Source organism: Micromys minutus, assembly GCF_963924665.1.
Source record: "Micromys minutus genome assembly, chromosome: 1".
Lineage (NCBI taxonomy): Eukaryota > Metazoa > Chordata > Mammalia > Rodentia > Muridae > Micromys > Micromys minutus.
In genome coordinates this window covers 36,930,641-37,074,819 of record NC_137969.1, presented here as the reverse complement: position 1 = coordinate 37,074,819, position 144,179 = coordinate 36,930,641, and positions in this window count along the sequence as shown.

Below are 144,179 nucleotides of genomic sequence, written 5' to 3'. Positions count from 1 at the left end.
AGATCAACATTAGATCAAGTATTGGAGGCTTCCTTCAGTGAGTATTTGCTCTTACATTGGCTCTGCAAAGTTCATGGTAGAGGAAGGCTCTTTGTCTCTGTGTCCTCAGTGGCAGAGAGCAAAGACAAACCTGGAACACCAATATCTTATTCAAAGAAGCACTCACAATGATGTAACTTACATGCCCTAGCTCTCATACTCGAAACGTTCCATTACCTCCAAATTGTACCAGAGGCCAGAGTCCAAGCCTTTTAGCATATGAGCCTGAAGTGAGCAATTGTCCAAAATATGTCAGTAATTAATACAGAAAATTTAGAAAGCATCATGAGAGAAACCAAAAACTGCTAGGAAATAAAAAAGAAGGAATTTAGGAAACACACACACACCTGCTATCGTAAAAGCTGAAGTTTCCATAAGACTTCATTATACCAAATATGTTTATGGTACAATTACATTTGATACCATGTCCATAGATGAAACAAAATTGGTACTTAGAAATTACTGTATGTTAACCAATTCCTTACTCTTTTAACTCTAATATCTTTTCCAATGCTTTTTAAATTTAATAGTATCATTGGAGATTTATTTGCCAATGACAAGAAATTGGAAGCTAGAAATAAACTTGATAATGATGTGCCAGCACTTATGATGTGGTTAAATCCCTACAAGCATATTGAAAGTCAGACCTATCAGAAACTCAACATGGAATAAGTATAACTAATCTATAGAACATCCAGGCTGAGTCAAACCAAAATTGGTTCCGTTTTCTATTTCCCTAGGGATTCTGTGGCTTACTGTGTGCTCAGCTATGGCCTAGCACTGCCCAGTATGTTAAGACAGGATGATAAATACACAGAGAAAGGGCCAAATTCAAGGTCTCACAACACTGTCCATGAAATGTCTGCAATACTTATATCATTATCATGTAAAAAGCACACCTATCTTATTAATAAATCATTTTTGTACATTAGCTCACATGACATTCACTAAATTTAAGAAAAATGTATTATATAAACTATATTTTTCTGAAATTTAAATCTGTGGAAAAGTCCACCTTATATGTAAATGTTTCTCAAATCTTATAATAAAGGGGATAAAGGCTCTTTGCACACGGTCTTTGCCATGTATCCAGAAGTGAGGAGAATAAGGCAGATTGAAGCGAATACAACAGTGTTCTCTTCTCCTCTATTGTTTTTCTTCTTTTGGAAGAAAGAAGAAATACCACAGTGTGGATATGTAAAATTAAGGTGCTTCTAGCTTTTGGTTATCTGTAGACTACTGAATGCCCTCATGCTGTTGGGAGAATTGGATCTGCTCAATGCAGTGATGGAGGCTCTCCATTGCCACTCCCATCCTTGTGTAAAAAAAGATGCTCTTGACTTCAGAGCTCCTCTATCTCCCAGTTCAAGGCTCATCCAATTCTAATGAGGTCCCTGTTGTCATTTTGGAAGAGTCTGAAACAGAAATGTTTTGGGAGAGAAAAGGTAATGGAGAAAGAGACATGCTGCAGGGATTGTCACAGAGACTAAGCAGTAGGTGTTATCCCATTCTGTGAGAGGCAGTGAAAAATTTAGCAAGGATCTGGGCAATATTTGATACTGAGACAAGTTTGGACTGGAAATAGGTTAGAGTTATTGTCCTGTTTTCTGCTAATGAAGTGCTTCCACAAACTTAGGAAATTTTATGACAATTTTTACTACTTTCCTTAGGCACAATCCTATGAACATTTCTCATAATATCTTTGCTAAGCAATTTTATTTTGCTAAAAGAATACAATGACCCCTTGACAAGTACACATTTTGGTGTCAAAGCAGACATTATAATGACATCCTAAATTACATTAGATTTAGACATTAAGTTGTTAATGTCTAGATATAAATACATGCATAATGGAATCAGCCTAAAATATACTAGAAACCAAAAAGGCTCAAAAAGATGCAATTTCACTTATGTTTTCTCATTGAACTTGGGTAATGATATACCATGGCAATAGTCTCAGCATCTGCCAAATGTGTTTAGAAATTGAGTTTCTGAACATCTCTTCATTATGCAGCAATTTGAAAATATTGAATTACAGATATGTTCTTGAGCTGTGACACAATCGTGGCATTGGCTATGACAAGCTTCGCAGTGGACTTAATCTGTGCTCAGTGAGGAAATGACCTATAGGTTTCTAAGATGGTGCTATTTAGTGTCACCAAAGCAAATGACCAAAATACCTGGAGAACTCATGGAAAGCCCATAACCATATCACAGACGTTTCTAAGCAAGGCCATTTATACAGACATTTGGGAACCACATCATTACTCATGGAGGAGTTGTGGGAAGGAAACATGCATCTGGCAGAGAAGAAAATGATTTAACACATGCGGCCTTCCATACTGAACAAGATTAGAATATATATCCCTCCTTGTCACTGTAGTTGTAAGTGGGAAAACACGGTCCCCACTATGGCCTTTTGCAATGGATGGAACACGTAGATATGTTTGCTGAGAAAATTTGATCCTGGGAGGGAAGGTTAGCTTCATTGAAAAGAAATTATTGACAACACACTGGGCAGGATCTACCAAAGACTAGTGAGAAAATAAAATAATAAGACCCTACTATGAATTGAATATGGTCTTTCTCCAGAAGGTCCATGTGCAGAAACAAAGTCCCTGAATATTATGAAGTAGAGCATCGTTAAGCATTGAGACCTAGGAAGAAGTGACTTGGTCAAAGGACCGACTAAGCAGTGATTAATTCTGGTATCTCAGAATTTGTTATGACTTACAGGAATACAATTATTATAAAGGAGTAATTCTGTCCCCACTTAGGTAACTTTTTTTGCAATTTTATACATTTCCTTCCTAGATGTCTTGATATAATTTAGTCAGTAGTTCCTCGCCAGAGACCATGAAGATGAGGCAGCCTAAACAATTTCCAAAATCCCAAACTGTGATTTAAGTAAAACTTTCAACTTATAAATGACCTGGCTTTGGGTATTTTATTACAGACACACAAAAAAAGTAATGCAGGTCCCCAAATTAAAATTTAAACTGAGATTTAAAGGTAGATGATAAGTGGATACATGATCAGAGCAAATGCCATAGTCAGCACCTTTTCATCCCACAGCCTAGCATTTTGCCAGGTGATCCACAGCAGACTAGACCACTAAGAACACAGCCTCTGTAGTTAGCCTGCTCACTAAACTTTGCACTATCTATCCTTCTCTCCTATCTTCTCTTCCAGTCCCCCTCCTACCACACACATAAAGCCACGTTAATTAAATTTCTTCTACTACTCAAAAAACTAGAAGTTTTTGCATAAAATGTGCATACTACATCCAATTTCATGTACTTACATCATATCATATCTGGATAAGGTAATTTCAGGTAGTTTCTCTGTGTCAGATGTTTAGTTCACAAAAGTGTTTAATGTCTAAATGTAAGATAGTTAATTCTGGAATTGATAAGTAATTTTGCTTGATTTTATCAATTACAAAAACAAAATGTTAACAAAGTGTATTAGTCTGGTTTGGCTACAAAAATAGAGCTGATATAATATATATGTATATAATATCTATATATATGCTATCAATATATTATATTTATTTTATATAATCAGATCACATTATGTCTATTGTGATATAACACACATATAATTGGAAATAAATTTAATAATTTAATAATTATACATAACATGATATATCTATGCCACATACAATAAAAATATATTAAATAATTTAAGCATGTCATAATTTGCGCATCTCTGACAGTTTATTTATACCTAAACAACTGAGGTTTCTCCTTTTGGCTAAATCCACAGTCATTTTAAGTGACCCAGATGATCAGTATTACTCCTGAATACTTGCTTAATTTTACCAAGTTTAAGAGTAAATTGGAATCCTTTTTAGAAATAAAAAATGTGTATTTATCATATGTTATTATGCAACAATTTTGTGAGCTATAATAATATTTTGTAAAATAAATCAATAATATGATTTTAAAGAGTAAATTGGAAAAACACAGAATATCAAAGAGCTAGACAGGAGAAGCTGCCTGTACTCTAAGCCAAGTATCAGAGTCTTGTGGGGAGAGTATCTTGAATGTCTACTTTCTCCCTTCGTTAATTAGAAAGGCTAATCATTAAGTGTCACAGTGTGTTTCAATTATGCTATATATTGTCACACTACCACTCATTTATGCCTTCACAGATAACTAAAAATCACCACTTTGGATAAGAATAAAAGAAATTTGTCTATGAATTGAATAATGAAAATTTGAAAAACAGTGGCTTGCACACTGGCAGCTGCACTCAGGAGAATTCTGTCTAGCATATGTGCAAGTTGAAAGGAAGAAGAGGAATCTTTTATATTCACTAATATAAAGACAAAAAAAGGAATTGCAACATGCACCTTGTAAATAACTCAGCTTGTATGCCTGTTAAAATCCCCAATCACAGTTGTCCCAGGAGAAATAGAAGTTTGATTCTAGTCAAAAACAACTAGATCTTCAGAGGGTCTGAGAACTGTATCTTGGGTATTCTGAGGTTTTGGGCTAATATCCACTTATTAGTGGGTGGATACCATGTGTGTTCTTTTACGAATAGGTTACCTCATAATAGGTAATACATCAAAAATAGGATGATATTTTTTAGTTCCAACCATTTGCCTAAGAATTTCATGAAGTCATTGTTTTCAATGGCTGAGTATTACTGATTGTGTAAATGTACCACATTTTCTGTATCCATTCTTCCATTAAGGGACATCTGTGTTTTTTCTAGCTTCTGACTATTATAAATAAGGCTGCTATAAACATAGTGAAGCATGTACCCTTGTTATATGATGGAGCATTTTTAAGGGATATGGCCATTAGTGATATAGCTAGATCTTCAGGAAGAAGTTCATCCCATTTTCTGAGGAATCACCAGATTGTTTTCAAAAGTGATTTTACCATCTTGGAATTCCACCACTAATGGTTAGCTCTGTCCCTATTTTTAATACGGTCCTTTGTGTTACTACTTCATGTAATTTAGGCTAGATGTTAAATATAAGATAGTCTTTTTAAAGACATTAATCTGCTGCTTCCTTTAAAAATGGTTTGTCTTTATAAATAAAGAACAATTCAAAAGTTTTAAATTCAAGTCTACTGAACGTCCTTCAAAGTAAAGCCTTGATATTTTAGGACAGTGTCTTTACAATTTCTTACAAGTCTATCAGAAGGACCACCACCCAGTTCCATTCAGTTCCACTGCACTGTGGAACACATCGATGTGCAGATTAATGGATACAGACGAGAAACTAATGTATGCACAGGTGGGGAGGGGATTTACCTAACAGATTCACCTAAAATCTCTGAAAATGAGAGCATATTCTAGGCATAATGACTGGACCTGAGAATGTGATCCTGAATGGCTCATGACAGTGGTTTTGTCTCCTAGGAAAACTCACTGTTTTCTGCAGAGCCAAAAAGAGGCAGAGACATAGCCAGGTATACGGTTCAGATGCTATATGGCAGCCACCATAGAAACATAGCTCTCATCTGCAACCTTGCACTGTGCAGCAACATCCCAATCCAATGTCCCAAAAATCCTATCAAGGACCTAGAATTTACATAGATTATTGGATTTTATTAAAATAAATAATTCTAGAGTTATCACCCCCTAACTCTTCATTCAGTAATGTTTATACTGGACATGGTTCATGCCAGAATCCTTGGAAGCGGGCAAGTGACATAGGACAACATTTCTTTATTGGAAAGCTGCTGCTTAAATATTGTTAAAGGCCAATGCAAGGATCCCTTTGTCTCACCTCTGTCTTTCTCTGTCTTTCTCTGTGTCTCTGTCCTTCTCACTGTCTCTCAATGTTTCTTTCTCTCTCACACACATAGACACAGACACACACACACACACACACACGCATACACATACCCCACCTTAATTTTACAGTTGTCTATTTCATGCTTTGATGTCCTCTATTGGACGGCTTAACTTATAAGGCTCCTGGATCATTAACAAGCACTTCAATATCCTTTATAAACACAACTTACCATCTGATTTCCCCCACATTTGCTTAATTCACCAAAACACTAAGATTAATTCTTACCATTTTTTGGTGCCCAGAACCTATTTCTAAAAATGCCTGGATTAGACCTGCAAAGTAACTTTCATTCCTTAGAACCTAATGAAACTTGCTCCCCATGAACTTAAAAGAGACCTTTTTGTTCACAAGCCCCTGCCAATATCTTGGCTTTTTCTTAGTCGGCTAGAGAAGGTTTCATCTCAGAGTTAATACACGTGGGAAGCATTACTTTCCCTACATTGACAGCACTCATGCAAAAGTGTTGCTACAAACCACAGGAGCGACCTCATAGGCATTGCTAGAGCCATTATTTGGAGACAGGCTCAACAAAGCAACAGTTCCCCACACTTGTCCTGTCCCCAGGCTGCTGCTTCTTCTAATTCTGCCAGCACCAAAAAGTTGAGGTAAAACTATCCAAGTTACAACACCAGCTCTCTGCTTCTCTTTCAATCAGGGATTAAATAGATACGTTTCTAGAATCCTTCCTAATCAACTGTCCTGAGCATAGCAGCATTCAAATGGAGACATAAGACTGATATCACATACCTCTTTTGAGGAGCCATTTCCCCGAGTTACCTGCCACATTCCTGGTAAGTAAACGTAGCTCATTCATACCATCCATTCCTTTGATCTCCTTATTTCTAGATTACAAGCTCACTTAAGGCAAATATAAATAGATCACCGTTTGGCTCTCAGGCTTGAACCTCTCTAGCACAGAGCACTTAAAATTATTAATTTGATTTTTAAAACGAGTACTCTGTCCCTTTTGTTTTACAGAACCCACCTTGGCATCCACTATCCAGGTACATAATAGGAACTAAAAGCTGTGGAATACTTTACTAGGAATCTGGAAGGATCCATGTGAATTTGAAGTCAAGAAACTGAAAACCAAGACTAAAAGATCACGAGAAACATTGTGCTTCTGGTCAATGCCCTGAGTACAACCTGGAGTTCCTCGATGTACCTCTGAGAGTTTGAGTCTATGAGATACCTCTGCTCCTGTCACTTCTCTGCAGAGGAGTTTCATGAGAAGATGGCAAACTTCAACTATGTCCTATTTCCGCTAGTGGCGTTGTTGTAGTTACTGCTTTTTGCTGTGAACACTATGAATATAAACAACTTGGGGAAGAAAAGAGTTTATTTGGTTTACATGTCCTGGTAACAGTCCATTAAAGGGATTATCGGCAAGGGCAGAAGAAAAGGCAAGCTCCTAGAGACAGGAACTGAAATAGAACACCAAGCCCACCGCGCGCGCGCGCGCACACACACACACACACACACACACACACACACACATACACAAGAAAAGCTGCTTCCTGTCTTGATTCCTCTCGTTAACTCAACTATTTTTCTTATACAGTCCAGGTCTATCTGCTTAGACATGGCATTGCCCACAGTGTGGCAGACCCTTCTACTCCAGTTAACGATTAAGGAAACGCCCTTGATCTAATACAGCCAATACCTCAATGAAGTGCCCTATTTCTAGGTGACTGTAGTTTATGTCAATTTGATAAAAACTAGCACAGGAATTGACCTCTGGGCCATGGTTATGTCTGTAAAGGAAGAGAAACTATCAAGAGGCTCAGACTGCCCCAGAAACAACTCAAGACTGTTTGAAGTTCAAGAAAAAAAGAAAACAAAACAAAAAACAAAAAAAAAAAAAAAAAGTCATGCTCAATCCTTACACACCAAGAAAACCTTGACTAATTCCAGGTTACACCCTGTTTTACATGTACTTTTTGCTCATTGTAACTAGTAAGACCTTAATGCAGAGTATCAAACCTTTAAAAAAAAAGAAAAAGAAAAAGAAAAAGCCAAGCACTGACACAATTGTATTTGTATACATTTATGCAAAAATGTTTAAATTTTTTTCTTTTATCTTTGTTTTTTAAAATAAAGCTTAAAGAAAAGGAAGAAACTGACACATATAGTTAAAGGCTATCAACAATAGCTGGGCTTCACAAACTTAAAACAATTAGAGTATTTTCTAAATCAAGTCTTGCCTTAAAAACCACAACCCTTCCTCTGTGAAATGTGTAAGTACTTCTCTAATACAAGTGCACAGAAAGTAAGTCTGTGCATCGGCGTGTGGGTAGGTGTATTTCTACAGAAATAAATGTGGCTTTGGTGAGAGAGATACATTTTAGAGGACAGTCCTAATCTAAGCCTTCAGCAAAACTTTGGATAAGTTTGATGTCACAGTAGGGCATAGGCTTCCTTGGACCTTGCTTTTGACGGTGTTGATGAGTGCACTCAGATATACACAAGAAACTTCTGAATAAACCGAGAAAGTTAATTAACTACATTGAAAATAGCAACCTCCCATGCCTTGGAAAGTGTTTCAGAGTTCTTTGAACTCAATAAGCTGTTGTTAAAAAAAAAAAAAAAAAAAAAAAAAAAAAAAAAAAAAAAAACCACTCAACAAAAAACTATTCCTAAGACATTTCTACTTCTAAGAAGAGGGCACTGGGGTTTGGTATAGAAGTTATACAGCATCACAATTGTTTTGAAGGAAAGTACAAATCCACTCTCAGATCATTTCTGCCAGAGCTAGGGTTGTTAGAGATTGGAACATGAGGTATTGAAGTATGTGCATGAACACAAATCACAGATTTCCCTAGATTAGACACTCTAGAATAGTTCACTGCCATCTGTCAAGTCAGCTGCATGTGAAAGAGTAAGGCACCCCTAAAGCTTTAGCACATATGCTTCCCTGGGTGGAAAGATCTGTTGGACAGAACAGAGTGGCTAAGACTTGGGTGTTGGAATCACCCTTTCCCAGTCACCATAAGAGAAATTTGCAAATGTAGGCACTTAAAATGAAATTAATAGGCATTTGTTTTTTTTTTTTCTTGTTTTGTTTGTTTGTTTATTGCAGAGCTCAATGTGGAAATCTAAGATTAGATGAACAGGTATTATGTCCTAGGCAGTATTCAAGCAAGGACCAAGTGCTCAAATGCATATGGCTGTGGGAGATATTTCTCATTCAAACCATGACATCTACTATCTACCCAAAGCATATGCAATACCTCAGAATCATTTTCTTCAAACTGTTTTTAATGAGTAAAGGAATATCATCTTTAGTCACTTCTCTTCCCTCCTTAGTATCAGCCACTTGTTCAGCACATATTTTAATAGAATTGCAGTCACTGTAAAGTATAGATACATATTCCTAAAGACAATGCCTGTCATAAAGCTCAGTTACATAAAATACATATGTTCATGAGAAATCAGGTAATCTTTATCATGTCATATAGTATGATTATTTTTTTAAAAACTTCATCAAAGATTGAATTAAGAATATAGATTTAATAAGTAGAAAGCAGGACATTTTTCATTCTGTATGTGTCTGTCTGTCTCCCTCCACCCTCCCCCCACCCGTGTGTGTGTGTGTGTGTGTGTGTGTGTGTGTGTGTGTGTGTGAGTGTGTACACATGCATGCATGTGTGATAGTAGATTTTGGTACATGGAAAGGTCTGGTATAGATCTTTAGTCATTCATTGCAAAAGATATATGTGGAATGTCCTTAACTAAATAAGTCAGTGAGGCTTAGCATGAGGAGTTATTTTAATCAGCCAGAAAAATAAGCAAACTTTCCTGTTTCAACTACCTACTGCTTACTTTTATTTTGAGGAATTCATCTAAGATCTTCTGCCATTAATAAATATATCTTTATTTTTGCACAATGTCTGCTGCTTGCCATTCTTCATGTCCTAGAAACTGGTTCCTAAAACCTACTACTCAACTACATTGTAGAAGAAAGCTACTGAAAATTAAGCAATGAGAAAAATGTTTGGGGATTGAATTTTTCAACAAATCAGAATACTGAGACATGAGAAGAATAAATCTTCCAGCCAACTGTGCCGGTGTTCATGATCAGAAATAAGGCAGAAAAGGGAAAGGGAGGCAGCTGGATGAGATAATGAATGGCTGGAGACATAGCATTGAGTTTGTTCAGAAAAGCAGCTGCTGGTATATTTGTGCATGAAATCCTTATACTGTAAAGACAAGGCAGGCTTTCTCAATTAATAATTTTTTAAATCTTTGAAACAATTTTATGGTCATATCTAAGACTTCCATTTTTTTTCCTTTTTGTTCTCTAAGACTTTATTTCTTTTTCTTCTTTTTCATATGAGTCTGATTGGATAAAGCATAGCCACCTTGTACTCTAAGTACACTGTTACAGACTTTTATTAAAGTGTGATAGCTATTCCTTTGTAGATACAAGAAAATTTATGCAAAATTTTGTTTATATTATTCTTATTTATTTTTAATTATGTGTGTATTTTTCTGTGTGTTGGGGGATAGAGGTGTGTGCACATAAGTGCACGCGCCATTAGATGCTAGGTAGGTCACCTGAAACTGGACTAACAGACAGTTGTGAGCTGCATGACATGGAAGCTAAGAACCGAAGTACAGCGAACACTTTCAATCACACATCTCCAGCCTTCATATTTATTAAAACTACATATAGTTATGATTCACATTTCTATAAAATATTTAATATTATTAAATGTAAATATTGAATATAAATCTAATTTAATTTTATGCATTTGCTAGTACTTTATAAAGTCAATCAGCTAATTTTATATCTATAATTCTGTAATTCTTGTGATTCTAAAACAATAACCCAACTTTTAGAAAAATTATTACCTACCAATATTACCTATCTTTGGTATCTATCCATCTGCTTATAAAAATTGTCTTACATTTGTTTTTAATAGTTTCTTTACATGCTATTGATTAACTACTTTTATTAATTAAGAGGAAAATATATATCTTACTATGTGGTTATACCAAATGTATTTCATAGATATCAAGAACTTTTTACTCAAAATCACACTTTGAAAGAACTCAGTATTTCTGATTAAATATACAATCCAGAATCAGTTAGCCTGAGGCCCAAATGGCTGAAGATATTTTGTCCAGCTCATAAATGCTGTAAACAAGTTAGTCAAGTTTGTTTCTCAGAAAGTTCTTTCTGGGCCTGTATCTAGACTCTAGATAATTACCTCCCTGAAGCACTCAGGTTTAAGGATGACTATTGCTTATCTTCTTTAAAATCTAGCCATTCTCTTTGGCTCTCAGTGGGCCAAAACTTTGTAATGCTGAAGTGTACAGTCCCTGACTCTGCCTATAACAAAGCACACATTTCTCCAGCTGCTAAGAGAATTCATAGCTGACAGCTCTCAGCTAAATTCTCATTAGCCACTGCCTTCAGCTAAAGAAATTACCCAAAGCCATGTCCGTAGGCAGTGATAGATCATATGATCACATTTGGAATGCTGAAGGACCATCTCAGCTCCAGAATGACATGTGTGATTTACTGGGGACATTGCTTAGGTTGCATTGCTATTTAGACCTTCATTTCCTTGGTGCTATATTACTGTTTCAGGGACAGAGACTCCAGCTTTCTCTCCATGTGACTGTCTGCATGGTTACTCAACAAGAGTTGCTATTTGTGAGTGAATTTTGTAGGTACAGTTTGTTCGATCAAGACGTGGTTAGACAGTGATACTGTAAGGGTGGGATTCAAGTGCGTTAAAGCAAGCTTTATATCTTACCATTATTAAAGATCCAAGTGGCCCAACTTTATCCATTATTAGTACCAACCACACTATACATTTTGGGCAGCAGTTTAGCTTGCTCATGTTCTTTCCAATATATCAAAGTTTTGTGTCCTTAATTTTATTTTCCCTTTATTATCTTTCCTTTTTATTATCTTTTATTGAATTTCCAGAAGAAGTTACTACAGTTTTCGATATACATTCTTAACAAGGCATGTACTCTATAAAGAACCTTTGCAATATTTTGTGAGTTTCACACATGAAGGTGGTATCTACATCACTGTTGTTCCCCCCATTCCATGTCCAGTTTGTTCTCCTGTCCCACCCCTCTCAAATTCACAATGTTTTTATTTAAGATTGTTGTACACATGCATAAACTATATGACCTACTGAATCCATTTATTAGTGCTCACCTGCCCATGTGTCAAGAGAACCACTTAGGATTGGATAACGTCTATGGGAGTTTGTCCCTGGGGAAACTGGTTCTCCCTCTCTCAGTTCCCACTGATTGTTTGTAGTTCTTCATCTAGGAACGGAACTCTGTGGAAGTTCCTTTGTTTAAATTGGCATTTCAACTGGTGCCATTATATTGTCTGTTCAAGGAACCATGTTGCTGAGGTTTGATGGGGATATCCTCATTTTCTTATCTGTGGGGGTCACTCTCAGAAATCAGGTATCCTTGACACCTGGCACTTATAACATTACCACAATTGTGTAATCATCCCCACCTCTAGTATAGGAGTTGCATTTCACATATATCAACATGAATAATCACCCCAGAGTCACTTCTTATCTTCATGTTGACAGTTGAGAACCTTTTAATAGTTTTCTTATGTTGCAAAAAAAAAAAAAAAAAAAAAAAAAAAAAGATGCTTCTTTGATAGGAGCTACAATTATCTGTGGATAACAGGGCAAGAATTTAGAACACAGTTTAGAAATTATATTTATGGGAATCTTGTGGAGGAAAATCAATACTGAATTTATGCCATGTTTTTAAACCTATGTTCCCTTGATTACATAATAACATCATGTGTTATTATGCCATTCAGACTCATCTTTTTTTTTTTTAATTGAACAACTTTATTTTAAAAAACAAAGAGCAGACTTATCTTTTTATAGTTAATTGTTTGATAGAAGTATCATGATTTGGAGAACAGTGTCCTTCTCAATTGATAAGTTAAAACTTTCACAGCAAATATATAATTTTCTTTGGCCTTTCACAAATGGAATATAATATGTAGATTCGATGGTTGTCTTTGTTCAGGTTTTATAGCTGTGAACAGACACCATGACCAAGGCAATTCTTATAAGGACAACATATTGGGGATGGCTTACAGGTTCAGAGGTTCAGTCCATTATCTTCAAGGTTAGTATCCAAGCAGGCATGGTGCAGGAATAACTGAGAGTTCTGCATCTTCATCTGAAGACTGCTAGAAGACTGTCTCCCATGCAGCTAAAACTGGGGTCTTAAAGCTCATGTACACAGTGGCACACTTCCTTAAAAAAGGCCATACCTTCTCCAATAAGCCATACATTATAATAGTCCCACTCCTTGAATAAAGTATATTCAAACCAGTACAGTGGTTAAATGTCCTTTAAATAGGCCTCATGTGCATGCTTGTCTCAACTTAACATTCTACCTGGAGTTTTAAGAAATTGCTACTCTCTGAACAAGGAAGATGTCATAGTTGGTTTCATCAGCTTGACAGAAAATAAAGTCACCAAAGAAGAGATTCTTAATGTAGGATTGTTTATGTCAGACTTGCCTGTGGGAATAGCTATGGGAAATGTTTGGATTATATTAACTGAAATGTGAAAACCTACACTTTTGGTGGCAATATTCCCTAAGAAGGGGGTAAGGTAATAATGACATATGCATATAAATATGTATCAACTAATATAATATGCATGTGTTAAACAATTAATATATGAAAATTAATGTATAGTATAATAATAAATATGCATGTATTAATTTATTCCTCTCTACTTCCAGACTGACTATACATGTGACAGTGTATCCTCATGTCCATTTTCTACTGGTATAGACTACATCCTCTCTGGAACTCTCAGCCCAAATATGCCCTTTCTCTTTTTTAGTTTCTTTTAGCAGAATATTGTATCACACACTTAAAACAAAACTAATATAGAATGAAAACTCATATCTATAGTAGATATCATAATGAGATGAAAGGAATGCCACCAGATTCTAAAGTGTGAGGAATTTGCAGAGCTACATTCTGGAGCTAGACTTCACAGAGAATCATGCCATGCCAAAAGTACAGTCATAGACCCATACAAGAGAATAATCCTGTTCAACTAAGGATTGGATGTCTCATCATGCTGAATGATCTAATATCTTCAATTTTGCACCAATTCTCAGCCAGAGTTGACTCCATAGAACCTCTGTGTATTTGGCTTCAGTCATTCATTCTAAAACCCCATAATAAAGCATTCTACAGCCAAGCTGTGCCTAAAGGAGACTGTAGCCTAAGGCCTGGTTGTCTACATAGATGCATGACTCTCAGAAAATCCAGCCCAGTGACACATCTGGTCTACAGACAATTCAAGCATTGTTTTAACTTTCCTACTCCTTTCTCAAAATTATGACAAAGCAGCTAAGGAAGACTACATTTCCTGTAGGTCTTTTGCATTCCATTTGCATTTCTGAACCAACTCCAGGAGACCTAGCCAAGACATTTGCCTCTAAATCATGGATGAGTGTTCCTCTATTCAGTCTTGATATCTGGTTGTCCTAGCTAATCTCTGTCCTACCAGTTCCTGATGATATGAGCCAGTTGGTAACAATAGCAGAATTCTGATACTAGCTTCTCCTCCCAATCCCAGAAGTGGATTTTTCCTCCAATACTTTGCCTTATTGTTAGGTCTGCAGGTAATTGAGTATCATAAGGTAAACCATCAAGGGGACAAATTCAGCTGTCAGGTCTTCATTGCTCTCTCTGCAGGATCTGCAAATAGGAAGAAGCATCCATGCCCATCACAGTGGCTGCTTCTCATTCATGCCTTCCCCCATGCATCTTTTTAGTGGTTCCTAGAGTACCATATAATATTTTATAACCAATTCTTTGCTTTTGTGCAAGAGTCATTCTGAATCTGAGAAGTCCTCCTTTGGAGCATCCCCATTCTTTCAGTTCAATCCTGGACCAGTAGTTTAGTTAGGGTTTTTCTAATTCTACTAAGGATAAGGGTCCCTTTCCAAATGAGTAAAGATGGCTGCTGACTTGCCAAGCACAGGTATTTTTTTTAGTTGACCTAAGGTGTATTTCCACACAAAATGGGTTGCAGAAAAATTGAAATAAATATTTGCCTCATTCACCACTGTCCATATGCTTCAGATTACTTATATTAAAACTCTTCACCTATTTGATTCTCTCCCTTCTCCCTCATTGAAAGGCTTGGGAGCCTGGAGACTGATCAAGGTTAGAGGTGATCACACGCTCCAGATGTCTTCAGTAGTAGGCTGCTTCTATCATGAGATTAAACTATGGCACAGCCATAAACTCCCACTTATTGAGACAGTGGATGCCTCTATCTGGGTTTTTGTCTTTCCAACTCCAAGAATGTAGTCAATTATAGAAAGGTGTTAAAAGAAAAACTAAAAAATGTTTTATCCCAATATCATCAACTCAACAGCCCACTATATATGAAAACTTGAATGAAACAGCAAGGAATCTGAACTTAAAGGAGCAACAGAAAGATAACCAAGAGTTCGATACTGTGGGATTTACGTGCACCACAAGACAGTTTGTAGCTCAGAGTTTCAAACAATGTCCTTTTGATGAGGGGACATGCTGATCACCTTAGGACTGGGGATGCTGTCCTCCTGCATCCTCCCCCTGATGGCAGAGTCAGGTTCAATTGAAAAGCAACTCTGGAACCAACCAGTCTTCCATTGTCATTGCATGCTGTCAAATACAGCCTGTTACAGGATCTTTTGTTTAGTGTGATCTATTCCTGGCTGACTCTTCCATGACATGGGCCCCTCCTGACTTTATAGTTATGATTTCTAAAAGTCTTGAAAGGCAAGTTTTGCTCTTGCCTCTTCTTATCACAGTTTTCCTAAAGAAGAGAATGTGAGGCCATTTCATTCCTGAAGATCATTCAGTTAGGAATATTTTAGAAGACAGAACATGGGAAAGAAGACAAGGCAGAAACATAGTACAAGCCATATCCAACTGTTTGGGACAAGTTATGTTTAGTCTTCCTGAGTTTTTGGAACAGCCTTTTGAATTGTACCTGATGGCATGAGTGGCAGTAGCTTTTGGCCTGGAATGTCCCTTTACTCAGAGGTAAAGGCATTCCTTGTCTGTGCTGAGCTTCTAGTCTTGTGAAGAACATATGTCTAGGCTTCATTTTTTTCCTAAGCAGTCTCTCCTCTTCCTGTTCCATGGAACTCTCTACTCTGTGTCTTTTCAGAGTCTTCCCTCATCTGCTGGCTTCCCTCATCTTCAGGTGACACTAATCTGCTTTCTATGTTTGGCATACCTCATGTTAAATGCTGTCCTACAACACAGGTAGGGTATCCAGTGAGTAGAAAAATAGTACTGAAGAATTCACCTTGGTCTAAGACTCCATCAATTATTATCCAGTGGCTTAAGCACTCTTAGCTTCCTGGAACTACTGATACAGTCAGAACATTTTCAGAGTATTTCAGGCTGGAACTCAGAGAGGTCTTGCAATATGAAACAAGTGGCTCGGGGCTAGGCTTAAGGGGATGGAGGGACAACAGTGCACTTTTGCAAAATTGATTGTGATATGAATGCACTTGGTCACATGAGCACTAGAAGATGCATGGGACACAAAACGGTGCATAGAACAAGGAATACCGTGTGGAAGGCAGGATGACTATGGCACTAGAAATTATATGTCATACTGATGTGTGGTTTACACTAAACACTCTTGTGGAACTAACATTGTACACAAGGTAGTGGGTCAGATCTCTAGCCCAGAAAGGCCATATCCGCACTGAACAAGAGATTTAAAAAAAAAAAAAAAAAAAAAAAAAAAGGACTTCAAATCAGTGACTTAATTTTCTTTTCTTTTAAAGTGACAGTACCTAATTTTCTCAAGATACAAGAGGCTAGTGTCCAAAGTGAAAGCAGCAGCAAATTTCTGTTCATTCTTAGCCGCTTTTAGCATCTTTTTCTTCTTATAAGACTATCTTTTCTTGGCCTGGAGTAGCAGCCTTTAGTCTCTACATCTATCTTCCTACAGGCATCTTTCCTCCATGTGGGCATCTCTTGGTCTTTACACAAGCTTATGACTAGAGCATTGACCTCAGCCTTACTTATGAACTTTGAAATCATACTATGTGTTCTGGCTGGTTTGAGGGGGGAGGGCCCAGCCCATTTGGGTGGTACCATCCCTGGGCTGGTAGACCTGGGTTCTATAAGAAAGCAAGCTGTGCTAGCCAGTAAAAGCAAGCTAGTAAATATCATCCCTCTATGGCCTCTGCATCTGCTCCTGCTTCCTGATCTGCTTGAGTTCTAGGCCTGACTTCCCTTGGTGATAAACAGCAATGTGGAAGTGTAAGCTGAATAAACCCTTTCCTCCCCAACCTGTTTCTTGGTCATGGTGTTTGTGCAGGAATAGAAACCCTGAATAAGACAAATTGGTACCAGCATAGTGGGGTATTCTTATGACAAACTGACCATGCTTTGGGGAGGAATGTGGAAGGACTTTGGAACTTTTAGCTAGAAGAGCCACTGAGAAATTAAGAGCTATGTGGGATGTTCTGTAGGAGTTTAAAAAATAATGTTGAGAACTGGGTAGAAGATGGAGGTCTGGTCTGTGAAATTTCAGAGGGAATATTTAAATATTCTTGTCAGAGCTGTTGCTGTTTTTATTGTGAAGATTCTGTGGTTTGGGTTAGATAGGGCTGATGAATCAGCTGTGATTAACAAGATACTAGAACTACTAAAGCGAAACCTTTGCATTACTAGGTCTATTGATGCTGGTCAGCTGGAGCTAAGAAATTAGTGGTGGTTAAGAGACCAGCATCATTGAGGTGAAATCATCTGGAAAGTGTTTTCTGAGAGCACCAAGAGGCTATGTTCCAGAAATAGCCAGTGTTGTACCTCATGCTACAGCTGGACTTGGTAATATGTCAGAGTCACCCAGGTGGTACTGATTTTGAAGTAATGAAGGGGTCATGAAGAGCAGCTGTGGCTCGGCACTGTGAGAAGCCATAGAAGGCCATTGGTGAAGGTGCAGCCTCAGTTGCAGTTAGTGCCCCAGGACTGACAGTCATGTTTTGGAGATGCCAGTGCCATGAGATGATCACCAAGCACAGCAGTGACACTGAAGAACCTGCAACTGGAGCCTAGAAGACAAGGTGTGTGCTACAAAGGGTAGAGATGGAGAAGAGACCTAAGATGTTAGAGCAGCCCAGAAGTTAGGAAGTGGATTTCCAGACATTGGATTGTTAGAGATTGATTTTGCTTTTGATTGTAACTGTATCCTGATATTCTTCCCCCTTGAAGGAAAAAGTGGAATCCACAGTTAAGAGAATTTGAATTGTAGAAAGACTGATTTTTAAAGTAGACTAGATGTTTTAAAGGGGTTGCAATTTTAATATGTAAGAATTTGTAAAGACTGTAGGACTCTTAAGGTTAGATCTTAGGTGTGAATAAGAAATTAAGGATTGAGGATTAATAGTGATATATTTGTGTGTCAAGCTGACAAGGAGTCAATTGTACTGGCTACTTTTAAGTCAACCTGACAGAAACTGGAGTTATCACAGAGAAAGGAGCATCAGTTGAGGAAATGCTTCCATAAGATTCAGCTGTGAGGCATTTTCTCAGCTAGTGAGTGAGGTGGGAAGGCCCAGCCCATTTGGGTGGTGCCATCCCCGGCCTAGTAGACATGGGTTCTATAAGAAAGCAGGCTGAGCAAGCCAGGGGAAGCAAGCCAATAAGTGACATCCCTCCATTCCCTCTGCATCAGCTCCTGTTTCCCGACCTCCTTGAGTTCCAGTTCTGACTTCTTTTGGTGATGAACAGCAATGTGGAAATGTAAGCTGAATAAATCCTTTCCTCCCTAACTCACTTCTTGGTCATGATGCTTGTGCAGGAATAGAAACCCTGACTAGGATACTATGTAACCAAGTGCATTCTTATATAAGTATAAGGTCACAAAGACTTGGAGAGCAATGCTCAAGATTATAGTCAACAAAATACTTATAAGACTCTTGCCATGGGCTACTCACACTGTAATGCTATGTAGTAAGCAATACCTTAATTAATCCTGGATTCTTAGAAAAGGGAAAATAATATCACTTTAGTGTAAGTTGGTATGACTAACTCCCTTCTTGTCTTTCTTCTACCCTAATTTCATGAGACCTTCCCCAGAAGTGTTCTCATTGAGTAAAAGGCACTGGCTATATAAGTTATTTACTTATCTAAATGTTTTTAAGAAAAGATCACAATCCACACATATTTTTTTGATGTCCTTTATTCACATCTAATACTGTTAGAAGTAGAACATCACATTTCCACTTCTAACCTCAGCCTGTATATCTAAATATCATTTTACTGAAAGAAACTTATAAGGCAGAGCTCTGCATTGGCTCTACCTAATCTACTTTGCTGAACTAAATTGCTAGAGATTTAGCATAGAGCTGGGCTGCAATATTCTAACAGTGAAAAATCAGGTGCAGAGCAAATGAGATTAATGTCTCAGCCAGCACCACATATTTCCTTTGCTTAATGTGGAACACAGTATTTCCTCTCCTGGTGAGGCTTCAAAGAATTATCATACTTTAGAGTGAAACTAATTGCCAGAGAGAATGAAAGTTCATTTCCACAGATGAGATGGCTCCTCGAGCCTGGAGAGGAAGGCTTCTTCTTCAGTCTTGATTTGCATTCCTAGGGGTGACTGGAGATACTTGAGGACGTCTGTACTTCCGGCTGCCCAGCTGCACAGCCAACCTTTGTCTTCTGTGGCTGATGTGCTTCGGATGTCTGTTCTGCCCAGCTGTCTTGCACCAGACAACAAAGAAATGTGATTTTTGCATTGATTTAGTGGTGATAATTTTGGTAATGATGATGATAGCTAATAATTACACAGTGATACAAGATGTTTTGCAATGCACAACATGCCAAGGCTTTGTTCAGCAAGCCCACACACATATAGATTATGTAGTATTAACAGCCTCCCTTAAAAGAGGAAACAATCTCAATGAAGCAATCACTCAGGACATGGAAAAACACTAAACAAAACATTATCCTCTTCCTTTTATTCTCTGCCTCTTGGTATAAGACAAGTATTTTACTTTCTGCTAGATAACATTATTCCATCATGAGAAAAGAGCCTAAGGCCAAAACTAGAACATCACAGCCAGACATGAATTCTTAAAACCATTTTCTCAATAGATTGTTGTACATTTTAATGTTCAAGATCCGAAGAGAAAAAAACAGGTAAAGTGAATCCCTGGGAGTCACACTGCCATGTAAAGGAAATATCCAAATTTTGATTACATCAACCTAGACCCCATCAATAGGATTGATCTACTTTTCAATGATGCTAAGTTCAAGAAATTTCTTAGTTATCATACTTGAAAACATTTACAAAATAAAACCACAATCAGGTAACAATACAAATAAACAACATCAGGAGGTAACAGCTGAATCCCCAGTCCAGAGCACATGCTAATTGAACATTTTTGGTGGCAGTTAATTTAGGTCTCTGCCAGCTCCAACTATAATTTTTAAAGAAACTCTGTAGCCATTTTTCACCACTGTGTGATGTTCATAAGGTATCTCTTCCCTTTCTTGCTGCATAGGTAAAAATTCACTATAGAAAAGATTTATGCAATCATGCCATCTGCTTTGCCAACATATCTGCACTTAAGCTAAAACACTGAGTGACAGTCTTAGAAAGTGAAAATAGGCCTATGCTTGGTGCATAAATGACTAAATTTAGATAATTTAATTCTTGTACCAGAGATATATTGCTATAATTTGAATGTTTTGTTCTTCAAAACTCCCACTTAAAATTTTGACTCTAGTGGTAGCATTAATAAAATAGCAGGACCTTTAAGTAACTCCAGAACATGCTAAGGCCATGAGATGTTCACTACTTCTTAAATTAGATTGCTTCTGTTATACAAAGATTGGTTCCCTTTTCATTTCTCTCTTCTTTTACTCTTCTGTCAGGAATAGCTTTCCTTCTTTCTGAAGAATGAAGTGAATGTTCTCTTGGAAAAAAGATTCAAATTTCACCAAACAACAGTTTTGTGGCAACTTGGTCCTTGTCTTAGTCAGGGTTTCTATTCCTGCACAAACATCATGACCAAAAAGCAAGTTTGGGAGGAAAGGGTTTATTCAGCTTGCACTGTCATATCACTGTTGACCACCAGAGGAAGTCAGGACTGGAACTCAAGCAGGTCAGGAAGCAGGAGCTGATGCAGAGGCCATGGAGGGATGTTGCTTACTGGCTTGCTTCCCCTGGCTTACTCAGCCTGTTTTCTTATAGAACCCAGGTACCAGCCCAGGGATGGCACCACCCACAATAGTCTGGCCCCTCCCCCCTTGATCACTAGTTGAGAAAATGCCTTACATCTGAATCTCATGGAGGCATTTCCTCAACTGATGCTCCTTTCTCTGTGATAATTCCAACTTGTGTCAAGTGGACACAAAAAACAGTCCTAAACTAGCTAGGCTCCAGAATTATTATCTAGAACATGTCTTTCTTTAGAAATTACCCAAGTTTAGGCATTGTTCTGCATGCTGAGTGCAAGTTGAGCCAACACCATTTGTTGAAGAGGCTGTCCTTTTTCCATTGAATGTTTTTAGCTCCTTTGTCAAAAATCAACTGACCATATGTGTGAGGGTTCATTTCTGGATCTTCTATTCTGTTCCATTGAACAACCGGCCTATCTCTGTAACAGTACCATGCGGTTTTTAACACAATTGCCTTGTAATATAGCTTGAGGTCAGGGATGGTGATTCATGCAGATGTTTTCTTGTTGTTGAGGATGGATTTCGATATTCTAGGTTTTTTTCTTTATTTATTCCAGATGAATCTGCAAATTGCTCTTTCCAACTGTGAAAAATTGGGTTGGAATTTTGATAGGGATTGCATTGAATCTGTAGATTGCTTTTGATAAGATGGCCATTTTTACAATGTTGATCCTTCCAATCCATGAGCATTTTCTGAGATCATCTTCAATTTCCTTCTTCAGAGATTTGAAGTTCTTGTCATACAGGTCCTTCACTTGCTTAGCTAGAGTCACACCAAGGTATTTCATATTGTTTGTGACTATTGTGAAGGGTATTTTTTCCCTTCTGTCTCAGCATGTTTGTTCTTTGAGTAGAGGAGGGCTACTCATTTGTTTGAGTTAATTTTATGTCCTTAAAAATTGGTACATGTATCTCTCTTTTTATAAAATAAAGTTGTAAAAGAAAAACACAGTTATTCATTAGAAAAAAACTTCAGACAATAGTGTTTGAAATAATTCTAATTTACAAAAGATGACTAGAAACCATAAAAAATGATACATGGATATTTCAGTGGGTTTGTAACCATAAATTGGAGGTACTTTGGTAACTGTTTGTTGGGAAAGACCAGACATAATCCTTAGAAAGTGAACTTTTCTTTCCTTAGCTGTAAAACATTTTCTAAATCTTGGCCTTTTCTGCTTGAAGTACAAGTTCTTGCCTGTGGTCTTCATAAACAAGTCACTCTGAAGCAGAGGAGCCTGACTTCAGGAGACCTCATCTCTGACTCCTTCTGAAGCACTATGAGCTGCACACCAGTGACTCATCCATGTGTCTGTTTCCATAGAATTTGTGCACAGTGTCCTATGGTGAAAATCTGCCTTCTTCTGGACAGCTGACAAGGACATAGCCATGTCTCAAACCCCAAGACCATAAACCCATGGGAATGGCCATGCCGTCCTACAGATGTTGACAGTGTATGGAAAAAAGTATCAACCACAGTTTCCACCGATGAAATAACTAAAGCCTGAGATGTTTCTCTAAATAAAATGTCTGCTGAGACAAATTAAACTGCCCCCTCTTCCAACTATATATAATAACCTACATCCACATTCAGCTTATACAATAAACCCATCTCCTCATTCAGCTATCAGTGATGAACATACTTTGGCATACAGGTATATGTAATAAGCCGAATTCCAGATATGGCTGTATATAATAAACCAACATTATTATTGAGTCATTTATAATAAAACTACTTCCTCATTCAGGTGTATTTAATAAATCCACCTCATGCAAATATTCAAATATATTTTAAACCCAATCCTCATTCAGCTGTATATAGCAAACCTTCCTCCTCCTTATTTGTGTGTATATAAGAACCTTCCCCTATTTATTCAGGTATAATATATATTATACCAACCCACTCACTTAGCTGCATGCAAGAAACCCATGTCCTAATTCACCTGTACAGAATAAAGCCCTCTTTGCATTCACCTATATATATAAAATAACTGTCCCCATCATTCGACAGTAATAAATATACTTAGTCTCCAGACTTCTCTATCAGAGCACATAGGCAACCCAATAACAGCTTTTCTGCACATAAGTTTGTTCTTTAATTCCCATTGCTCTCCCCAGGTCAGTCTCTGTGCTGTGAAGGTCATAACAGTCCGTGTCATAAAATATCTACTAGCTACATTATAAAATAGTAACACTTGGCTAACTTGGAAGACTGTGTTCTTCATTAACAATAGGCAGTGATCTCTATGAGGTTTTTCTAATTTAAACATTGAGTAGCATATTTTATAATCCATCACCCACAGAAACAATAAAAATAAACTGCAATTAGTCTATATATTGACAACCATAGGGAAAGTATAGAAGATAAAAATATCACTGTGTGGCAAAGGAAAAATGTACATACACTTGACAGAAGACAGACTGTGGAAAAGGAATAAAAAGAAAAAATGAGGTGTGTTCTTGGTCTGATAAGGTTAAGACAAGATATGTTTCAAAGCCAGCACAAGGTTAGAACATAGCGCATTCTATAGAAATATAGCTATATTTTTGGCTATAATACATATATTCCTATATGTTTATTTAATGAATCTGCTTGTGTTGCTGAAACAAAATTACTGAGGATGGGAATATATAAGTAAAAAGATCAGTTTGATTTATGAGTATGGTAGATGATAATTTTAAGCACCATGTAACCATTGTTAGAGCCAAATGTTTCCCCTAGAAACACCCATATGGAGGAGCTAAAAAGGGACTCAGGTGAACGCAGGAGATATCCAGCACATAAGCACATGAATGAGACTTGCTTTAAAGCAACGGTTCCTGTAAGGACTAATTTTTTCTCCAAGACTAACATTGATCCTCGCATGAGATTGGAAATGCATGACTGCAGAATATCTAACTCAGCCCTGTTGTTAAAGCTCCCCATGCCTAAGTATCGCCCAATGACATCTAACTGGCAGCAGAAAAAGTTTTGGGCACTCAGGCAAAACCAAGTATAGTAACATAAGTAGCTTTTATTCTTTATCAGAAATAGAAGCCTTACTCCATTTTGAGACAATTTGAGAAAATTTTTAGCATTTATTTAATTTAAAGTTATCTATTTGTGCTTTGAAGGAAGAGCTAAAAATCAAAGGCCATTTGGGGAAAAACTTCTATTTTGATAGAAGATGAAAGAAAATTTCAAAAGGTCAAAATCAATTTTAAAGAGAAATTGTGTGTGTGTGTGTGTGTGTGTGTGTGTGTGTGTGTGTGTGTGTGTGTTTGTGCACTTTGAGATATGGTGATCCCAGACACTCATAAAAATTACCTATTTATTGAATCTTAAAGTAGTATAAACATGAATCAGCTTAAATCTGTAATGATGTTAGCCTTACATAATGGACATATATTCTCTTCCAAGTCCTAGTAGAAAGCTTACCTACTAATAGTTATCTTGGATATATTCCCTTTCAAATCTCATTTTCTTCCAACTATTCTATTCTGAGTAAACCCTTACTACTTAATAACTATGTAGCATATTCTAAGATTTCATTCTCAGATAAGCTTGTGGCTTAAAAGAAAAGCCAAGTAAAATAAATTTACTCAAATTATATTTGTTCATTGTGACCAGGAGTCTGAACTGATATTTATGCATTGAAGGACACTCAGAGTATTCTCTAACCCCAATTATTCCAATTTTAACATTACAAGTTGAAAAGTATTTTAACTCATTAAACTAGAAGCATCCACATGGAGGAAGTGAGAGGGACTCACATAAACTCATCAAGCAAATTAAACACCCTTGCTTTCAGTCACTGCCTCTGGGAGGACTAATGTACTGTACTCTGGTATTTGGCACACGTGTTTTTAAATACATGCTAACTAATATTCTATTAATTTTGATTAGAGGGCCATGGGATAACAGTAAGAAGATTTAAGTTGAATAGTGTAACACAGTTGGTTCCTCTTGACAAATTTGGGACTCATCTGGACTCTGTCTAATTTTGTCCCTAAAAGAATACTGAATAATTGTTTGAGTTCTGAAGAATATATAGAATGTTTAGGAGTGGTGAAGAGTTAATAGGTATCATTCCCTCATAGCACAGAATTTCTCAATACTGTCAAGAATTAGTTTTATACCCATCTAGTAGCAGAACATAAATGAGCCAGATGGAAATGTCTCCTCAGGGGCTCTGCCAGAGTCAGGAAGATGCAGCACCTTCAGTGAAGAGGCTGTCTTTTTTCCATTGAATGTTTTTATATCCTTGTCAAAAATGAAGTGACCACAGGTGGGTTTAATTCTGGGTCTTCAATTCTATTCCATTTGTCTACCTGCCTTTCTCTGTACTAATACCATGCAGATTTATCACGATTGATCTGTAATACAGCTTGAGGTCAGAGATGTTGATTTCCCTTAAATTTATTTTATTGTTAAGAGTAGTATTTGATATCCTCGATTTTTTGTTATTCTAAATTAATTTGTAAATTTTCCTTTCTATCTCTATGACGCATTGATTTGGAATTGAATCTGTAGATTGCTTTAGGCAAGATGGATTTTTACTATATTAATCCTATTAATCCATGGGCATGGGAGATCTTTCCACCTTCTGAGATTTTCAATTTCTTTTCTCAAAGACTAGAAGACACTCAAACATATAACAAGGACATACACTTCATCATGTTCATAGCAGCCTTATGTAAAATAGCCTGAATCTGAAATATCCCAGATGACCTTCAATAGAGAAATGGATAACAAAATTGTGGTACATTTATACAAAGGAATACTACTTAGCTATTAAAAACCATGACTTCATAAAATTCATTGGCAAGTGGATGGACTAGAAGATATCATACAAAGTGAGGTGACCCAGTCACAATATAACATATGTGGTATGCATTCAGTGATAAGTACATTCTAGCCCCAAAAGCTCAGAATACCCAAGAAACAATTCACAGACCTCATGAAGCTCAAAAAGAAGAAAGGGCAGAATGTGGGTGTCTCAGTCCTTCTTAGAAGGGAGGACAAAACACTCATGGGAGGAAATACAGGGACAAACAGAGGAGCAAGGATTGAAGATAAGATCATTCAGAGTCTGCCTCACCTGGGGACCCATTCCATATGCAGCCACCAAACCCAAATACTATTGCTGATGCCAAGATGTACTTATTGGAAGGAACCTGATATGGATGCTTCCTAAGAGGCTCTGCCAGAGCTATACTGATACAGATGAAGATGCTTGCAGTTAACTATTAAACTGAGCACAGAAACCCCAATGAAGCAACTAAAGAAAGGACTGAAGGAACTGAAAGAGTTTTCAACCCTATGGGAAGAACAACATTATCAACCAACAAAATCCTCCAGGACTCCCAGAGACTACCAACCAATGACTACACATGGAGAGACCCTTGGCTCCAGTTGCATATGTAGCAGACAATAGAATTGTCTAGCATGAATGGGATGCAAAGCCAGTGTCCAGTGAAGGCTCCTTTTCCAAGTGTAGAAGAATGCCAAGGTGCTGAGGTGGGAGTTCTTGGTTGGGAGAGGGAGCTCTTTTTTTGGAATTAAGGGGAGGGGGAAGGAGAAGTGAAATTGGGGTAAGTGGATAGCATTTGAAATGTAAATACAGCAAATATCCAATAAAAATAAGAGAGAGAGAAAGACATGCAGAGAGACAGAGAGAAAGAAAGAAAGGAAAAGAAAGAAAGAAAGAAAGAAAGAAAGAAAGAAAGAAAGAAAGAAAGAAAGAAAGAAAGAAAGGAAAGAAAACCTCACTTAACATGCTATGGTGAATAGAAATATATGGTGAACACCATTAATGTAAATGAAAATTTAATAATTGCAAAAAGTAATCATGGTGACAAGAAAAAGGAGTTGTGTTGTTATCATTTTATTGAAATATTTATTGAAGTATATAAGTTTATCTGAAGAACAAATTAAGGAAAAGGTCTTTCAAGCTTGGAATATCAGGAATGGTTTTGGACAAAGTGTCATATAGTCTGAACTCTGAAATTCAGCATGAGTTTTGAGAAACAGGTATGATTGATTAGGGAGTTTTAGCAAAATAGGCAATCATGAGAAAATCGCAGAGATGAGGAAGCACATGTCATGTGGAAGGACCACTAAATAACTCAACATGATGACAGCCAAGGCTCTCACTATAGAGGTTTAGAAAGAGACATTGCAAGGAAATTTGCACAGGACAGTTATGCTCATGAATTCAGGATTAAAAATGTTCAATTTTAACTCATAGGCAATGAGGAACTATAGACCGTGGTGGTCACTGAAGTAAGCTGCTGAAACTTATCAGTGAGGAACACAAACCCTTATAGTGTGATTATTGCCTGGGCTAGAGGAAGTTTCTAAAACCTCACCAGAGACTCACCAAGATCTTAATATCTGTTGCTCTAACAAAACACCTTTGTAAGGAGAGTAATCCAATTAGTTCACACCTGTGAAATCTCAAAAACATGCTGCTATCCTTGATTTAATTCTAATAAGTCTCTCCTGGCAATTACTGCATCACAGTGGTCAAAATATGTATAACAGGACCAGGCTTAGTTAGGAAGCCAGACAAAAGTTGGCTTCCTAACTAACTCTCTGAAAGCCTAGATCGGGATCCTAATATACCACTTAATCAATGGACACATTCCTGCACTGGGGACAATGTAGTAAACAAATAAGCAGCTTCACCCAGAGGAGGGTAGCTTTTAAGGGCAGGTTTTGAGTCAGAGTCCCTCCTAGGTCAGTCAGCTTTGGGCCTGTGCTGCACCATGTCTTCATGTCTTCTCCCTATAATTCCCTGGATTATTATGTTATTATGTTTTATATGTAAATATGTATACATACATTAAATGCCCACACGTGTATATATTGCAAAATAATCAGTGAAAATGAGAATATCCACTTGAGAGTGGGGACACAGAGTGAGATTGTAAGAAGATTGTTGGGGATGTGATGTGATATGATGTGATGTGTGTGTGTGTGTGTGTGTGTGTGTGTGTCTGTGCATTTGATTGCAATACTAACATGGTACTGACAGTAGTTCCTCAAGTTCTGTGCTTGCTAAACATACCCTCCTAGAATGCTCAGCCAGCCACACACATTCAGAGTAGGAGAAACACAATTAGAGCAGCTACAAAGAACTGTTAAAGTATAAGCAGTAACAGAAGAACAAGAGTCTGGGTGTGGAGGAAATTTTAAGATTTTTATAAATCCAGCATTAGAGGATCAGAAACTAGGCACTAGTGACAGGCAAAGCTGAGTCAATAGCAGAATGATTACAACACTGAATCCCCAATCAGTACGTATTCTAAAACACATATGTGGTTGGAAAATACAGGAAGGAATCAGAAAGAACTTGGGGAATGGAGACAGCACAGTAAGTAGAACATGGACACAGTGAAGAAAATACAGACTGGGGGAAAGATGAGCTTGCTTTTCAGCAAGTTGATACGCAAAGCTGCTCAGACAGGACTGTCAACTGTGCATCATGGGAGATCTAAGGTTGAGATGAAGAACAGAAATAAAATCGGCACAATTTCTAGGTTTTTCTCCAAATGGGTATCTGCTTATGAATACTCTGTGAGAGATGATTATTGTTTCTACCCATGTACTCTTAAAATATATTTTTAATGAAATGGAGTCCTATCACTTCCCCCCTTGCCTTTCAACATCTTAGACCTTCCCAACTCTCTTCCTTCAAATTCTTCTTGTGACCCCACTTTCAAGATGATAGTCTCTTTTTCATTGATTACTATACAACAAAAACCCCTGTTTGTATTTATTATATATATATATATATATATATATATATATATGTATACTATATACAAATTTATATGTATATATACACACATACATATATATATACACACTTGTACACGTATACATCAACTTGCTGAGTCCAATTTTTACTGATTATTTTATTTATTTATATTTCAAATGCTTTTCCCCTTCCCAGTCTTCCATTTGCTATCCCATTCTACCTCCACTTTGCCTCTAAGAGTGTTCTCTCCCACCCACCCACGCATTTCTGCCTCACCTCTCTAGCCCATTTTCTGGGACAACAAGCCTCCACAGGACCAAGTTCTTTTTCTCCCATTGATGCTGGATAATGCAATCCTCTGCCACATATGACTCAGTAGTCATAGACCCACCAATGTATGCTCTAGTGGGTGTGTAGTTGGCTTCAGACTGACTACTCTGCATTAGGCAACCAATAAGGGAACTCAACCTTAAAAAGAGTTTAATTATCCTTTTCCCAGTAGTCATCGATTGCCTGTAATTTCTTGTCTAATGGTGGGACCCATATTTATAGGCTGATTACTATTGCAACTGTTTTGATCTCATTTATGTAACCATCTCTACAAGAGGCTATCTCACATCAAACTTTTTCATACTCTTGTAATCTGTCTTTTAAAACCCTCTGGCCTTCTTCCCTGAGCTTCAGGAGATATGATAGAAATGTATCTTTGGGGGCTGGGATCCCTCAAAGTCCTTAAACTCTGCCTTGCATGCAAAAGTGGTTTTTCTGTGATAGTTTCTATTTACTGTAAAGAAAGGCTTGCTTGATGTGGGGTAGTAGCTACACATATTTATGTGTATAAGGATAAATTATAGAAAAAATAAGAAATTACACATGTCTAGCAATTTCGGAGCTAGACCTTTTCAAAGGCCCGTGACTTCTTCACTAATCCCAAGACTTTTATATTTAAAACCAAGTAGGAAGAAGAAAACCAGAAGCAGACAAAATATTCTATACCAAAGATGTGGAGAAAGAAAAGGACAAGATCAATGCCCCAGGAGCCAAGAGGGCAAAGCTTATCTTACAAAAGTCAGAGGGATCTGTGGGGAAATCCTTCAATGAAGCCAAGAATTGATCACTGAACTAAGGAAGCAGGGGCTTTAGGACACAAAGTGTATGCTGGACAGGGTCACAGTAGCACAAGGTGAGGAACTGCTGACTGGAAAGGCAATAAAAGAGTTTAGGCAATCACATGCATGTAGAAAGTTCCAGAGCAGAGGTTTTTTATAAAAAGAGCAAAGTGGAAATTTTAATTTTTCAAATACTCATTCTGTGTGAAACTCATAAGAGAAGACTTTTTTTCTGTCTCAGCTCATTACCTTGAGGTTCTCAAAAGAAGACATCTTCTCCCATCTCTAAAATTAAATCAGAGTACTTTTGATTCACTTATGGTTGTTGTTTAGAGTCTGGATCGTGTCATTAACAGAGTATCACCGAAACCCTGCAGGCTCTGCAAACCTCCTACTCCAATATAAAGAGTCAGAGTCCTATAGAAAGTAGTCACAGTAACTTCCACATGGAGCAGATATCAGGGCCAGCAATCTCTAGACACCCTGTTTGCTAGATACAATGCTGTGTACCTACCAAAAAAAAGAAAAGAAAAACAAAAAGGAGGAAGATTCAGGGAGATCATTTAGAGTATGTCAAAAGAGAACTTTTAAACAAGTCCCCAGTGAAAAATAATTGTGGGTGAGTGGCAGAGAATTCTGAGAAATACTACGACAGCTGTGAATGATCTGATGAAGACAATATTCCAAGAAATACAACATCAAGAATTCCTTTAAAACTCACCCTGTCTAGATTGGCTCTAAGCAAAGATTGGACCCTTTGAAATGCAGGTTTTATGCTTACAACATAATGCCTGCAGATGCATATGCTAACCGATAAATATATTGTAGAGGAAGCACTGAAGATGACAAGAAAAGCAACCGCTAGACTTGAGGATGATGAAAAAAACCTGAGCAAAGGAAATTTGACCCATTAGAGGCAAAGTTCCCCTTCCTTATGCTATAAACAAAGCAACTGTCATGCACTGGAGGAAAAATGCCCCTTTGTCTTCCCACATGTGTAGCCTAAATGAGTAGCTGTGCTGGGAGACTTTCTCTTTTTATTGTTGAGAGAGGAATTGAACTGGACAGAAATGTAAAAGAGAAGGGAAAAGGGACATAAATTAGATAGGCCATGGAGCTTGGTGTGACCTAGAAAAGGATGTGACTAATAAATGAGGGTAGAGTGTTGACCCTGGCACTAGAATAAATCTGAAATAAACTTTGGATGAAACTGACCACTTCAAGGCCCTTCCTGACCCTTTTCTCTTACAGCTCATTACCTTGAGGTTCTCACATGAGAACATCTGCTCACATCTCTAAAATTAAATCAGGGTCCCAACAGCTGCTTCTAAGCAAGAATACTACTCATTCATTCATTTGTTGTTGGTGGTGGTGGTTTTGTTGTTGTTGTTTAGAGGTAGGATCATGCTATTAACATTGAACTACTAAAGAACAGTAATCCCCTCCTGGCCAGAAGAATAGAATATACCTCTGGGTAAAAAGATATGGTTGTTGTCTATGTTAATCTACTGGCTAATCGCCAAGCAAAAGAGGCTCTCAGAAAGTTGTGTTCACTTTAAACCTTGTATAAGGGATGAAAAGAATAATTCTCTGTTTAATGAGAAAATGTCCTTTTCCTTCTCAGAATTCTAGACCCTGAGCATAGTAACTCACAGAGCTTCAGTCACAAAACTTTCAAAGCCTGCTTACAATTATTAATTACTTAGAAAATCTCAGCTTTTTTTCCCCTCAACCTATTTATTTTCCATGCACTGTTTTATTAACACTATGAGCTTTGCTCTTCAAAATCTTCTTTCCATATCCAATGTCTACTCGTCTGCCATATGGCTGGCTTCCATGTTGTCTTACCTCTTCCTTTCTATTTTTTGGACACTAGCATTTTTCTCCAGGGAACTTCCAAATTTTACAAGTAACCTGACCTGACATTTTCTTTTAAATTCAGGTAACAAGAGCCATAAGGCTTCTTCCATTTGAGTCTGTTCTAATAATATTATAATAAATAAACTGAGAAACACAATGGGTGGTTGACTGTTTTACTTCATGTGCTGATAATGATGCAGAATCTTATTAAAATTTCCACACTACATAGCTCTGCCTGACCTGGAATTTAACATGCACTTGTGTTAGCCTCTGAATGCCAGAATTACAGGTATAACCACCATACACAACTTAAGCAATAATAATTATAAAACTTCTTTTAATTATTAAGCTGGCTAGTCAGATGGAATCAAAATACAGTTTGAAAGATAGATTACATAGAAAGATAAATAAATAACAGATAAATGTTAGATTGGGAAGTGATTGACAGATTAGATGGGTGGATGAAAGATAGATGATAGACAGGAAGGTAGATAAATCATAAGATAGATAATTAGACAGATACCTGAGAGAGTGAAAAATATAATAGAGGAAATTATAAACTTTTAAAGGTATAAATTATAATTTAATATTAAAAGTAATGAAAATAATGAACTATTCAGTAATTTCACCAGAGAAATTGATTTTCTATCTGATAACATATGAAAGATAAGCTAATACATGCAAATTATCTTTTAATGTTTTCTTGGAATATAACATGTTTTTCTCACTTTTTAAAAATAGTACATTTATTTTGGATTGCTTAAGGGTTTGAAGAACTTCTATGTTCTTTTCCAAAATGGCTACACTTATTTGCATTCCCATCAAACTTTTCTTCACCCCCCTGAACAACATTTATCTTCTGTCCTTTCCAGTCCGTTTTATAATAGCCATTCTAACAAGCAAAAGAGGATAGCTCATTATGGATTTAATTTGCATTTCCCTAATGATTAGCAAGGCTTAGTCTTTTTTTTCATGGACCTTTTGACCATTTATTGCTTGCCTGTTGAGAAGATTCTGCTTTTATGCTTTTAGAAATTGAGCTATTTGTTTTATTGCTGAGTTCTACACATACTGTGGATATTAACCCTTTACCAAATGCATAGTTAGCAAATATTTTCTCATACTCTACATATTCTTTTGCTTTGAAGAAGTTCCTTTGTTGTGCAGAAGCTATTGGTTTATAAAAGTTAAATTTTCATATAATCCTCCCTGAGTTTATTCAAATTAGTTGTAATCATTATATCAAAGTGGTAACTGCACAACTATGTGTATTGTAGCAGTGTACACAACAACCAAAAATAAGGAATCAACCTAAGTTTCTATCAAGAGATGAATGAATAAGCAAAATGCAAAAGTGAAACAAAACATGCCATGTATGCTGAAAATTTTTTCAACCTTACTTTTAAAAAAGGAAATTGTTTCATTTGCAAACACACAAATCAAATGGATTATTGTGCTTAGTGAAATAAGCAAAGTACAGGAGGAGGATGAAGAATTATTCATTACCAATAATTTTATGTGTGTAACTACATGTTTACAGTCATTTTGCCTAGTCACTTGTATGCAGATGGAAAGATTAAAAACTCATGTAACTGAAGTCAAATAATGATTTTCAGTGTCTAGTTTGGAAAGAGAGAAGGAATGAGAAGATTCTGGTGGAGGGGTGCAAAAGGTAAGAGGGTGAGATGCTGATTATACTGCATACCAGTGTGACTCTAATTATAACAGTAACTGCTTCAGAGAAACTGAAAGAGGAAATTTCAGTGTGCCACCTCAGAAAATAATGAGAAATAAAAGCATACGAATTAGCTTGTAGCAAACATTCTATATTTTACAAATACATCAAGACATCACATTGTATCTACACATCTGTACAACTATAATTCATTACAAAAATATTAATGAAATTATAAATTGTTATAAAACTTTCCATATTAGAGAAACATAACAAGTTTAAATCTGCATTTTATACCTTCAGTGTCTTCCTATAAAAACACATATTAAACTTATACAATTAATTATTTAGTTACATCTTCTAAAGTTTAGAGCATGCTGTGTGCTTATATTTTTTCATGGAAAATGATAATCACAAAGATAAACCAAAAACAGAAAGGTATATCGTGCCATGTTGTCCATGTGGCTCCCGACAGCCTCTGTGGACCATGCCAGAATATTTTGTAATATGTCTTTCTCCTTCTATATAACAGTCAGAATTGACCTATCTTCTAATACAAGTCAGGCAACGGGAGCTTGGTATCACAATGATCCTTTTCATCAGCAAAAAAATTAAGTGTTTAAAGTAAAATACTGCACAAGGCTAGGAAAACCTATTCCTAAACGATAAAAATTATTAAACAAATTCTCACTACCAGGAATGATAAATTTACCTGTGAAATATTGTTCAAGGAGGTGCTGAAGAGTCCCAAACCATACAAGTTTTGGTATTTCTCATGATCCCCAAAAGAACAAGATGGTAAAACTTGTGGAGAAAAGATACTACAGACCACTTTCATTATAGATAGATAGATAGATAGATAGATAGATAGATAGATAGATAGATAGATATATAGATATAGCTGGAACTGAGCTAGAAGCTTCCTTTCTGTTGGCTACAGCCTATGAATGTGTTGGGCAGGCTGCTGTGAGAGAAAGGAAAGCAAGAGTCTTACCAATTTTGAACTCTATAAACGAACCTGTCCAAAAGATGTGCACATGTGCAATAATGACACAATTGTCAATCTACTCACCCTTTGGTTGGATTCAAGGTACAATCCACTAGAGAGAATCTATAACTATTACTTTATTTTATGTGAAAACCCAATGATGTGTTTGAGGTTAGAGATTCTAGTGGAGAACCTACCACTATCATTTAGTAAAATTTATGTAACATCAAACTCCCTTCTAATATTTATCTTTACACCTATAGATTGATTTTAGATACCTCCTTAACCAGAAAAGCCTCTTCCTAGCAAAAATAGTTAAGGTATGACTCATAACTACTCATGGTACTAAGAATAAGCAAAGATATGCACTTCCTAAATAAGACATTTATATTATCATCTCTAAGGCTTAGGCATCATTGTATAAAAGGGAAAAGAGAGAATACAGAGCCAAAAGATACACAGAAGAACTGCACAATGCCATCTTGCAGATAATGTGTGGCCATTGAAATCATGATCTCATAGCAACTTCAGATGGCTGCACTAATTCTATACCAAAATAAGTTTATCAGCAATTATGAATAAATGAGGTTTTAATAAGCCAAACTGCTCATTCATAAACTACTAGTTAAAGACAACATTTAGAAGGCAATTCATCTTCAAATCATACCCATTTAACAAAGCAGTAATAGTATTTTCCATACTGGTTCCTATGACATCTCTGTCCACAGGCTTTCATCTTATCTTTTACTTCTAAATATGCTCTTTGGTCCCAAATGAGCTGTTTCCTCTAGAGGGGGTATCATATATTATGGGAACATGTATGGTTGTACCACAGACAGCTTTGCATCAGTAAGAATATTCTTCCTGGCATGTTCACAACATAGCGCATAGTGCCCAGTGCTGATCAGGACACTGGGTTTGACAATTTTTCCCTAGTTGGTGCATAGTGCCTTTCATAAAAACAAAGCCAGCACAGAAGAGACATCTAATTCAGATTCTATTCATCATGAAAGCATGCCATTCTAGCAGATATGATCAATATTTTTATCTACAAAGTTCATGTGTGAGAACTGTGTGATAAAGTTTACAAAACAATGAGATAAACAAGGAACCTGCCTGTTGAAATGTTGCTTAGTGAAAAAAATTTTCTTCACATTAAGCCCTGAGTTTTGTACATGAAATTCATTGTACAAGAAGAAAACTGACTCCTAACATTCACCTATTCACTAATGCCTTGGTATGCATATCCAATATGTGCCTGCACAGTAACAGCAGGTAAAGAAAGAAGTCACGACACATTCCCACAATGGTTTATGTAAGTTTAGGATTTTGTATTGGATTTTATTTATAGTTATCTTGAGATGCTTGCATCATCTGCGTCTCAAATTGGATATACTAATAGAGGAAATTTACACCCTAGAATTCCAACCAAGGGAGTTTCGGTCTCAGATAACTCAAACTTGGTTGTATGTCTCATTACCCATCTCGAGAAGGCACATGAATGGAAAAAAAGATAGCCATATTGGAATTGACCCAAAAGATGTTCTATTCTCAGGCAGAGGTTTGCATCAGTTGCAAATATCATCACTCATTGGGGGTTCATGCAACTCCTGCTCCCAAAGTTGTCATTTTGTTCTATCTGTGTCCATTCAGGTGCCAGCCAGTTCACTGGGTGACATCTTGAGACACAAACTAATCTCTACTCACACTAGGTAAGGCACTGCCATCAGAAGGGAGAAACCATCTTACATCAAGGATAGCTTACTGAACCATTGAGGAAAACTACTGCAGTTACTTACTAAAGCATAGGTTGCTCAAAAGCAGCTATGTAATAGAAAAGCCCACCTCAGCATGGGTTATGAACACAATGTCCCTAGAGTTTTCATCACAGAATGTTGGCAACTCCATGAAGAAAGCCGCTACCCTCCAATAATTGTTACTGAATATATAACTTTGGGGACAAGCCTTGCACAAATCGTAATATCCAAATTTGGTAAGTTGTCTGAAATGGTAAGAGGCAGGAATCTCTGCTTCCTCCAAAAAGGGAATGCTTTAACTGAAAGGAAATAGATATGAAACAGGGCTAACAGAATTAAGGTCTCTACTTACTATCAGTGATTAGGAAAAATCTGTTTATGCAACACTCGCTGAAGTGTCTATATCATGGTTTTGCTCGTGCGTTATTTGTTGGATATACTGATTTTGTTCTGTTCTCTTTGAATGCTCTGAATATAGACATTTGTAGCACTATCTTTAGTTATTATCTATTAATCAATCTAATATTCTTCTATCTCATCTGCTTATATAATCATCTTTCTTTTATTTTGCCCTTCTCAGTGGTTTCTGGTTACCTCTTTTAATGTTCCCTTTTGATTTACATTTCAAATGTTACCTCCTTCCTGCCAGACCCATCCCTCCAGCCCCCTACCATTGCCTCCAAGAAGGTGCTCCCTCTACCAACCTCCCTCTCCTAACTCAGTGCCTTGGAATTCCACTACACTGGAAGAATAAGTCTTTGCTAGATCACCGTACTCTTCTCTCATTGGTGACAGAGAATGATACGCTCTGCTGCATATACAGATGGAGTCATGGGTCTCTCCATAAGAACTCACTGGCTGGTGTTTTAGTCCCTGGAAGCTTTGGTGAGTTTGGTTAGTCAATATTTTTTTTTTTTTTGTTCCAGATCCTGTTCTTGCAGATCCTTTTAGCTCCTTCAGTCCTTGCTCTAGCTCCTTATTGGGGTCCTCCTATTCCCTCCAATGGTTAGCTGCAAGCTTCCTCCTCTGCATCAGTATGGCTCTAGCATGCATATGGGATGGATCCCCAGGTGAGGTGGTCTTTGGATGATCTTTTTTTTCTTCAATCCCTGCTCCTTTAATTGTCTCATTATTTCCTCCAGTGAGTGTTTTGTTGTTCCTTCTAAGAACCAAGGCAAAGTTTTCCTCAGAGTTACAACACAGTTGGTTCTGCTGTAGTTGAAGGGAGCCAGTTCTAAAGCTGGCATTGCCATTATCACTGTTCACATGCAGGTTTTGGGAGGTAGTAGCCAGCAGTTGAGGCCATGCTATGTGTAAGAGTTTAAGTGGCTTTGGATTTAAGCTTTGAAGGTGTAGATATGAAAGATTCTAAGATGTATCTGAAAAAGAAAAGTGACAAAGAGACTGCCACACCTATGGCTGCCCTGAGCTTCAAATGCAAATGTGCTACCTTGGGCTTCAATTCTAAGTATTCTGCCCTGTGCTTCAAATGTAAATGTTCTTAATCCGGGTATAATCCTGAGTATAGGACCAGAGTCAGATTTCTGCCTTTACCGGCTTCTGATTGTCCTGGTGAAGCAAGAATTCCCACCACCAACTGTCCAGAGGCGTCAAAAATGCTCTCCACATAGAAGCTATTTTAATTTAAAAATGTTTCTCATATTTCATAGCCCAAATGTTCTCTATTAATATACATTTAAATAAAACCTATCTCAGATTTTCCCCTTAAAATTTATTAATCATGTAAAGTGAAATGGTATACATATGTGAAAGTATCATAAAGGTATCCATTGTTTTGCACATATCCTGAATGTGAATGTACAAGTTACATAACATTTTAGAAAAGAACTGTATTAAAATTTACTGTACAGATTGTGATCAATTTAAGTGAATAGTACATGAGTTTTTAAAATAAATTCTACAATTATTCATAAGAAGAAATTAGATTGGGAGGGAAATGTGATGAAATTCTGGGGTGGAGGGCGGTGGATGAGCTAAGTTAGGGTGATACTATTCACTGCATAGAACCCTGAGTTATGTAAGTGCAGAAAGTATATTGAACAGCAAAAAAAAAAAAAAAAAAAAAAAAAAAAAAAAATGCTCATTGTTTTCTGCTTCTTGTTTGTTGGTTTTTGTTTCTAAAATGTTTATCTCTTTACTTTATTATACTTCTATTTTATAAAATTATTTTATTTATTTACATTCCAAATGTGGCTTCTCATACCCAGATCCCCACCCAGAGTTTTCCTTATCCCCCCACCCATTTGCCTCTGAGATGGGTACTTACCCACCCACCCTGCCATCCCCAGGATTAGCTTTTCCTGCCCACCAAGTCTTTGGAGAATTAGGCAAATCCTCTGCCACTGAAGCCAGACAGGGCAGTCGTTTGCTCTGGGAGCCACAGACCAGCACCTATATGTTCTTTGATTTAAATAGCTGGATAATATTACATTGTGTAAATTAACCTCATTTTTTTGGAGTTGCACTTTGATTGATGAAGCTCTGGGTTGTTTCCAGCTTCTGGCTATTATAAACAAGGCTATTATGAACACAGTAGAACCCTTGTCCTTGGGGTATGGCAGAGCATCTTTTGTGTATATGCCCAGGAATGCAATTGCTGAGTCTTCAGGCAGAACTATTTCCAATTGTTTGAGGAACTGCCAGATTGATTTCCAAGAATTTATACAAGTCAGCAATCCTATAAGCAACGGTGTTTCCACCTTTCTCCACATCCTTACCTGCATTGCTGCCACTTAAGGTTTTTGTTAAGAGATATTTTCTGTATTTATATTTCAAATGTTATCCCCCCCACAACCAGCCCCATCCCTCCTCCCCTCCCCTTGCTTCCACAAAGCTGCTTCTTCTCTCAACCACCCTCTCCACCTCAGCACCATGGCATTCCCCTATACTGGGTTAAGATGCATGTACTTGACCAAAGACCTCTCCTCCCATTGATGCCAGACAATGCTATCCTCTGCTACCTATGCAACTGGAGACATGGGTCTCACCATGTGTACTCATTGGTGGTATTTTAGTCCCCGGAAACTGAGGAGGGTTTAGTTGCTTGATAATGAGGTTCTTCCCATGGGGTGGCAACCTTTTTCAGCTACTTCAGACCTTTCTCTAGCTCTTTCATTGGGGTTCCCGTGTTCAGTCAAATGGTTAACTGCAAGCATCCTCCTCAGTACCAGTATGGCTCTGGCAGAGCTTCTGAGGAGTCATCCGTATCAGGCTCCTGCACTTCCTGGCATCAGCACTAGTGCTTGGGTTTGGTGGCTACATATATGATGGATCCCTAGGTGAGGCAGTCTCTGTAAAATATTTTCTTCAATCCTTGCTCCTCTATTTGTCCCTGTATTTCCTCCTATGAGTGTTTTGTTCTCCCTTAAAGGAAGGACCTAGGCATCCACATTCTGGCCTTTCTTCTTTTTGAGCTTCATTAGGTCTGTGAATTGTTTCATGGGTATTTCAAGCTTTTTGGACTAGTATCTGCTTATCAGTGAGTACAAAGCTTGAGTGTTTTCTTGTGACTGAGTTACCTCTCTCAGGACGATAGCTTCTAGTTTCATCCATTTGCCTAAGAATTTCATGAACTCATTGTTTTTAATAGCTGAGTTGAAATGTGCCACAATTTCTGTATCCATTGCTCTTGCAATATGTTGTAGCCTCTTCTGTGTATATGCCCAGGAGTGGTCACTAGAGTTTATTTTTTTATCTTAGCCATTTTGATTGGTTAAAAGTGTAATGTTGGGGTCATTTTGATTTGCGTTTCCCTGATTACTAAAAATTTTGAACATTTATTTAACTGCTTCTTAGCCATTCAAGTTTCCACTGATGAGAATTCTCTGTTTAGCATGTGTACCATTTGTTAAATTGGGTTCTGTGAGTTTTTGGAACCTAATTTCTTGATTTTTTTAAATATATTTTGGATATTAGCCCTCTATCAGATGTGGGGTTAGTGAAGACTTTTTTCCCAATCTGTAGGTTACCAATTTGTACTCTTGACTATGTCCTTTGCCTTACAGACACTTTTTAATTTAATGAGGTCCTATTTGTCAATTGCTGATCACAGAGTGAGCCACTGATGTTCTGTTCAGGAAGTTCCCCCATGTGCCAAAGCATCAGATGCTATTTTCCACTTGCACTTTTATTCAATTCAGTAATTTTGGTTTCCTGTTCAGGTCCTTGTTCCGCTTTGACTTGAGCTTTGGACAAGGTGATAAATATGGATCAAATTTCATTTTTCTACAAACAGAACCCTAGTTTAAGTAGCACCATTTGTTGTTGAAGATGTTTTCTTTCTTTCCACTGTACAGTATTAGCTCCTTTCTCCTTAGGTGTGTGGGTGCCTGCTTCTTGTGAGTGCAACAAGAATGGCTGCTTCTAGCCTCCCCTACCTCTTCTCTTCTGGGACTTAATGAATCTTGAACTCTGAGCCAAAATAATTACTCTCCCATATGTTGCTCTTTTTGAAGTATTTTCATGGCATCAGAAAAAGAAACAAAGACAAAGTAGCTCAGAAAATCCCCTGACCCTATCCCAATAATGTACTGTGTACATTACATTCATTAAGTCCCTGGAAGAAACGGTCATGTCCAGGGCTTAGCGAAGGTCACTTGGTACAAAGAGACTGCCAGGGATGGTTTCTAAACTAACTGCAAGAAGTGTTATCACTGGAAAAACTTCCATTTGAGAGTGCAGAGTCAGAGGAGCTATAAATATGCTGAGATATCAGAGGACTGTGAAAACACTGGCTTTGAAGATGTACAAACCTATTAGGACAGAAAATTCAAGGAAGATGACTCTCCTTTAAATGGTAAAAGAGAACATTGCTGCACAGAAGGATTGTGTCAGCCATCCTATCAGCAGAACCTTAAAAAGGAAAATTTGCTCTGTTTCAAGGCATAGAATTCATGGTATATATTTTTTTCTAAAAGAAGAGAAGTAATAGCTATCTCATTTTGACATTGACAAATTATTTTCTCATAATTGTTGATATTTTATTTCTTTTCCCCTTTTAAACATTAAAATCATCTTCATATTAAAACTCTTAATAATTACATACTTCTACTTTTATAAGGGCTGAAAATTCATTTCTGTGAAATAGGACATTTATGTTAGTCATGTTCAGGAATACTTTGTTTTTCTTTTTCTCTATCAATATTTTTCTTCCACCTTTCCTACCTTTGCCTATTTTGAATTAGTCAGAATTTCTAATTTTCAAATTTAACAATCATCAGAAAGGCAGTGGTGATCAGCCTTCCTAATGCTGTGACCATTTAATATAGTTTCTCATGTTTCCTAATAATAAAACTATTCTGTTATTTCATCACCGTAGTTTTGTTACTATTATAAATCATAATATAAATATCTGATATAAATGATATCTGATATGTAACCCCCTAAGGAATAATGATCCATAAATTCAGAAGCACTGAACTAATGGCATTATGTAAGTGTATATGTACATATGCCCTTTCAAAAAATAGGGCTAATTGATGCATTGCTTTTCATAATTTGCTTGGACTAACTAGTAACATTCCCATAGTTAAACTTTTATTTCTATATTTCCTGTAATGGAGGAAAAGCTGAAATGTTTTCTCTGCTGTGGAAATCATCTAAATGTACCTCCCACAGAGCTCCTTGGAAGTCCTATTCTGCATTTGGTTCAGTGACTTCAATACTCACCTTATTGGACAGAGTCCACCTTTCAATTACCAGACCTTCAGGTATCCCTAACATCCTTGCTTTTACATGTTACATGACAGTAATTGTGGCTTTCTAGCTTGACAGACAGCTTTTCAATGATGTCTACACAAGTATAGATTTTAATGTCATTTGCTTCTTTCAACAGTTACTTCTCCATATTCTGCTTGTTTTGTTTCATTTTCAAGACTTTATACATAGTTGAGTTCTTAAAAAATCTTTGTTTAGATTTACACATGTAGATGACTCTGCTATTAACCTGGTCTGAAAATATCAGGACCATCATCCTTCCTATCACTTCAACCAGCTCTGCATGGCCAGTTTCTACTCACCATGTGTGTGTGTGTGTGTGTGTGTGTGTATGTGTGTTTGTGTGTGTGTGAGTGCTTTAGATTATAACATGATTACAACATTCCCATATATACTTCCCTATTGTTAGTTAAAATTATACTCTTTTTTTACAGCATGCATATATACATATGTATATCCACACATGTAAATTATCAGGGCTGATGTTTATCACTGGACAACTAGTTTGTGGGAAACTCCATGAGGCAGACATTTACTACATGAGGCATCTTTTCTAACTCTCATGCCTTCAGTAAATAGTAAAAAAGCATCATGTACTTGTTCAGAGTTTTATTTAATTAATACATTTCCTAGGTATGCTTTTGACTAAAACCTGAGTTTCTAAGGTAGTAATAGTGAGCATGTCAGATGCCGTTATTATATAAACTGTCTTCTTTCTTGTCTATATCCTTTGAGCCAGTCATTTATTTTGGTCAATGTAACTCAATATAACTCCAAAGATGTTACATGTTTTTACCTATTCAAGACTCTTTGATTATGTTCATTGATGCCTTGACTAGATAATACAGGTGTCTTTAGATTTTATCTCTTAACTTTTAACATCTCTTATCTTTCCCCAAATATAATGTTCTCTAAAATACAAACCTGTACAAAAGAGATGGGGAGAGAGAGAGGGAGAAGGAGATTAAAAGGAAGAGGGGGAGAGGTAGAGAGAGAGAGAGAGACAGAGAGAGACAAAGAGAGACAAAAAAAGACAGAGAGACAGAAGGAGACAGAGAGACAGACACAGAGAGAGACAAAGAGAGACAGAAAGAGACAGAGAGACAGAAAGAGACAGAGAGACAGACAGAGACAGAGAGAGACAAAGAGAGACAGAGAGATGTTCACTCGTACTCAAGTGGCATGACTGTTTCCAGAGTAACCAGTTACTCTCTCATTTGACTTGTGACCTGCTGCTCCATAGAATGGATCTCATGTCTAGTACAGTATAACTAATCAAAACTTTAAGCCTTGGTAGACCTTGAAAAGGAAATTCCCACTGACATCTAGCTACATATTAAGCTGCTTCCTAAATGTCTATGTGTTTACTTGAGGCGAAACCTACTCTCAATCCAAGGCATAGAAGCTTCTATTTACAATGAACAATAGTGAATACAGAGACTTGTGTCTGAGAATATGTGATAAACGAAGGTCCTACCTACACCAGGCATCATACCACCTCTAATACTCAGAAAACATTGCAGAAAATGTATAAAGTGAGTGTGAGGACAAGAAGACAGGGAGAAGGGTAACAACTCATGCTATGGACTTAATACAACCCATGTCACAAACTCATAGCAGCTGCATTTGACAGCACTGGATATGTATGAAAAGTATTCTCTCAGCAGTCAGTCATGATAACGAAGAGACACACATTATTAAGTCTTTCAGTGCTGAATTATTGCCTACTTATAGACTCTGGGAGACAGGAAGCCACTGTCTTCAGTTGTATGTACACTGGTATACCTATGAGAATCTGATAGATAGTTACAATCTGAAGGCCATACATACATCCCTTGTCAAACTAGAGCAACAAAAACAATGCAAGAAGAATATGGAATTAATATATTCATGAACAATAATATGAATATGGGAAAGATATTAGAGGAGTAGAGGGATAGAAGGGGACAAGTGAGGGTGGGGTGAAAACAATCAAACTGATTATATATATATATATATATATATATATAAAACTTTTGACAAAATATTTATTAATAAAGTAAAACAAAATCAAGGTACACTCATGTTTTTATTCAGTGAGTTATATTCAATGTGATCATTTTTCCCATAGAAATATTCCTTGGTCAGACTGACAGAATGTAAGATGCTGGTATTAATGATTCTATGCTCTCCTTCTTTTCTAACTGAAATATTATCAGTTACATTGTTGTACTAAATCATTAAATTTCAATTGGCATACATACTGAATTCATCATATTTTAGCTCATATATACAAAGTAACAGTAATAGGATTCATGGTAACTTTATAATATGGGCATATATTATACTTTATTGATATTCATCCCTTCTACAATTTTAACATTTTTCCGCACATAGACTGAACAGATTTTGGAGCTAAGAGGGACCATAGTATTAAACAAATAGAAACAGAGAATTATACAAAGAATCAACAAAACTTGGTCTTTAAAAAAAAATCAACAAGACAGATAAATCCTTAGCCAGACTAACCAGAGGGCGCAGAGACAGTATCCAAATTAACAAAATCAGAAATAAAAATGGAGACATAACAACAGAAACAGGAAATTCAAAAAAAAATCATCAGATCCCATTACAAAAGCCTATGATCAATGTCTTAGCCAGGGTTTCTATTTCTGCACAAACATCGTGATCAAGAAGCAAGTTGGGGAGGAAAGGGTTTATTCAGCTTACACTTCCATATCCCTGTTCATCACCAGAGGAAGTCAGGACTGGAACCCAAGCAGTTCAGAAAGCAGAAGTTGATGCAGAGGCCATGGAGGGATGTTGCTTACTGGCTTGCTTCCCCTGGCTAGCACAGCTTGTTTTCTTATAGAACCCAGGTCTACCAGCCCAGGGATGGCACCACCCACATGGGCTGAGCCCTCCTCCATCATTAGTTGAGAAAATGCCTTACAGCTGGATCTCATGGAGGTATTTCCTCAACTGAGGCTCCTTTCTCTGTGATAACTCCAGCTTGAGTCAAATTGATACAATACCAGCCAGTAAAATTGGCCTCTTGTTAACTTGACACACAAACACATCATTATTATGCCTCAGCTCTTACTTTCTTATTCATCCCCAGGATGTAAATAACATTAAGAGTCCCATAGTCTTTACAAAATCTTTACAAAATTTAGACATATTAAAGTTTCAATCCCATTAAAATATCCAATCTCTTAAAATTCAAAGGCTTCTTTTTCAATTCAAGTCAAGTGTCTCTTAACTGTGGGATCCACTAAAATACTTCCTTCCTTCAAGAGGAAAAAATAACAGGGCACAGCCACAAGAAAAAGTAAAATCAAACTCTAACCACCCAATGTCTTGGATTTGATCAAGAACTTCTGGACTCCCCAAGGGCTTGGGTCTCAATAAATTATATATCTTTCCCAAAGCATTGGGAGAAGGGGAAAGTCAAATGTTTGCTTGTAACTAAATTGAAAAAGTATTTCATATACAAACATTTTGTGATATGGATTTGATAAGGTAAAGATTGTATAATAATAGTTTAGTCAGGGCATTTCTAAGAAATCCAACTACATTAACTTGATAGTCTGTTTTCCTATGGACTTTCACTCTTCTGTAGATTTAAGAACTGAAAGATGCCGAAGATCTGTTATTAATTTTTTCCTACTCAAAGAAAAAAAGCATGCTTAAAATATTGTCAATTGCCTATGATGTTTCAGTATTGTTTTGAGAATGTTATTGTTACTATTTTGAGCTCGGTCTTACAATGTCTGATCTAACTAAATGCTTGTCACGCAATTCAGGCTACCCTTCTGCCTTAGTGTCTAACCTTCTGCATTATTTTGGCTCCAACCCCTCTCCTTCAATCTCTCTTTCCGTTTTTGGTGAATAATACAACAAAAGGAAAGCACTGGAGAGCAGAGGTCCTCATATTGTTATATGAGTTGGCAGGTCATGCTATTGGTCCTCCAAATTATGGTAGAGAAAATTTAAGTTGATAGCAGAAAGTAGTTTAGAATTTTGAAAATTCTAAAATAATAATAAAGAGCTCAGATCTGAACATTCACCTATTCCAAGTTGAAGTGCTTGTCATAACATGTTCCATTCACAGCTTAAATCCTGTCCATATAAACAGTCACATGCTCATCATTGGCAGGCCCTGTATGTTTCCATTAATGTGATGCACAGGACTCACTGGGCTGTGGTTTATATAGGCTCATCAACAACTGACACTCACAGCTCACTGTCCTTTAGTAATTGGCAGTTCCACGCACAGGTGGAGTCAACAAAAGGCCCGGAGACTTGCATACTGTACCAAGAATTGGTCAAGAGAATATTTCTGCTTGAAATTTGGGCATCTGAATGTGTTTGCATTTCTTTTTAGAACCTTAAAATGGCATTTAATGGCCTTTCAGAATTTTCTCTATGATCCACTTGAAAGTGATGAATACAGAACCATTGCAGGTTTCTGAAAGTATGTTTAAAATATATAATTAAGTCAGCAATTAAAATATGGGAGGCATTGTGGTTTAAAATAATGCAAAAATAAACCCTCACACATAGTCATAGGTATTTTTATTAAAATAGGAAACTTCTTAAATCATAACTTAATTTGCAATTATGAATTCATTTCTCTTAATGTTGTGAAACACACTAGTTTCTCCTAAACAGATGCTCACAATTAACTCTAAAATGGTGCTGATAAGATACTTAATAAGCCCAGGCACTAGGGACCTTGACTGTTATATTTCGTTAAGGGATAGTAGTGCAGTAATCTCTGCACAGGTAATCACATAGCTCTGAAATGTCATGAAATCATAAAATATCATACATTGAATGAACTTTTCATTTTATTTGCATAACTTAAAAACTCCAAAATGTGCCTGAAGCAGAATTTGCTAGAACTCTCTCAATTTACATAGTGCTCTTTCAAGGAACTGGAATGCTGTCAAGGCAACTGTCAAGTCAGTTTTTGGGAGAAAGGGGATTGGGAAAAGTCACTCACAACAAATATTTATGTACTGCATTCCTGTAACCAAGACAAACAAGTATTATAGGCTACATCTTTATCCTTTATATATCCATTGCCAAATAGAATCTGTAACTTTTGCATTATGGAGAGTATGTTTTACTGGTAGAGTGGGGTAAACTGTTGTGAATATTACACATTTTAGTTTCCCTGCTTAGTGCAATTGGAGCAAACACTATCAAGTTAGAAAAGACCATAAAAACACAACTAGATGATTTTCAACTGATCCCTGGAAATTTCCAAACTATTGACCTGAACCAAGGAGAGAAATTTCAAGAAGAAAAGCTGAACTGTCTGGAAGAAGGGCTATAGGGGAAAAATGCAGTCTCACAGAAACAAGTCAGAATATACATCAGGCAGGAGTGAGCATCTATAGCAAATGATGCCTCCAAGGGTTGATTAATCTTGGAAAAGAGAAGTAATTGTTGGCCTATGAAGTTTAAAGCTGTTGTAATGGCAAAGGAATTCTGAGTTAAATGGAAGTTATGTTAATAGGAGCTTTGTGACTTGAGGCACCCCAGATGGCTCTTCTTGGAATATTTTTGTGGTTATAGGTCATAGAAATAGGACCTGAGAGTACCATGTAGTTCAAGGAGGGTCAACAGCTTTTAATTTAGTAGACTTTGGTTATATAATCTCCAGTTCTTTTATTTTCATTTGTGCTGTATTTTACCTTAAGTAATTTATAGTTTAATATAGAATATTAGATATCCTTTGTCCAAATACTGTAGAGTGCATGGAGAAATTTAGTTGGTACTGCTAAAGTGACATGGAACTATTTCAGAAGTGAAAATAGAGAGTGCCCAAGAATATGTTCAAGTGAGTGAACCTTTAAGGTGATCTCTAAAGGGCTGATAATTGCATACTAGTTAGGGAAATGAAGAAATATATTTTCAAACATAAAACTTTATGCAAACCAATATAGAGGATTTAGGAATGTAAAGCACATTTGTATGCTTCCAGTGATCATAATTGTTACTGGAGGGGTGAAAATATTAAACCAGGCAGGAAGATAGTATTATATTGTGGATGATTTTTTTATATATGAGAACACAGAATTGAGAGTAGTCAGTAGGGGAAAACTTGAGTAAGTGCTAAGTGCTATAGTCTAAATAACTGTCTAATATTTGATCCTATGAGCATAGTAGAGTAGGATGTGTAACATTTAAGATATGTTACTGTGACGGTTTGCATATGCTTGGCCCAGAGAAAGGCAATATTAGAAGGTGTGGCCTTGTTGGAGAAAGTATGTCACTCTGGGGGTGGGTTTGGAGACACTCCTCCTAGCTGCCTGAGGAGTCTTAGTCTGTTCCTGGCTAACTTTGTATGAAGATGTAGAACTCTCAGCTCCTCCTGCACCATGCCTGCCTGGATGCAGTCATGCTCTTGACTTGATGATAATAGACTGCACCTCTGAACCTGTTAGCCAGCCCCAATTAGATGTTGTTATTTATAAGACTTGCCTTGGTCATGGTGTCTGTTCACAGCAATTAAACCCTACCTAATACAGTTACCTAGGGAAACAAAATAGTCACTGGCCATGTGCCCTTGAAAGAGATCCTGAAAATTCAACCACTTAACTTTCCTATCTTCTACATCCTAGCCATGAGATAAATGGTTTTTTTATATACCACCACATCATTCCTAAGTGCTGAAGTGTGTTGTCCTCCTCCAAGTAACTGGTACAAAGCTCCTCATACACTGATAAAATGAAATAAACACATAAACACAGTAACAATGATACCAGGTGAAGAAAATAAAGAATAGTACTGTCTTTATTGCTGTGAAGACATACCATTACCACAGCAACTTTTATAAAGAAAATCATTTAATTGGAGCTAGCTTACGGATTCAGTGATTTAGTCCATTATTTTTACAGCAGGAAGCATGGTAGCATTCAGGAAGATATGGTGCAAATTTTACATCTTGATCTTAAGGTGACTGAAGAAAACTGTCCCATATTTGGCAGATCTTGAGCATAGGAGACCTCAAAGTCCAGCACAATAGTAACACATTTTCACCAGCAAAGCCAGACCTTCTAAAACAACCACACTCCACTCCCTGTCCCCAAAACATCCATAACTTAATCCAAATTCCATTTATTCTAACCTCAAAATTCTCCATAGTAAAAGTCCAAAAATCCAAGTCTCTTCTGAGATTAATCACTATAAAATCAAAGTGAAAAAATAGATCACATACTTTTAGCATATCATAGCAGAGGATATACATTATGGTTCCAAAATATAGAAAAGGGAGCATAGTAAGGAAATACTGAACCAAAGCAAGACCAAAAGCAGAATGGGCAAACTGCAAATTCTGCATTTTTATGTCTGATGTTAAAATGTTCTTCAGATCTAAATCTCCAACTCATTTCAGCTTTGTTAACTGCAACATACATCTTTCTCTTGGGCTGATTATCTGTTCTGTGTAAGCAGCTTTTCTTGGCATGTAGAGAGGTATCCAATGACTCTGGCACCTCTAACGTCTTATGGTCTCCATAGCAATCAAGGCTTCACCTTCACAGGTTCATGCAATTTTCTCTCTAGGCCTCCATGTAGGCACCCCTGCCACACCCCTGTCCTCAATACCTTTACTTAGTTGAGGAAGGAGATTATATAACCGCTTTCCTAAAATGGCCTCTGTGGGCCTACAATAGGAATACCCCTGGCACATTCCTGATCTCAGCAGCTTTACTTTGCTAGAGAGGAAAATTACATCCTTGATTCTAAAGCCAGAGAGCTACTTGACCAAAGCAGTCAAATTCTACTGCTTCCTAGGTCTGGAACACGGCTCCTTCATTACGTCGTCATTAGCTTTCAATTTTCCAATGTTATTTTAATCCCTAAGCTTTGGGGTCCTGTATCAGTTCTGTAGCCCAGGCTAATCTTTAAACTCAGAAATCTACATGGCTCTGTCTCCTCAGTGCTAGTATTAAAACATATCTGCTGTAATTAAAGGCATGTACCACCATGCATGAACCTAAGCTTTTCTTTAACTCCCATTCACAAGATGGAAATTTAGCAGGGTAAGATCTAGCACAAAGGTCACCAATCCCTTAAATCCATTAAATATAATTAATTTATGTTTTTACGAGAACACAGTAGTTAGCGCCATACCAGTTTCTCATGCTCCTTTAATACTTGAACCATCTTGACTTTTTTTTCCTTCGTAGCTTGCTACATTTCATCAAAGTGTTCTTTATAAGACTGACCCAGAGAATAGAATCTATATTATGGTGTCTTGAGATTTCTTTTCCCAGTGCAATTATTCCAAATCTGTTCACCTTAGCCTCAAACAGACTCCAGACAAGGACAAAAGGCAGCCACATTCCTCACCAAAATATCATAAGAACAATCTCTAGACAACATGCTAAAATTCATTTCTTCTGAAGCCTCCTGATCCAGTAGCCTTCAGTTCAAATCACTCACACAACTACAATCTCCCATGTTTCTACTAGAATGGCCCATTAAGGCCCACTTAAAGCTTTCAACAGATTTTTCTAATCCACACTCCCAAAGTTTATATTCCTCCCAACAAAAACCTGAGCAGTCCTATCACCACAATACCCCAGCCCTGGTATCAACTTTTATCTTTTTTTTTTTTTTTTGTGGTTTCATTGTTGTTGTTGTTGTTGTTTTGTTTTGTTTGTTTGCTTGTTTTTCTGTGAAAAGACACTATGACCAAGGCTACTCTTATAATGAACAACATTTAATTGAGGCTAACAGAGTATTAGTCAATTTTTGTTAAGCCAGAAAGCTTGGCAGTTTCAAGGTAGACATGGTGCCTGAGAAGGAGCTGAGAGTTCTACATCTTGATCCTGAGGCATCAGGAAAAAAAATATAACCACACTGGGTAGAGCTTGAGTATAGAAAACCTCACAGCCTACCCCAGCAATGACAAACTTCCTTCAACAAGGTCACATATACTCACAAAATGCCATACCTTGTAATAATGCCATTCTCTGTGGACCTAGCATTCAAATGCATGGGTCTAGGAGTATTAAACCTAACCCAACCACCACAAGTGCTATTCTACAACTACTTTAAAATTAATAAATAAAAAAATAATGATTTTTTGGATTGGCCTAATGTTGTTTGCCTTTTAATGTTAATCCTGGTATCTCAAGACCTGGTTGCCCTAGTCATGAATAAATTTGCACATAGACCCAGGTGATGCTATGTGCTAAGTTATTTTTGATTGGTAAATAAAGATGCTGACAGTCAATAGCTGAGCAGAGAAGACATAGATGGAGTTTTGGATTTTGACACTGGAGGTCAGAGGAGTGACAAGCTGAAAAGAAATCTGGAAGATAAAAAATCACCATGGGTTAAAAGTCAAGAAATCTGTATGACTCTGGCAGAGCTTCTGAGAAGGCACCATTATCTGGTTCCTACCAGTAAGTGCTTCTTGGCATCAGCAATAGTGCTTAAGTTTGGTGCCTGCATATGAGATAATTCTCCAGGGGACACAGTCTCTATAGATTTTTTCTTCAATTCCTGCTCCTTTATTTCCTCCTGTGAACATTTTTATTTTCCTTCTAAGAAAGACCGAGACATCCACTTTTCGGCCTTCTCTTTGAGTTTCATAAGTTCTGTGGATGGTTTCTTGGTTATTCTGAGCTTTTTGTGCTAGTATCTGCTTATAAGTGAGAACATAACAGAGCAATACAGATACAGCTGAGCATACTGGCAGCTAACCATCAGATGGACCCCAATGAAGGTGCTAGAGAAAGTACTTAAAGAGCAGAAAAAGATTGAAAACACATGGGAAGAAAAGAATTATCAACCAGTAAAACCCTCTGCAACTCCCTTGAACTAAAACACCAACCATCAAACACACATGGCGATTCCCGTGACTCCAGTCGTATATGTAGTAGAGAATAACAGTGTCTGGCATCAGTATGAGAAGGGACCTTTTATTCAATGAGGGCATATTTTCCCAATGTAGGAAAATGCCTATGCACTGTGATGGAGAGAGTGATAGAGAGAGGGTGCACTTCTGTGCAGACAAGTGGAGGGGGGGTAGGATAGAAAAGGGGGAAAGAAATAACATTTGAAGTGTAAATACAGGAAGCAGCCAATAAAATAATTTTAATAAAAGGAAAAATAAGGGTCAAGAAATTATGACCCTAAGCATTGTCCAATTGATGTTATGAACAGCCCAGATAAATGTGTAGTATGTAATATCTCGGGGTTATGAATAGAAATATTTTTTTTCCTAAGAAGAACAGAGGCTTCCACTTTCTGGCCTTTCTTTTTTTGAGTTTCATATGATCTGTGAGTTGTTTCATGGGTATTGAGATCTTTCTGGGGTTAGTATCCAATTATCAGTGAATCCATATTATGTCTGTTTTTTCGTGACTTGGTTACCTCACTCAGGATGATATTCTCTAGATGCATCCATTTGCCTAGGAATCCCATAAAGTCATTGTTTCTAGTAGCTGAGTAGTACTCCATTGTGTAAATACACCGTAATTTTTGTATCCATTCATCTACCACAAAACATCTGGGTTCTTTCCATCTTCTGGCTATTATAAATAAGGCTCCTAAGAACATGGTGGAGCATGAGTCTTTATCATATGTTGGAGCACTTTGGAGTATATGCCAAGAAGTAAAATAACTAGGTCTTCAGGTAGGACTATGTCCAGTTTTCTGAGGTACTGCCAGACTGATTTCCAGAGTAGTTGTACCAGTTTACAACCCCACCAACAGTGGACAAATGTTCCTCTTTCTCCGCAGCATCCTTGCCAGCATCTGCTGTCATCTGAGTTTTTGATCTTAGTTATTCTGAGTAGTGTGAGGGGTAATCTCAGGGTTGTTTTGATATGCATTTCCCTGATGACTAGGGTTGTCAAGCACTTCCTTAGATGCTTCTCCACCATTCGATATTCCTCAAATGAGAATACTTTATTTAGTTCTGTACCCCATTTTTAATAGGATTGTTTAATTCTCTGGACTCTAACTTCTTAAGTCTTTGTATATATTGGTTATTAGATCTCTATCAGATGTGGGATTGGTAAAGATGCTTTCCCAGTTTGATGGCTGCCTTGACATTTTCCTTAGCTTTACAGAAACTTTACAATCTTATTGAGTCCCATTTTTCAATTGTTGATCTTAGAGTACAAGCCATTGGTGTGCTATTCAGGAAAATTTCCCGTGTGCCTATGAGTTCTAAGGATTTCCCCACTTTCTAGTCTAATAGTTTCAGTGTACCTGGTTTAATGTGCAGATCTTTGATCCACTTGTACTTGAGCTTTGTACAAGGAGATAAGAAAGGGTCTATTTTCATACTTCTGCATGCTGACTGCCAGGTGAGCCAACATAATTTGTAGAAGAGGCTGTCCACTTTTCATTGAATGTTTTCAGCTCCATTGTCAAAATTCAAGTGACCATATGTGTGAGAGTTCATGTTTGTATCTTCTATTCTGTTCCATTGATCTACCTTCTTATCTCTGCAGCAATATCATGCAGTTTTTAACACAATTGCCTTGTAATATAGCTTGAAAATATAGCAGAAAAGGTGATTTATGCAGATGTTTTCTTGTTGAAAATAGATTTTGATATTCTATGTTTTTTGTTATTCCAGATGAATTTGCAAATTACTCTTTCCAACTCTATGAAGAATTGAGTTGGAATATTGATGGGGATTGCATTGAATCTGTAGATTGCTTTTTGTAAGATGGCCATTTTTACAATGTTGATCCTTCTGATACATGAGCATGGGAGATCTTTCCATCTTCTGAGATCTTCTTCAATTTGCTTCTTCAGAGATTTGAAGTTCTTGGCATACAGCTCCTTCACCTGCTTAGTTAGAGTCACACCAAGATATTTTATATTTTTTTGTGATTATTGTAAAGGGTATCTTTTCCCTAATTTCTTTCTCCACATGTTTGTCCTTTGAGTAGAGGAAGGCTACTGGTTTTCTTGAGTTAATTTTATATCCAGCCACTTTGCTGAAGTTGTTTATCAGCTGTAAAAGTTCTCTTGTGGAATTCCTGAGGTCACTTAAGTATACTATCATGTCATCTTCAAATAGTGATATTTTTACTTCTTCCTTTTCGATTTGTATTCCTTTGATTTCCTTTTTCTGTCTAATTGCACCAGCCAGGACATCCAGTACTATGTTGAATAGGTAGAGGTAGGATGGGCAGCCTTGTCGAATTCCTGATTTTAGTGGGATTTCTTCATGTTTCTCACTGTTAAGTTTGATGTTAACTATTGGTTTGCTGTATATTGCTTTTATCATGTTTATGTATGGGCCTTGGATTCCTGTTCTTTCCAGGACTTTTAACATGAAGGGTTGCTGAATTTTGTCAAGTGCTTTTTCAGCATCTAGTGAGATGACGAAGTGTTTTTTTCTTTAAGTTTGTTTATATGGTGGATTACATTGATGGATTTCCGTATATTAAACCACCCCTGCATCCCAGGGATGAAGTCTACTTGGTTATGGTGAATGATCGTTTTGATTTGTTCTTGGATTCGGTTTGCAAGAATTTTTTTGTGTATTTGTGCCTCAATGTTCAAGTGTATAGCACACACTCAGAATGGGGTTTACCTAGACCTTAAATCACTAATAACTCAAGAGCCAAGAAGATAGCCTTGTGTCAATTCTTCATATTTAAAAATCCTTATGTTCAATCTATACACAACAAGAAAAATTTGACTATTTTCATGCCATGTTTAGTTTTACATATACTTTATGCTTATAGTAACTAGTAAGATTTTCAGTGCATACTATCAAACCTTTAAAAAAATCAATTACTGACTAAAATATATTCATATAGTTTTATTCCAAAATGCTTTTAAAAATCTGTACATGTATCCCGGGTTTTTTTGCAACAAAATTGTAAGGAAAAAAACAGAAATAAATTTTAATAACACAGAAGATAGTATCTGCCTAGCTCTAGTGCTGATTACAGTTTATTGTAAATACAAAGGTTGTGTGTGTGTTTTATCACAGAACTAAATGATCAAAGGTGAGGTAAAAACCACAGATTGAAGTTATATATTTCTGCAATACAATCGAGTTTCTGTTATCATGGGAATTAGAGGGGTTGGGGCACATTCTCTCAGTTGCAAAGAGGGAGGGGAAAATGCAATGAAATCTAGGAGGAGAGACAGGTAAGGAGGATAACCTTTGAAATGTAAATAAAGAAAATAATTTTAAATAAAAGGATGAGCCAGAGAAGCAACTTTTCTAAGCCCCTTATAAGTAACTGTATTCAAATGAGTTTTCTTTCTCAGACTTGATGTTGTTATCTTTTGTACTTAATGTTTCTTCCTTGATAATATATGTTATTTACAATGCAGGCACCATGGAATTTTAGGGATCAGTGGAAACAATATAAACTTTAAGGCAAATTGATTACACTTGTTTTTATAACAGTATAATCATAATAAAATGTATATAAATGCATATATAGAGACATGTGCTGTGTGTATGTGCAATTATTTATTTGTGTATGCATATATATATATATATATATATATATATATATATACATGATTTGTGTGTATATGTCTGTGCACATGAATGCACAGGTGTCATGTATAATAGCTGCAGTAGTGACAGGGTGGTGGTCGTTCTATCAACTAATAGTATGCAAAGCAGAGCAAAGCCATAATGCAGTTTTCATGTTCTGTACAATCTATTATGCAAAATAAATAGCAAATGCTATTTTACATTCAGCTATGTGCTAGGACAGATCTAGGGTGCTGGACTTTATTCACTAGTACAGACAATCATATCCATTTAGAGTTTTCCTTAAAACAATTGAGATAATAAATAATAAATCTCAGGGTTATTTGGTCAATGCTGTATTTTCCATTTAGTTCTATAACATCTGGTAGGAAGACTCAGTGACATGTGACCCTTGCCCCTTGGGGTTCTGTTTTATAACCCTAGAATTAATTGCATTCTTGCTAGGGAGGTGGTAAGTTTAGTAGCGCCTACCTGAAAGCCGGTGTGATCCTTCTTCCCTACCACTGTCTCATCTCATAGTCTAAAACTCAAGGGTTTAGTGAACAACTTTGTGTCTGAAATGAGGTCCTAGCAGATTCAGAGGGAAGGAGGAAAGTTCAGCAGCAGCAAAGAAGTTAGATGTTTTAGTCATTGCATGTTTTCCACTGAAAAGTCTGCTTCAAATGTCCCTAATTTTGGATTTTCTCAAACACAACAAACACAAACTATATGCATAATCTTTATTGTTGAAATCAATTAAGTTTCACAAGACTTCATATACATATTTCTATATTACTGATCTCATACTGGTTTTCACTGAAAGACATCAAGCCACACTATATGTGACAATCTAGAAATCTACCTTTGTGGTTCTCATGTAATTGCATCTTATTATCTGAACTACAATGCATTCCAAAGAAAGATTAAAATATTAACACATCCCATTAAATGCACTTGCTCTGTTCATATCTGTTACTGGCAGAATAGCAAGACACCTGAAAGCATAGGAGAGCATTCACCCTGAGGACTGACAACTGTAGGGCTGGGGCTTTGCCTTGCCAAAGGCAGCACAGCATATCCTTAGGAGCCAAAACAAGGCCCTAATCAGGGAATCTTATGTTTCCATTTGCAATCAAGCTCCCATATCAGACACTCTAAAAAAAAAAAAAAAACACTTTTGCTAGAAGGAATGCAAAATACCTTCTAGAATGTGAACTTAAGACCTTCAGCTGATCATTTGGGGATCCTCCTGAATGTAGGAACACAGATAAATAATTATGCTTCTCAGTTAATTAATAGGCGATCTGCTCAGGTTTCTCTGAGGAGAAAGAAGTGCTACTGCTCTCCAGAGGGAGGAAGACCTACTTTGGGGTCAATAACGTTGCCCAAATAGATCCAGGACATTTTGCTGGGGATGGCAACAAAAGGAACAGCTACAGCATTTGTCACCAACATTAGCATTTGACTGGGAACCTTTTCTGAAGGTTTCAGAAAAGCAGAGAAACTTGAAGTACTGTCTTGTAAAGCAGTAGTCAAAGCAACAGATAGATTTGAACAGTGCTGCCTGGACTGTGCTCAGTCAGTGCATTGATCCACCCAGCCTGTTGCCACTGCTGTCCCTTGATTGTCCCGGCCCATTCAACAAAGCATGGCCTGTAACTCCTCATCATACTATCTTCAGGCTCTAACTGGATCCACTAAGTGTGCATTTCTGCCCCATGCATTCAACTTAGAGCATTCAGCTTGCGCATTTGGGTTTAATTTATCGAACAGAGGTTAATGACAACACCTTTGATATGTCTCCATTTGGATATATGTCCCAATATATTTCTTCATTTGGATGTATGTCCCTTCTGTACTCTGTGATGAAGAATCACCACCAAAGTTCTGCAGAAGCCAAGCTGGGATGCCCTCTGATATGACCCTCTTTTGCCCTACAGTGAGTCACTGTCTATTACACTCATTTCTTCCTGGACCTTATCCAGCCTGAAATTATATGTGCATGTAATTGATTACAGAGACCAGGCCTCTCTGGTTCTGTGACCCTCATTTCAATACACAGTACCGATGTCAGAACATTGCAATATATGTTATATGCTAAAAGGCTGCATCCTATGGCCCTCCAAAGGGGCTGTTTAGGAGAAAACTCCTGAGCCTACACTTCCCGATAAGCACTGCCCACCCTCTCTTAGTGATCTGATTTTTCAGAGAATTAGGCACCCTTTACTTTGCATTTAGAAGCACTTACTTGCAGAAGAATCCATTTGCCCTGCTAGAGCTCAGCTTGCCATGGTAATAAGATGCCATTGGTTCTCAGAATTTCAGGCAAAGACAACTTAGAGGAGAAATCTTACCACTATCTCTAGAATTCTTCCATTACTAGATTAGAAACCAAGGAAAAGACTGTGTCTAAAGACCTTTATTTATTACAGTTAAAGTATTAAGAGACTTACCTTAAACTGGCTAATGATTAAAATTTTCCAGTTTTTGGGATGACCTTAATAGTAAGCCAAGAAATAATCATTTCCTCCTTCAAATGGAAGAATGGGTGATAGTTTCTTAGCAAGCCCAATGGATCCAAAGAAACAGAAGCAAATGCCATAATGCTCCCAATAAATTAGAATTTCCAAGAATTGAAGGAGAGCAGGAGTGAGATATAGAATTTTTAGAGAAAAGGGGGAAGGGAGTGATATTGTACTTAATGTAAAATCTCAAAAATAAAACGAATTTCCAAGAATATCAGTATTGGTGGTGGAAAATGGGCCTTAGACAGTTCTTTCTGTAAACATTGTGACACTCCATCCAAAGCAGTGTTAGCACTGTTTCCTATAGTCTCTACTGTCATCAAACCCACTTACCTCTAACTATCTCTCCCCACTGCTGCCTCCTGGGGCCAGAACCATATGCACAAACCTTGAAGTAGTATATTTTGCATAAAACTCTGGTCAATGCTTGGTAAAGTAATGACAGACTTTATTCACAATAAAGCTCATTTAACCCCAAAAACGACTGGGGGATGGGGGAGTGGCCTATACCTTCAGTCACAAGAATGGAAGGAAGATGCAGTCAGATCTCAAAGATTAGAGGCCATCTCTGTTCTACGGAGTGAGTTCCAGGACAGCCAGAGATACACCGAGAAACTTGCTCTGGAAGCACAAACTTGTGAGTAGGCAGATCTTATTCTGATGGAGCTTGACAAGCATCACTCCAGACTCAAAGCTCAACCACAGGCCCCTCAACCTCATACAGACTAGGTACTCTGCTGCAGTGGGTCTGCCTTCTTACCTCTTTCTCCTTCAGCCTGCATTATTCCTCTTCTGAATATGATACCATGACTAATTAAAATTCTTCTCAGTTACATAAAGCCCGAAAGATTTTTTTCTTTGGCATCTCCCTAGACTATTTCGATATTTCAGGTCAGAACTATGGTTTCTGCAGAAAAAATGAACTTTCCAATACAGCATATGAAATTCATTGTCCCTGCCTTGCTGCTTTCTCTGTGACAGATGATAGAATCACATTGTTTCTTAACTATTGAATCCGCTGTGTGATGAAGCACATCGATTAAACGTAGAATGATAGTAGGCAAGTGAATATACTGTTGTCTCAGAGCGAAACTCACTTTCTCTAACTGAATGCCACCATAATAAGCTAGAGCTGTGTTTTCTGTTCCAGGAGAGTTCAGAGGTAATCTTTCCGGGGCTCTCTTAGAACTACAAGGTCACTATGGGCTTGGATCTTTCTATTTTAGATCCTTTATCCTGGCAAAGCACAAATCTTCAAGGTAACTTTAAAGTCTAAGTTGGCCTCTGGTACTTTGGACATCACAAATGCCTATGACATAGAAAGAACCCGGTCCCATCCCCATATTAATTTCCATGAAGTTCTACACATTTCCTCTATATATGAAACCAGCAAGCCTTTTGGTGATGGTCAACATAAGAACAAATGATTAGGGGGAAATGTGGCCTTTTAAATACCAGAATGAAAGGAGGTGTTGTGCAAAAGTGAATAACCAGTATAGGCAACTAGCCTGTCCATGACCCATGATCTGTTGGTACATTTACAATGTTGCTAGTGTATCTTCTTGCATTGGTCTTACTTTCAAGATAGTGAGACTGGTGAGGACAAGGATCATGTTGAATTTACAGCAAGTAGAATCTAGTTTAGTACCTTGGTAACCAGGAGACATTTGCTGAGTAGTGATTAATAAGAATGAATAAATAATTTAATCAACAAACAAACATATCTTTAAAATTAAATTAAGAGGTACAGCTTATAAATCTACTTCAGTGGTCTCTTTTTATTTGAGTATTTTTCAATTATTAAATCTAATATGTATTACCACTTAAAGTTTAACAAATTGCTTAACAGGAGATCTGAGATTATTCTGACATTTCAAATTAGAGAGTTTTCCCCCCTTGGCAAACATTACAGTGCTATAAATTTTCATTAGTTGAGTTTGCCTATTCCCTAATGCAATAGGGCTTATTTTTCTTTCCAAAGGTTAATTGTGTTTTTCAAATGTCTACTCTTTCCTTAAATCACATTGAGTATAATATTTAAACACAGTGACCTCATTCCTTTTTCATATTTTGTTAGCTTTTATTCCAATTTTGTTATTAAAATGATTTGAGCATAATACCCTGAAAAGCTAACTCAGTGGCTTTCAAACAATGCTGATTTAAATTTATACTGCAATTCTAAAGATTTTTCAAAGGTAATGATATTATGGTTTCTTTAACATAAACAGTTATATTTAAATGAAGTACACAGACATAAATAAAAAATAGAAAAACAGCACACGGATTTCTCTGAGTCTGCTCACTTGGAAAATAGAAGTTTAGTGTGATGAATCTTAAATATGTTTTGATTTGAAATTAATGGCTGATTTGGATATCAGGGTTTTGTCATTTATGCCTACTTAATTAGAGATGTGCTTGAAAAAGTAACACACTCCATGCATCATTAAGCCCTTTAAATAATTAATAGTTGATTATTTTCCCTTTTAAGATAGCCTCATTTATAATTCTGCCTGAACGATGAGACTGACCTTTATGTGAAAATCAAGTTGTACTTCTATTTATTTAGAAAAGAGAGCTTTGCTTGGAGTGTATAACAGTGACATCCAGGTTTGACAATTTATAAAATGTAAAAGGTTTGACCAGCATCACACCAGAATTAAGTGAAGAGATCAATATTATGGGTGATGTTTGAATTGATGTCTCTTATGGTCTAACCCCTGGGACACTTTGTTAAACACTGACTGAGTCAATAATAAAGCAGACTATATGGTACATGCTCTCTAGAAGCAGAGATGTAAAGGAAGTTGCAGTAAAGCTAAGATAAGAACAACAAAAAACAAAAACATAATTTCATACTGAAAACAAAGCATTCGTATCTTTTCTTGGTAATATTGGTGAATAGACTATCATAGACAGGTCTACATTTCATCATACTAAAATATTTCTCCAAGTCAATAACCACCTAAAAGGGACACTTCTAGAAAATGTAGTTTGAGCTAGTGCGATCCATTGAGTCATCTCATGGATTAAACACTAAGAAAACAAAAATTTTCAACTGAGGAATACCAAATGGCTGAAAAGCACCAATATAAATGTTCAACATCCCTAGTCACCAAGGAAATAAAAATCAAAACAATCCTGAGATTCTACCTTACAGCAGTCAGTATGACTAAGATCAATAACTCATATGACAGCAGATGCTAGCAAGGATGTGGAGAAAAAGGAACACTCCTCCATTGTTGGTGGGATTGCAAGCTAGTACAAGCACTCTGAAATCATTCTGCTGAGGATCCAGCTATACCACTCCTGGGTATATACCCAAAAGTCACTCCAAAATATTACAAGCACACATGTTCTACCATGTTCATAGCAGCCTTATTTATAATACCCAGAAGCGGTAAAGTACTCAGATGTCCTTCAAGAAAGGAATGGATACAGAAATTGTGGTACATTAACACTACTCAGTATAGTACTACTCAGCTATTAAAAACAACGATTTCAAGAAATTCCTAGGCAAATGGATGGAACTAGAAGCTATCACCCTGAGTGAGGTAACTCAGTCACAAAGGAACACACATGGTATGTACTCACTGATAAGTGGATACTAGCCCAAAAAGCTAGGAATACCCATGAAACAATTCACAGAACTTATGAAGCTCAAAAATAAGGAAGGCCAGAATGTGGGTGTCTCAGTCTTTCTTAGAAGGGAGAACAAAACATTCACAGGAGGAAGGAACATATACAGGAGCAAGAATTGAAGAAGAGATCATCCAGAGACTGCCTCACCTGGGGATTCATCCCATATGCAACCACTAAACAGAAGCTGATGCCAAAAGTGCTTACTGGCAGGAGCCATACTGATACAGATTAGGATGCTTACAGCTTACCATCTAAATGAAAACAGGGACCCCAATGAAGAAGCTAGAGAAAGGACTGAAGGAGCTGAAGGTGTTTGTAACCCCATGGGAAGAACAACATTTTCAATCAAACACTCCACAGCTCCCAGGGACTAAAACATGTAGGCATGGAGAGACCCATGGCTCCAGTTGCATATGTAGCAGAAGATAGCATTGTCTGGCATTGATGGGAAGAGAAGCCTTAGGTCCAGAGAAAGCTTGTTGTCCAAGTGTAGGGGAATGCCAAGGCACTGATGTGGGATAGGGTGTTTGGGAGAGGGAACACCTTCATGGAGGCAAGTGGAAGGAGAGGGTAGATGGGAGTTGGGGAGAAAGGAGATAGCATTTGAAATGTAATACAGAGAATATCCAATTAAAAAAGGAAAAAGAAAAAAAGAAAAAATAAAACAAGCCATTTCTGAAGAGAGGAAGAAATGTCACCATCTACAAATAAGATGCTATGTTTACCCAAAGACAAACTCACTCCTCTCTATGACTGTCCATTTAAGAAAAAGCAATCATGAAAGCAAACAGAATCTCAGTGGTGTTCTCCCAAACTGAAAGGAGATCATCAATTAACCTTACTCCCCATTAGCACCGTTTTCCAAAAATCCAATTTCTGTTTTTTCACATAAAGAATTTGCCCATTGCCTTCAACTACTTGTGTGGGTTATAGTGACCTTGGATTCCCTTTACCCCTGAAGGATACTGTTCTGGAATTGATGTCCCTATAGGTGAGAAAGGATTCTCATAATTGAAAAAGAGAAGTTGACCTTCAAATTCAACAACTACAGTTATGTAGGCCCATTACTAGACATTGCAATATGCTTCAGTTTTCAAAAAGAAACCAGGAAGGAGAGGCTTGTCAAAGACAAAGGATTTATTTGTAATTTCTCCAAACTAAGGTGAAAAGTACCTAAGTCCTCTATAGTCTCCACTATGCCTGCCTATTCTCAAAACTTATATTAAACTGTGTGACAAAAGCTGTAAGAAATGTGGAGTTAGATATGAGATAGTTTTTATTGTTAAATTTCCTATTGTGGTCTCCACTGTCCCATTTCTCTAGATTCAGCTTCAAGCATGAGAATTATATCATTAAAGAATATGAAAGTACTTAAGTGTTTTGTTCAAACTTGGGGCTGAATGAACTAGATATTGTCTCAAAAATATACCATGTTAAGAAAAGAAAAGAGTTGTCAAGGTTTTATGGGATGGTAAATGAAAGATCCCCACCAGTTCTGTGTCTCAAAGAGTTTATTGTCCCTAGAGCATGGTTAGAGAAAGAACTGAAGAAGCTGAAGGAATTTGCAACCCCATAGGAAGAACAACAATATCAATCAACCAAATCCTCCAGAGCTTCCAAAGATTAAACAACCAACCAAAGAGTACACATGGAGGGTATGGAGCGGGGGGGGGGGGGGGGGGGGGGGGTGGGGGTGGGGGGAAACGATCCCATGGCTCCAGCTGCATATGTAGCAGAGAATGGAATTGTCTGACATCAATAGGAGGAGAAGTCCTTCGTCCTGTGAAGGCTTTTTTCCCCAGTGTAAGGGAATGCCAGGGTGTTGAGGTGGGAGTGGGTGTGTGGGAAGAGGAGCATCCTCATAAAAGCAGGAGGAGGGGAAATGGAAAAGGGGGAAGTCAGAAAAGGAAATAACATTTAAAATGTAAATACATAAAATATCCAATTAAAAAAAAAGCAAATGGAGACATAACAATGAAAACTGACGAAATTCAAAAAAATCATTGGATCCTACTACAAAACTGGAAAAACTAGATTTAAATATCTTAACAACATCTTTGATAAATAATATCTTAGAGTTTTAAAAATAATAAAAAATAAATAATATTTTAAAATTATGACCAAATTGTGCACATTACTTTTTGTAAAAGGCAGATGATGAGATAATTCACATGATAAAGCCATAAAATGCAGACTTCTTTTTTTTTTCTAGAAAGAAATGTTGGCTTGTTTATTCTAGGAACTGGATGTGTTTACTCACACTTCTTTAACAGTAACAGTGCTACTTTTCGAAACATTATAATAGAGCAAAAATTTCAAACCCTTTTTTCACAGGTTTCAACTTTTACTAAAAAAAAAAAAAAAAAAAAAAAAAAGACAAAACAGCAGCAGCAACAACAAGAAAAGGAGCACAGCCATATGGAAAGACAGAAAGAGAGAGAACCCCCTGTACATCATGGAGGGGCACACCCACTTTCCTAAGTAGGGCTGTGGGTTTTGTTTTTTCCTGTTTCGATGGAAGTTTATTATTGTTAAAAGATGATGTCCCGGGTTTTGGCAACAATGTTAGAAAAAGGATGAGGAGAGTCGGGAGATATGGTCCCATGGAGGTGCGGCTAGGTCTGGGAGCAAGGGAGATAGATGTCTCTGGGGGGCCCATGTTAGGAATCCCTTTCCGGTGAAGGACCAGCCACACAAGACAGTATAGTGCAGAAGAGAGTTTATTCAGGTCATGGAAGAGTTATGAGGGTAGTAGAGGCAGAGAGAGAGAGTGAAGAGAGGAGTAGAGGAGTACAGGCCATCAATGAGCATGTGGAGGGAGAGGGGGAAAGGAAAGGGAGAGAGGAGGGTTAAGGGAAGGGGGAGACCAAGAGAGAGAGAGCAAGAGTGCAAGAGCAAGAAAGGCAAGAGAGAGAGGAGGGGGCAAGCAGCCTCTTTTATAGTGTCATTTCACTGGGGCAGAGCATACCTGGCAACTGCCAGGTAACTGAGGGGTGAGATATACCTGACTGTTGCCAGGTAACTGAGGGGTGGAGTATATCTGGCTGTTGCTAGGTAACTGAGGCTTGGGGTTAACAGCATCCCAACAATTACCTTGTCATTCATTCTGCAGCAGCCTAGTTATCATTGTTTTAATTTACATTCAGTTTTTCACTTACTGACTTCATATGAGTCTCACTAACAGCTCCTGTACACCCCTCCCAGAATCCTTTCCCATTCCCCTCCCCTTTTCCTCTGAGTGGGTTGGGTCCCTTTTGGATATCACCCCACACTGGCACTTCAAGTTCAAATTTTTACATATGATTTTTTAAACTGCTTAGCTGTACAGTTAATAGAAATGTCATCTGTGCTTCAGACTCGTCCCTTCCCCTTAGCCCTTCAGGACTCCTGTTCGATAGGTGAAATAACCTTACTCATGTCGTGTAGAAAACATATAAATCTTAGTGCACTAAAGTAGCCTTCAGGGAGGTATTGACTTCCTTATGGTTAATTATTTTATGAATGATCCTGATTCCGTGTGCCTCAGAGTGATTTTTCATGGTGAGTTATGGTTTCAACACATTGTTTTCAGAGACCCTTCAGTTGCCAAAAATTTCATGTCAGGGTGATCAGGGATCACATTTTAGGCCTGAGGAGACTGTCTTAGAAGTCAGACCACAGGGAGTATTAAGAAAATGGAGATCTATCTGGTCTAGATGATTTGTCTTTGTGTGTATGTGTGTGTGTGTGTGTGTGTGTGTGTGTGTGTGTGCGTGTGTGCGTGTGCGCGCGCACGCGTGCACGTGTGCATTAATCCAAACCCAGCTTTGAAGGAACACAATCATAAATAGAAGGGGCTGAAACTGGATATTTTAGTTTTATCATGGTTATGACCAAAATTGAGAGCAATTTTAAGGAAAGATTTACCTTGTTGGAAACTGGCGGTGGGAAAAGCCAGTGAAAGGGGCCTGTTGACCCCGAAGCATACAGGAAGCAGTGGCAGCAAGGGACCAGGTTATTACAGCCTTAAATTCCCATATCTAGTGACCTACTTCTTCCAGATAAGTCCAAATTCTAAAAGATCCAGAATCCCCCAAAATAGTATTAGCTTCTTCTGACTAAGTCCTAAACACATGAATTTGGGGGAGGGACTCATTTCATGTGTGTGTGTCTATGTATGTGTCTGTCTATGTATATCATGTATGTGTGTGTCTGTATCTGTGTGTCTGTGTATGTGTCTGTGTGTGTCCATATGTGTTTGTGTGTGTTTACATGTCATGTATATATCCATGTGTATGTGTCTATGTCTGTGTGTGTTTAAATATCATGCCTGAGTTCACATGTGGATTCATATTCAGTCTTTCTTTTGAGTCAGAGTCTCTCAGTCTCACTGAAATTTGAGCTCATTTACTTAGCAAGGCTGGATAAACAGTAAGCTGGGAAGATTTTTCTGCCTCCACTGGCTTACAGCAAGGTGTATAACATCATACCTATTCTGTGTGTAATATTTTGTTTTTATTAGCTCTTTGAGAAGTTCATATAAGATGTTTTGATCAAAATCACCTTTCTTCCAACAACTCTTTCTAGATCTACCTACTTTCCTTCCCACCTAATTTTGTATCCCCCCCCTTTTTTACAGTAAACTCATCAAGTACAATTTGTATAATCATTTTATTGTTGGATGTGTTACCTTTCACTAAAGCATGGTTTGTTTACCAGAGACTATGTTCTTAGAGAAAACTACTATCTCTTTCCAAGCTTCTATTAACTGCTAATACTTCCTTTGCTATGGGTAAGACTTTGTGCCCACCTCCACTCTCCATGCTGAAATTCAGTTAAGCCTGAATTTGCACAGGTGCATCCTCTTATCGCTACTGTGAGCTCATATGCACAGCTCTCCTCCTGGATCCAGAAGACTGTTCTTTCTTTTTAGTTGTCTGCTGTCTCTGGCTTTTAAGGATTGTATGCACCTCTTCCACAATAATGCCTGATACTTGGGAGTAAAAGGTGTGATATAGATGTTTCATTTAGAGGTAAACAACCTCTATATTTTTAAACTTGGACTCTGAGGATCCAAATTCAGGTTCTCATACTTGCATAGGAAACAATTACTGAGAGATCCTTCTTTCTAAACTCATAAAATATATGAACAATACCACTCAAGTAGTGGTGCTGATGGGGCTATTTCAGTTCATATTTGTTGTGAATTTTCAAGGAAATTGTCCTGAAGTCCACATTTTACAGTGGTGAGCATAGCAGATATGGTTAGACAAAACTATTTCATCCAAATGTGCTTCATCCACAAGAAACAGTCACCTTTAGGGAACAGTTATAGGAGCTGTTGGTAAGGGCAGAATTCCCGCGTTACATGTTTCCCTGTTTAGAAATTTGTTTTCTTACATGCTGTATACCTCTCCTAATTGAGATGCTCTCTTTCCTAGAGGGAGTGGGGAAGTCCATAAGAAAGTAGAGGAAACTTTCCATGTTTAGAAAATTCCAGAAACTTAGAAGATCACAAGCTCAGAAAGTTTTAAGATTAGATAGACCCATCCAATCTATCTCTACCTCTACCTCTAACTCTATCTATATCAACACCTCTGTCTGTACGTATATCTACGTCTACATATATATACATATTATAAACAAGTGCTGAGAGGAAATGCATTCTTTGCCAGAGATGTATGAAAGCTGGGCATGGAGAACCAGGGATGTAGGGACCTTGTTTTCTCATCTATACTGGGGCAGTTTTTGAGTCACATAAATGTTTATATATAATCTCTGTCCTTTATTTTCCTTCAGTATGTAGTCCAACTGAACTCACTGTTTCACCAACCTAGGCTTGGATGAAATCATTTTTCTAGCCTGTAGTCGGTACTCTATAAGAGGAGCCCAGATAGTTGTTCATATCTCCTCAGGAACAGTCAAACAATAGAAGGAAGTGGTGAAGAAGCAAGAAACAAAGAGCAAATTCTTCAGATTCCCCTGTAAGGTAGAAACATGAAGAAATAGAAATTCTCTTTTCAAAGATCTAAAATTTTCTCTTGGTTCAATAGATTCCTATAATCTATAATTGCTGTCAGCCAACTTCCAGTCCCTCAGTTGATGGATTGAAACTAACAATGCTCAGACATTTGATTTAAAGGTAAGGGGATTATATCAGTGGACCCTGGGCAAATAATAAGGTCCAAGAAGAATCTATAAGCATGATTTAACAAGTAAAGCAGTAATATTAAAGAAGAAAATATTTTTGTCCTGATTGGTTTGCTATTGCTGTGAAGAAAAGAAATTTGTGGAGGAGAGAGTTTGCTTGGCTTACATGTTTGGACCACAGCTGATTACTTAGGAAATCTGAGGTAGGATTTTAAGGGAAAAATAAACTAGAGGAAGGAACTAAAGCAGAGATCATGGAGGAATGCTGTTTATTGACTTGAATTCTCATGGTTTGCTTAATTTGTTTGTTTTCTTATATAACCCAGGACCACCTGTCTGGAGTGACACCACCTACAGTGAGCTGAGTTTTTTCATGTTAATAGTTAATCAAGAATATTTCACATGGACTGACATCCAAATCAAGCTAAGGGAGTCTCTCTCTGTCTCTGTCTCTCTCGCGCTCTCTCTCTCACACACAGACATACACACTCACTCTCTCACACACAGAGACACACATACACTCACTCTCATACACACACAGACACACACACACACACACACACACACACACACATTCACTCACACAAATCCCAATTTTCTTCACACTTATTACTTACAAAAGTATTTCAATATGGTAGCTTTGAAAATTTGTGAGTCCAGTGGATAAATAAACTGTCATTGTCAGTTAGCTAATGCAATAGTGGGAAGCAAAGATTGAACTATCTGAAACTCAGCAATCTAAAACCATTTTTATCCAATACATGAGTATGTTGGTAAGGCATACCTGTCTGTCCAGTGTTCGCTCAGTGTGTCATTCAGGAATCTTCCAGCTCAGAGGTGGCTGGTGGGAGCACTGTCTATGTCTGATCTCCTCATCTAGATATTTCACCAGGCATGTTCCCTGCACGCAGTAATACAAAACAGAAAAGAGAAGCTCCAGTCTCCTGAAACATACATAAGCTCAAAACAATACATCTGCTTGCCCATCTACTAGTTGAAGAAAGCAGGTTGCCTAGCTGAGACAATAGTAGATAGTTTGTAAAGGGTACAGACCCAGGGAGAAACAGAAAGATTGGGCCAGTTTTGCCATCAGCATACCAAGACATAAACAAATTTAAATGAAAATTTAAAAAGAATTTATTGTAAGAAATAAACCTGGAAATGTACTTACTTGTTCTCCGAAGAAAAAGAAAGAAAATATGGGTCGTTTGAGAGTAAAAATAGATGAATGATAAATTTTTAAGTCATGACCCAATGAATTATATAGTAAAGACTGACAAGAAAAAAACCTAGATATTGCCATGCTATAATTTAACATGCCTGGGGAAGTAGTGCTGGTTAGAATTAATAAAGCGTATATTGTAATGCAGAAGAATAACTTTAGTACTTAAATTTTTACATGACCTTATTCCTGACTGCTTATTATTTCTAGGATACTTTCTGAATATTCAGGAAGCACTCCAACATATTTAATAATGAATGTTTATTTCTATGTATATGCATTTTATACTTATTCTACATAAACAGGCAATTAAACCATCCTGAATGACCACAGAAATAGGAACCATTTAATATTGTCTAAGACTAGTAGATAATATTTAATTAATTATAAGATTTATTACATTTAAATATTTTTTCTTCATGTTAGTGTTATGAAAATGTGTTTCTAGCTCAGTAACATTATTTCTTAGTAATAGGCAGAGACATTTATGATATGCTTCTCAGAGTTATTAAAAATGTAAGTATTTCTAGAGAGGATTCCTAGTTTTAATTTTCTGCTGATTTTCAGTTCTAAATTTTACATATTATTCATAATACATTATTATTTTAGTATAATGCAGCTATATGAATTGTATCCAGGATACTTGCTTATAAGTTCACATTAATATACAGTGTTACATAGGAATTACTTCAGTTCTAAATAATACCTATGAAAAAAAGATGGAAAATAGTAAATTGTTAGTTTTCAGTTCTGCTCCTTGTTCTGAAATTACAAGGGCTGATTCTACTTTGTGAATTCTTGTTTTTGACTTCATTATAGACATAGAACCTTTTATATTATGTTTGTGCCCAAGTTTTTCATAATGATTTCCACATGATATTATATTATTATTTTAGAGGCATGGAATTGACCTTTTAATTAGGCATTATCAGCATTTAAGTGTAAATCCCACTTTTAATTTTCTGTTAGTTTACATTGTATTTTGTTGATACCTAGTTAACAATTATTGGCATGGTTAAATATTGTGTTTTCATATGTTCTCCCCTGAAATGTGCATATAATCCCAGCACTTAAGGACTTAGACAGAAGAATCACATCTGAGGCCATGGTTGGCTATATGGTGAGTTTGAGGTCAGCACTGACTGTAAAGCAAGATACTACCCCAAAATGAAAGAATAATACATGTACAAATTCAACATTTTCTTCTGTTGACTTTCACTACAGGATTTACTTACAGTTCTGGAATTCACTTACCATTGGAGATAATATAATGTTGGTAGTTTTATTTATATTTGTTTTTTATATGTCTTCTTAACATCTCTCTTACCTATGCTATTTTCATAAAGAGTAAAAAAAAATCATTGCCAATGGTTTCAAAATATGAAATACACTTTGTGAGATATTTCCATGATTTTATGTCCACAAAATTATGAACTTGAAGGAAATAAAAGTACAGGTAGATATATCCAGCCCCTGAAGGATGTTATCACATAAAATAATCATTTTAAGTATCACCTGTCATAGTAACCATTTAGTGCTGTTTGTTCAGCCATGTTGGAATGTAACTAGAAGTTACTGAGGCAGCTCTGCTTGTTTATAAGAAGAAACAACATGATAAAATGAGAATTAAGCTTTACTTTGCACTCAATAGATCAGAGACAAACAAAATAAATACAAACAAAATACAAAATGCTAAAAAGGAAGAAGATGACAAAGACTGGTTAGAACATGTAGATTAATCATTTAAATTTAAAATTTGAGATAATCTGATTAAGTCAACCAGCACTACTCACATTACAATTTGTCATATGGATATTGAAATGTGAATGACCCAGTGCCTCATCTCAGAAAAGAGTTCAAAGTCTGAAGAAATATGCTCAGTGATTTTGGAAATTTTATACCTACCCTGCCCTGTGTGCTGGAACGATAAGACCCTTCCTGCAGAGCTTTCTTTATATCTGTTGGATACAGCAAGAGAGTCTATGGGCAGCTTCTGCAACTGGAGAAAGCATCAGAATCAATTTCCTTTCCTACAACTGGGCAAGATTTATTGGAAAGAACTCACTCTGCAATTATAGTGATGTGAGCAATTTGGAGGAAGGTAACAAGTTTCCAAAGGGAGAGATGTGTGGTGTTAATCTATCCCGGATCTCTCTGAAAATGAGTAAACAAGCAAGTGGCACAAATCATTTTCCTGCCTTTGGCAAAATTTCTACAGCACTGAAATGAATTATCATTAAGGTTTAGAACAATGCTTTATCATGAATAAGGAACTGAGAATTGAAATATGTCCCCACAAGTAGATTAATCTTTCCTTGGTATTCTGTTTCATTCCTCTACTCAAAAAATCAATGAATTCCAGCCCACCTGGCAAGTCTTGTGTGAGTTACTTAGCGGGGAGTCAATGCCCTTGATGAATTCATTCTCACTTAACTCTTATCTTCCTACAGGGATCTCATATTCTGATCAACTCCATCCAGCAGAAATATAACTAACTTACATTGAACACAGGGTTTTGGGGGGATAGAGAGGTGATGTTGATCTAAGAGAGTTGGAGAGGGTGTGATTATGGTAAAAGCTCATTGTAGTTCTGAAAGAACTAATAAAATGAATTAATTACACGAGAAATGGTGATATAATAGTAACGAAATATTTGTGAGACCCTTGTAGAAGCATAAAGATGGAAATAAAATATAAGGAAGTAGCATGGTCAGTTTTAATATTTTATTTAATCTATAAAAATGTTACTGTTTCAACATGGGAGCAAAATAATATTAAATGACTTTTTAACAAATCCTTATTATTTTTTCTCTAGTAGCCAGCATGTGTCTTTTTTATCATTTTATTGCATATTCTTTATATTTACATTTCAAATGTTGTTCCATTTCCCTCCTATCCCATAACATACCTTCTTCTCAGCACATCATGGTACTTTCCCCGATGCTGACCATATAATTGGCCATAAAATAGGCCTCAACAAATACAAGAAGATTGAAATAATCCCATGCAGCCTATTAGATCGCTTTGGACTAAGACTCATCTTCAATAACAACAAAATCAACCAAAGCCCACATACACATGGAAGCTGCATAGTACTCTACTCAGTGAGAACTTGGTCAAGGAAAATAATAAAAGAAATTAAAGACTGTTTAGAATTTAGTGAAAATGAAGGTACAATATATCCAGATTTATAGGATACAATGAAGGCAGTGCCAAGAGGAAAACTCATAGTCCTGAGTGATACCAAAAAGAAACTGGAGAGAGCAAACTCGAGCAGCTAGACAGCACAGCTGAAAGCTCTAGAACAAAAAGCAGCAGATAGGAGCAGGAGTAGGCAGCAGGAAATAATCAATTTCAGAGCTGAAATAAACCAAGCAGAAACAAAAAGAACTACACAAAGAATCAGCAAAACCAGGTGCTGTTTTTTTTTTTTTTTTTTTTTTTTTTTGAAAATCAACAGTATGTGTTGTATACTTGAAGCACACCTCAACCCAGAATGGTCAGAACCACATATTATGAGACTAGTCTGTGAGAGAGTCATGTCCAGGGAGCTGAGGAGATGCCAGGCGTCGGGTATAATGCTCACTTCTCTGCTCTTCAGATCTAACCCAACCACAGCAGGCTCATCCATGTCTGTATTTCAAGCTTCTGTCTTAGTGGAAAAATCATTTTTCTATACAAAGTGGCTCATAAAGTCAAACATAAAGAACTGCGTCTTGTGTTTATTTATACATATAGATACAAATCCAGACAGAGATCAATGTTGACAGACTCTCCTGAAACATTTTTAGCTCATGTCTGTGGTCCCAGTGTATACCCCACAATCAAATTACTAGATAATCCTGGGTTTTATTTTCAAAAGGCAAATGTGCTACATACTTTATCTTCACAAATACAAGTCCCTCTTTCCTTCCTCACTATCTCACTTTTCTAACAGACCATAACTACTTTTTAAAGCTTATTTTTCATATTTATTGATCACATATTGAAATATTAAGATACACAAAAGTTGTTAGTCCTACTGACAGTTCTCTAAGTTGTCCAGTATGATATATACCATGAAATACTTTATGATGCAGATGATAGTGAAATGTATGGATGACTAGGGCTAACTTTATCTAAAAGAACTCTGAGGAGTAGTTTGTTAGTCTCCAGTATGAAGAAAGAAATGATAACGCATCTGAGGAAGAAAGTCTGCCCTATTTAAAAAATGATGCGCTCAGATCTCTCATTTTCAAAGCCAGTAATGGAGGTTGAAATGGGCAACCTGGTTCTTAAGCACAACAGGACTGTGAGCTGCCTAGTCAGCTGGGATAATACAGAAACGAAAACATTATTAGTGAAAAGTCTGAAAAGTTCAGTTTAATGGAACAAGACCTACCATTAAACTTGTGACCCAGTTGACTGTGCAGAGTTCACATAAATGCTCGTAGGAGAATGAACAGCTTGAAACCTGGAAGTAGATGAATCCTGCATAGTGAGATTGTCTCTGGAGGACAGGTGAGTGAAGATAATGGCAGAAGTCTGACAGTTATCCTAATAAGAAAAGAGCGTAGACCACAGGAGGTGGTCCAGAAAAGGCCAGGAGCTACTGGCTTCCCAGTGAGCAAGAGTCCCAGAAAACATTACAGATACTAGTTTTCCCACATTGCTCTGAGGTTGAGGTCTGTGCTTATGAGACCAAGGTATAGTTTGCAATGGGCATGAGGGGCCGATAAGAACAGGTAAAACCCCTTTCTTTTAAGTTATTCATCTGAAAATTTGTTATCATAAAGAAAGATCATATCCAAGGAGGTAAAATGAGATTCCAAATTATACTTACACTCACAGCAAGAACTTGAATTAGGAAGCAGCAAGCAGGTCTAGAAGGATGTTTTAATGAGGAAAGGGAATTGGCTTCCAAGACTGATGATCTGAGTTCAATTCCTGGAACCCACGGGGTGGAAAGAACAAGTTGACTCCTGCACGTTTCCCTTAGCTCTCTACCTGCTTAAGTTCACACGTAAATGCACACACACAGATAAACTGAAGAAATGTTTGATTCAAGAGGAACAAGCAAAGCCCCATCAGTGGCATGGAGAGTCACAGTGTATCAATAAAATCATTTTAGAGGCAGTGAGAAGCTGTGGGCTGTGTCTGTTTACACAGAAGAGCACAAGGCTTCCTAGAACTAAAGTCTGAAACATGTTGCTAGGACACTTTGTCTGTAGTCAGAATGTTCCCTCTGTAAACAAAATGGTCAAACTTTGTATGTAGGCCATTTTTCATCTGGATAAATTCAAAGTATGTAATTCAATAGTCATATCACTGTGCAAATACTGTAGACTACACTTCCCAGTCAATACATGCAGCTGCTTTGCTAACATTTCTTCATAACAAGCCTGAAAGATGTCCCTGGCTCTACGACAGTGACTATGATATTAAGAACAAAAAAGAAATTTTCAACTTCATTCATGGCATACATTGTCTATCAGTGACCAAAATAATCCTGAAGTGTGTGATATAGTCACAAATTAAAGCAATGAAAATATATTTCAGATATCCTGTGAGTAAATTGTATTTTGTTACAGCTAAATAACACCACCCTAGTTATTTCTTTATCTATTAACAAAATCATTTAAATCTTCCAGTTTTGGAGGCAAAGTCAAAGAATAATTCACTGAAAGTACAAAACATCTCTGTGGTATGGAAATCTAAAAGCAACTGCATCGTGGGAAGGATATGTAGCTGCACCAAGAAGGAGGTTATTTGATAGGGCCCCTCTGTAACACTGTAAGATACTGATCTCGACAACTGTTTGATCAGTTTTATTTTTGTATAGTATTAGTGACCTAAGTTATTTTGCTATCCCATTTTTTGTAAATCAAATGAAATTATAAAAGAGGATTCTGACCGTAGATATTTTGTACATATGTATATGTGTTGACCAAATAAAAATAATAAATGATAAAGATTTTAAAAAATTGTTAGGAAGCTTATGTGCCAAGAAAGATAGCTTGGTGCAGCCACCCGAGAAGTTAACACATAAAAGCCTGTCAAAATGCAGAAAGAGAAACAAAAATGATGTTTCTAGCAGGCCTGTATCACATACAAAAAATAAATTGCAGAGATGTGATTATCTGCTAGGAACACATATTTCTAGCTAATTCCATTAAAATGAGAGATGGCTAAACAGATGGCATAAATTTAATTCCATTATCTTTTCAGCTAAAGTATATTGACTATACTTAAATTTTCCATGCAAGAATATGAGGAAAATATTGCTTTCTCTTCTCATACTATTTCTTTTTTGTTTTTTATGCCATTATGCACTGAAACATGTTTGAATCAGCCTCCCCATTTTTTCCTCCAACGGCCACCATAGCAACTATAATATGATTCTCTCCTAACTTTATTTCATATATGTGTGTTGTTGTTGTTGTTGCTGTTGCTAATGTTGGTATTAGTAAACCCACCAAGTCCTATTAATGCTGTCTGTATGATCCTGAGTATAGGGCCTGAACTATAGGGCCAAAACAATGTGGAACACACAAACAAAACCAATAAAAAAATGAATGATTCTCCCTTTTCTTTAACTACTTATAACTTCTCAGTTATAAGTAGTATACCTCATTTATCCCTGGAATTTTGGCTACCTGCTTATTGTAAGATTTTGTTCAGTTAGGCACAGCTATTGTGAATTCATGGGTTTAATAGAAGAATTTTTTCCATGCATAGATTCTTATATTCATTCCTCCTCTTTTTGTGTGATGTTTCATGAGACTTTGGAGAAGGGAGTTAATAAAGATAAAAAGATTTCCTGCTTATGGCTGAGCACTCACTTTAGGTTCTTATTCTTATCCCTTTGACTACTTATGAATCTTTGCATTTACTGCTGTCTACTAAAAATAATAAAAGCTGCTTTAAAAGTATAATGGTATCTCAGATCTATGCTAGTAACAGAAAATTTTTGAAAGGGGCTGACATATGACCATGGAGCAAAATAACAAAAAAAAAAAAAAAAAAAAAAAAAAAAAATAGCTCTATGTCCTGCACCCAATGTATTTTATATTATTGAAACTAGTTCTAATGTATAATTGGGATAAATAACTGATTATGTTACCCGTGTTGTTTTGAAGACATCTGAGGCTCCATAACCAGAAACTCATAGAATATGAAAAAAAATTAAACCAGAGGAATATACTACTTGATGTAGTGGTTTGAAGGAAAATGCCCCCATAGGCTCATAATAAGTGGCATCTATAATAAATGTGGTTCTGCCTGATATGGATGCCTCCTCAGAGGCTCTGCCAGAGCCATACAGATAGAGTTGAAGATACTTGCAGCTAACCATCAAACTGAACTTGGGAGTCCCAAAGAAAGACCTAGAGAAAGGACTGAAGGAGCTGAAAGGGTTTGCAACCTCATGGAAGAACAACATTATCAACCAACCAAACCCTCTAGAACTCCCATGACTAAAATATGAACCATTGAGCACTATCCTCTGCTCCATATGCAACTGGAGCACATGGGAAGACATGGAGCACTGGAGCACATGGCATCAATGGAAGAAGAGACTCTTGGTCCAGTGAAAGTGCATTTTCCCAGTGTAGGGTAATGCTAAGGCACTGAGGTGGAGAAGGTGATTGGGAGAGAGAACACCCTCATAGAAGCAAGTGGAGGGGGAGAGAGAATGGAAGCAGGGGAACAGGGCTAACATTTAAAATGTAAATATAGAGAGTATCCAATAAAATTATTTAAAATAAAAAGAAATGTGTTTCTTTTGGAGTGAGGCTTTATTGGAGAAAGTATGTCACTCAGCGTGGACTTTGAGGTATTCAGTGATCAAGCCAGGCCCAATGTCTCTCTGTCTCTCTCTGTCTCTCTGTCTCTGTCTCTCTCTGTCTCATCTATCTATCTATCTATCTATCTATCTATCTATCTATCTATCTATCTCTCTTTCTCCATGATTCCTCAGATCCGAATATAGAACTTTCACTTACTTCTCAAGCAACACACTTCCCTGCAGTCTGTATGCTTCCCACCATAATGGCAATAAAGTAAACCTCTAAAGTATAAGCCAATTACAATTAAATGTTTGTCTTCCAAATTGTTGCTGTGGTAATGGTGTCTCCTCACAGCAATGGAAAACCAAATTAAAACATTTGGTGAGGCATGGAGTAAACAGAGAGGAGTGTGATATTGTGTCAGAGATCAAGGGGTAGGGAAGAAGAATAACCCAAATGAAGGTTACATAAAAGTCCTATGTAAACATATTATTTCACAATATAATTAGAAGTAAAACTAGAGATTTCTTTTCTCATTTCCAGCTGGCCACATAGGTCTATTCTTTCAAACATTTTTTTCCTATCCACTTATCCATTTGCTTCAACCCCAAATCCCAGAAGGCATTGCCTGGGAGCAATCTAACTGTGCCTGTGAGAAAAGCACATAGGACAGCGAAGAAGGGAAACAAGCTTCATATCCTCACTTCCCTACTTTCCTCTAAAATGAACCCCCAGCCTGATTCCCAACCTCTACAGCAGACTATTTGCTGGGGACACTTCTTACTCTCTACCATCATTCCCAGGGTATGGGAATCCTGGTAGACCATGGTAGAACCCATGTTATACTGCCTACTGCATAAACACCTCACTGCTATCCTTTCTCAACAAGCCCATCTGCATTCTAAGAAATCAGATTCCAATACTCAGAAACATATTGTACACAGAACCTCCAGTGGCCATACATAGCAGGATCTCCAAAGCATTTCTTATTAGAAAAAACACAACCACCACATTCTTAAAATCAGAGAGAGCAACAGAACCAGAAGAGAAAAACACCTATTCAACATACACAGGACTAAGAATTACAATATTCCAAAATCCAAATGCCTACATGTCAGGGCAAAAACACAATAGAAGCCAAGAGAGTACCTTCCCACTAGAAGCAACAAAAGAAGACACTAAAAAATGCAACATAGCAGAAACACATGAGAAGATTTTAACATCGACTTTATGAAGATGATAGAAGTCCTTAAAGATGAAATGAATTAGTCTGTTAAATTGTTAAAACAGAATCAGTGGGAAAAAAATTAAAAAAACAGTTCAACACCTGAATGGGCAAGTACAATAAATAAAGAAAACCAAAACTGAAAGAACTCTGGAAATGAAAAATTTCAGAATTCAAACAGGTTTCTTAGAAGCAAGCCTCACTGACAGAACACTGGAGCTGGGAGAATCTTAGACAATGAAGGCAGAAGAAATGAATATCTTGGTTAAAGAAAATGTCTAAGAATATCAGACACAAAGTTTCAGAAATGTGGGACAGGAGGAGAAGACCAAATCTAAGCATAGTAGACAGAGAAGTAGGACAAAAAATCCAGATCCCAAAAGAAAAAAACTTATTTCCAACAAAAAAAAAAAAATTAGAAGAAAAATTTCCCTAACCTAAAGAAGGACATGCTTATCAAGGTACAGGAAGCAAGCCAAACAAAAAATAGAGTGGACCAGAAAAGAAATTCCCCACAACACAAAATAATCAAAACATTGAATATAGAAAACAAAGAGAGAATATGAATAGCTGCAAGGGAAAAAGAACAAGAAACAGATAAAGACAGACCTTCTGGAATAACACTTGTTTTCTCAGTGGAGACTTTTAAAATTAGTAATCCCTGGAAAGATGTTCTATAAACTCTAAGAGACCACAAGTGCTAACCCAGACTACTCTAACCAACTGAGCATTCCATTACAGTGAAGGAAGGGAGAAAAGACAGTATAAGATAAAAGCAAATTGTGATTCTAGTTTAAGTATCTCTACTTTGTGCTCATTGTAACTAATGGGTTTTCGATGCATACAGTCAAACCTTTAAAAAGATCAAGTACTGACTATTCATATAGATTTATGTAAAAATTATTTTAAAATCTGAAAAAAAAGTACTGACAAAAATGTATTGTATAATTTTATGCAAAAAATGCTTGAAATCTGTACATTTATCTTTGTTTTGTAAAATAATGATGTTAAAAAAATTGTGATTCTAAATCCAACCTTACAGAAGGCGGCTCTAAAAGGAAAGCTTCGGTCTAAAGAAGTTAACCACACCCAAGAACAAAACCATAAATAATCCCTGATCAGCAAATCAAAAGGTGGAAAAATGAAACCATATATCACAAGAGCAAAGTAGAAAGAGTCAACAAGAAAAAAAACTGGACCTTGATGTCTCAAAACATAGATGGTCTCAATTTCCCAATAAAAAGACAGACTAACAAAGTGACTGTGAAAACAGAAGGCATCCTTTGATTGATCCAAAAAACACAGCTTAACATCAAGGATAGTTATAATCTCAAGGCAAAGGATAGAAAAGATATTCTAATCAAACAGATGTAAGAAGCAAGCCAGCATAGTCATTTTAATATATGACAAAAATGAGATTAATATATTCCAAACTAATTAGAAGAGTTAGGAAAAGACACTACATACTCATCAGAAAAAACATTACCAACAGAATATTTCAGTTATTAACAACTATACACCTACACAAGTGCACACAAGTTCATGAAAGAAAACATTTACAGATTAAATCATATATTGACCATTACAAACTGATAGCATAAAATTTTAGTACCCCACTCTGATTAATTGGCAGGTAATCCAAATAAAAACTAAAAGGCAAAATAATGGATCTTACTAACATTATATACCAAATGAACTTAACTGATATTTACAGAACATTTCACTCAAACATAAAAGACTGTAGCTTCTCCTCAGTACTTCCTAGGACTTTCTTTAAAATTGACCAAATGCTCAGACAGAAAGCAAGTTATGCTTAGTCCTTACACACCAAGAAAACTTTGACTATTTCCAGGTTACATCTTGTTTTACATGTACTTTATGCTCATTGTAACTAGTAAGATCTTAATGCACACTATCAAACCTATAAAAAAAAACCAAGTACTGACAAAAATGTATTTGTATACTTTTATGCAAAAATGCTTAAAATCTGTACATTTATCTTTGTTTTTTAAAGTAAAGTTGTTCAATTAAAAAAAATTGAAACAAAACCTTGCATCCTGCCAACCACATAACAGTGCAAAGCTTATAAACTCATGGAAACTAAACACATTATTATTAAATCAAAAATGGGTCAAGACAAAATCGAAGACAGAAATGAAAAAGTTGCTAAAACCAATAAAAAGTATCAAAACTTATGGAACACAATAAATGCAACTCAAGTAAGAACGCCCATAACACTAAGTATCTCCATAAATACACTGGAGAAATATCACATTAGTAAGTTAACAGCACACATGAAATATCAAGAACATCAAATAAGCAATTATTGGTTTGTGTAATTGATTCAGGAGCCCCAATTTGATTCTACTGATCAACCTGTTCATTTTTATGCCAATGCCATGTGCCTTTTATTACTATTGCTCTGTATTACAGCTTGAAATTAGGGATAGTGATACCTTCAGAATTTTTTAAACAATCTATAGGATTGTTTTAGATATCATGAATTTTTTTGTTTTTCCATATGAAGTTGAGTACAGTACTATCAAGTTCTGTGAAAAAAATAATGTGCTATAATTATAACAGGAATTGCATTGAATCCACAGATTTCATCCTTCATTGTCTTAAATACTTTTGTATAAGTTTTGTACTTTCTGAGATAGTATTATCCAAACATGTCTTATTAGGAATTATTTTTAGTATTGGCCATTTTACTGTGTTAATCATACTAATCCATGACCATAAAATATCTTTTTATATTCTGATATATTCTTCAGTTTTTTTTTTTTCCTCAAAGACTCAAAGGTCTTGTCATACAGTTCTTCTCTTGCTTAGTTAGAGTTATGCCAAGATATTTTATATTAATTATAGCTTTTGTGAATGATGTTGCTTCCCTAATTTCTTTTTCAGACTCTTTATCATTTGATATGACCACCTTCGACACATTAGAAGAATATAAAATCACACACACACACACACACACACACACACACACACACACACACACGGACATGTACACTTCCTATATACTAAGCACAACCATACTGAGAGAGAAAGCCTAGAAACAATCTCACCAACTTTAACATCAAATAAAACATGTTTGGATAATGCTACCTAAGAAAAGTATGAAAACTTGTACAAAAATATATAAGACAATGAAGAATGAACCAAAGTAATTGAAGAAGATACCAAAGATGGAAAAATATCCAATGCTCAAGGTTTGGTAGGGTTAATATAAAAATGACCATGCTATTAAACACAATGCAATATCCATCAAAGTTCCAACATAATTCTTTCTAGAAATTAAAAAACCTGAGTCTCAAAATTTATATAAAACATAATATACTTCCAATATCTAAGCCAATCCTGAAGAGTAAAATACTGCTGGAGACATAAATATATCAAACTACCGACATCAAGAACAAACATATTTGGCAAACTAAATATCATTTTATACCAGATAAAAGCCCATGGTCTGATATTTAGCTAATGTAACCAATTTTCATAAAAAGATAAGAAAATACAAATTAGAAGTGGTTTTTCTTGGGCTATGAGTGTAGGTGTGGGTGAGGGTGTAGGTAAAGGTGGGGTAGGAATTTACTGTATAGTTCTTGAATGTGAACTCCAGGAAAAAGAACATTGTTTTTTTTTTTAATTTTATTTTAAAAAATAACACTGAAAGGACTAGCCAGATGACTAAAGTAGAACATTATAGAAATGCAAACAGGAAAAGAAAAAAATCAAATGATATACATTCTTAAAAGCTATGGTATTATTTCTGAGAGCTCCAAAACTCCACCAAAAAAAAAAAAAAAAAAAAAAAAAAAAAAATCACAAAAGAAAAGCAACAACTTCAGCAAAGTGGCAGGATGAATTTACATACATGTAAATTCACTTGCCAAAAAATAGTACCCCTTCTCTACAACAGTAGCAAATACACAGAGAAAAAAGATAACAGAACTCTATCATTTAAAATATTGTCAAAGGCAAAAAAAAAAAAAAAAAAAAAAAAACCTTGTGAAACAAATCATGGATATGAAAAACCTCTAAAATGAAAACTTCAAGTCTCTAGAGAAATAATTTGAGAAAAACACCATAAAATAGGAAAACATCTTATGTTTGTGGTTCAGTGGAATCAATAATGTAAAAACGACCAACCTACAAAATTAATTTACATACTAAATGGAATACTCATCAAAATGTTCCCAACATTTTCATAGAAGTAGGGAAAAAATCCTAAAATCCATACATAACAAAAAAAGACTCCTGATAGCCAAAGCAAATCTAAGCAAGGAGAATACTGGAGGGGTGTATATTTCAGATGCCAATAAATATTATAGAAGTACAATAATAAAAACAACATAATAGAATGAAAACAGATAAGTTTTAAAAAGTGGAAGAGCTAAGCGTGAGTACTTGTAACTAGGGTCATTTCATATTTTACAGAGACAACAAAAATATTCTAGAGAAAAGAGCATCTTCAACAAAGAATGCAGGGTGTTCAAATCCTGGACCTCCCCAAAATAGATTCAGTTTAAAACACAAACCACAAAAACTGCTAGAAACACAGGCAGTATTCTGTAAGATAAAGGTGTAGAAAAGGACTTTCTGAGCACAAACTCTACTTCCTCTGAGAATTAGGGCCAATAATTGACAAACAGGACTTTATAATACTAAATGGCTTCTGTACAATTAAAGTAAGAATCAATTGAGTAAAGAAGAAACCCACACAACAAGAGAGAATCTCTGTCAGATATATATTCAACAATGGATTAATATCCAGATTATTCAAAGAACTCAAGAAAGAATCAAGGAAACAACCTAATTAGGATGGGATAGTTATCTAAACACTCATCACTATAAGTATGAAAATAGTCAAATATTTTTATTTAATTTTTATTGATTATTTCATTTATTCAGAATTCAAATGTTATTCCCGTTCCCATCTTCACCTTTACAAACCTCCTATTACTTTCCTCCTGCCTCAATGAAGTTGCTCCTCTCCATGCCCACCTACTTCTGCCTCAGCGCTCTAGCATTCCCTGATTCTGGGAGCCTCTATAGGACAAAAAGGCTCCCCTCCCAATGATGCCAAATAAGGCCACCCTCTACTACATATCCAGCTGGAACCATGTATCCCCACAGGTGTATTCCTGGCTGGTGGTTTAGTACCCAAGAGCTTTGTGGGCTCTGGTTGGTTAATATTACTGTTCTTCCTATGGGGTTCTAAACCCCTTCAGCTCCTCAGTCTTTGCCCTAACTGCCCCATAGTGACCCTGTGCTCAGTCCAATGTTTGTCTGTGTGCATCCACATCTGTATTGGTCAGGTCCTGGCAGAGTTTCTCGAGGGACATGGCTAAATACTTTTAAAGTATTCATCATTCTTACCATTAAGAAAATGTAAATCAAAACAACTGAGATTTCATTTCACACTAAGGGAAAAGGGAAAAGGATAAAATCAACAAAACAACACACAACAAATGCCTGTGAGGTTGTGGAGAAAAGAACAGTTATTCAGTGTTTATGGGGATAAAAATAGGTGGAGACACTCTGGAAATGCATGGATAATGAAAAACATAAATAAATAAAAATTAAAAAATGAACATAGCATGTATCCTAGCTCTATTCCACCTTGCCATAAACCCAAAGGCATCCTACTCTACAAACACTTGATCAGTGATGTTATTCTCTACCCTAGTCACAAGAATTATGAATATACAATGAAAGTATGGTGCACACACATAGTGAAGCAATATTTATCTATAACGCAAAATGTAAATTATGATGTTTGCAGGTAAATGGATGGATCAAGAAAATTTTGCATTGGGTGGAAAAACTAAGAACCAGGAAGACATATTTCTCTTAGTTTCAAATCTTCAGATGTAAGAACACAGCATAGAGTATCCACAGAAACCAAGAAAATGTAATGGGGCCATAACAGGGAAAAGAGGCTTGAGAGGAAAACAAACACAGTAGGTATGAAGAGAGAGAGTGTCTTTCTGCCCCTCATCTGTATTACAGGACTATCCACTGGGGCTATTCAGAATCTATGCATTGATACTACATTGAATTTTGGTTTCTGTGGTGGACTTCCTTGATGTAAATTGAGACTTTATGATGATAATTTCACTTTTCTGTGGGTATAAGAATATCATTTTGAGTGTAATAATTATGCTGATCTATCAAACTGATAGTAGTAGACACCTTTTAAGAACTATGACCTCACTTGCCTCATAACGAGGTTTGTAGTCCCAGACATGATTTTACTTCTGTTGAGTGGAATTTTTTTTTTGTAGTTTTAATTGAAGAACTTTATTTAAAAAAAAAAAAAAACAAAGATAAATGTACAAATTTTAAGCATTTTTGCATAAAAGTATACAAATACATTTTTGTCATTGCCTGAGTCCTTCTTAGAAGGTAGAACAAAACACTCACTGGGGGTAATACAGGGACAAATAGAGGAGCAGGAATTGAGGAAAAGATCATTCAGAGACTACCTTACCTGGGGACTCACCCCATATGTAGCTACCAAACCCATGTACTACTGCCGACGCCAAGAACTGTTTACTAACAGGAATCTGTTATGGATGCCTCATCAGAGGTTCTTCCAGAGTCATACAGATACAGTTGAGGATGCTTGCAACTAACCATTGGACTGAATACAGGGTCCCCAAAGAAGGATCTAGAGAAAAAACTGAAGGAGCAGAAAGGCTCTGTTACCCCATGGGAATAAGATTATTATCAACCAACCAAATCCTTCAGAACCCCCAGAGAGTAAAACACTAACCATTGTGCACACATGGAGAGACCCATGGCTCCAGTTGCATATGAAGCAACTAGACTTCACCAATAGCATCTCATAGACTCTCTTCATTCTGCCAAGCCTTAACTCTTTTGCATGACACCTTTAGTCCTGAGACACCAACTGCAACTGAGCCAGCAACTTCCCCAGTGGCCTACCATGACCTCTCACAGTGATGAGCTTCAGGTGGTCTTCATGACCTTTTTATGCCATCAAAACCAGTTTCACCTGGGTGATTCTTACACATTACCAAGTACACCTGCAACATGAGATAAGACCTTAGATATCTTCGGTTTTGTGCTCTCAGGAAACAACATCCTAGATTTCATCTCAATGATGCTGGTATCTTCTTAATCACCACTAATATCTTAGCTCCAGATAACCAGCATCAATAATCCCAGTAGTCCTCTCCTCTTGACTACAAAACCAGAGCCAAGTGGCCAGACTTCCCTCAAGCCAAGCACCTGGTGGCAGCATGAGACAGATACAGTCAAACTCAAGTTTCTTCTCCGCACTGGCTATGCCCAGTGGTGGGGTGGAACTTGTACCCACAGGCTGGAATATGACTGATTTGGTCTTCCATGGGTCTTGATAAGGACTCACACAAACTCTTCTGTACTGATGAGAAAATACAGTTTTGCTGCGAATTTCATCTCCATGTGGCTATTAGAATCTTCTTACCCCCATTTCTACAGTGACCCTTCAATATAAAGTGCATAATATAGATATGCTGAACGGTTTTATTCTCATCACATTGACCAGGTGTCTGTCTCTATATGAAATATCATGCACCGAGAACGGGAACTTCTCTAATGGCAACTGAAAGATATCCTAATTTACAGTATGAAGATGAGAACTTAGGAAATAATTATTATTCTGTTCTTTAGCATAACAACAATGATGGATTTTTCCCTATGATTTAAGAAGCCACAATTTTTGGCCTGTTTAATGATCCTAAGAGTAGGTTTCATCTTGTGAAGCATCTTATATCTAACCAGAAGTTTGTTAGTTATTCCTGTGACATTCATGCTACTATTAAATAATTATGCATATGGACATGTTTTGCCACTCCACTCATTGTTGTGACTGCAGAGTATTAGAGAGGCAAGACTGTTGAACACTTTTCTCTTTCCAGTAGGGTACATATAACATCTGAATTGTATGAAAGCTATTCAGTTGAGATGACACATCTAAGTTAGTAGTACCAGGTTCAGTTTGTTATGTCCTATAACTCAAGTACATGATGTTTTCGGCAACCTAATCTTGCTCTCAGGTTCTGGGAAATAATTGAGAGCAATATCCAGAGCATGCAATATTTGTGTCGTTCTGTGGGATGCCTTGACCAACTACTTGGAAAAAAAAAGTATTTCTCACCTGAAAAGAGGCTTGTTTTCCCCTTACAACTTCATTTTAATAAAAGAGAGGTACATATACAGATTTTTAAAGGCATTTTGGCATAACACTATATGAATATTTTTGTCAGTACTTAATTCTTTTAGTGGTTTGATAGCATGCATTGAAATCTGACTAGTTACCAGAATTACTAGTAAACAGAATTCTTGGTGACTATAAATTAACAATAATGATCTGTGAATACCAAAATTGCCACAAGGCTATAATCTTACCTCTTGGATTATTAATTACTTAAGGTCCAGGTGTACCACATTCTAAGAGGGTGCTATACATTTTTTTTTCCTAAGAAGGACTGAGGCTTTTCTTTTCTTTTCTTTTCTTTTTTTTCTTTCTTTTTTTTTTTTTTTGGCCTTTGTTTTTCTTGAGCTTCATATAGCCTATGAGTTGTTTCTGGGGTGTTCAGAGTTTTCAGGGGTTAGTATCCAATTTTCAGTGGCTGCATATTGTGTCTGTTCTTTTGTGACTGGGTTACCTCACTCAGAATGATATTCTCTAGATTCATTCATTTTCTTAGGAATTTCATAAAGTCATTGTTTCTGATAGCTGAGTAGTACTCCATTGTGTAAATATACCACAATTTTTGTATCCATTCATCTACTGAAGGATATCTGAGAAAAGATGCTTTTAAACTGAGTATCCAATAGTATCTTAGAGAGGTACTGTCTCCTATTATAGGGTAATTAAATTTAAGTTCCTTCTATTAGTGCATATGTGTGGTTTTTTGAAGTTTCATTTATGGTAAGTGAAATGGCTTTTTAAATGTCTTTGGTATGAGTTATCCTTCTTCATACACGTTCATTCCTAACCTATTTTCATCTTCCTGTTCCCTCATGTTCCTTTCATTTATTTCTATGTGTTAATTGAATTAACAGAAATCTAAAATTTTAACTTTCACTTCTTTCCTATTGTACATTAAATATTAACTTTGAACTTTCAGCACTACTTTCATTGTAGTACAAAAATAAGATATATTAATTTTTATTTATATCAATATATGTAAATTTTTAATTTAATAATTTTTCTTTACTAATAAGTCTGCTACTTACAGTTACCTACTTTTTATTCAATTTTTGTCCTGTTTTATTTTTTGATACAGTGTCATGTGATAGGTCAGTTAGGCCTAGAGCTCACTATGTAGCATAATCTCTTCTTGGACACACATCAGTTTTCTTGCTATCGTATTTGTTACTGTTTGTTTATTTTTCATGATCTCTAAAGGAACAGTACAAGATTGGTGATTAGAAAATAAAGCCTGGAATCCCTGAGTGATGAAATAAAGAAATGCATGCCCATTTAAAAAAATTAAATACATGAAATGTTCATGATTCATACCTACTTAAAACCAGCCCCTCAAAACAACAGGCTTCCAGTGCTCTTATAGGTTAGGCAAGGGCAGGCTTGCTACCTTAGATATTGAAATGTGATCTTTTTGTATCAACAATAACAGATAAAAATCTGTGACCGAGCAATAGAGTTCCCACACATACTCTAAAGGAGATTACTAAAAGTCAGTCTGAAAACAAGAAAAGAAAAGAGAAGAGAAAGAAAGAAAATAAGTGCTTCATTTCATTTCCAATTATTTCATGAATTTAAAATAGAACAAAATAATATTTAAAATTTATATGTATTTCGTCAAATGTTTGACAAAATTATTTTTAATTATGTGATAATGAAAGTTCTTGAATAAAATTGTCATTAAAATAAAAAATTAATGTCATAAAAATTTAAAATTCAATAAAATGCATGATGTAAAGGTTAGTAATAAACAGAGTACTGTTATGCCGATCAAAATTTAAGCTTCTTTGTAACAGAACACAAAGTGAAAAATAAAACTTCAGAGAGAATAAAATTTGATATGTAATACATTTGGTACGAGTAAATCAGTAATAAGAGAAAAGCTAATTTCTGTTCAGATGATGGACTTACATAAAATATAAATTGAATTTGTATCTTAATTAATTACAGTTTGTGCAACATTAAAGATTTAAATTTTAAAGGTAAACCAAGAGCTGAAAATATCCTATATTTTTATCTGAAAGTACAAAATTCCCATGAGAAACATTAGAGACTAAAATACCTATTACAAATTTTTAAAAGTTATTGGAAAGTACTCCATTATAATGTCAATATTCATTCAACCAGAAAATGTAAATATGGATGACTTGAAAAGATAATTGAGATTTTTAAAAATGACAGATGAATAGTTATATGATGTAATACATTTCTAAAACATCATCCCAGAAATCCCAAATAAGTAAAATTTACCAAGGACAGAAAACTAGACAATCAGTGAAATTCAAAAAGTTCACAGTTTACTGCAAGAAAAGTGTTGAGATCTACTAGCAGATAGATAATCTCTAAAATGAAATTAAATATAAACCACATCCCCACAATGATCAGTTTTTAATGGTATTTGTGGTATTCTAGATGTAGGGAACATTTTTATATTTGAGACAAGAATGCAAACCTGCATATCAATATGAGAGGTGAAATCTGGTATTTGTATTGGAAATCATGCATTCACATCACTGATTACTTACATTTCGTTGTCATAGGTATGCCTCCAGTGTAAGTTCTAAATCCATAATGTCATATTCATGGTGCTTTCCTTGGTAATCTCCTGTACTTTTATTATGCATGGTAGAAGGCAATTGAACACTAATACAATAAGCAAATGATAGGACCATGCATAGCTCAGCAGATAAACTGTTTACTACACAAGCATAATAACTGTTCAGTCCTCTGTATCCACCTATATATGGAGACAAATATTTAATACAAACACTAGGAAGAACAAGACAGAAAATCTGCAGGGATCATTGGCTAGACAGCCTATCTTAAAAGACAAAGACCAAAGTCACAGAGAAAGGCTGCATCTCAGAAACATGTAGACATTTCTTAAGTCTGAATGGGAAACATGCTGGACATTTTCAAGGTTAACCTCTGTCCTCCACACCCATTACATTCACATTCATCCATGTATTTATATCCACCAGAGCACACATACACACACACATACACACACACACACACACATACACACACACACACACACACACACACACACACACGTAAAGAAATTATACAAATAAAACATAACATTTACATGAGTAATGATAGTTTAGTCTATCATGGAACAACTAGAAGCAATAAATAAAATCCATGATTGGTGATTACAAAATATAGATGAACACGGTCCTCATTATTTGTGTTATACTCTGACAGAACACCTGGTAGGAGTTACTGAAGAGAGAAGGACTTTCTTTTGACTTCTCCTTTGAGAAGATACTATCCACCAAAGATTGTAAAGGAGCTTGTGTGTGAGGATGTCATTCACATTTTGTCCATAGTTAGGAAGCACAGAGTAAAAAGAAAGTTAGGAAGACTCATTTCCTTCAGGAAGGTTCTACCTCTTAAAAACATTATCCAGACACCCCAAACAGCATCACCTGCTGGGGACCACATGCTCAAACACATGAGTCTATAGCATACATTGAACATAAAAATGATAAAAATACTTATTGTACATAATATTTGGAGATTTTAGAAACATGCTAATGAAAAAGGAGAAATCCCACAGGGTCTCAACCTTGGACAAAAAACTCCAGAAACCTGATTGCATACAAAGGGAGAACTGGCTTTTCCTAGGCCTGGGTCCCCTAATTGGTTTTTCAGTGCATAATGACAGGCCTGGAAATAGAGACATAAACAACAAAAATGGACTTAGTAGGTTTTTATTCATGTTTTTCATTCATATATGTGTGTGTATGCATAGTATGTATATATGTATGTATGTATGCATGTATGTAGGTATGTACGTAACAATGATAATCAAGGAAAAAGGGACCATTAATTTTTAAAAAAACTGAAGCATGGTTGAAAGGCAGAAATGAGAGAAAAATAATATTTTATTTTAATTTAAAACAGGATTAAAATTACAATAGAAACATGACTACCTTCATTCAATAGTTCATTCATTCATTCATTCATTCATTCATTCATTCATTCATTGTGCATAATGTATTTTTCTTGTGAAGTTAGAATTTCTCAAGAACAAAGAGTAACATCCCAGTCCTGGAAGCATGTATGCACTGGGGATCAGCCTTGAATTAACTACATGCATAATGTATACTCACTAATAAATAGTTATTAGCCAAAATGTACAGAATACCCACGATACGCCCCAGAGACCTAATAAGTTAAATTTAAGTAAGGATGCTTGAATCCTACTTAGGAGGGGGAATAAAAAATAGTCATAGGAGGCAGATGGTAGGAGGTAACTGAGAAGGAAAGGAAAGAGGGAGGGCAATAGCTTTTGAGGAGAGACAGGAAAGATGTCCAGAAACCCAGGAGAATTAATGTAAATATGCATACCAGTGATGTGGCTCTCTAGGATATCCTAGAGACCTGAGATGGAGGAGGCTCCCAGGAGTCAATGTGGGTGACCTTAGCTGAAATGCCCAACAGTGGGGATATGCAATTTGAAGTGACCACCTTGAGAGAGGACCTCCAGTGTCCACCTACAAAACACTCTACTCAAAATTGGCCCTAATCTAAATGAAATGCGAGGGAAAAAATGGAGCAGTTACTGAGAGAAAGGCCAACCAGTGACTGACCCATCCTGAGACCCAGTCCATGAGCAGTCACCAATTCCTGACACCATTATTAATGTAATGTTGTGCTTGAAGACGAGAACCTAGCATAGCTATCCCCTTAGAGGCTCTATCTAGCAGCTGACTGAGAGAGATGCAGACAGCCAATCTTTGGACAGAGGTTGGAGACCCCCTTATGGAAGAGTTAGGGGAAGGATTGAAGGATGATGGCAACTCCAAAGGAGGACCAGCAGAGTCAACTAACAAGGTCCCCTGGAAGCTCTCAGACACTGAGCTACCCACCAAACAGTATACAGAGGACTTCCTTGCCAGGTCCCAGGGGGAGAGGATACACCTAATCCTACAGTGGGGAGCTACTGCATACACCCTCTCAAAGACAAAGGAGTAGGAAATGGGGTAAAAAAACCTTCTGAGGAGGAACAAGGAAGGGGACTACATTTGGAATATAATTGCATAAATAAATTTAAAAAAATAAAACCAAAGGAGAGAACAGAAATAACCCTAAGAAGTAACAAAGCAAGAAAGGGCTGGGCAGCACATATTTACCGCATTAGCTTTTGAAATGTTGAAATGCAGGAGCTTTATGTACTGAGATGACAGGATTCCCAAAAAAAAAAAAAAAAAAAAAAAAAATGTGGGCCAATTGTGAAAATGCAGCTGAGTTTGAACAAGAGGATCAGAAAAGTGACATCAGGCTGTGTAACATAGTATTAAACTCTATTTCAAGGGCAGATTTACAGGCACTAAGGGGCCTATGCTTCAGTGTAGGGAGCTCCGAAGACAGAGTATAAAGATGGGGCCGTAATAAATGTCTTTAGATTTTGAAGAAGCTTTCCTGTGAGGCAATAGAACAAGGCAGTAGTAACTGCTGAGGAACACTGGGTGCCAAAATGAGACTTGTAGATGCAAAGGAAGAAAGAGCGATCCAAATACAGAGGGTTCAGAGACAGAGGTCTGTTATTCCAATTAGGATTGCACTAGTATACAGCAGTAGCTGTGGAGAAAGGCTGCTTTGGCCATAAGACAGAAGCCACAGCTAGTACATATGGATAGAGAGGGGCTAGTAGATTTGAATTTCCTTTAGTCACTCCCTTTGTCTTATGTTGTAAGGCAAAGCCATAAGATGTGTTTAGATTGGAAAAAGTTATGTGTATAATTTTATCACCCATCACTTAGGACATCAGGGCTTAGGCCTCTATATGTAAAGAAGAAGTGAAAAGTATCCAAAGTTTCACTTCCTTCCAACTGTAGATTAGAACCTGAAACTTAGGAGATACCTAGAATAATTAGTTTACCCACATGGTTCTTGGAGCCTTTCTCACTCAGGACAATAGATCACAGAGTCAGATTTGCACTAAAAGATAGAGTTGCTTCTGAGTTATCACAAGAATACACTGGCCTTCAAAAAATTAATGGGAAAAAGACAATTCAAAGCCCAAACCCAGAAGTTCATCCTGGAGCAGTCATAAATTGGTCAGTATTCCTTCCTGTTTTGCATTCGAATTGTGAAACCAGTATAGTACATGTTAGAGGAGCATCTGAAACTGGCTAATAATGGAGAAGAGATTGGAAGTAGGGGTGAGAGCATGTGAGTGCATTCCATCCACATGCATGATTGCTATGTGTGTGGGTCAGGTGTGTACCCATTCATGAAATATACAGCTTACCCAAAACCATAAAGAAATCTGGCCACAGAACATACTAAGGCTTAGGGAGATAAAACCTACACCTTGGAAGAATACCATGCTTATCGAAAGTTTAGGATCAGCTGAGATCACATGCTTCCTAGAATCTCTTTCCATGTGAGAAACACTATTAACAAAAGGAAATGTTCTCTGCCTGTGAACATCTAGTGTATAGGGTGACATGCATAAGTGCTGGCAGTTTCAGGGCTTGGAATCCCTTCTGAATTTTCTTTTGAATGCCAAGATGTGATTAGAAAATGCTAATGGAAGTGAGCATATTATGGTTTCTGAAAAGCCATAGCTTGCCAATGGCATTTGTCCATGCTCTTTATAAGAATATGCAAACTGGTTTTATTTCTTTTGTTTCACTATTGCATTATTTTTTTTCACATGACATAGAGATATTTTTTGTGTTAGCCTGAATCAAAAGGGACATATTCTGAACTTGGATTTAAAAACAAGTTATTATAGCAAAGCCATCATATTTTAAAGAGTCTTTGGCATTCTGCATATGTCATCAGAAAGTGATAGAGGTTTGGCCATCATTTCTTCTCTCTGGCAAAGTAATGATTATTTTCTAGTGAGTAACCCACTTTCCATGTGCTATATACTCATTTATTCATTGTCTTAGGGTTTCTAGTACCATAAATCCATGGCAACTCTGGTAAAGGAAAACTTTTCATTGGAGGTGGTGGCTGAAGTTCAGAGGTTTAGTTGATTTTTGTTGTGGCAGGAAGCACATGCAAGCAGATGTGGGGCTGGAGAGGAGATGAGAGCTCAATATGCAGATTAACAGGCAGTGAGAAGGAAGATAGGGAACCACTAAGCCTGTCTTGAACTTTTGTGATCTCAAAGCTCAACTCCCAGTGATACAAGTCCCACAAAGCTACACCTTCAAAGGGGAAATCTCCTAACAGTGCCCCTCCTTATGGACCTATGGGGACCATATTTTATTCAAAACACCATACTTATATTTTCTACACAATACTCTATATAAGTCTATATATTGAATCACATTTATTTTCAACAATAATTGTATGTACATTGTTATGTCTTATTTGAAAAAGGTAAATTCAGGGGCTGTTAATATTATTTTGAGCATTATTATAAAAAATATGCCCACGATGCAATTACAGATTATTAGAATCCCAATCACTTCTCCCCAAGCTAGCCAGAAGGTATGCCATATCAATTCTATGTCTTGCCACTCACTGCATATGAGTGTTAATGTAAGTAAATCCAGCTCACAGTCCCATATTCAGTTCTCCAGCTTGGGTGCAGCAGACCCAGAAGTGATTCTTCTCAGAACTGATGTTTCATTTTAAACCTGTAACATTGTCCCATTGTCCCTGTCATTGTCTGGCATGCAGTATTTTCAGGTTCGAGACCGACATCTATTACTGTGGCTGTCTTTCAAATGACTTTATACTTAGATATACTCTGAAGCCATCAGGGCAACAGATTTTGTTCTAGAAATCTTGAAGAATGTACAAAGTTAAAGGGAGAAATGCTGGTGAAGTCTTGAAGGGCCGTATTTAATTCCTGTTTGAGTAAACCAGCATAATCCCTCATAATAATCTAAGAACTTGTCCTTATTCCCACAGATAAATATAGACTTCATTCTTAAGGAAACTTCTCTTTACATCAGGTGGAAACCACTAGAGAAAACTACAATCAATCAAAGGCACAGTTGTGGGATTCCATCCCAAAAGATACATCTACAAAATATTCCCATATCTACGACTTAGGGAATCTTGCATAAAAAAAATGGAAAGATTATGAGAATTGAAAAATCATGAAGTTTGAGGTGAGATTCTATACTTCACACACACACACACACACACACAAACACACACACACACACACACACACACACACACACATACACACACAATACAGGCAACTGAGAGATGCCAAAAGCAAAATAAATAAAATTTATCTCAGCACACCAATTGGTTATATAATACCAAATGGTCATTCCTGAAAACATCCATAACATTATTCAAACTGAGCAAATTTTATTTACGCATTTAGGAATTACATAATGAAGTCATGAATTTGAAACATAGGAGTGGCATATGGGAAAATTTGACAGAGGAAAAGGGAATGGAGAAATGTTATAAATACATATATAAGCCAACAATTCTTTAAAAGTAGCTGTGCTTCTTGGGTGGGATTTTTCCAGATATCTAACAGAGTATAGAAGGTACCTCATCCAGTGTTCTGAAAATAATCTCCCTTCCCCTACACTCAACTGGCAGCTCTCTGTCCTAAGACATAGAGACACCTTCTGATCTCACAGACCTCTACTCATCAGTAAACAATGCCAAGGAAAGAGGATGTTCTTTTTCTCCTTATCAGAATTTAATCAACCAATATTTGCTCAATTTCAGAAAGGAAATTCCCTGCCTTGATGAAGTCTGGAATCCTCCATCTCAGCCATGAGATACAATTTGTCTTCAGATAATCTCCCTCAGTGTAAATCTTCATCCTACCAAACAGACCCCTGGCTCTGCTCTCACTCCCCCCCCCCCCCCCCCGTTGCTGCATCTCCTTGAACTGCCTATGCCATGTCAATTTCTCTTGAGATGACCACCTGGAAACACGAAGCGATATCCAAAAGAGTGAAAATCCATGTAGATGACTTAGTGGACCACACATTTTTATTTTTTCAAATTTCACATTTCTTAATCTTTAGGCATATTTTGTAATTTTTCCATTTTACCCTCCCTTTGTGACTGGTGTGGTTGGATAAATATGTGTCTTGATTCTTTGTGAGCCCTGATTAGGAAGGGAATGTTGAGTGGCTGTCTACTTGGCAGGGTCTGCGGAAATTGCTCATGGCAGCTGGAGACTGAGCCTGAATCAGGGCCCTAGTTTTATGTCTTAATGTCTAGAGAGAGTTGTGGCACAGGACTGGATTGATAAGTGTCACCATTGCTTCTGTGTCTCAAAAATCATATGAATGTGCAAAATTTTATCATTACTGTGTGCTAATTCATTTATCATAGAGTTATTTAAAATTTTTAAAGTAGAAATTATTTTAATTGTCATGTTGTTCCATTTACATTGATACAAAATATGCCAATTGCCACAACATTTTCTGGAACATTAACTGGAGTGGAAAGTACCTTTCATCCAGAGTGGCCTATTAACAGTGACCAGGCAATGATGGCAACAGACAATGTTGTATTCCTGCACAGGAAGTTCACAGTGCATTTATGAAGAAACAGCTGGTTATCGATGTCAATTCTACTTTATTTTTAATCATCTGAGTTCTTTAAAGTATTATTTTTCCAGGTGAAAATCTATCTAAAACAAGTTATGTAATCACTATTTGGCCCCTGTCTTTGGGAAGTTTAAAGAGATCTCGTAGTGTATAGCATGAAAAACTTAAACTTCATTACTAAAGCTGTATTTTCTTTGTCTCCTCTTTACAAATAAGAGAGGTTCTTCTGCTTTTGTACTTGCCAATTTCTCACATCCTAAGCATCTGTGCTGATCATCCAAATGGTATTCAGCAGTCTAGCTAAACAGAATATCAGTTTGGTAGTGTTCAGAAGAAACCCATTTAAGTAGTTTTAAAAGGAAGGAGGGAGAACATACAGACATCAGTGTCTGAAATGTGATCTACCAGAGTAGTTAAGACACTGTTCTGCAGTGGCAACCTGAACATCATGGCTTACAACTGCCTGGAAAGAAGAAAACTGTCAACAGAATGTATTCGGTAAGAAAGGTTGTAAAGGAAGAATCAACTATGATCACAAAACTATGTGTCAACATACAACATTTTAAATTCAACAATTTTTAAAAATAATTCAACAATACCAATGAACCAGACCACCCCCCCAGACCTCCCAGGGACTAAACCACTAATCAAAGAGGATACATGGAGCGACCTATGGCTCCAGCCACATGTAGAGCAGAGGATGGCCTTGCCCTTGTGGGACATCAACGGGAGGAGAGACACTTGGTCCTGGGAAGGCTCAATGCCTCAGTGTAGGGGACTGCCAGGATGGGGAGGCAGGAATAGGTGGGTAGGGGAACACTCACATAGAAGCAAGAGGAGGGGAAAAGGAGAGAGGGGGTTTCTGGAGGGAAAAGCAGGAAAGGGGATAACACTTGAAATACGAGTAAATAAAATATCCAATAAAAATAAAAAATCTGTTAAAATTTAAAAAACTAAAATGCAAACACTTTGAGAGATTACAGATCTTCAAGGTGTCCATGCCAAAGTTCTTAAAGCTCCCCCACCCAATTTCAGAATGCAAAGGCCGACTACGCACGTGATTCCACCCCCAGTAAGTCCTGTGATGGATGATCACAGATGGAACATTTGGCAATAATGGCCACAGCTGTGGCAAGGCCAGCATAAAAGAGGAGAGAAATCATTACATTCCAAGTAAGCGCTTCTAATTATCTGTTTCTTTTTAATATGAGAAATGGTACTGTGTCCAGCCTTCTAAACACTGAACACAAAGATTTATTTTCATTTATGACCTCAAGATGCTATCTGTCCCATGCAGAGGTCCCTGATTTCCTAGTATTATCAGTGTATTTTTATCAGTACAATGTGCCTAGTGTCTAGAACACATGGTCACAATGTACCTTATTAGAGCTATTTCTTCTAAAGCTGTGACTGTGGATAGAACAGAAATAGAAGTTTGAAGGAAGCAGTAATTCTCCCAGATAATTTTCATTCTTTCCCTTTGATTTGGCTCCATTATTCCAACCATTGAAGCAAAGTAGGGTAGTGAAAAATATCAGAAAATTACAGATTTTAAAGCAAGTTCTGCCATAAGATGCTGAAGGGTGTTTGTTTAACTTCTCAGAGATGAACTTTGAAGAATAACAAGTTAGATTCCTTAGATCTTCAGTTTGGTGATTTAAGTGATTTCTTGTTAAGCTTCCCCTAGTGAAACAGATAGAAAGTACTTGCTCACACCATAGTTCTCACACATCAGGATCAATATTCTTTTTGATGATAATGGCTTTTGTCATCTCTGTTTCTGTTAAAAAGTATTTTAAAAAGAAAAATGGCTATTCTTTCTTTCACTAACTTGCCTCTTGGGTTGGACCTATGACATTGTGAAGTTTTGGCAGTAGACCTGAGGTGGACCTCAGTGAGAGCAGAGCAACTTTAGGACCAGAGAAAGGAAGAACTGAAGCTGCAAATCCCCTTTCCTTCCTTTTGATGTTTGTAATCCTTCTTTTAAAACAACAGAAAGAAGTACACAGCCAATTGTGGAAGCTATTCCTAATTAAAAGGATTCTCTGTAGAGCCAAAAAGCAAAAAAAAAAAAAAAAAAAAAGAGTGCTGACTAGAAGTGCTGACTCTGCTCCTCACTTCACAAAGTCCTCCTCCTTGTCAAAGAAAGCTTTTCAATCTATTTCTTTAGCCCCAAGTGAGATCGAGATCATGGAAATGAATGTGCCATCTGCATACAGAGTTCAGGCCACGGATCAATGCCAGTTACTGTCATTATTATGTTGCTTTTAACGTTTCTTTGATTCTCTAGCCAAAGATGCTGCCCTTACGTTACTGATGGCCACAATTTTGGGGACAGGGGGTGGAGGGTGGCTTCAGCTAGTGGCAGGGTCCTGGTGCCCAGGAACAGGTGAAATACGTGCCATCCCTTCAGGGTCTCCAGGGTTTCTAGCCATAGTTCAACCAGGAACAAGGGTACGTTTTAAGGTCCCAGAGATGTCAACTTCACCAATGTTTGTTACATCTTAATTTGTAGAAGCACAATACATACATGAAATGTACATACCATATATATATATATATATATATATATATATAAAACAATTATCATATATATGTATATATAAAAATTATCATATATATTAGGATGCACATTAATAGCACAGAATACGTACCACATTCCTACTTTACCCAACACTGCACACATGTTCAAATTTACAGTTCATACACAAGAAACAAAACAGATGCACATAACACCACATATCTCCAACCACCCCTTCTGAGTAAACTGTATAAACACTCATATCTTTGGTGACACACTTTATGAACTGAGCTCTTCATAGCAAATCCCAACTGATCTGGTACTATGAGTGTTATCATGATCTAGTTGTTTCAGGAGTTTTATGGTATATAGAAACACAAGATTACATAGGTTCTAAAGACATGTTCTAGACACCCATGTTCTCCAAATTAAAGCTATTTTTGGGCCTCTAAACAAGAGTAGAATACTGTGTATTTTTCCACAAGTCTCATTGATCCCCAACTTTGTACATTCCTAGTGTTCAGTCTTTCTCTTGGCTCAGATCTTAGTCCTGTGCCCCAGAAAACATACCCTCCATGCGGATATTCATGACTCCTTAGCACTGAGACACTATCTAACACTTTATCTTAAGATTGAAAGATTCTTCTGTTTCAGGTCATCCCCTCGGAAAGGATCTCATTAATTTGAGGTGATTCCCTCTCCCTGAGAGCTCCCACTGCTCCTTTTTATTTTTATTTTTTATTGTATTTTGTAACACATTATTAAGAAGAAACTTATGTCAGCACTGTTGTGTAAATAATGACAAAGAACAAGGAAAACACATCAGGGATCAATTAGACAGTAACACACATTGTCCTTTATATAGTCAATATATAATAGTTAAGGTAAGTTTAATCCTTACAAAGCAAACACATTTGCATACACTGCCTTCTCTTTATCTTTCTGTGCCTTTATTATTTGTTTGACTTAAAACAATTCTGCCTCAATAGCTTTGTCTCCTGGGTCTATCTCCTGAGCCCTCTTAAAACCAGCCAATACCTGATCATATTCTTTTAATCTTTGCCGTCCTTGTGCTTTTTGGTACAGTACTTAAATATTTGAAGGGTTCATTTCAAGAGCCTCCAAGCAACTATCAATTGCCCCTGCCAATTTAACATCCTCAATTAACAAGCCCTAATATTCAGCATATGACTTAAGTCTACAGGTTGCAGTCTGGATATATCTACTTTTAAAAAATAAAATAAAACTTTGAACTAGCTATGTACCTTAAAAACTTTGCATATCTCTTAGTCGCCATCGTTTAGTTCTGAGATTTGAAAAAAGTGTTTCCAGTGTTTTTTAGGTCTTCAGATATTAATACAAATTTATGTGCATCTTGTAAATGCATATCTACATTCTCCGGGAAATCTGGATGACTATCACCAGAGCCAACTTCGGGGATAATCCACTGCTCCTATTTTATAATAAAAATATTATTATAGAACAGAAAAATTCATTACATAATATTATATTATGAATACACATTTTTTTCTTTTTCTTTTTTTTTCTAAGAAGGACTAAGGCTTCCACATTTTGGCCTTCCTTCATTTTTTAGCTTCAGATGGTCTGAAAGTTGTTTCTTTGGTATTCAACGCTTTCTGGGGCTAGTATCCAATTCCTAGTGACTGAATATCATGTTTGTTCTTTTGTGACTGGGTTGCCTCACTCAGGATGATAGTCTCTAGTTTCATCCATTTGCCTAGGAATTTCATAAAGTCATTGTTTGTAATAGCTGAGTAATACTCCATTGTGTAAATGTACCACAATTTCTGTATCCATTCCTTTATTGAAGGACATATGGGTTCTTTTCAGCTTCTAGCTATTATAAATAAGGCTGCTATGAACATGGTGGAGCATGTGTCCTTATTATATATTGGAGCATTTTTGGGAAATATGCTCAGAAATGGGATAACTGGGTCTTCAGGTAGTACTATGTCCAGTTTTGTGTGGAACCACCAGACTGTATTCCAGAGTGATTGTACCAGCTTACAAGCCCACCAACAGTGGAGGAGTGTCCCTCTTTCTGCACATCCTATTTCCCCTGTGCCTATGTGCTCTAATATTTTTCCCACCGTCTCTTTTAATAGTTTCAGTGTACCTAGCTTTATATGGAGATTTTGATCCAATTGCACTATCCAATGCACTGCTCCTTTCTTAACTGCTGACTGATGGGATTACCAATGAGCCCATATATATTACAAAAATTCCCTTGTATACCTCATGTGGGAGATCCCAGTACAAAATGTATTGAGTAGAAAGGATGGTAATATGTTTTGATGAAACACCTCTATTTAAAATTAGGAGCTCTCTTTTTTCTCAGTTACTGATTTCTAATAATGTATTGATTTTTCTAACAGGTAGTTATTAGAAACATTTATTTACACCTAAAAATGTTAAGTATGAACTTTGTATCCATAGCTAATTGATTTTGATAAACTCCCTAGTATTTTCTTGAATATATCTCTCTTCAGAATCAAAGAACACTGATGTAGGAGATAATCATGCCTAATCCTTTATCCACTTTCCTTCATTTGCATGCACTCTATCTCAACCCAGAATGTCTTTTACACAAACCATTTTTTACTGATCATAAGTAGTACATAAGACTGATTAAAATTAGAATACCCACTAATCTCCACAATGATAAGGTTTGCTTTTTTATTATTTTTAATGTTGTTCTAAAATAAAATTCATTGTGATATTTTTATTTTCATACATACATATAATTATACTTTGTTCTTATTGGACACACCTCCCATTATCCTTCTTCCTGCCTATTACTTTCATTCTCACCCCAAATAGACCCCTCTTTCTTTTTCTTTTTCTAAGTTGTTTTTACTAATTTTATTGGATATATGTTATTTACATTTCAAATAATCTCCTTTTTGTATTACACTCCATATCCTCTATCCCACAGCTGTTCCCCTGCTTCTATGAGGGTGTTCATCCACCCACACTACTCCTGCCTCCCCATCTTGACAATTCCCTACACTGAAACAACATGCCTTGGCAAGACCAAGGGTATCTCCTCCCATTGATGCCTGACAAGGCCATCCTCTGCAACATGTGCAGCTGGAGTCATAGGTCCATGCAAGTGTAGACTTTAATCCCTGGGAGCTCTGGTTGGTTGTTAATGCTGATCTTATGGGGTTGCAAATCACCTCAACTTTTTATTCCACCTAATCCATTAAGGACATTGATGTAAGTTGTGTGGTTGGCAGCAAGCATCTGCATGGTTGAGCAGAGCTCTTTCTGACAGCTATATCAGGCACAGACTTCTTGGCATCAGAATTATTGTCTGGGTTTGGTGGTTGTATATGGGCTGAATCCCCAGGTAGGGCAGTCTCTGGATGGCCTTTCCTTCAGTCTCTGCTCCAAAATTTGTCTCCATATTTCCTCCTGAAAATATTTTTGTTCCCCCATCTAAGAAAGAATGAATAATCTGCACTTTGACCATTCTTGTTCTTGAGCTTCATGAGGTCTGTGAATTGTATCTTGGGTGATCTGAGCTTTAGGGTTAATATCCACTTATCAGTGAGTATATACCATGGGCATTTTTGGGGGATTGGGTAAACTCACTCAGAATGATATTTTCTAGTTCTATTTATTTGCTTAAAAATTTCATAAAGTCATAGTTTTTAATAGGTGAGAAGTAGTCCATTGTATAAGTGTACCACATTTTCTGTATCTATTCCTCTTGAAAATATCTCGGTTCTTTACAGCTTCTGGATATTATAAACATAGTGGAGCATGTATCCTTGTATGTTTGACAATCTTTTGGTTATATGCCTAGGAGTGGTATAGAGGGGTTCAAAGGTAGTACTATATTAAATTTTCTGAGGAACTGCCCAACTAATTTCCAGAGCAGTTGTACCAGTTTGCAATCCCATCAGCAATGGGGGAGTGTATCTTTTTCTCTACATCTTCATCAGCATCTGTTGTCACTTAGTTTGTAATCTGAGCCATTCTGACTGGTGTGAAGTGGAATCTCAGGGTTGTTTCGATTTACATTTTTCTGAGGGATAAGGAAGTTGAACATTTGTTTAGGTGCTTCTCAGCCATTTGATATTCCTTAGGTAAGAATTCATTGTTTAGCATTGTCCTCCAGGTTTTAAAAGGGTTATTTGGTTTTATGGTGTTTACCATCTTGAGTTCTTTGTATATATTGAATACTAGCACTCTATCAGATGTAATAATAGCAAAGATATTTTCCCATTCTGTTGGATGCCCTTTTGTCTTAATGACATTGTCCTTTGCCTTACAAAAGCTTTGCAATTTTATGAGGTCCCACTTGATGATTCTTGATTTTAGAAAATAAACCATTGACAGTCTGTTCAAAAATGTTTTTTCCATCATCAGTGTCTTCCAGGCTCTACTCCACTTTCACTTCTATTAGTTTGAGTGTATCTGGTTTTATGTTGAGGTCCTTGATCCACATGCACTTGAGCTTTGCACAGACCAATAAGAATGGATCAATTTGCATTCTTCTATATTTTCACTGCCAGTTGGACCAACACCATTTGTTGAAAATGCTATCTTTTTTCCACTGGATGGTTTTACCCCCTTTGTCAAAGATCAAGTAACCATAGATATGTGGGTTCATTTCTGGGTCTTCAATTCTATTCCACTGATCTATCTTCTTGTCTCTGTATCAATACCACACAGTTTTTATCATTATTGTTCTGTAACACAGCTGTGTTCAGGGATGGTGATTCTTTCAGTTCTTTTATTGTTGAGAATAGATTTTGCTATCCTGGGTTCTTTGTTATTCCAAATGATTTGCAAATTGCAACATATAACTCTATGAAGAATTGAGTTGAAATTTTGTTGGAGATTGCATTGATTCCGTAGATTAATTTGGCAAGATGGCCATTTTTACAATGCTTATTCTTTCAATCCATGAGCATAAAAGATCTTTTCATCGTCAGAGATCTTCTTCAATCTTCTTCTTCAGAGACTTGAATTTCTTCTCATACAGACCTTTAAACTGCTTGGTTAAGGTCACACCAAGTTGTTTCATATTGTTTGTGACAAATTGTGAAAGTTGCTGATTCCATAATTTCATTCTCAGCCTGTTTATACTTTTAGTAGAGGAAGTCGCCTGACTTGTCCATATTGCTGAAGTTGTTTATCAGCTGTAGAAGTTCTATGGTGGAATTTTTGGGGTTACCTATGTATACTATCATATCACTCACAAATAGTGATAATTTCATTTCTTCCTTTCCAATTTGTTACCCTTTTTCTGTTTAATTGCTCTGGCTATGACTTCCAGTACTATATTGAATAGGTAAGAGGGGAGTGGGCAGCCTTGTCTAGTCCCTGATTTTAGTGGTATTGATTCAAGTTTCTCACCATTTAGTTTGATGTTGACTACTTCGTTTTTTTTCTTTTTTTTTTTCTTTTTTTTTTTTTTTGTATATTGCTTTACTATGTTTATATTTGGGCCTTGAGTTCCTGATCTTTCCAAAACTTTTAACATGGAGGGGTGTTGAATTTTGTCCAATGCTTTCTTATCATATATCTTAGTCAGGGTTTCTATGCCTGCACAAAACATGATTATCCCTAAGCAAGTTGAAAAAAAAAAAAAGGTTTGTTCAGCTTAAACTTCCACATTGTTGTTTACCACCAAAGAAAGTTAGGACTGGAACTGAAGCAGGTTAAGAAGTAGGAGCAGATACAGAGGCCAAGGAGGGATGTTACTAACTTGTCTGCTCCCCCTGGCTTGCTAGACCTGCTTTCTTATAGAATCTACCATCTCAGGGATGGCACCATTCACAATGGGCTTTGCCCTCTCCCCTTAATCACTTGTTGAGAAAATTCCTTGCAGCTGGATCTCATAGAGAAATTTCTTCAAGAGAGGCTGCTTCCTCTATAATAACTGCAGCGTTACTCAATTCTGCACAAAACCAGCCAGTTTAGCATCTAATGATAGGACCATGCGTTTTGTTCCTTTGAGTTTGTTTATATAGTGGATGACATTGACGGATTTCCAAATATTAAACCATCCCTGAATTCCTGGGATGAAACCTACTTGATCAGGATGGATGACCATTTTGATGTGTTCTTGGATTCAGTTTGTGAGAATTTTATTGAGTATTTTTGCATTGATATTCATACACGAAAATGGTCTGAAGATTTATTTTTTGTTGGATTTGTTTAGTTTAGGTATAAGATTAGTTGTGGTTTCATAGAAGGAATTGGGTAGTGTTCCTTCTTTTTCAGTTTTCTGGAATAGTTCAGAGAATATTTGCATTAGGTCTTCTATCAAGTTCTGATAGAATTCTGCAATAAACCCACTGGTCCTGGCTTTTATTGGTTGGAAGAGTTTTGATAAATGCTTCTATTACTTTAAGAGTTATGGGACTATTTCTATGGTTTATCTGATTCTGATTTAACTTTGGTATCTGGTATCTGTGCAGAAAATTATCCATTCCATCTAGAGTTTCCATTTTCATTGAGTATAGGCTTTTGTAATAGGATCTGATGATTTTAAATTTGTTCATATCTTTCTTTCTTTTTTATAAATTTTTAATTTGAATGCTGTCTCTGTGTCCTCTGGTTACTTTGGCAAAGATATTATCTCTTGTTTATTTTTCTCAAAGTAGCAGTTCCTGGTTTGTTCATTCTTTGTATAGTTCTTTTTGTTTCTATTTGGTTGATTTCAGCCCTAGGTTTAATTATTTCTTGCAGTCTAAGACTTTTGGTGTATTTCCTTCTTTTTGTTCTGGAGTTCTTAGGTGTGTTATCAAGCTACTACTAGGTGCTCTCTCCTGTTTCTCTTCAGAAGCACTCAGAGCAATGAGTTTCCCTCTTAGCAATGCTTTAATTGTGTCCTATAAGTTTGGGTATGTTTTGCCTTTAAAGGAGTTACTTATAACCTTCTTAAAATTCTCTAACATCACCATGAGTTGTGATTTTAAATCAGAATCTTGCTTTTCTGGTGTGTTGGGGTATCCAGGGATTGCTGGGGTGAGGGAACTGGGTTCTGATGATGCCATGTAGCCTTGCTTTCTGTTGGTAGATTCTTGGACTTGCCTCTTGCCATTTGCTTATCTCTGGTGTTAGCTGGACTTGATGGTTCTAACAGTGGCTTGACCCTTCTGCAATTATGTATGTCAACATTGCTGTGGGACCAGTTCTTTCTAGTCAGGGTCTGGATAGAGATAGCTGTGGCACAGTGTCAGTACAGGGCACAAACAGAAATGAGAATGATCCTGTTTGAGACTGTTCTTGGTTCCTGTGTTCTGAGTACTGAGTGCTCTGAGAAGGTTCCTCTTGTTCCAGGAACTTGTGCAGGGGTGGTGGCCTCCCCTGTGCCCTCAAATGTGTCAGAACTCCTGAAAAACTGGCTTTCTCCCATGGGTTTCTGGGTACAGAGTGCTCCTGCACTAGGTCAGCTTCAGGCATAAGGACCTCTCCTTTCTTTTTCATGTCATATACATTAGTGTCCTTCCTCTCTCACATAAATTCCCTTTAGAATTTTATCTTCCTTTACCATATTTAGAAACCACACTGTGTCTCTTTGTGGCCACTAGCTGGTTATAAGGCTTCTTCTTTTCTCACATTTTACCACATTTATTTTCATTTGTCTTCTTGTTGGAAATCATTCTGATTTATGTTTAATGGAATACAGTTTTAATTGATTTTTAAAGGTTTTTTGTTGTTGGATTTTTTTTTTGCTGGCTATGTATATTGAACATATATTCTAATATTTGTTAGACATTTATTCTTCTTCCTTTTAGAATTGCTCATTAAATTATTCATCACATTTATTAGTTGGACAATTTTGGAGAGGTTTCTTAAGTATGGAATTCTTTTTAGGCTTCAGATAATAATAGCCATTTGGAGATACAGGTAACAAGGACTCTCACATTCTCTAGCTGCTGCTTCACTCTGGTACTTGTCTTCTTTGTTGTAAAGATTTAACTATATCTGATTCCATTTTTTAATTCTTAAGATTAATTCTAGTGCTAGTAAAGTCATCTTAAGGTTGATGTCTATGTCTTGAAGAGATTTGCCACTGTTTCCTATAAATGTTCTGGAGTTTCAAGGCTAACATTTTAACTTCATTTATGTGCATAGTGGAAGATACATATGTAATTTTAGACTTTTTATATGAGGATATCTATTTGCCCAGCAACATTTGTTGAAAATCTATGTTTTCTTCATCTATTTTAGATACATTTATGAAATATCAGGTGGCATTTCTGGGTCTTCTATTCTAATAGAATTGGTCTATACTTCTAGATTTCTGCTGGTTTGATATTATATCTCAAATAATTAAAGAAAAATTTTGACACCTCCAACATTGTTCTTTTCATCTAGTATTGCATTGACAGTTCAGGACTTTTAAGTTTCAATGTGGACTGTAGGGTTGCTTTATTCTACTCTTGTGAAGAGTAACAGTAGAATTTTGAAGGGTATTTGATAATCTTGCTGTCAGAAATACAGCCACCTTCACAGTATCAATGACACTACTCTATGACCATCAAGGGTTTGCATATTCTAATATCATGTTATATTTAATGTGATTCCCATTTTAGAGGTCTTTCATCTTCTTAGCTAGATTTATTCCTACATATTTTTGAAACAATTATGAATGGGGATTATTTTTTCTTTCCCCAAAATTTTATTATTGGTCTATTTCTACAGAAGCTTTTTATTTTACAAGTTGATTTTTTTCTTATCACTTTGCTGAATGGGTTTTTCACATTGGAGAGTTCTCTGGTAAAGTCTCTTCTGAGGTCTTCTCAGTATAGCATTGTGTTATCTGTAATTAAAGGTATCCTGATTTTATCTTATTCCAATGGTATTTCTTTTATAGCTTCTTTATATTTTATTGCTTGAGATTTTAAATACTATTACACTGAGTAAACTTAGAAAGAAAGGAATCATTTGCATCATTCTTAAATTTAGAGGAGATGATTCCAGTTTTTTTTTTTTTTTTCTTATTCAGTATAGCACCGTCTGTGGAATTGTCATGTATATTCCTTAAATAATTGAATCATATTTATTCTAATTATGTTTCTTTGAGAATTTTGTCATGAAGGGATGTTGGGAATTCTCAAAAAAAAAACTCTGCCAATTGTAATGATTATGTTCTTTCTATTTTTAGATTTCTTTACATTCTGCATGAAATTTATTGATTTGTGTATATTAAAATATTGTTATGTAAACAGGATGAAACAAGGCTGGTTATAGTTTATGTTCTTTTGAATGTATTTTTTCCTTAGTTTGTAATATTTTTCTAGAGAAATTTTGCATCTGAAGTCACCATGGGATATGACCTAGTTTTCTTTTTATCCCTGTCTATATCCAGTTTGGGTATCAAAGAAATAATGATATTGCTGAACAAATTGGTGTAGTTTATTTCACTTAGAATTTAGAGAGTAGCTTAGAAAATGTGGGTGTTCACTATTAAATGTTTGGTCAAATTTAAAAGTCAATCTCTCCGATATTGCACATGCCTATGTTGAGAAACTTTATTACTGTTTCCATCTCTTGCTTGTTATAGACCAGTGTATTCCTTGTTTGCCCCTAAATTACTGTTAGTAGGTTAAAGTCCCTGGTTTCATATCATTCCCATATTATCTTCTACATTTCATTGTTACATAGGAATATTGCCTTTCTTTTTATTATTGTTTTTACTAAAGTAGTAAGTTATTTACTTGAGGTATCGTAAAATGTTTAACATAAATTCTCATCACTGTGAACTTGCTTTTTAACTGCATTTTGGCTATAGCAGAGAGGATTTGGAAGTTAAAAAATTTCTTCTCTTGGTTAATTTAGATGGGTATTTAAATATTTGTTTCTTTCAAAGATATGAGTTCCCTTTTGATTAATTTTATGTGGTGCTATTTTGCATCTCTTTCATTAATTTCTGCTTTGATGTTTATTATTTGTCATTTTCACTTAATTCTTTATATTATAAATCCTTCTTGCTTTTCCTAAAATTTTAGTATAAGCAGTGTGCTGTACAGTTTTATGTCAACTTGACACTAGCTGAAGTCATGTGAGAGGAGGAAATTTCAATGAATGAATTGTCTCCAATTTAGCCAGCTGTAGACAAGCCTGTGAAGCATTTTTCTAATTAATGATTGATGGGGAAGTTACCAGCCCATTTTGAATGGTGCTATTTCTAGGTTAATGATTATGGTTTCTATGAAGTTCTATGAGAAAGCACTATGAGTAAACCATGAAAGCAAACCAGGCAGCAGTATGTCTCCATGGCTTCTACATTAGCTCCTGATTGCAGGTTCTTGCTCTGCCTGAATTCCTGTCCTAACTTCTTCTGATAATTAACTGTGATGTGGAAGCCAAATAAATCCTGTACTCCTCAAAGTGCTTTGGTTACAATGTTTTATCACAGCAATAGTAACCCTAACTAACTAAAGTAGTAAGTTATTTACTTGAGGTATCCTAAAATGTTTAACATAAATTCTCATCACTGTGAACTTGCTTTTTAATTGCTTTTTGGCTATAGTAGAGAGGATTTGGAAGTTTAAAAAATTTCTTCTCTTGATAATGATTATAATTTTTCCAGAATTTTCTGTCTTATTTCTTCAATGACACGTTGTTCATTTGAGATTTTATTGCTTGACTTGACATGGAAGCAAGAGCTTTAAATCTCAGCATTCAGAAGACAGGAGAGCCTCAGTGATTTTTAAAGCCAACCTGGTCTATATAACAAGCTTCAGTTCAGCCAGACCTAATAAATAAATAAATAAATAAATAAATAAATAAATAAATAAATAAATAATACAAAGACCCTTTTGTTGAATGCTATACCTGAGTTTCAGTAGTTTGGCTTATTTTTTGGTTCCTAGGTTTATTCTCTTTTGGTATGATATGTTTGTAAGCAGTTATCTTTATTCTTAAACATATGTTAAATATGCTATGTGGACAATAACCAATCTTTACTTATTTTAATTATATGTTATATACATGACTTTATTTTTTTATTTTTTATATATAAATAAAAATATTCAATTGTCATAATACTGTACTTTTTAAAAAGGTGATGATTCTATTAATACGGAGAAATACATAAACTTTATACAAAGTATGTTTTGCTCTTAAGCCAAAAATTTTTATTGTCTATCTAAGGGTGTTTTAAATAGAGAATTGTAATGCATATCTATTTCAATATGTTTGCAATATGTAGTATAAAAGTGCACAAACTTTTTTCCCCACTGGTGTAATAACAAACTTTGTATCATCCAGAAACTATAGTAAAAGAAGTTTGAAGTATGAGCAAGAGAACTGTAACTGACCTGGAATATCCACATTCTCTAAAACTGAGCCCATCAACTTTTCTTGCCTACCTTTGACTATACACATTGGTTGAGTTATTTTGGATTTGATGAGGGTCAACAATATCTCAAGAAAATATGTGATGCATGAAGGGCAAATGTATAATACAATGTGTCCATTTTCTTTTGTTTTTAGAAGGAACTTACAGTCTGGATGACAAAAAAAGAAACAAGAAGTGAACACAAGTTATAAAGATGATGTCACTGGAATTCTTTAGACTGACTTTGATTTGGAAATAAATATTCTTTCATGTGAAGACATCTCACAAAACCATGCCAAAGTTTGCTCACCAGATAGTACTTGATTTGAACCAGTAGTTTAAAACATGAACTTTAGAATTATAGAGGGGTGATGACTGCATCAAACCAATAAAGCCAACTAAAACAGACTTTGTCCTTTGAGAAATATAAATAGCCTAGGAGACATTCCCAGTATTTGAGACAAAGGCAGAATGGATGGTTGAGACTAGCAATGTATAGGATCCGTGTACTGATCTGCAATGAGGAAATTCATAGCAAAGCAATGCAATCCCCAGGGAGCACTGAGACATGAGGAGGGAGGAGGCTTGTAGAATAGAGAGAGTCATAAGGTTGAGGGGTGGCATTGTTTTTCATTCAAAAGTTACAGTCCTGCAAGAGGGCAGAAAACTGATTTCATACACCAAACTGGAGGCAGGCATGAAAATGAGCCACCTGGAAATGTCTTCCTCTGTAGGAAGATAAAAGAATAGCTGAGCCTGTCACAAAGAATGCCACAAATTGGGCCAAATTTTGGTGAGATATTTTGTATCATTTTGTTTTGTTTCTGTTCTATAAGCCATCTGAGACTTAGTACTGAACACCTTCAGTCCCCTCACTAGTTCAACTCTTCATTCAGTTTCCATGCTAGAATTAGGTAATTATTCTAAGAAAAAGAGGATTCTAAAGTAGGTGAAGCAGAAAATCATCCCCCTTTTCATTCTTTCCTGGTCTTTCCATTCTACCCAAAAAGCTGATTTCTGTTTTAAAATCATAACCTCCTAGCATAATGTCATAGAAGAAGCACTTTTTTATTCTTCTTTGGTCATAATGTGTGGATGCCACAGAAACCTGTCATTATCCCTATCCACCTGCTCACTTGCCTTTTTCTTGTGATATGCGACTTATCCTCTATCTATGGCCTATATCTTTGCAGACTCCAGGGATAGTGCAGTGAAAGCCCAGTATAAAGCACAACAGGGGTCCATCTCCTTAACCTGGAATCCAGATGGACTAGAATGTTTATGGGAGAAAAAGCAGAACCAAGTGCATTAGAAGAGAACAGACTGAGAGGTCTCAGGGGTGCCTCAAAAGAAACCAAGAACCTAAATACATTTGAAAACTAAAGTGCAGTGTAAATCAATACATTTGAGCTTACAGCTCAAGGTTATTCATTCAGCCAAGACCTCTTGCACATTTCAAGTTTCTTTGCTTTAAGTTCAAAGAGTTCATGCATTTGAAATTTGGAAGAGGAAGAAAGGTCAAATTTTACATTTTCACAGAAAGAGGTATACTTTTGGAGTGATCATCATTTAGCACTGCATGTTTGTACCATTTACTCTGAACTTCATGTTTATTCTGCTTTGTCCCAGACTTTGTGAGAAAACTGGAATGTTTCACTGTGGTCCAGAGCTTATAATGATTATGCATATCCATCTCTTTGGGATGCCAAAATGCTGTCTTTCCTGTAACAAGTCAATTTTAAGTCATATGCTTTATTTGATTTATCATGACTTGCTCTTTCAAGTGAAAGGTGCCTGGAGAACATGGGCAGAATAAATATTCTTCTTTGGATAGGGACAAAGATTTCCCATGTCAGAAATCAATGCCCCCACCTGGAGCCTTTCTGATATCTGGAAATGCACTTTCTGGGATAATAACATACTAGCATATTTCACCTGCTAAAACCGCAGCATAAATGAGGTTTTCAGAATAGCAATAACTAGAAAAAGAGTGGCTCGGTAATGAGACCACCAGAGCTTTGTCTTAAAGTCCCAGTACCAAGAATTAACCGTAGGTTTGGCTGACTCTTAGAAACAATGCAGGAAAAGACTGGGAAGAGGCAGGGTGCATCTGTGATGTAAAATAAACAAATGAATTAATTAACAGAAAAATAAATAATAATATAAAACAAATAGGAACTAAAGGCTGGGGATTTGCCTCCTGATCTTAAGTTAGCAGTGAATCATTGAACCAACTAGACCTCAATTTGTTCATCTGTAAAACAAGGATGGCCACTGTATTTTTCTTGTAGCATTTTGGATGATAACTAAGCTGAAAATAAGTGAAACTAGTAATTGGTAAGTAGTGTCTAAATAGTGCCATCCTTTTACCTCTCAGTAGAATCCACACATGCATCCACGCCAGTAAAGCACTGAACAGCAAAGTTTTTAATGTGGGTATAAAAATCTAGGACTATTCCATGACCAATAATGAAAATGACAGTGGTCCAAAACAAATAAGATGGTCTACAGCCAAAGGTAGCATATCAAAAGGTATATTTAATGTTAATCACTATTAGACTAGTGGTTGGAAAACCTGAAGTGTCAGCCTTATGTTATAAGCATTTGATAAATAATAATGGCCTTATTTTGTCAGCCTGATCATTTACTAAATATCATCCTGTCTCCTAAAATTTTTATAAGGGTATAACAATTTAATAAATAGACAATAGTCTGAAATTTTAACACAGAATTGAAATAATTACAATAGCTAATATATATTAGGAATTTAATTTTTAAGAACCTGGTAATTTTTACAAACATTCTCATATAAATAAATTTGTCATTTAGAATACTGCTATAAAATAATGCCATAATTTTCCAACATAAAAGAGATGACTTCATAGTTAAATGTCATATTGAAGGCCATGGTGGTAATGTGCTAGCATTTCAATGTATACAGTTTGTTCCCAAATCCTAGATTCTATAAGTTCTCTAAGTTGTTCAGCAAGGGATCACTGACTCACAGCAAAGTATGTGCTGAGCATAAATTCTGTAGTGCTATACATCAACCAGAACAATGGAAATTCAACTCTGAACATGAGCAACAATATCAATAGAGTTGTCCTGCAGGTTCCCTTTTGTACTTTAGAAGAATAGCAAACAGCTGCCATGTCAGGTGAAAGAAGGTGAGGAGGGTGAACTAGGCTCACTCTTCATTATGCATTTGAGGATTCAACCAGGCAAAATAAGCAGGGAAAAAATTGTGTCTGTATTAAATATGCAGCAAGCTTTTCTTTTCTTGCCATTATCCCTTCAGCAAAATGACAATTATTTGCAGAATACTTCATTGTGTTAGCCATTACAATTATTTGGGAGATGATTTAAAGTACATTTGGGAGATTTTATATAAATACCATTATAATAGAAGGAGCTTGTGCATCTGCCGACTTAAGTATCACCATCAAGTTAGAACCCTGCTATTTTAGGTGAGCTCTGTTCACCTAGTAACTAACCTTATAAAGGAGATTCCATTATCCCAAATTCTCAGCATTTATGTGTAATATTAGAGAGTCAAGCCCTCATAGAAGTTTTAATATATCTTGTATAGAATTATTCAGAAGTGAACATGAGAATTACAGTTTAGTTAGTGAATTAAGTTTTTTTCTTAGTTTTCTAATGGCTGTAGCTCTCCAAGTGAGACTAGACTATAATTTATCAAAGACTCACATAATGCTTTCAATATAATACATTTATCTTCTCAATAAGAAAGGTCAGTTTCCTTGGCTTCTAATAATATCTAAAAGTATCCATCTAATTAGACTTTTTAAAATGATGCATATTACCTACCTGTTATTTAACTTTCCATTGTTGGACTTTCTCTCTTTCACACACACACAAAGTAATTACATAGCTACTTAGGAAGCAATGATGAATACATTATTTGAAAACAGCAGAAAAATATCAACAAAATTTAGATATTTTTTTTCAGTTGTGTCCACTGATGTTATCACAGGCAGAAAGTACTTACCTATAAATTTGATTAAACCCTCTAGAACAAGTAAGTTTACTGAATTTGAATGACTACAAACACAGAAATTTAGTTTAAGTTTCTGTTTGCTTAATAGTGTGGTAGACCATATACAAACAAGTCTTGTGTGAGATGTTTCGCATCACTTACGTGTAGAGACAGTGAAGTGAATTTGCTGGACAGACCAGCAAGCACAGACATTCTGCCCGTGTGAAGCATTACAATTAGATGAAGTATGTCCTTTAATAGAAGTGGCAGTTTGGAGCACAGAGATGTCCTTGTTGTCCTAGATTAAAATATGGTTGAGCCTGTAGTAGAAAATAGTGAAGACAGGTTCAGGGGTCTCTGATTAACCTCTGCATAGCCCATCCTTATGTTAACACAGTACTATGAATCAAGAGTTAAGAAGTAGGCTCAAATCCAAACTCCATTTCTCTGAGCAGTAATTTGTGACATATTACACAACTTTCTAGAAAATAATTTTTTCAACAATAAAGGGATTACCAAAAAAACGAGAGATGTTCCCAATAGTTAAGAGCACTGCCTGCAGTTTCAGAGGAAACAAATTTGATTCCCATCTGTAGAGCAGCTTACAACTGTCTCTACCTCTAATCCCAGGGGATCTGATGCCTACTTCTGGCCACTTCACATACTATATAAACATGGCACACATAGCATAATATGCAGGAAAAAAGTCAAACATCTAAAAATAAATGAATAAATTTTATTTATAAAAATCAAATAAAGAGCCCCATAGAGATTGTAGAAGAAAAACACAAGTTAGAAAATGAGTCAAGCTACACCACTGGGACTCAAGACCTGACCACAGGGGACTGAACTTATAGATCAGATCAGCTGCACAGGCACTCTTCCACCTGGAACAAGAGTGAAACTGACACAAAGGCAAACAATGGAATGCTAGGAGTTCTAGGGCATAGGAAGCATGGTGCTCTCTATAAAAGGGTCTTTTGGGGATGTAGAGAGAGCCAGGTTTCCACCATTAGGACTCAGGACTGTGGGCATAGCGCTGGACTCCTAGAATAGCCTCACAAGATCTCCCACACCTGAGCCCACAAAGACAGAACTGAGTCACTGCCATCAGAACTTACTGCTTGCCCACTAATAACTGAACACTCAGAAGTTATCTCCTTCCTGGGCCAAAAAGCCTTCAGACCCACAGGAGAGACAAGCACCAGTCAGAAAAAAGTCCCCCACAATCACTGAAAACAAGATGGCAAGAGGAAAGTACAAGATCCCAAGGCAAGAGGAAAGCACAAGATCCCAACAATAGAAACAAAGAGAACCTTGAAACATCAGAACTCATTTCACTCACCACTGCAAGTAGTGGATTTCCCAACACTGCAGAAAAACAAGATGAAGACTTAAAATCATACTTCATATGATGATGGTGATCTTTGAGAATGGCATATATAACTCCCTTAAACAATTACAGGAGAACCAGGAGAAACCACTCAAAGAACTCCAAAAAAAGCACAACCAAACAGGTGAAGGAATTGAAAATGAAAATAGATACAATAGTGAAATCAGAAAAAGAGACAACCCTGGAGATAGAAAACCTCAGAAAGAAATCAGGAGTCATAGATACAAGCATCACCAACAGACTACATGAGACAAAAGAGAGAATCTCAGGGGCCAAAGACAGCAAAGAAAACAAAGACAAAACAGTCAGAGAAGATACAAAAACCAAAACACTCCTAACCCAAAATATACAGGAGATTCAGGACACAATGAGAAGATCAAACCTAAGGATGATACATATAGAAGAGAGCAAAGACTCTCAACTTAAAAAAAAAAAAAGAGAGAGAGAGAGAGAAAGAAAACAGAAAATATCTTTAATAATATCATAGAAGAAAACTCTCCCTACCCTTAAAAATGAGATAATCATGAACATAAAGGAAGCCTACAGAACTCCAAAATGAGTTCTTTTCTTTTGGACCAGAAAAGAAATTCTTCCGGACACATAACAGTCAAAACACCAAATGTTCAAAACAAAGAATACTAAAAGAACAAGTAACAGATAAGGCAAACTGGTCAGAATTACACCAGACTAAGATAGAACTGATATCACACAGACCCTAAGAGAACACAAATACCAACCCAGGTTATTATATCCAGAAAAAAACTCTCAATTACCATATATAAAGAGACCAAGATATTCCAGGACAAAACCAAATTTACACAAAATCTGACCACAAATACAGCCCTACAAAAAATAATAGATAGAAATCCAACACAAAAAAGGGAAATGCACACCAGGAAAAGCAAGAAAATAACCATGCAAAGAATCTAAAAGAAGAAAGACACATAAACAAAATTCTACCGCTAACATCAAAAATAAAAGGAAATAACAATCACTAATCCTTAATATCTGTTAACATGAATAGACTCATTTCCCCAATAAAGGGACATAGACTTTCAGACTGGATATATAAACAAGATCCAGGCTTTTGCTACATGCAGGAAACTCATCTCAGAATCAAAGACAGACACTACCTGAGAGTAAAAGGCTGGGGGGGAAAATCAAATAACAAAAAACTTCCAAGCACATGGTCCCAAGAGTATCCGTTCTAATATTGAATAAATAAATTTTCAACCAAAAGTAATCAAAAAAGATAAGGAAGGACGCTTTTTACTAATCATAGGAAAAATTTGTCAAGATAAATTCTCAGTCTTGATCATCTGTGCTCCAAATACAAATGCACCAACATTCATGAAAGAAACCCTACTAAAGCTCAAAGAATATATTGTAACATATAAAATAATAGCGAGAAACATCAACACCCCACTCTCACAAATGGACATATCATGGAAGCAGAAACTGAACAGAGACACAGCAAAACTAGCAGAGGTTATGAACCAATTCGAATTAACAGACATCTACAGAAGATCTCATCATAAAACAAAAGAATATACTTTCTTCTCAGCACCTCATGACACTTTCTCCAAAACTAACCATATAGCTAATCACAACACAAGCCTCAACAGGTAAAAGAAGATTGAAATACTTCCATGCATCCTCTCAGATCACCATGGAATAAGGCTGGTATTTAATAACAACAAAGACAACAAAAAGCACATTTACACATAGATGATGAACAATGCTCTACTCAAGGATAACATGGTCAAAGAAGAAATATAGAAACACTTAAGGATTTTTTAGAATTCAATGAAAATGAAAGCACAACATACCTAATCCAATGGTATGTGATGAAAGCTGTACTAAGAGGAAAACTCAAAGCTCTGAATACCTTCAAAAAGTAACTGGAGAGAACATACACTAGCAGCTTGAAGCAGACCTGGAAGCTCTATAATAAAAAGAAGCAGATACACGCAAGAGGAGTAAATAGCAGGAAATAATCAAACTTATAGCAGAAATCAACCAAGTAGAAACAAAGAGAACTATACAAAGAATCAACAAAACCAGGAGCTGGTTCTATGGGAAAATCAACAAGGTCGATAAGCCTTTAGCCAGACAAACTAGAAGGTACAGAAAGAATATCCAAATTAACAAAATCAGAAACAAAAATGAGATATAACAACAGAAACTGGGGAAATTCAAGAAATTATCAGATCCTAGTTTAAAAAAAGCCTATTCTCAAAAAACTGAAAAATCTGGAGGAAATGGACAAATTTCTAGACAGATATCATAAACCAAAGTTAAATCAAGACTAGATAAGCCAAATAAAGAGTACCATGAAATATAAACAGTCATCAAAAACCCCCTAAACAAAAAGAAAAGCCTAGGACTAGATGGGTTAAGTGCAGAATTTTATCAGACATTCATAGCAGACCTAATGCCAATAAAATCCAAACTATTCCAACAATATAGAGAGAGGAAACACTACCCAACTCATTCTTTGAAACCACAATTACCATCTTACCAAAACCACACAAAGACCCTAAAATGAAAGAAAAATTCAGATCAATTTTGCTCATGAACACTGATGCAAAAATACTCAATAAAATTCTTGCAAACCGAATCCAAGAACACATCAAAAAAAAAAAAAAAAAAAAAAAAAAAAAAAAAAAAAAAAAAAAAAAAAAAAGATCGTTCACCATGTTCAAGTAAGCGTAATCCCTGGGATGCAAGGATGGTTCAATATATAATGGAAATCCATCAACATAATCTATCATATAAATAAACTCACAGAAAAAAACACAGGGTCATCTCACTAGTTGCTGAAAAAGCATTTGACAAAATTCAACACTCCTTCATGTGAAAAGTTTTTAAAAGAGCAGCAATCCAAGGCCCATACCTGAACGTAATAAAAGCAACATACAGCAAACCAGTAGCCAACACCAAATTAAATGGTAAGAAACTTGAGAAAACTGCCCACACTCCCTCTACCTATTCAATATAGTACTGGAAATCCTGTCCAGAGCAATTAGACTACAAAAAGATGTCAAACGGATACAAATTGGAAAGAAAAAAGTCAAAATATCACTACTTGCAATAACATGATACTGTAATTAACTGACCCAAAATATTTCTACCAGAGAACTTTTATAGCTGTTAAACAACTTCTGCAAAGTGGCTGGATATAAAATTAACGCAAACAAATTAGTAGCCTTCTTCTACTCAAAAGATAGTTGTGCTGAGAAAAAAAATTAGGGAAAAGATGTCCTTCACAATAGTCACAAACAATATAAATAACTTAGTGTGACCCTAACTATGACAGTGAATGATCTGTATGACAAGGACTTCAAATCTCAGAAGAAGAAAATTGAAGAAGATCTCAGAAGATGGAAAGATCTTCCATGCTCATGGAATGGAAGGATCAACATTGTAAAAATGGCTATCTTTCCAAAAGCAATGTACAGATTCATTGCAATCCCCATCAAATTTCAACTCAATTCTTTATAGAGTTAGAAAGAGCAATTTTCAAATTCATTTGGAATAACAAAAAAACCTAGAAGAGCAAATCTATTCTCCAGAATAAAAACACTTTTTGGGGAATCACCATCCCTGATCTCAAGCTATATTACAAATAAATTGCATTAAAAATCACATAGTATTGGTACAAAGATAGGCGGGTAGATCAGTGGAACAGAACTGAAGACCCAGAAATGAATTCTCACACCTATGGTCACTTGAAAAAGAAGCTAAAAACATTCAATGGTAAAAGGACAGCCTTTCCAAAAAAAAAAAAAAAAAAAAAAAAAAAAAAAAAAAATGGTGTTTGTTCAACTGGCAGTCAGCATGCAGAACAACGCAAATTGATCCTTTCTTATCTTTTTGTATGAAGCTCAAGTTCAAGTCGATCAAAGATCTTCACATAAGATTGAAACTATTAGAAAGCAATGTGGGAAAAAGCTTAGAACACATAGGCACAGGGGAAATTTTCTTATACAAAACACCAATGGCCTATGCTCTAAGATCAAGAATTGATAATTGGGACCTCATGAAATTGAAAAGTTTCTGTAAGGCTAAGGACACTGCCAAGAAAACAAAACAGCGGCCAACAGACTGAGAAAGGATCTTTACCACATCTGATAGAGGTCTAACATCCAATATATACAAAGAACTCAAGAAGATAGACACCGGGTACCGAGCTAAACATAAAATTCTCAAAGGAGGAATAGAATGGCCAAGGAGCACCTGATGAAATGCTTGACACTCCTAGTCACCAGGGAAATGCAAATCAAAACAACCCTAATATCAGTGAGAACGGCTATGATCAAAACCTTGGGTTAGAGCAGATATTGGCAAGTATGTGGAGGGAGAAAAACACTCCTCCACTGTTGGTGGGGTTATGAACTATTACAAGCACTCTGGAAATCAGTCTGGTGGTTCTTCAGAAAATTGGACATAGTACTACCTGAAGACCCAGCTATTCCACTTTTGGGCATATACCCCGAGGATTCTGCAACATATTAAGAACACATTCTTCACCGTGTTTATAGCTGCCTTATATATAATAGGCAGAAGCTGGAAAGAACCCAGCTTTCAACAGAGAAATGGATACAGAACATGTGGTACTTTTACACAGTGGCATACTATTCAGCTATTAGAAAAAGTAATTTATGAAATTCCTAGGCAAATGGATGGAATTAGAGACTATCATCCTGAGTAGGGTAACCCAGTCACAAAAGAACACACATGATATTCAGTCACTGATAGCTGAATACTAGCCCCAGAAAGTACTAAATACCAAGAAAAAACTCACAGACCATAGAAAGCTCAAAAAAAAGCAAGGCCAAAATGCGGAAGCCTCAGTTTGCCTTACTAAAAAAATAATAATAAAAGAAAAACATCATGTATCGATCATATATTATTATGTAAAAAATTTTGTGAGCTGTAAAAATATTTCATTAAATAAATACATTAATAAAATCAGTCAACCAAATTACTGTGTATGTCATAGGAAACATAGTAGTAAAATAATTATGATGCAAAATAAATTGTTTCAAGCCATAAAGCAGATGCTCATGCCTGGCCAAATGTATGACTACTTTCCTGATGGAGATAGAAAATACACCTTCTAAGGTTTTCCCTACTTTCTCATCTAATAGTTTCAGTGTACCTGGTTTAATGGTACAGATTTAAACAAAAAATTCTCAAAGAATATCGAATGGCTGAGAAACATCTAAGGAGGTGCTTAACATCCTTAGCCATCAGGGAAATACAAAACAACCCTGAGATTCCACCTCATACCAGTCAGATTGGCCAAGATCCAAAACTCAGATGACAACAGATGCTGGCAAGGATGTGGAGAAAGAGGAACACTTCTCCACTGCTGGTGGGGTTGTAAACTTATACAACCACTCTGGAAATCAGTCTGGTGGTTCTTCAGAAAATTGGACATAGTACTACCTGAAGACCCAGCTATTCCACTTCTGGGCATTTACCCCAGAGACGCTCCAACATACAACAAAGATACATGCACCACAATGTTCATAGCAGCTCTATTTATAATAGCCAGAAGCTGGAAAGAACCCAGAAGTCCTTCAGTAGATGAATGGATACAAAAATTGTGATACATCTACACAATGGAGTACTACTAAGCTATTAGAAACAATGACTTAATAAAATTCTCAAGAAAATGGATGCATCTAGAGAATATCATCCTGAGTGAAATAACCCAGTCACAAAAGAACAGTCACTTATAATCGGATACTAGCCCCTGAAAGCTCTGAACACCTCAGAAACAATTCACAGACTGTGTGAAGTTCAACAACTACAAAAAGAATATATTTTAATTAAAATAGAAATGTATCACATCCCCCTTTTCTCCCTACAGCCTCTCCTAGTTTCTCTCCTATCCCCTCAAATTAATAGCATCTTTTCCTATATTATTGTTACATATATACATATGTGTATATATACATCCCCACAAATACTTAATTATAACCTTAAAAAATGTATTCATATACTTTTACGCAAATATGCTGAAAATGTGTACATTTATCTTTGTTTTTTAAAATAAAGTAAAAAAAACAAATAGATACAATTGATAACCCCTTTCCAAAAATCCATTGCCAGTAGTTTATTAATAAATGCCAGGATCCTGTGATCCCCTCTCTTCCAAACTATAGCTGACTTGGAAGTGCCCAAATTGTATAGGTCCAGTGACAGGGGGCCCAACTGCTGTTAAAAAAAAGAAAAGAAAATACACCTTCAAAAGGGACATAGCATTTGCTTCGAAGCCTAAAGAATGTACTCAGTGACAAAAATAGACTTGATCTCAGGCTGTTTGGGGTAAGGAATGTCTTGAATAATAGAGTATATGATGTATTTCACACAGAGTTCATGTTAGCTGACTCAATTATGATATTGAAGATAATAAAATATTAACTAAAATTGTCATGGCATATAGAAAGTCTTTTCTAACTGTATGTCTCATTAATTCTCAAAATGTGTCATGCTCCCACTCCATCTTATACATAAAGAAGAGAGGGCATAATCAAATTTCAGGCACTTTTAACAAGGCTATGACCATGATAAGTTAGTTGCTGTTCAACATATAGTCTCCTAAACTCTAGATTTAGTAGACTCCATAGTAGCAAATGACAACACTGAAACTCTAAAGAACCCCAGTAGTAAAGGGGTCATAGAGAAAAGCTAAGGTTTGGCATCATATATCAGGGTCAGAGATTCTGGACAGGAATCCTCAGAAGGCCATAGAATAAACATATAGTCTACATTGCAATGGAGTCTCAGGATATTGGAGATACCAGAACTGTGAAGTGACCACCATGGATAGAAACACGTGTGACTTAGAACTGGCTTGACCATATAAAACAACCTTTGTCTACATATAAGACAAACCCTGTATGATGGTAGACCTAGAGAAATGGAGTTATCCAAGATTCTTGGAGCTCAGAAAACCATGAGCTCAAATTGTCAGATATCGGACTATAAGGTTTGGACCTACACTGCTGGACTTTGGTTTTGGTTAAGTGCATTTGTTTTTAAACCATGGTTCTTCTCTTTTGTAGTACTATTTTTAAATATTCATATTAAAGTTAAATTATTTTAAATATTTAACCTGTTTTGGATTTTACAGGAACCACACTTAAAGAGACTTCAGATATTTTCAAGAGATTTTTGAACTTTTAAATTGTTTGTCTTGGTCAATTTTAGTCAACTTGACATTAACTAGTGTGAGTTGAGAAGAAAGAACCTCTACTGAGAAGTGCCTCCCTCTAAATGGCCTGTGGGCATGTCTCTGTGAAATTTTCTTGAGTGATAATTTATGTGGAAGGGCACAGCCCACTGTGAGATATGCTACTCTGGAGAAGGTGGTCCTGGTTTTATAAAAACTGTAATTTTGCAAGCCATGCAATGAGTGCTCCTCCATGATTTATGCTTTAGGTTCTGTCTGTTGGTTTCTGCCTTGAGTTCTTGTCTTGACTTCTCTCAATGATAGATTGTGATATGGAAATTTAAGCCAAATAAACCCTTCCCTCCCCAAGATCTTTTGACTGTGGTGTTTATCACAGCCACCAATAGTAAACTACAAAACCAGTAGATTATATTATCTAAGATATGTAAAAGGTAGTCCTAAGAGATCCATTTGAAAAAAATCATAAAAGTCATCACATCTTATGCTTGTAGTTTATTCTAATTCTGTTGCCCTTTAAGGATTGTATATTTCATTTGTGTGTGTGTGTGTGTGTGTGTGTGTGTGTGTGTGTGTGTGTGTGTGCCAGTGCTCCATAAAGAATGAATGTTGTTGACAATTTTCATCTTAACAGTGATTCTTGTATCCAAGAGTATACATTTTTGTGTTGAAATTGAGTGTTCAGAAGCCATTGAAGTGCTAGAAGACCAAAGGGCTGTGAAAGAGGACGAAGCCAGGGAACTTGCAGAAAATCATGGAATTCCCTATTTTGAAACCAAAGCTGTCAACAGGACAAACATAAGCCAAGTAACTGAGATGCTCCTGGATCTGATCTTGAAGCAGATGGGGTTGTGTGTGGACAAGTCCTGGATTCCAGAGGGAGCGGTATGGTCCAGTGGCCATACTTCTACAGATCAACTGAATGAGGAGAAGGAGAAGGGGTTATGTGGCTGTTGGGACACCAAGTGAGTGTCATGGCAGCAGGGTGGCCCTGCCTGCCAGCTCTGTTTTAGAGACTGAGCCAGCACAGTGAGATGAGCACCTTCTCCTAATCTCCAGTAGAATTGACTCAGTGCCTGTCCATAACTCGTTGCATCTTTCTTTGATTTAGCCCATGTATTGGAACTATTTCATAGTTCCAAACTGTCTTCTAAAAGACCATTGTGATGGGTCATTCAGAGATCCAAGATTTCAGTCATGAAAAATTTTATCTGTTACATAAAATGCTGATGATCCTGTTGCCTGCCTTAACATTCGCCTGACTTAAGACTTACACAATGAAAAGCTAGCATGGTCGTGACAATCCAGATTTCAAAATCCATACCATAGAATCTCTCTCTCTCTCTCTCTCTCTCTCTCTCTCTCTCTCTCTCTCTCTCTCTCTCTCTCTCTCTCTCTCTCTCTCTCTCTCTCTCTCTTCCTCTCTCTCTCTCTCTCTCACTCTCTCTCTCTTTCTTTCTCTCTTCTTTCTCTCTCTCTCTGTCATTAATGCTAATAAGTGTACACATGGATCCATGTCTTTCAGAATTGCCTTTAACTTAGCCTTTCCTTTGACATGAACATAAACAGATGATGGCCATATCTACAGACTGTAAGTAGACCAGACTGACTCACTGTAAGTTTGGGGTGGTGAAAAGTGTTTGTGGACCAGGGATGGGTGGAATAGGGATCAGGTTTACTCAGATTGTCTGGCTCTTATCTGAGGGGTCATGGAGACCCTAGAGTTTATCAGTGGTTTGTTGGTTCAGTACACATATGAACAACCCTCATGCTTCTACTGTATGTATGTATGTATGGTCTCTTCATATGTACATATATATGTATGTGTATATGGTTGCTTCATATGTATGTCTGTATTAATGTATGGTCTCTTAATATGTATGTATGTATGCATGTATGTATGTATGGTCTCTTAATATGTATGTCTGTATTCATGTATGTATGTGTGATCTGGCACCCCAGGCTGTGATTTCACTGGTCTGTAGACTGCTAATCTGGCTTTCCCATCAAGCTTTGATGGTGGTGGGGTTTTCCAGTCTGTTCTCTCCTCCATGGATGTAACTGAAGGAATATCTTTTTAATTAAACTTCATGTTCATTTGCAATCTGGAGAGACACCAGTGTCAGTTTTTAAGCACTTTTACTTGTGTGCTAGTTTAAGGGAGGAGTTTTGTAGCCTAAGCTTTCACTGGAAATGTGGATACTTACATTTGCTGACAGTATAAAGGAATGCACATACATTGCATGGTAGTGTCCAAGTGGCTTTCTTTTTTTGAGAGAGGGTCTTATTATGTATTTTCTGGCCAGCCTGAGGCTCCCTTTTTAGAGTAGGCTGCCCTCAAACTCACTGAGATCCACCTGTTTCATCCCCCTAGGCACTGAGATTAAAGGTGTGATCATGATACCTGGCTCTCAGAAGACTTTTAAAAATTGAATATCTATCATTTATTGCCAATGTCCTTTGACCCTCCTCAGGGAAAAAATAGACATGGCTACTAACATTTTTGTTCTAGAAATAAGAGGCTCTCTGAAACACCAAAGTTGTCACTGAGGCCTATGTGTCTGAATCCTATATACCCCGTATATGAGGCCCACCACAGCCGTGCCTTCCAGTGTTGCTCTAAGACTTTACTGGAGTGTATTGCATGCCAGGGAACATTTCTTAATGCCTCTTTTGTAAATATAAACAAGTTAATATGACAGGTGTTGGTGGCACACTTCTTTGATCTCCAGAACTTGAGAGGCAGAGGAAGGCAGTGAGTTTGATGCCAAGCTGATTTATAGAGTGAGCTTCAGAACAGCAAGAGCTACACAGTGAAATCCTGTTTCAAGAAACAAACAAAAATTAATGTTTGCATAGTGAAGGTTTCAAGAAGTAGATCCACAGTCAGATTCTGCTTCTGTTGGCTCCATACCAGGCACAGTGTTTAACATGTGAGATAGTTTCTAACACAAGAACTACCTTGAATTGTTGAAATAAAACAAAACAAAACTATATTCTCTTTGAAACTTATTTAAATTCGATAAACTTTTAAATAACCATACTTTTTGTCTCTGTATTTTTATTGGATATTCTCTGTATTTACATTTCAGATGTTGTCCCCTTCTCCCCAATCCCAACCCATCTCCCCCTCCCATTTCCTCCATGAAGGTGCTTCCACTCCCAACCTCCCTCTCCCACCTCAGCACCTTGGTATTCCCCTACATTGGGAAAAAGAGCCTTAGCTGGAACAAAGACCTTTCCTTTCACTGATGTTAGAAAATGTATTGTATAATTTTATGCAAACAATGCTTAAAATCTGTACATTTATCTTTGTTTTGTAAAATAAAGTTGTTAAAAAAATGCTATCCTCTCCTGCATATAAACCTGGGGTTATGGGTCTCTCCATATCAACTCATTGGTTAGTGTTTTAGTCCCTCAGAGCTGTATTGGGTTTTTTAGTTAATAATTTTATTCTTCTCATGAGGTTGCAAATTTACAAATCTGTATAAAAGCAAATGCTTTTCAGTGATCTTAGTGACAACTGAGTCATCATCATCATCATCAAATTGTGCCAGTATATATATATAGGAAAAGATTATTGAAGTAACTCTGGGGTTTATGTGAGTTTACTACACTCCTCTTGAAATTGTATATATATGACTAAAATACCACCAGGTCCTGCTACAAAACCACTGCCTTCCAGATTTCCCCAATTGCTTCCAGGTGTCATTTACCTTGTTCTTTTACCTTTTATTTGTGCTATAAGTGGAAAGGTAAATTCAAAGACTTGACTGTGTCAAGTTATATGTTTAGAAAGCTTCACAGGAGATACTAAATGCTTCATTTACATCACATCAGGAGGCACATTATGTGACATAAGGTCACTAAGGGATGCTGAGATTAATCTCAGTTAAGCTACTGATGGAGCACCCTACTGAACCTAGTTAATATCCCTCATTCATAACTAGCAAGTCATATGTAAAGTGGTAAACTTATATAATATTTACCTTATGAGAAACTTCAAGTAATGATGATGGTACTATTTGATAATGACTTTCTGATATGATTGTAACACTAGGATGGTTTAAATGGCCATTATTAAATTTAATTCTTTTTTGATATTTGTACAAAAGATATTTACTGAAAAAAATAGATGTCTCATTTTTGAAATAAAAATGTATTACGAAAAATTTATTTTTACTTAACTTATGTTTTTCAGATATTCATTATTTAAATTAATGGGGCTCATTGTGATATCTCATATACAAATATATCATATTTGTTGATTATGTCACTCATATTTCTATTTTGTAATTCTCTCCATCTTCACTTTCATCCTCACCCAGGATTCTTCTCTCACCCAAGGCATCCTGTTAGTTTCTTTCTGCACTCCTTGCCATCACCGTTCTCTATCTCTAGCACATCAGTAAATACTGCTGAATGTTGTCTTACTGTTTGTGCACATGAATGAATATGTTTTTATCCCCTTCATCTAACTTGTTTCACAGGACTTAATGTTCTCCAATTCTGTGTATAGAAATATTCTCCCATTTTGTCAACCAAGACATAGGCTAATATTCTTTCCTCTAAATTAATGAGCACCTCTGTCCTTCTGCCCACTAGAGTAGAGTGAGAGGATATTTCAGAGACAGGTGTAAGGGTCTTCTACAGTGCAGTAAGAATAAAACCTGCATGATGACAAGAGTAGCCACATAGGAAAAGTAGGGATATAATCTCTGGGTGTCAGTGGAAGGTGAGAAAGGAAGCCAGCTTTCTCTGTTCCTACGGCAACAGGATCTTAGTTAATATAGAGTAGAAATGAAAACCATCTAAAGCATGACATTTAACTTGGATTCAGAGACAACAAAATATGTGCATGTTTAAGGACCATAGGGATTTACTCAATATGGCAAGATTCAAAATACCTCACCTGAAACAAAGAATTAATATATACTAGTACCAATGCAAAACAAATATTTTTTAAACATTATTTTAAAAAATAAAGATAAAAAAATTTAAATATTTTTGTATAAATGTATACAAATACATTTTTGTCAGTACTTGGCTTTTTTTTTGCTTTTTTTTTTAAGGTTTGATACTCTGCATTAAGGTCTTACTAGTTACAATGAGCAAAAAGTACATGTAAAACAGGATGTATCCCGGAATTAGTCAACATTTTCTTGGTGTGTAAGGATTGAGCATAATGGTTTTTTGTTTGTTTGTTTGTTTTGTTTTGTTTTGTTTTTTCTTGAGCTTCACACAGTTTGTGAGTTGTTTCTGGGGCAGTCCGAGCCTCTGGGGTTAGCATGCCACTATCAGTGACTGCATATTATGTCTGTTCTTTTGTGACTGGGTTATCTCACTCAGGATGGTATTCTCTAGATGCAACCATTTTCTTAAGAATTTGGTTAAGTCATTGTTTCTGGGGGCTGAGTAGTCCTCCATTGTGTAAATGTACCACAATTTTTGTATTCTTTCAACTACTGAAGGACATCTGGGTTCTTTCCAGCTTCTGGCTATTATAAATAGAGCTGCTATGAACATTGTGGTGCATGGATCTTTGTTGTACATTGGAGTGTCTCTGGGGTATATGCCCAGATGTGGAATAGCTGGATCTTTAAGTAGTACTATGTCCAATTTTCTGAGGAATTGCCAGATTGATTTCCAGAGTTGTATCAGTTTACAACCCCACCAACAGTGGAGAAGTGTTCCTCTTTCTCCACAACCTCGCCAGCATCTGCTGTCATCTGAGTTTTGGATCTTGGCCAATCTGACTGGTGTGAGGTGGAATTTCAGGGTTGTTTTGATTTGCATTTCCCTAATGGCTAAGGATGTCAAGCACTTCCTTAGACGTTTCTCAGCCATTCCATATTCCTCAATTGAGAACGTTTTGTTTAGCTCTGTACCCCATTTTTTAATAGGGTTGTTTGATTCTCTGGTGTCTAGCCCTGCGCAAAACAAATATTCAAAGTGAGTATTAAATATTTTATAGTAGCTATAATCATGGTTAATCACTCAACTACAGGGGCTGAGGAAAAGTTTCAGTTGGGAGAGTATGAAGTAGTGAATTTGGTCTCTAAAACCCATGCTAAAAGCCAAGCAGAGTTCTATGTTGGCAATCCCTGTGCTTGGAAGGCAGAGAGAAGAGGATCTCTCAGGTGTCTTGGCCAGCCAGTCTAACTAAATCAGAGAGTCCTAAGGTCAATGAAATGTCCTGTCTCAAAAAAAAAAAAAAAGAAAAAAGAAATATCATAGCTAGAAGTTGGTGAAATGTCTAGCTTTGGCTGTAACCTAACATGTATACAATATACATTTACACCTATGCACGTGCGCTCACACATGAGCACTTGAGCACGTGTTCGTGCACACACACACACACACACACACACACATACACATACAAACACATAAGCACACATACACACAAGCTACAAGTACACTTGATCCATTCAAAATAAAATCAGAGGGTGCTTCAGCAGTTCAAGCTACATTTTCTTGTAAACACCGAATTTTAATTCCTATTGCCATTTGACAGCTCACCACTATCTGTAACTCCCATTCTAGAGTACTCTCTGGTTTTGGTGTACATCAGTCATATGCATGGTGCAATAAATATATGTGATCAATAACACAGAATGAAGTTTCAAATATATTGAAAATTAGTTTTCCCTGAAATCTTCCAAAGTAGGAAACAGGAACCAATAGATTGAAAAATAATCTGTGTAAATCTTTAAGGAAAATGAACCAAAGCAATCAACATTAAGGCAGGAAACAATCCCCAAAAAAATAATGTCAAATAAATAAAGTATTTAAAACCACTGAAAATATGACTCATTATATGAGGAGAAGATCAGTCAAGTGGTAATAGAATATGCACGTACATAGCATTTTTCAAATGCTGAAAACAACAACCGCGAAAAAGAATCCTCTCAGCAATAATAATGAAATCCAGGCATTCTAAGTTGAAGAACCAGAAAAACATCACTGGCAAGCTGTCCTGAAAAAAAAAAAATACCAAAAAATGGTCTCTCATCAGAAAAGGAGTGATAAAAAAGAATACCTGGCAAACTGGGAAAGAAACAAGATCACTGAAAATACGATTTTCATAAATTAAAATAAGCTTTCTTTTGAGTTTCTAAATTGCACTTAACTGTCATTGCAAAAACCCAGTATCACTCAGTGTGGTCCTAAGTGTTTGTAGGGGAAATAATTACAGCTGTTATAAGTGGGAGAAGAAAAGAAGATGTGAAGAAATGAGATATTTCTATATGGGAAAAAGGGGAAAGTCGGGGGGGGGGGAGATGGGGGAAGAGAGAAACACAGAAAGAGACAGACAGACAGAGACAGACACAGAGAGACAGAGACTTAGACAGACTGCTTAAGACAGAAATGAGTTGGTGGGTTGAATAAGATAAGAATGGGCACATGTATTTGACTGCACAGTCATCAGAGACTGACACTACATGAGGATTAGGAGGTATCTCCTTGTTGGAGAAGGTGTGACTGGGCTGGACTTAGAGAATTCATAAAGCCCATGCCAGACCTACTCCTCTTCTCTTCCCAATACCTTCAGTTTTTGTTTTTTTTTTTTAATCTCATTTTTAGTAGACACTCTGTATTTATATTTGAGATATTGTCTCTTTACCCTACCCTGCTCCCATCCCCCATCCCCCTCAATTTGCCTTCAAAAAGGTGCACAACCTTCTGATCCCCCTCTCCACCCCACTGCCTTGGTATTCTCCTACATTGGGAAAACATGCCCTCTCTGGAGCAAAAGTCTCTTCTCACATTAATGCCAGACACTGCTATCTTCAGCTACATCTGCAACTGGAACAATAGGTTTCTCAAAGTGTGCATAAACGTCTTACTCCATGGGAGTTTTGGATGGTTTGGTTGGTTGATAATGTTATAATCTTCACAACCTCTTTTATCTTCTTAGGCCCCTTCTTTAGCAACTTCACTGGGATCCTCGTGTTCAGAACAATGGTTAGTTGCAAGCATGCTCAGGTGTATCTATATAACTCTAGCATAGTTCCTGAGGGGGCATCTCTGTCTGGTTCCTGCTGGTAAGTACTTTTGGGGACTTTACTATATAGAATTCTCAGCTACTTTTTCAGCACCATGTCTATTTGTGTGCTATCATGATTCCCACTGTAATGGTAATAGACTAAGCAAGCCCCAATTAAATGCTTTCTTTAATAAGAGTTGCCACATGGGACTGGAGAGATGGCTCATCGGTTAAGAGCAATGATTGCTCTCTCAGAGGCCCTGAGTTCAAATCCCAGCAACCACATGGTAGTTCACAACTACCTATAGTGGGATACGATGCCCTCTTCTGGTGTGTCTGAAGACAGCTACAGTGTACTTACACATAATAAACAAATAAATCTTTTTTAAAAAGTGTTGCCTCATGGTCATGCTGACTTTTGATAGTTACATATATATATATATATATATATATATATATATATATATATATATATATATATATATTACGGACTAAGGCAGATAACAAAAAAACAAAACCAGGGCTAAATGTGCAAATAAAAAATAAGCAGAGAACATTTACATAGTGATTCCTTGAAAGACTAATGCTTTAATTATTCAAATTAAAAGATTAGCAAAATAATTTTTAATTTTTTTCTGACTAGTGATTTGTTTTCAGGGATTTGTCCTTAATATAACAACTGAAATGGGTAAAATGTGAAAAAAAAAAAAAAAAGAAGAGACATACCTGAGGATAACATCACTCAGTGTAGGCAGGAGTAATCATGGTACATCTGATGATGTTTAACAGATGGATTAAAACTAGCATATAAAATGAAATCATGGCTGGTGTTTAAAGCAGCTATAAAAAACTGAAAATACATAAGTGCCAACCAAAGGAAAAAAAGAAGAGAAAAGAAGAATAATAGGCTTTAGAAATTCTAACTGTTGCTAAGTAAACAGCAGAGTACCTGAAAATCAGTAACACCAACATTCATAAAGAAATTAGTTCTAGGATTGGCACTGACTCCTAAAATTTACAGGTAGTTTTTATTTTCCGGGAGAGGAAGGACAAACACATAACCCTCTTCACATCCAGACACTAGCAAGTCAGAGCCACTCTGGGGACACACAGAGCACGGTCAATGGCGCTACCACAACAATGTGAGGTTGAGGTTGAAGAGAGGTATTTCCCTACCTTCTTAGGTCTTTAATTAAGGGAAAACTTATACAACTTCAAATAACAAATAATCCATTTCCAAAATGGAAGTATTTTTATCAAGTAGTACAAAATGTAAGTGAACTACTTCACCCCAGAATCAACACAAATAATAGATGCTCACAGACAGCAATCAAAAACAAATCACACAAAAATTTATTTGGTAGCAGTGTGTTACAAAGGGTCAGCTATAATCAAGATGATCATATCTGCCTCAAGACACAAATTTAAGGTTTATGGAAAGTAAAATAGATTAAACTGACAGAAAGCAGTACTCAGTAATGGCTGTACCTGAAAGTTATGGTGGCATGCTGCCTTCATTGTTTCTACTTGAGTTTAAAGACATAGGAAAAATAGTATTAAAAGGTATTTTTTAAATTAATTTTCTTGAAGTTTCATTAATGAGTATAGAAAAGTCCAGGCTGAGATTTAAAATAATCTTGTATGAGCAATATATAGTCTAAATGTTCAGAAGTTTTAGGTATGTAGCCAATAGTGGCTACTTGGTAATTAGCTCCCGTAGAGCAATAAAAGATAGAACATCTTTGTCTGAAACATTAAGAAAATATAAAAGATGAAAAAAATAAGCTTTCATTGTATAAAAATTGTCCACAAAGCTCTGAGTGGTACTGTAGGTTTCCAGTGTCACACATGATTCCTCTCATGTAGAGCAGGTCTTAAGTACAATTCAAGAGTTTGGGATCACCACCAAGGTGTGTGTACTGCTCTTGTAGCCTCAGGGTTATTGTGCTGTGCAAGAGTCATAGGCTGATTCCCTCCTTTATAAGCTTGGTCTGAACCTTTTGGTTCTGTGAAAACTATTCCTCGGGAAGCAGGCTTTCAAATGAGCTCAAGTTCAGGGACCTTGTTCAGGGACAACAAGAGCAGCAGCAGCAAAAGCAGACATGTATTTGAAGAGAACAAGGTGGAGGGAGAGTTTAGAGGGAGGAATTGGAAGGGGAAAGGAATGTAATTATACTATTAGTGATCTCAAAAATAAAACACAAAGAACAATGAAAAAGATTCATTCATTCAATTTTGCACATATGAGTGATTTATGTCCGTGTATTTCCGTGTACCACATGCATGTTGGGCAACCACAAGGGGTTAAAAAAAGATATCAGATCACCTGTAATTGAAATTAGGACAGGTTATGAACCACTATGTAGGAGCTGAATCCCCAGACTTCTGCAAAAGCTGTTAAGCACTAAGCTATCTCTCCAGCCCTGTATTATGTATATTTTTGTTTAAAATTTTCATACAAGATATCATATATTTTGATTTAATTTATGTCATACTTCCTCTGCTACCATCACTCCCTTATTCCTGTGACCACATTCATCTCCAAACTTCACGTGTTATGTTTTAATGCACTGGATGCATTCATGCTTCTCTATGCGCATAGGCTTAAGATGATCCACTAAAGTATGAATGGCCACTCATGTCTCACATCCCTGAAAAGGTTTAATTCTCCCATCTGAAAAGCCATTAGTTATTATAGCTGCTTACATAAGAGTTTACCCTCCATGCTGCTATTTCTTCTGTGTTAATCTTGTGCATTCTCTCATACCTACTATGTGCAAACACCATGTTATATTCAGAAATCACCACCTTGTTGTCGCTCACCTCTTCTAGCTCTTAAAATTCTTGCGTCCCCTCTTCTGGGAGGATGACTCAGCTTTTGAAAGAGAAGTTCAGCATAGGTGTCCCATTTAGAGCTTTGACCAACACCTTGCATGCTCAGCATCTAAGTCAATTACTGTGTTGTTCCCACATTGTTTACTTCTCTTACTGTTAGATGAAAACTAACTGGAGAGAAAGCAAATGTACCTGAGTCATTAGTGCACCATGAAAGCAATACTGGGCCTCTGCATAATGATTCCCACACACCTTTTGTGTATACTTCTCTCCATGTGTTTATTTGTGTTGTAATTAGTATTATTTTTACAAGAAGAGCAATGGAATTACTCTAAAATTGCAAGAAAATTATCAACACTCCCACCGATAAATGGGTAATTAGTATGAGTTGAACCTTTAGAAATTAGGAAATATAAACAATAAGGAAACACATGGAAAATATCCAAGTACATTTGTAATGAAAGCATAAAATTTAAGCAACAATAAATTTTAATTTTGTACCTATTAAATTAACATAAATCTAGATAACATGGCAGGATATAACCAAAAATAAGACACACAGCATTACACTAATTCCTTCCCAGCAAATTGTAACACTGTAAATTAATCCTGTGTTGGGAACATAATGGCACTACATTTCAAAAGCTGAGAGGAGTTTATTAATCTTTGAATCATTAATCCAATTCCTGGGTATTTATTACTAAGAGATGATTTAATAGAAGAAGTCCCACAGAAGCTACATATTATGTTGCCAACATTGACATCAACTGAAACCTAGTTCTCCCATGACAACTATTTTCCTGGCTCCTCTCAGGTGAAGCTGCTCAAGAGCCCCCAAAGCCTAGATGAGTATCAACTTGCATATCTCCCCACAGCCCCAGCTGCCACTAAAAGATATTGAGAGGAAAATCTCCGTGTGACTGTGGACTCTCCATGACTATGTCATGGGTGACTTAATTAAAGTTCTCAGCATAGGCAAACTATCTTACTTCTAGGAACAGTAGCACCTAAGGAACACATTTTGTGACTTACTTGGCCAAATTACTGGCTTTGAAAAATAAAACTATCTGAAGGGGTGGGGGAGGAGAAAAGAAAGTACTTTAAGAGGATGAGATTATATCATGTAATCAAGGAAATTACTGATAAATTATTTCCCTACTCAAAGAGAAAACACACACATTCATCCACCCACAAACTATGCCCTGAACACACACACATATACTCAAACATGTACAGACTGACACTCACATAAATGAACTCACAAGCATATAAACACACAGTGATGCACACATACACATACAATCACACTCTGTCATAAGTGACCAAAACAAAACGGAGAAGTAACTGAAGTGTTGCGCTTCTGTTTCTGAATTTTCCTCAGAGGATCTGAGTAAGGCAGCCTCTCGACACTGAGCACATCTGTTCTTCTGCTGTTGAGAACTAAGCTCATCATGAATACACTGCTGTCTGGAAACTGAAGCATCCTGCACATTTCACCTTTGAACTTTTTGGTTATTATCAAACTCAATATTGGATCATCAACTGACTTAAATTCCAAATATCATCAGTCTATCTTTTGTAAGACATTACACCACCACCTCAGCTCTGTTAATTTTTGAATTAAGTACTTAGTGAAACTTGATCCCTTATCTAAAATGAGTTCTATTCTCAGCCCCTGAACTAATTCTTCCGTCCTAACATCTCCATGAGCTTCAACACAGTTTAGCCCAATAATTCTTTCTGGGAGTTTTCTCCCTTTGCCTCTCATATGGGTGTGTACAGATTGTTAAATTCCTCTAGAAAATGCCTCATCTACTCTTTACTCCTTTTTACTAAATGAGTTTCTTAGTGTTGTCAGTTTCTCGAATGAGAGTAAGAAGGTGTGATTTGTGCAGCCAAGGAATTGTGCTTCATAATCACAATGGTTCTTTTCTGGGTAGGTTGTTCTAGAGTTACGTGCTTCCAAGTTCTTCCACAATGTTCTAAATCCAACACTTCCCACAAGATTGAACTCCCCGTTGTTCTCAGCTAATGCTGAAAGGTTTAAAATTCTAAACTGAATTTTCAAATGTTACATTAAAACATGACTTACACTGATAGTAAAGAATATGTGCTAAACCGATTTATTCTTTGTTTATCCTATCTTTAGGTTATTAATATTTTTAATAGTTAACTATCTGGAAGTATCTAATTTTTGATGCATTTATTATGTTCCTATATGCCAACATCCCTAATTTTCCTTGTGAAATCTTTTACATCCCACATATTTCTAATATAGATTTACCTCGACCTTCAGCTGCTATTTCATTCCAGGGTGCAATCTGATACCATGAAAACAAAAGGCCAATGTAGCTGTCTTTGTCTGCTTCCTTTTCCTACAGTTAAATACTATAGACTGGGCTGTTTATAAAGAATACAGTGTTATTTAGCACATGTTTCTGAAAACTATGAAGTTCCCGATTTCTGGAGTAGTCACTCTTGTTAGTAGGGTCCTTCTTCAGTGTCCCTGGGAGATGCTGGTCATCCTATGCAGAGAATGATTAATCTAATTCATGTCTCTTTTTGACTAAAAGGTCACATTCTCATTGAATTAGAGGATCCCTCTTCATCTCCATTAACTCTAGTCTCTAGTTATCTACTTTAATTGCCTCCAACTACTATGATCATACTAAGCTTTTTTCTTGTAAGTACCTTATCATGGGGATTAACTTTCAACAATCATTCTGATGGCGACATTCAAACCTTTGGCAAAGACACCAATAAACTTTATTATGTGAAAATGTATTTTCTATATAAATTTTTGTCAGTGCCGCCAGCACAAGGAAAAAGATAAAGGAATAATCTCAAGCCTAAGAAGCCTCAGAAACAGACATCAAGGCAGTGGCTATGAGATTCATGAAGCTAAGTCACAATTCCAGATTCTGCCTGGAACAGATATTTAGATCAAGCTAATGCCTAGGTCTGGGGTTGTCTACTGACCACAGAAGGTAAGGGTTACACATTTCTAAGATTCTCAGACTTCTTCAAGACTACATATTGATTTTCCAGCTCCAATTACACTCTGTTGCAGTGATATACACATATTATTATTAAATCATTAATGATAAAAGAAACATACACTAAATTTTATGATATAGTCAGTCAAAAAATAATAGCTGAAAAAGAAACAGAAAATATTTTAATGAGAAAGCACAAATCATAATGGCATAAAATTTAGCTTGAAGGGGTCAGTATAAATAATTCCAAATATTTATGAAGCATACAGTTCCTGGAGTTCTATAAATATAATTTGTCCTTAGATCTTTCTTTGATCACTTCATGCATTTCTTGTTTAAAACTTTATACCATGAGAAATACCTTGTAGGATCTTAGACTAAAAATATTTCAGTTGAATGCTACTTAATAGTCATTCTGTACTAGCTATATCACCAGAAACTTTTAAATTATTTATTTTACTTTAAGGTTATAATATAATTAGAACACCCCCCTCTCTTTGCTCTCCTCCATCCAAATATTCTCATACACTTCTTACTTTCTTTCAAATGCATGGCCTGTTTTCTTTCATTAATTATTATTATACACATATGATGCATTTTACCTTAAACACATAAACATAGCCTGCTCAGTTTGTATGTGACAAGCTATGTATGTAGTCTCAACAATATAGAACTGCCTAAACATGAGTTGAAGAATAATAATATAAATGACATGCTAAAGTTAACAGGAGAAAGTCCCAGAGGTCTCAACCTACACAGAGAGCTGCAAACAACAAAGAATGTTGAGACAAGATGAAATAGTCTCATGAAAGAGCACACTCAGTGGTTATCTATTACCAGATACCTGTGCCATATATATTTACAAAGAGAGTCACCTGGCCAAGAGAGTGGGTACAGTGTTCAGTTAAGAGAGATAAGGTCCCAAGTGTTAGGTAGGCAGGCATGTGTCCCACACAAAGGGTAGGAATGGCATGTGAAGGTCTTTTCTACCTCTAGTGTGACAGGGTTCTACTGTGCATGATTTTAAAAGAGAAATGTTCATGTCATGAAAATCTGTGTATTTTCAGTGGTGTGTTCTTTCTGTCCGGCAAGTAATATTTGTAATGAGAATGTGATTAGTGAGTATTGAGCACTGGCAACCGAACTGTGCATTCTCCCCACACTTTGGCCTCACTCACTTCTATGTATTTCCTGGGTTCTGTTTCAACATAGCTCTAGTGTTTAGAGGCATGTACCTCAGTGAATTGAGAAAAATAGCAACCAACAGTTCAGAACCAGTTTCTGCCCTTCAAGTCTGACATTACCTTTTGCATTCGGCAGGTAACATACAGATTACAAAAAGGGGTCACAAATTCATACATGCAAATCCAGGCCTGAAGTCAAATTCTCACACTTCATCCACTTCTGATTTATTCGCCATTTACACAAATGAAGCAAACCAAAAAGGCGGATCTCCCAACATATTCAGGTAGAAATTGGCTGTTTTCAAATTAGTGTCTCTGGACCAATCAAATCTGTAGCAACAAGGAACCAAGAGTTTTGGATATCCTCAGGATTGTTTCACAACTACCATGAAAAATATTGGGAATGGAAATTAGCTGCTGTATTTTACTCTTATTTTTTTTATTTGAGATCATAAAATAATTACATCATTTCCCCTTCCTGTTCCTCTCTCAAAACCCTCCCTTAAGCACTCCTTGTCTGATTTAAATTTGGGTACTTTTAAAATTAATCTTATGATACAAACACACACACACACACACACACACACAGAGAGAGAGAGAGAGAGAGAGAGAGAGAGAGAGAGAGAGGCAGGCAGACAGACAGACAGACACAGAGAGACACATAGACAGAGACAGAGAGCCTCACCAATAGAACTGAACAAGACCAATGCCAATACACATACTATAATGAATGAAGAAAAGCTCATGATGCCTAAATCCTACATAGAAAACTACAAATAAGAAAGGGATGCTGAGAGCATGCTCTTCAAGGAAAAGCATATCAATCATTTACCTAATACTAAATGATCATCCCTGAAAACATAATTGAGACTTACCATGTTGTATTTATATATTAAGCCACCTGTATTTTAACAAGATCTACAAGTAAATTAAGGACGAATGAAGAGTCTTTAGTTTCTCCAAATGAGTTAGTTAAGAATTTAGTAGTTTATTGCTCTTAAACCAATCTTAACCTTATGATCCCGGAAGACTACATTATTGCTGCATACCCTCGGAGTAATGGGTCTGACAATGGAATTTCTAGGGAAGAAACAACGATGGCCTCATGTCCCATTTAGCTGAAGCTGGCAACACTGCAAATGCTCTCTGAATTGCACTTTAATACAAGAACTGAAATACTTTGAGTCACTATATGCTTTCTGAATAGGACACTATAAAATCAGTCCTGTGACTTGGTACTCTAATTTCATACAAGATGATGAGCACAGAAACCCTGGGAGGCCTTATTAACAGGTTCTTAGATCTGCGCATTGCCAAGTCACTTTGCACATGCTCAGCAGTTATGTGGTCTAGAGAAGCAAGTGAGGGGTGACACAGGCATATACAGACAATCCTAGGGAAAGAAGAATCTATGATGTTAATTACCCATAATTAAACTGCTTTAACTTACATAGTGGAGTGCTATACTATACTAAATGAGGCTAAAAAAACCTAATAGCAAAAGTTATATAATGAGACCACCAATAGATAACTAGAGAAAAATATACCTACACATTCATATATATATATCTAACATTATTTTCAAATGTTTACATACTTGTTGTCAAAGTTAAATGCTGATAAAAAATAAGCTTAAAAAATGTCATCAGGAAAGATTTTTAAAAGCCTTTGACTGTCTCTCTCTATACCTTCATTCTAAGATTAAAGAAAAGAAAATCATAAATAAATGTACATTAAGACAAATCCACTTTGATAAATCACTCATCATCATATTCTTTATTCATTTTTGTTTGGTTATTAAGTCTAAGCAAGGCCTTGGGCCTGAAAATGTTCATATTCAAGGAATTTTATGATAATTCTTAAATCACACCCAAAAAAATAGAGACAGCTTTTAAGTCACCTAACTTTTGATCTCTTGGCTCCTTCTCATCTGGGTCTCACTCCATTCTCTCTTGTTCATTATACATTAAGCATAAATGGAAAACAAAGCTAAAACTTTCTGAGTAGCTGTAATAAATGCTATACAATCACACATATGAGCCTGTACCTAAAGAGAGAGAGAAAATTAAAGAAGGTGCCATTCTAAAAGGGTTTTATAAAGTAAAAAATTAAAAAAGAAAAATTGTTTAAAATTCAGAATTTCTGATTTTATAAAAGGAGAAAAAGACTAATCATTTTCTGTTTTCATTCATACAATTCAACTCCACTTTGAACTAAGATGAAATGATGTCATGTCTCCTACCCTCCAACATCCCTTTGTAAGGGCATACTGTTCTCTGTTAATTTTGTATCATTTGGGAGAATAGTATACTAAGAGTGAGATTCTTATATCCTACCTAAGCATTCAGTATAAGTTGTCTAATACTACTTTTTATATCATAAAATATAAACTGGAAATTACATGTAATGAGTTTAAGCATATATTCATATACATATGTATATTTATAAAGACACAGATGTGTTGTGTCTCAAAATAATAACTGCCTTTAAGTATCCCTTTGGTTCTGTGCACATCCATTTTTGAATAAAATCTCTATCTGCCATTGCTGTATATAGAGTTTTGGGGAAAAGATTTTTCTTGATGCTACAAGTATTAGACAGTCTTGTTACATTGTTTCATCTCTTTTCTGAAAATTTTCCCTAAGCATTTATTATTTTATAGATATGGAACAGATTGAGATGGGAAAATCTCTAGCTACTACAACACAGCTTTATCAAGGAACAGAGTACAGCTGCCTGGGCTTTATCCCCACAAGGCAGAGAGAACATGAGTCTTGAGATATAAGCTGAGACAGTTGTTAATCAGTCTCTAATGTCCTGTGTACAGAAATGTTAATGAGAAGTCTGAAAGCAGACTCAAGGCCTGAGATTTTAGTTCTGCTGAGCAGTAGGTTAGCAACTGCCTTGTGGGAGCTTTTTCTTCCCTGCCTGCAAATTGTGAGTCCTCTTTTTTCTCACTTCCTTAGCACTGAAAGGGACATTTTCATCACAGAGATTGTTCCAGTTTCTCAGAATTTGCTTTTAAAATGTATTTTTGTCTTAATTTGTTTTTCTACTCTGACTTCTCTAAAATAGTCCATGAAGGGATTGTAATAGCAACTGTAAGGATCATGGTCATGGAAACACTACTTCAGAGTGTCATCTAAAGAATACTATACACCTACCCATGTGTGTTTAGTCTCAAACTATGATAGAACTCAAAACAGTATCTTCTGTGTGCAAAAATCTACCATCTTTATGCACTAGTGGCAGGATTCCATTTCGAATGAATGTGGGCTTGTACACCAAGTAATGATATTTTAAGATTAGGATGTAACCATAACTTCTTTGCATATTAAGTACTTCTATCAGGATAGCTATTATATCCTTATGATAGTCAAACAATTCATGTATATAGACATTGATTTGGGGATGAAGCACTTTGTATACTAAAACACATGTGGTAACTTCTACCCAGGCAGCAACCAAAGTGCTCCCAGTCTTTTCATAAAACTCACTTTAAGATTTCATTTTCTCTTACATAACTCTGCATTTCAGGTTAGTCATTCCCTTTTCTGTCTCCCAGAGTGAAAGCCACAGTTATATCTCTTCTAACTGATAACTGCTAAAGTTGAGATCCCATGACACTAATCTATACTCATCTAATCAAATGAGCTTTTAAATTAAGAAAAGAACTAACGAAGTATTCATTTTAAGCTACTAACAGAAATTCAATACTGAATGGCTCTGATTGAACCAAGAGAAATCATGAGTACCTTATTTAGAATTACTATTACTATGATAAAACATTGTAACCAAGCAAACTTGGGAAGAAAAAGGTTAATACAACTTATGCTTCCAGACCGCAGTTCACCATCAAAGGAAGTGAGGATAGAAGCTCAAGCAGAGAAGGAACAGGAAGCAGGAGATGATGCAATGGTTCTGTTTGCCATCTGGGCTTGCTCCTTAATGCTTTTTAGCTTTGCTTTCTTATAAAACCCAGGATCACCAACCCTGACATGACATGACTCATAATTGGCTGGGTCCTTCCTCATCAATCACTAATTTTAAAAATCCTCTATGGGCTTGCATATACCCTAATTTTATAGAGGCATTTTCTTAACTGATGTTTTGTCCTCTCAGATGACTTTAGTTTGTGTCACATTTACATAAACTATTCAGCAGAGTGAGGATAACAGCATCAGCAAGCATCCTAAACTTCCACGCTGTCTTTATAAATGACTTAATCATTTCTGACTTACAAAATAGTTTCAAATCACATACATAATAAAAACCTATGTATAGCATCTGGTTCTATCTGCACCTAGAGCTGACCTTATGGCACAGCTCTACATAGCCAAATCCCTCTGGCAAAGAGCTGGAATCCCAGGAGTGCTGACACACCTGAGAGCACAAGTCAAAGTATCACTTCTGCTCTCAGGAACCCTCCTTAGCCTCACAGGACAAAGGAACCACTGAGCAGCCTGGGACAGTACCCTTATAGTTTCCATCTGCACCCAGAGCTGACCCTGTACCAAGATCTTCATAACCAAATCCTACTTAGAGAGAGGTAGTCTCCCAAGAGTGTTGACACACCAGGGGAACCCACAACTTCAGCTCAGTTACCTGGACCAAGAGCAACTGACACAGAGCCCTCACGATACAGGAACCAAGAAAGAGCAAAAAATAGGACCCTTACAGTTTCCTTATGCACCCTGGAGCTGACCCTGTACCACAGCTCTCCATACTCAAATTCCACCCAAAGCAGTTTCCCAAGAGTTCTGACACATAGGCTTAGAGAAAGGACAAACCACAATCAAAGACAGCAAGACCAGCTAACACCAGACATAACCAGATGGCAAGACAAAAGAACCTAAACAACAGAAACTAAGACAACAGGGCATCATCAGAACCCATTTGTCCCACCATAGCAAATCCTGGATAGCCCCCAGAAAAGTAAAATTTGGATATAAAACCACACCTTATGATGATAATAGAGGACTTTAAGAAGGACATAAATAACTTTATTAAGGAAATACAGGAGAACACAAATAAACAGGTAAAAGAACTTAAAGAGGAAATACAAAAGTCCCTTAAAGAATTACAGAAAAACACAACCAAACAGGGAAAATAAATGAACAAAACCATTGAGGATCTAAAATTGAAAATAAAAACAATAAGGAAATCACAAAGAAAGACAACACCGGAGATAGTAAACCTAGGAAAGATATCAGAGGTAACAGATGCAAGCATCACCAACAGAATAAGAGAATAGAAAGAGATAGAAGAAAGAATCCTGAGGAGCAGAAGATACCAAACAAACTTTGACATAACAGTTAAAGAACATAAAAAATGTTCAAGCGAAACCTCATTAATAAAAGAAATTTTACTAAAGCTCAAAGAATGTATTGCACCTCACACAAAAATAGTGGGAGATTTAAATACAACACTCACATCAATAGATGATCTCACGGAAGCAGAAACTAAACAGAGACACAGTGAAACTAAGAGGAAGTTATGAACAAAATGGATTTAACATATACCTATAGAACATTTCATCATAAAACAAATATATCATGTTATCATGGTAACCCATGGTATCTTCTCAAAAACTGACCATATAATTGGTCACAAAACAGCTCAACAGATACAAGAAGACTGAAATTATCCCATTTGTCCTATCAGATAAAAACAGACTAAGGATGGACTTCAATTACAAAATCAAAACCAACCAACCAACCAAACAAACAAACAAAAAATCCAGAAAGCTCACATACACATTGAAGCTGGACAATGATAACTTGGTCAAGAAAAAAATAAAGAATAGTGGAATGCATAAATTAAGGATGATGAACGAAACTCTTTGAAAATATTGGTGGTAAAAGACCACAAAGAATCAAGGCATAAAATTGGACGCTAAGAACATTAGTCTATTAGGGAGAGGAAAAACGCTAACAGTAGAAATAAAGCACAGAGTCTCTCAAGTAATGCTCTTGACCTGGTGACAGACAGCCTAGTGAACACTACTGATTAAGGCCAAGTAAGGTTCTTGTGAGGTCATATGATGGTACTTCTGAGGAAATGGACACTCAAGAATGATTTCTTATGATACCGACTGTTACTCATCCTGAACAAGACAGAATCCCATGGGACACAAACACCTATGGCCATTGGTAGGCATTTCTCTCTATTTTCTACAGTTAGCTTTATTATTATTGTCCTCATTATATTCATTATAAATCATGACTCAGATAAAGATAATAAAACAGATATGGGTTCAAGAAAATCTCACGAATTGTAATAATTTCACTAATATGTGGAGTCTATAAACATTTATTTCAGAAAAGGGGGCAAGAGTATCATCATGATTGCCAGAGGCTAGGAAGAGTCAAGTGAGGAAAGAGGGGGAAGGGAGAGTAATCACTGGAGGTTGAGTTATAACCAGTTGCCACACATAAGAAATTCTGGGCTATCTCACTGAAGAGTGACAATAAGAAATACTGAATGTTTTAATAAAGCTAGAAGGAATTTTAATGATGCCACACAAAGCTATGGTAAAAGTTTTAAGAACTAAACTATGGACACTACACAGTGAATTGAACACTGCACAGTAAATTGAATACCATACAATGTATACATGTACCAGATCATCACATGAAAGTCTAGACAGCAGTTTAATATTTCTGTTAATTAAAATCAGTAAATAAAATACAAAATAACCCTATGAATAATTCAGCTTAAAAGTGTGAAATATTTTTAAACCCTGTAGACTGGTACAATATAGTATAAAATGAATTTACAGAAACCATTGCAACAAGCAAAAAAAAAAAAAAAAAAACCTAAAAAGGATGCAAACCATTTATTTGGTAATGCTTCCAAATTCTAAAATCAAGATTAGAACAACAGTATGCAACCCTAGCACAAATAAATAATACCATCTCAACTATACCAACATTTCCATAAGAGAGACCAGAAGATAAATTATAGGTACAATGTATGTTTGGTTCAGTCATTTAAACTGCAATGTATATCCTATCTTTACATGAATGTTAGAT